The sequence below is a fragment of the Coregonus lavaretus genome (genome assembly GCF_964263955.1).
Source record: "Coregonus lavaretus genome assembly, chromosome: 33".
Lineage (NCBI taxonomy): Eukaryota > Metazoa > Chordata > Actinopteri > Salmoniformes > Salmonidae > Coregonus > Coregonus lavaretus.
The window spans coordinates 31,164,403-31,308,581 of record NC_140020.1 but is presented as its reverse complement, the minus strand read 5'-3'; the positions used below and the strand labels follow the sequence as shown (position 1 = coordinate 31,308,581).

General features: G+C 43.3%; 3 protein-coding genes across 3 annotated transcripts; 2 read left to right on the top strand and 1 right to left on the bottom strand.

The window, feature by feature from the left end:
- Positions 1-44,702: 44,702 nt before the first annotated feature.
- On the top strand, positions 44,703-46,814 carry LOC311108069 (uncharacterized protein; the record flags this gene model as incomplete). The annotated part of the gene is made up of 6 exons (XM_084150715.1): positions 44,703-44,774; positions 45,130-45,553; positions 45,635-45,717; positions 45,874-45,962; positions 46,339-46,510; positions 46,656-46,814. 6 exons carry the CDS (start codon positions 44,703-44,705, stop codon positions 46,812-46,814), a joined length of 999 nt encoding a protein of 332 aa, XP_084006841.1.
- A 12,715-nt stretch (positions 46,815-59,529) lies between these two features.
- LOC311108843 (uncharacterized protein) lies at positions 59,530-61,890 on the top strand (the record flags this gene model as incomplete). The annotated part of the gene is made up of 5 exons (XM_084151607.1): positions 59,530-59,613; positions 59,894-60,526; positions 60,652-60,740; positions 61,181-61,352; positions 61,732-61,890. The coding sequence occupies 5 exons, from the start codon at positions 59,530-59,532 to the stop codon at positions 61,888-61,890; spliced, it is 1,137 nt and encodes a 378-aa protein (XP_084007733.1).
- A 1,403-nt stretch (positions 61,891-63,293) lies between these two features.
- Positions 63,294-97,077, bottom strand: LOC311108068 (mitogen-activated protein kinase-binding protein 1-like; the record flags this gene model as incomplete). The annotated part of the gene is made up of 32 exons (XM_084150714.1): positions 63,294-63,551; positions 66,855-66,949; positions 67,370-67,455; positions 67,660-67,783; positions 67,974-68,624; positions 69,285-69,460; positions 69,627-69,773; positions 73,542-73,608; positions 73,725-73,931; positions 74,041-74,180; positions 74,437-74,600; positions 76,484-76,696; positions 78,953-78,990; positions 79,085-79,239; positions 80,128-80,166; positions 80,547-80,648; positions 80,721-80,784; positions 80,890-81,001; positions 81,548-81,745; positions 82,440-82,510; positions 82,699-82,916; positions 83,011-83,195; positions 83,424-83,552; positions 83,712-83,901; positions 84,145-84,305; positions 86,455-86,637; positions 86,853-86,990; positions 87,244-87,414; positions 88,403-88,460; positions 88,608-88,670; positions 90,250-90,341; positions 96,994-97,077. 32 exons carry the CDS (start codon positions 97,075-97,077, stop codon positions 63,294-63,296), a joined length of 4,779 nt encoding a protein of 1,592 aa, XP_084006840.1.
- Positions 97,078-144,179: the final 47,102 nt, after the last annotated feature.

The following is a 144,179-nucleotide window of genomic DNA, read 5'->3' as shown; positions in this document are numbered from 1 at the left end:
CACACACACACACACACACACACACACACACACACACACACACACACACACACACACACACACACACACACACACATGTTGTCCAATGACACAGTAGTACAATATGAGTCATTGCACAATAACCCACACCAGAGAGGATATATACAACTACAGTAGCCATACTTATAAAACATTTATCAGTCTCTCCCTCCCTCCATCTCTCCCTCTTCCATCTCCTCATCCCTCCCTAGTGGTGTTTATCCTCTCTCTGCCTCTCTTTCCACTTGACCAGGCTTCAGGCTTCAGCTCTAGTATATGTAGCTTTACATCTGCTGACCTATTTTCACTGAGTCTTCCCATCATGGCTCATAGGGGCTCGTAGTGGGTCATTGGTAAAGCACTAGTAACCCCAAAACCAGACTGATGGGATAAGAGTTCTTTCAAACATGCATCAGGAATATCATACAGAAATCTGAAACGACATAGAAAATAAATACCCATTGTTTTTTAAAACATCAATGTCTGATTTTCAATGGGTGATCAGTGGGTGTGTGGCAATGGGCTGATAGTGAGTGAGTTCATCCTGGATGTCCAGTAGAGAAGCTCTCATCAGCGGATCTGATCTGGCTGCAGAAAGACTCGTACAGACTCATACCGGTACACATGACTTCACCCACTGATGGCTGTGATAAGGAAGTGGAGCAGGATTAGGGGTGTGTGGGTGTGTGTGTGTGACCCCCAGACAGGCCACACAGTCTCACTTTGGACGAATTAGCAATGCCAGGCCTCTGCTCTCTCCTGCTTGCCCCCTCCCACTCTCTTTCTATATCCCTTCTTCTCTCCTCTCCTCCACATTATCCATCTCTCCTTCTTTCTGTTTCTTACCCAGTGCATCCTGCTATTTACACCATAATTTAATGACATACTGTAAAGCCTTCCCCATCTGCTTGGCTAGGTCGGCTGAAGAGACGCTCGTCAACTTGCATTCGCCTCACAGCGCTTGGCCTACATCGCTTACACGCATAAATACACACATATCTCATACACACATACACACACACATACACACACACATTGGAGACTGATGAGACAAGAGCATTAACACCCATAACAACCTTGCTTGGTTGTTAACCATAAGAGCCACTGTAATCATCACTCCTAGGAACCATTACCTATTTACAAAACAGACACACACACGTACACACACACGAACGCACAGATACACACACAAACACACAGACGCACACACACGCACACACACACGCACACACACACACACACGGTCGGTCCACTTATGTAGATGGCAAAATTACAAAGCAGTACGTGGTGACACATATATCAGCAAAGGAGAAATGAGGTGGCTCACAAGGATAACAGGAAGACAAAGGAATAGGCCTATCCACAGTGGAATCATTCATAACACACACACACAGACTGCCTTTTTCATAATGCACTGCAGACCTGGGTTCAAATACTATTTGAAATATTTTAATACTTTTAGTCTTTGCTTTAGTCTGCCTGAAGTGCCAGATGGGTGTTTATATATACAGTTTAAGTTGGAAGTTTACATACACCTTAGCTAAATACATTTAAACTCAGTTTTTCACAATTCCTGACATTTAATCCTAGTAACAATTCCCTGTCTTAGGTCAGTTAGGATCACCACTTTATTTAATGTGAAATGTCAGAATAATAGTAGAGAGAATTATTTATTTCAGCTTTTATTTCTTTAATCACATTCCCAGTGGGTCAGAAGTTTACATACACTCAATTAGTATTTGGTAGCATTGCCTTTAAATTGTTTAACTTGGGTCAAACGTTTCAGGTAGCCTTCCACAAGCTTCCCACAATAAGGGTGAATTTTGGCCCATTCCTCCTGACAGAGCTGGTGTAACTGAGTCAGGTTTGTAGGCCTCCTTGCTCGCACACGCTTTTTCAGTTCTGCCCACACATTTTCTATAGGATTGAGGTCAGGGCTTTGTGATGGCCACTCCAATACCTTGACTTTGTTGTCCTTAAGCCATTTTGCCACATCTTTGGAAGTATGCTTGGGGTCATTGTCCATTTGGAAGACCCATTTGCGACCAAGCTTTAACTTCCTGACTGATATCTTGAGATGTTGCTTCAATATATCCACATCATTTTCCTTCCTCATGATGCCATCTATTTTGTGAAGTGCACCAGTCCCTCCTGCAGCAAAGCACCCCCACAGCATGATGCTTCCACCGTCGTGCTTCACGGTTGGGATGGTGTTCTTCAGCTTGCAATCAACCCCCTTTTTCCTCCAAACATAATGATGGTCATTATGGCCAAACAGTTATATTTTTGTTTCATCAGAACAGAGGACATTTCTCCAAAAAGTACGATCTTTGTCCCCATGTGCAGTTGCAAACCGTAGACTGGCTTTTTTATGGCGGTTTTGGAGCAGTGGCTTCTTCCTTGCTGAGCGGCCTTTCAGGTTATGTCGATATAGGACTCGTTTTACTGTGGATATAGATACTTTTGTACCCGTTTCCTCCAGCATCTTCACAAGGTCCTTTGCTGTTGTTCTGGGATTGATTTGCACTTTTCGCAGTACGTTAATCTCTAGGAGACAGAACGCGTCTCCTTCCTGAGTGGTATGACAGCTGCGTGGTCCCATGGTGTTTATACTTGCGTACTATTGTTTGTACAACGTGGTACCTTCAGGCGTTTGGAAATTGCTCCCAAGGATGAACCAGACTTGTGGAGGTCTACCATTTTCTTTCTGAGGTGTTGGCTGATTTCTTTTGATTTTCCCATGATGTCAAGCAAAGAGGCACTGAGTTTGAAGGTAGGCCTTAAAATACATCCACAGGTACACCTCCAATTGACTCAAATGATGTAAATTAGCCTATCAGAAGCTTCTAAAGCCATGACATCATTTTCTGGAATTTTCCAAGCTGTTTAAAGGCACAGTCAACTTACTGTATGTAAACTTCTGACCCACTGGAATTGTGATACAGTGAATTATAAGTGAAATAATCTGTCTGTAATCAATTGTTGGAAAAATGTGTGTCATGCACAAAGTAGACTTGCCAAAACTATAGTTTGTTAACAAGAAATGTGCGCAGTGGTTGAAAAACGAGTTTTAATGACTCCAACCTAAGTGTATGTAAACTTCCGACTTCAACTGTATATATATTTATTATTATTATTATTATTATTATTACTACTACTATTTTTAAAAATCACCCCAATTTCAATCTTGTCTCATCGCTGCAACTCCCAAACGGGCTCAGGAGGCGAAGGTCGAGTCATGCGTCCTCTGAAACATGACCTGCCAAACCGCGCTTCTTAACACCCACTCGCTTAACCCGGAAGCCAGCGGCACCAATGTGTCGGAGGAAACACAGTTCAACTGACGACCGAGGTCAGCCTGCAGGCGCCCGGCCCGCCACAAGGAGTCGCTAGAGCACAATGAGTAAAGTAAAGCCCCCCCGGCCAAACCCTCCCCTAACCCGGACAACGCTGGGCCAATTGTGCGCCGCCCTATGGGATCGAACCCAGGTCTGTAGTGACCGCTGCGCCACTCAAGAGGCCAGATGTGTGGGTTTTACAGCTTTGTAATTGTTCTATTGGTTCCACTGCGCCAGGCAAGCTCAATCAAGCCCAGCTAAAGTATTTGAAATGATTTCAAAAAGTATTTGAACCCAGGTCATATATGCTTATGGGGTTTCATATAGGTTATTGGGGGATTGCAAACAGAAATGAAAGTGTTCCTCAGTATCAGAGTTATATTCTGGGTTCTCCATGGAAAGAGTTCTGACTGTTGGGAGGTCTGAGTGCAGACCGAATTCACTCTTCTTACCAGTCATGATTTTTGTTGACATGAATACACCACTGTGTTAGACTCATTTACAGGTACTAACGTTTGTAGAACAGTAGAGTTTTGGTAGACAACATTTCCTACCTCTCAATATTTTGGCCTCTACAATCGTAAAAATTACATCAGGCCTCTTGAGGAGGGTAGAACATGGGATACGCCAAGGAAGGCATATATTCAAACGTCCGAAATCGACGGCTGTTTCTAGTGACCAGGCTGAGAAAATAATGCACCAGAAATATGCTTCCTGATCTGGCAGGAAAAAGCATAAAGTGATTATGTATTTTGTTTCTTTAAACAATACAGCTTACTGTGTATAACAATCCCAAAAGATTATTGCCTTTATCAAAAGGATAGAAATGTTATGCCACATACCGTTTCTGTACATAAAAATCCACTATTTTGTTTTGCCATTTGCCATTGCTTTCACAACAAAGGAAGCATACACAATGCTCATCACATATTTTAGCATCCTCCTGTGTTCTATAGCACTGTAGGATGTTGCCTTTAATCCTACACACACACACAGAGAAGTGCGCTCACACTCATACATGTTAAATTAGCTTTAATTAGGACTGTGGAGCTGTATACTCCCAGCCCTGTGGATTCTGCTGCTGCATAACGCTGAGAGAGAGAGAGAGAGAGAGAGAGAGAGAGAGAGAGAGAGAGAGAGAGAGAGAGAGAGAGAGAGAGAGGCTACATCACTATCCCAGTGGTATACATACAGCAAGACAATCTATATGCAAAACATTTAGCGCAGCTAAGAGTTTATAGGCCAACTGAGAATCATAGGTGGTACAGTGATGTAGAGATGGAGCAACTTATAACTTTAGTTTATAAACACGTTATAGAGCACAATACATTATGGTGGGGAGAAGGTGAGGATTAGCATCTAGTAACAACTTCTCCCTATTCACAGTGGGCTAGAAGCCAGCATGTAATACCTGAAATAGTGACATCATCAACTAGGGACATTAGGTCTGAATTACAGCATCGATCTACAGTAACAAGGCAGATGACAGTGTACTCTGGTCTGGAGGTCTGGAGCAACAGGGAACCTGACATGATTTGTGGCGTGGCCGTCCCATCCCCATCCATCCCTTCCCACCAGACAGCCATGGCAATAAAAGCGCTGCATTTACAGCACTACTCTAATAACCAATTGCTTTGGCCTTTGGCAAATAGCTGCGAAGTAAATTCTAACACACTGCCCTGTGGCTGTGGGTTCATGCCTTGCTTTAGACATGCATCGGTAAGTCCAAGTCCTTTGAACAGCAGTCTCATTGTAAGCAAGAGTGGGATAAAGTAACACACACACACAAACACACACATGCGTGCGCACACACACACACACAAACACACACACTCTAAAGACTCACTCTAAAGACTCAGCTTCCCTCTTTTGTAGTAATTTCATGCAGTTTCATGCCTTTGCATCAAAGAGAGCACAGCTGTGTCATTGGATGAATGCTTTAATCTATTCAGTCAGCGCATCTGTACTCTCAGCCATACACCACGTCATTAGAGGCCTGCCAGTGTGTGTGTGTGTGTGTGTGTGTGTGTGTGTGCGTGTGCGTGTGTGCGTGTGCGTGCGTGCGTGCGTGCGTGCGTGCGTGTGTGTGTGTGTGTGTGTGTGTGTGCGTGCGTGCGTGCGTGCGTGTGTGTGTGTGTGTGTGTGTGTGTGTGTGTGTGTGTGTGTGTGTGTTTCTGAGCTGCTCAGAATAAACTGACTTCCTGGCAAGTATGCACAGTAGTGGTGCTTGTTTTGCAAAATGTTTTGCTTGTACATGCATCTCTAGAGAACCAGGGTGTGTATCTGTGTGTGTGTGGTAGACAAATAAATATGTTAACTACAGTACAGCTCCCTTCCCATGTGTCTTCAGTAGCTATTGACCCCATTTTAAATGTCCATCATTATCTCATTAACCCTCTCCTATCCTGTCCATCTAAAGAACCCCCTCCACACACACACACACACACACACACACACACACACACACACACACACACACACACACACACACATTCTAATACATCACATCACAGAAGGTCATCTATGGTTAGGAGGACAGACCACCCTACATTTAGACCAGCTAGAGCTCCATGTGAGGGATGCTGTAGCTGAAGGAGAGGCTGCAGCATCTTTCATACCCTCAGAGCACAGAGAGAGAGGGGAGAGGGAGAGGGAGAGCGAGCGATAGAGAGAGCGAGCACGGGAAGAGGAGAGACAAAAGGATAGAGGGCAGAGAGCGAGCAGAGAGAGGAGATAGAGGAAAGAGGAAAGAGAGAGCAGAGAGGACGGTGTTATAGAGGAGGAGTTCCTTGGTCTCAATAAAGTGTTATGAAAGACAGTGTCATTGGTATGCTAACAAATGCAAGTCATCCTACCTTCATGTCTTGAGTCCACTAACAATAGTAGTGACATACTTGAAGTGATAACATTCAGCTAACCTAATGCTATGATGACACAGCTAGCACTAAACACTGATGTCCCCAAAAATCACCAGTGACTAAACCTAAAATAGGACCCCATAAACCAGCGGTCTAAAAATCTTAGGATATACTGTATATCGGGAGACCCACAATAATAGTAGCCAATGTTCTGAGACCAGAGATACAGTGGGGAAAAAAAGTATTTAGTCAGCCACCAATTGTGCAAGTTCTCCCACTTAAAGATGAGAGAGGCCTGTAATTTTCATCATAGGTACACGTCAACTATGACAGACAATTTGAGGAAAAAAATTCCAGAAAATCACATTGTAGGATTTTTTATGAATTTATTTGGAAATTATGGTGGAAAATAAGTATTTGGTCACCTACAAACAAGCAAGATTTCTGGCTCTCACAGACCTGTAACTTCTTCTTTAAGAGGCTCCTCTGTCCTCCACTCGTTACCTGTATTAATGGCACCTGTTTGAACTTGTTATCAGTATAAAATACATCTATCCACAACCTCAAACAGTCACACTCCAAACTCCACTATGGCCAAGACCAAAGAGCTGTCAAAGGACACCAGAAACAAAATTGTAGACCTGCACCAGGCTGGGAAGACTGAATCTGCAATAGGTAAGCAGCTTGGTTTGAAGAAATCAACTGTGGGAGCAATTATTAGGAAATGGAAGACATACAAGACCACAGATAATCTCCCTCGATCTGGGGCTCCACGCAAGATCTCACCCTGTGGGGTCAAAATGATCACAAGAACGGTGAGCAAAAATCCCAGAACCACATGGGGGGACCTAGTGAATGACCTGCAGAGAGCTGGGACCAAAGTAACAAAGCCTACCATCAGTAACACACTACGCCGCAGGGACTCAAATCCTGCAGTGCAAGACGTGTCCCCCTGCTTAAGCCAGTACGTGTCCAGGCCCGTCTGAAGTTTGCTAGTGTGCATTTGGATGATCCAGAAGAGGATTGGGAGATTGTCATATGGTCAGATGAAACCAAAATAGAACTTTTTGGTAAAAACACAACTCGTCATGTTTGGAGGACAAAGAATGCTGAGTTGCATCCAAAGAACACCATACCTACTGTGAAGCATGGGGGTGGAAACATCATTGAAGATGAAACGTGGCTGGGTCTTTCAGCATGACAATGATCCCAAACACACCGCCCGGGCAACGAAGGAGTGGCTTCGTAAGAAGCATTTCAAGGTCCTGGAGTGGCCTGGCCAGTCTCCAGATCTCAACCCCATAGAAAATCTTTGGAGGGAGTTGAAAGTCCGTGTTGCCCAGCAACAGCCCCAAAACATCACTGCTCTAGAGGAGATCTGCATGGAGGAATGGGCCAAAATACCAGCAACAGTGTGTGAAAACTTATTTTCCACCATAATTTGCAAATAAATTCATTAAAAATCCTACAATGTGATTTTCTGGATTTTTCTTTCTCATTTTGTCTGTCATAGTTGACGTGTACCTATGATGAAAATTACAGGCCTCTCTCATCTTTTTAAGTGGGAGAACTTGCACAATTGGTGGCTGACTAAATACTTTTTTCCCCCACTGTACCAGATAGAGAGTCCCAACCTTTCTCATAACAAGGAGATCCCAACACCAGACACCAAACCTAGAACCAAGAGATCCCAACACCAGCCAATTACATTCAAAAATCTGCCAAACAACCAATAGGCTTCCATGAAGGAAAACCAATGAATTAGTCATTCTGACACGGCGGCCAGGGCCATAAAGGTTACCATTTAGACGAGTTGCAGCCTCCTCCATGCTGTGTTGAACCTCATGTGAAGTTTCCATTCTCCTTCCTGGCTAAATGTATTTGTCAGGTCCCTCTCAAATGCCAGCTGAACAAGCTGGGCTTTTTGTTGATGTAACATGCTGCGTCTGTGTTCACTGAATACGTTCTTCAGAGCGGAGAAGGTATTTTCGCTCATTGCTGTAGATGTCCCAAATGTTAATCCAAATCCATGTTTCAGTGCCAACAGCATAGTCGGCATTGCTGACAAAGGCCCACCGTATCTTTGAAGACCACTGAGTGGATTCCATTTGTTGTTGCTGGCTGTAGTTGCGATTTCATTTAGCAAGACTCAATAAACTCTGCTTCCACTGGTTCAGTTTTGGTTCGATCCAACAGGTCGTCAGGTGCTAGTTACTGGGGTAACGAAGGTGCAGGTGCTTGTTGTGATATTACCCTTGTGCTGTTGGTGCTTCTCGATGTTGTTGATCAGCAGGCAGTGTGGGGGATGGGCGGGTATAACATTTGGAGGTCGGGTCAACAGGCTTTTCGGTGAGCTCGGCATCGCACACGACATGGTGGTCCTCAGTTTTTTTGCTCTTGGCAGTGCCCAGCCATTTTCGGATATCCATGCTAATTAGCCAGCTATAATTATTCAGCTCGCCGCTACCAAAACGTTATGAAGCTAGTAGCTACTAGCTAGCTTATAATTAGCTGTAGCTGTCTGGAAAAGTGAATTACTTTTTCCCTCTGTGAGAGAAAAAACTGTCAATTTGACCCTGCCCTGGGTGGGATCTAATGAGCTTTTCTAACCAAGGTAACGAAGGCGGTACCTTATGACATTGTATGGCTAGGTGCCCAATCAGAATGCATATTTTGATTTTAACTATTAAATATTACATTATTACATCCCCTCCTCAGATCATGAGCACATAGCCTCTGTTCCGGTCTGCGCTACTGGAAGGCCCGACAACGATACATTGACAAACGATACATTGACCGGGCATTGTAATTCATATACCATTTATTATGTGGAAACAAAGCTGGGGGGGGGGGGGGGGGGGGGGGGGGGGGCACAAATTCTATCTGGGGGGTCCATGCCTGGATTTGCCACCCCATAGAGCCGGCTCTGGATCCCAACACCAGTCAACAACAGATCCAAACCTAGAACCAAGAGATCCCAACACCAGCTAACACCAGACCTCATACCTAGAACCAATAGATCCCAACACCAGCCAACACCAGACCTCATACCTAGAACCAATAGATCCCAACACCAGCTAACACCAGACCTCATACCTAGAACCAATAGATCCCAACACCAGCCAACACCAGACCTCATACCTAGAACCAATAGATCCCAACACCAGCTAACACCAGACCTCATACCTAGAACCAAGAGATTCCAACACCAGCCAACACCAGACCTCATACCTAGAACCAATAGATCCCAACACCAGCTAACACCAGACCTCATACCTAGAACCAATAGATCCCAACACCAGCCAACACCAGACCTCATACCTAGAACCAATAGATCCCAACACCAGCTAACACCAGACCTCATACCTAGAACCAATAGATCCCAACACCAGCCAACACCAGACCTCATACCTAGAACCAATAGATCCCAACACCAGCCAACACCAGACCTCAAACCTAGAACCAAGACATCAGCCAACAACAGGACTGGACTAAGCCTATACTCTGAATCCATTAGCAACGGTCATCAAAACTGTTAAAAGGTTTTTAAAACAATTCTATATAATAAATGCAACAGTTGGTTAATGGATGAAGATACTCCAAGCTTTTTGATTTTTTTACAATCCATCAGATATTGACTGAATTATAGCACATAAAACATTTTACTGGCATGGACAACTAATGAATGGAGTTCAGGGATTTTGGTGGGAATTCAAGTATTCAATTTATTAGAATGCTCTCATTCATTTTCTAATGGTATCAGGTATTTTTTTTAAATATATTTTGTGTTAAAATAAAGAAAATTATATGTGCCTCATTTGTTGGGTGTATTTGCAAATATGAAAACATTAACATAAAGGGGTGGAACAGGGCTGCAACCACCAAAAAACGTGCTCTGTCTAGGCCTTACTGCACTCACCTGTGCAGTCTAGACTGCCTCATTGTTGTCACGTTCTGTTGCATAATTCAACAAGCGTGTCAATAGCAGGATACCCTCGGATTAAAAACACACTTGGCTCTAGATTATATATATCTATACATACTCTAGATTATTTGCGAGATCAGACATAATACCACTATAATCCGAGTGTTCATTTTCAGAAGTTGCTTTCATTTCAGCTAATCTAATTTGTAAACATTTCAACTGTATTAAATTATTACTTTTGTCAATTCAACAAATAAAATGAACACCCATCAAAATAAAGTTATCTTTCTTTTTTTTCTTGTGATGTCAGTGTCGAGATGATGCGTTAAATCCCAGACAAAGCTTCAGCGTTCTTATAGACACAACAGAAAGACAATGTATTCCTGTCAAACACACCCCAGCCATTACATTTAAGTCATTTAGCAGACGCTCTTATCCAGAGTGACTTACAGTTAGTGAATACATATTTATTTATTTTTTATACTGGCCCCCCGTGGGAATCGAACCCACAACCCTGGCGTTGCAAACGCCATGCTCTATCAACTGAGCTACATCCCTGCCGGCCATTCCCTCCCCTACCCTGGACGACTTGTGCGCCGCCCATGAGTCTCCCGGTCGCGGCCGGCTGCGACAGAGCCTGGATTTGAACCAGGATCTCTAGTGGCACAGTTAGCACTGCGATGCAGTGTCTTAGACCACTGCGCCACTCAGGAGACAATTACTGGGGTATGTTTGACAGGTCATTACAAACATTTCCGGAAAAAACGTAAGGCACAAGCAAGAGTATGAAATTGTTGCAGGAGTCAAATGAAAGCAATCAACTCAGCAAGATTTAAGTGACAAGTGGATTTTGAATCCTTCAAACACAGGAAATAGATGGCTGAATAAGACAGATCCTCAGGTGGGCGGGGCATGCGAGTTGCTTAATCCACAGCAAAGTCTCCTCAAGGTTGACGTGGGAAGGATCTCTAGGATTGTCATGCTATATCCTGATGTCAGGGTCTGTCTGCTAAAGCCTCTCTAATCTCTGTGTATTGTTCTTTGTTAACAATCTTTCTTTATAATCGCACGTCAGCTGACATTTGAACAACATCCCTATTTTGCTGGTGATTGCATAATGATTAAAGAATAGAATACTATCAATTCTATTCAGACTCGGAATGAAGACCCTGTTGAAAATAACATATAACATGTTAATTATAGCATGCATAAATCAATGCATGTATCATTGTATACCTAACTGCATCAAACCAGAAAGCCATCCATTCCATTCAGTATAATTAGCTTAGCATACTGAAGGTTATCTGTCTTGTGTCATGCTGACCAGATTGATTTTTACTAATTAATGTCTCATATATAATTGGAATTCTAGGCTCTTGCATATGTCGGACGACACGTAGCCAACTAGCCTGTAATTTTGAGATGGTTCCAATGTTTGGGATGCTGACATGTAGCCTATAGTTATGAGATGCTGCCAATGTTTGGGATGCTATTTTGAAAAAAATGTGTTGCTTTTCATGAAGCCTAGTGTTTCTGTAACATTAGCACCAACCAGATGTTTCCTAAGAGGATGAGTGCAGTGTGACAGGGGCTGTGGGGTTGTCAGTGGGGTCAGGGTAAGGGATATGGTTGGCTTTAAATACTACTGTCACAGCCTGGGTCATATAATTTCAATGAGTCACTTTAAATCTTCAAGATCGCAGCACATCTTTGTTTTTATTTTGTTGTAAACGCTCATGGAGTTCAGTTTGTATTGTACAGTGGGGAAAAATAGTATTTAGTCAGCCACCAATTGTGCAAGTTCTCCCACTTAAAAAGATGAGAGAGGCCTGTAATTTTCATCATAGGTACACGTCAACTATGACAGACAAAATGAGAAAAAAAATCCAGAAAATCACATTGTAGGATTTTTTATGAATTTATTTGCAAATTATGGTGGAAAATAAGTATTTGGTCAATAACAAAAGTTTCTCAATACTTTGTTATATACCCTTTGTTGGCAATGACACAGGTCAAACGTTTTCTGTAAGTCTTCACAAGGTTTTCACACACTGTTGCTGGTATTTTGGCCCATTCCTCCATGCAGATCTCCTCTAGAGCAGTGATGTTTTGGGGCTGTCGCTGGGCAACACAGACTTTCAACTCCCTCCAAAGATTTTCTATGGGGTTGAGATCTGGAGACTGGCTAGGCCACTCCAGGACCTTGAAATGCTTCTTACGAAGCCACTCCTTCGTTGCCCGGGCGGAGTGTTTGGGATCATTGTCATGCTGAAAGACCCAGCCACGTTTCATCTTCAATGCCCTTGCTGATGGAAGGAGGTTTTCACTCAAAATCTCACGATACATGGCCCCATTCATTCTTTCCTTTACACGGATCAGTCGTCCTGGTCCCTTTGCAGAAAAACAGCCCCAAAGCATGATGTTTCCACCCCCATGCTTCACAGTAGGTATGGTGTTCTTTGGATGCAACTCAGCATTCTTTGTCCTTGTCGTCTATCGTGTCAGAAGTGGGATGCTGGTGGTTATTGCTGTCAAACAAAGAGTCCGCTTAGACTGCACTTTGATCAGAAGTTTTATTCATATCACAAGATGTCAGCATAAGTTTACAGACCCGCAGTGTCTGGAGAAACAGTGTCCCAAACTAATCTGTCTGTTTCTAACACCCCGTGCCTCCAGCATATACTTATAAACAATGTAAAAATATGGGTTGCTCCCTCTGCTGTCCAATCACCTGTCTCCCCTGGGGCGTCACCCTACAACTGGCTACTTTTGAACTAACATAAACAACATTCCATTTCTTCATGAAAAACCATTAACAAAGACATAATCCTAATACACTACATCCTCCAAACACGACGAGTTGAGTTTTTACCAAAAAGTTCTATTTTGGTTTCATCTGACCATATTACATTCTCCCAATCCTCTTCTGGATCATCCAAATGCACACTAGCAAACTTCAGATGGGCCTGGACACGTACTGGCTTAAGCAGGGGGACACGTCTGGCACTGCAGGATTTGAGTTCCTGTCGGCGTAGTGTGTTACTGATGGTAGGCTTTGTTACTTTGGTCCCAGCTCTCTGCAGGTCATTCACTAGGTCCCCCCGTGTGGTTCTGGGATTTTTGCTCACCGTTCTTGTGATCATTTTGACCCCACGGGGTGAGATCTTGCGTGGAGCCCCAGATCGAGGGAGATTATCAGTGGTCTTGTATGTCTTCCATTTCCTAATAATTGCTCCCACAGTTGATTTCTTCAAACCAAGCTGCTTACCTATTGCAGATTCAGTCTTCCCAGCCTGGTGCAGGTCTACAATTTTGTTTCTGGTGTCCTTTGACAGCTCTTTGGTCTTGGCCATAGTGGAGTTTGGAGTGTGACTGTTTGAGGTTGTGGACAGGTGTCTTTTATACTGATAACAAGTTAAAACAGGTGTCATTAATACAGGTAACGAGTGGAGGACAGAGGAGCCTCTTAAAGAAGAAGTTACAGGTCTGTGAGAGCCAGAAATCTTGCTTGTTTGTAGGTGACCAAATACTTATTTTCCACCATAATTTGCAAATAAATTAATAAAAAATCCTACAATGTGATTTTCTGGATTTTTTTCCCTCAATTTGTCTGTCATAGTTGACGTGTACCTATGATGAAAATTACAGGCCTCTCTCATCTTTTTAAGTGGGAGAACTTGCACAATTGGTGGCTGACTAAAAATGTTTTTCCCCACTGTATGTATGTAATAAAACTTGAACTGAAATTGTTCTGATGTTACAGGGAATATTATATCATTTATATATCATATAAATGATATAATATATATATATATATATATATATATATATATATATATATATATATATATATATATATATATATCATATATCACCTGTTTGTCTTTAGAAACTACTCTGCTATGCTCAGACAGGATACATGGTTTAAAACAGATAGGCCTAGACAAGCAACAGACTGCAAAACGGTATTGTGCATCGCAACAGCCTGCATTTGCTACGCATGACCTTGTTGCATCTTGTAAAACATTATCTGGACTTCTATTCCGTAAGTTGGGCCTACAACACAGTGCATCTCAAACAACGACATCGCACTGTATTAAACTAGGCGAGATGATAATTCACTCAGTGTTAATGTATTCATTAAAAATCAATGGAGAGAGAGAGAGAGAGAGAGAGAGAGAGAGAGAGAGAGAGAGAGAGAGAGAGAGAGAGAGAGAGAGAGACAGAGAGAGAGAGAGAGAGAGAGAGAGAGAGAGAGAGAGAGAGAGAGAGAGAGAGAGAGATGGGTGGGTAAAGAGAGATAGAGGGGGAGAAAGAATGAGAGAGAATAAGAGAGATGTGTTCTGTGGCAAAGCAATATCTCCATCATGGAATGCTAAATATTACTGCTATTCATCCAGGATGGTGTTTTGCGGCAGCAGTTATAGCTTGTTAAGAAGTCTATGGTACCATCTGCTTGCCTGAGGTATATTAGGTATGAAGAGGAAAGGTAGAGAAGTCTCCCAGAGGTGAACAATAGAGACCTCTAATTACGCTGTAGGAATGCACAGGCATGTCATACAATAGCCTTGTGCAGACCTCCTGGCATTTAGATGTGTATGAGGCTCGGCGTATGATCCTTTATGATCCTATTCTAATGCTACGTGAGGAGTACGCTTAAAGTTCATTTAAAGAACAGACTTAAATGGGAAATATGTATAATAAGGCCTTCATGACCAGAGTGCAGTCAAGATGTGTCTTGACTCTATTGTACGCTTGTGCAGGGCCGGTTTCAGGCATAAGCAACACAATCGGTCGCTTAGGGCACCCGGCCACTAGGGGGCCCCCGACCAAAATAATATATATATAATTATAATAATAATATAATATGCCATTTAGCAGACGCTTTTATCCAAAGCGACTTACAGTCATATATACACTGAGAATAAAAAACATTAAGAACACCTGCCCTTTCCATAACATAGATTGACCAGGTGAATCCAGGTGAAAGCAATGATCCCTTATTGATGTCACTTGTTAAATCCACTTCAATCAGTGTAGATGAAGGGGAGGAGACAGGTTAAAGAAGGATTTTTTATCCTTGAGACAATTGACATACATTGTGTATGTGTGCCATTCAAAGGGTGAATGGGCAAGACAAAACATTTAAGTGCCTTTGAACCCAGTGTATATATACCTTTTTTGTTAACACCTTACTTGACACCCAGCATCATAACATGTTATGACATGGTCATAACCATGTCATAATATGTCATAACAGCTGGCATAAATTGTCATAACCTGTCATAATATGGTCATAACACTGTCATGACCCATATATTTACACCTGTATATTGAGTAATTTCTTTATCAAAACCCACATTTATTCAAATGTTTTTTTTCCCTGCCAAGAAGTTTATTTTCGTTTGAAAGTTTGTTTCTTAAGTCCTTTGTTGTTGTTGTTGTAATGAATTCTGTTCACAGTCATGTTTTTTTTCATCATATTTTAAATAACTAGCAGAACATACACTTTATGACACTGTCATGAAGCATTATGACCATCCTTTGTCACTTTACTTGGACTAAGACAATGCACTTTATGACACTGTCAAGAAGCATTATGACCCTCCTGTGTCACTTTACTTGGACTAAGAAAATACACTTTATGACACTGTCAAGAAGCATTATGACCCTCCTGTGTCACTTTACTTTGACTAAGAAAATACACTTTATGACACTGTCAAGAAGCCCTTATGTCAGTCATCAGTCACAAAGAGGGTGTCTTGTCCTGCTCCTGAAATCTGCTCCTGCATTCATCCCAGTCATCAGCAACAGAGCATTGGGGTAGGTGCATGTCTGACATCAATTTGTGTGCAATTACAATGATAATTGAATATGGTAAATTTCAGAAAATGTTATATAACATAAACATACTGTTGACAAGTAGGCTATGGTGTAATGGAATGTTTTGCCTTGTGTGGTAGGTTTTGTGGGTTTTGACACTCTTACATAGGTGTCATAACCAGCCATAAAATAATGCAATATATGTCACAACAGGTCTAAATATACAGTGGGGAGAACAAGTATTTGATACACTGCCAATTTTGCAGGTTTTACTACTTACAAAGCATGTAGAGGTCTGTAATTTTTATCATAGGTACCCTTCAACCGTGAGAGACAGAATCTAAAACAAAAATCCAGAAAATCACATTGTATGATTTTTAAGTAATTAATTTGCATTTTATTGCATGACATAAGTATTTGATACATCAGAAAAGCAGAACTTAATATTTGGTACAGAAACCTTTGTTTGCAATTACAGAGATCATATGTTTCCTGTAGGTCTTGACCAGGTTTGCACACACTGCAGCAGGGATTTTGGCCCACTCCTCCATATAGACCTTCTCCAGATCCTTCAGGTTTCGGGGCTGTCGATGGGCAATACGGACTTTCAGCTCCCTCCAAAGATTTTCTATTGGGTTCAGGTCTGGAGACTGGCTAGGCCACTCCAGGACCTTGAGATGCTTCTTACGGAGCCACTCCTTAGTTGCCCTGGCTGTGTGTTTCGGGTCGTTGTCATGCTGGAAGACCCAGCCACGACACATCTTCAATGTTCTTACTGAGGGAAGGAGGTTGTTGGCCAAGATCTCGCGATACATGGCCCCATCCATCCTCCCCTCAATACGGTGCAGTCGTCCTGTCCCCTTTGCAGAAAAGCATCCCCAAAGAATGATGATTCCACCTCCATGCTTCACGGTTGGGATGGTGTTCTTGGGGTTGTCCTCATCCTTCTTCTTCCTCCAAACACGGCAAGTGGAGTTTAGACCAAAAAGCTATATTCTTGTCTCATCAGACCACATGACCTTCTCCCATTCCTCCTCTGGATCATCCAGATGGTCATTGGCAAACTTCAGACGGGCCTGGACATGTGCTGGCTTGAGCAGGGGGACCTTGCCTGCGCTGCAGGATTTTAATCCATGACAGCATAGTGTTTTACTAATGGTTTTCTTTGAGACTGTGGTCCCAGCTCTCTTCAGGTCATTGACCAGGTCCTGCCGTGTAGTTCTGGGCTGATCCCTCACCTTCCTCATGATCATTGATTCCCCATGAGGTGAGATCTTGCATGGAGCCCCAGACCGAGGGTGATTGACCGTCATCTTGAACTTCTTCCATTTTCTAATAATTGCACCAACAGTTGATTTATTCAAACCAAGCTGCTTACCTATTGCAGATTCAGTCTTCCCAGCCTGGTGCAGGTCTACAATTTTATCCCTGATGTCCTTACACAGCTCTCTGGTCTTGGCCATTGTGGAGAGGTTGGAGTTTGTTTGATTGAGTGTGTGGACAGGTGTCTTTTATACAGGTAACGAGTTCAAACAGGTGCAGTTAATACAGGTAATGAGTGGTAATCAGTCGGGTTCTCAACTTACTATTGAGAATAGTAGAATACACCGTGTGCAATTTCGAAATTTGGTTGTGCATCAGCAGTTATTTTCTTCTTATGTCAGTCACTCAATTAGCCATGTCAGCTAACTATTTTTACATGACATAAGTCATTACAAAATGTGTAGAATTGCAGGATATTAGCTTTAAAACTGATTTTTGCATGATTTAAAAGGCAAAACGTATCCTAGATCAGCACTCTTACTCGTACGCTTTGTGAATACTGGCCTGGATCTTTTAAATCCCTGAATGGCTTTCCCAGCAGGTGTTCTTACTGTAGATGGCAAAAATAGGTGTTCTGATTGATGAAATCACAAGGCAGCGGTCAGTTTAGTGCTTCACTGGACTTCCTATGTAACTACTATGGAGTACTGCAGAGGCGAGACACAACATCCAGACCAATTGTCTTTTTAAACCTGCCCATTCTAAACAGCTATCACTTTAATAGCGATTACACTGGAATTACGCTCAATTATGCTGGAATTAACCAGTGCCCCTGCACATTGACTCTGTAACGGTACCCCCTGTATATAGCCTCGCTATTGTTATTTTACTGCTGCTCTTTAATTATTTGTTACTTTTATTTCTTGTTGGTTAAGGGCTTGTAAGTAAGCATTTCACTGTAAGGTCTACACCTGTTGTATTCGGCGCATGTGACAAATAACGTTTGATTTGATTTGATTTGACACTTACTCACTCGCACGTCATCAGACGGTTTAGTGATTGAGTAAGGTTGAGTAAGGCCTACCCTACACACACACACAAACACATGCACACGCAAACACACTGTCTCTCTTTCTCTACCGCACATGCACACGCACACACACACACACACACACATACATACATACACACACACACACACACTCTCTGAAACAGTAATTCCCTAGGACAGGCAGTGAGTTGCAGAGCAGTAATGCCAGTTCAGGGCAGCAGCAGAATAGCCTGAGGGCATCCCTTGGAATTCAGGGTCCAATAGCCCTCTCATCACTGCCCTCTGATGCTAAGCCCCCAACACCCAGCCCACTGGCAGATACACACACACACACACACACACACACACACAAACACACACACACTTGCTCTTTCTCTCTACAGCTTTTATCTTGCACTCAAACACATAAACACACACACTTCCTCTCATCAGTGCACTCTGATCTCAATGCAACCCCCCGACTTAGCCATTGGAGCTACAGAGAGAATAGTCTTCTCTGTCACACATACAGTAGTGTTGAATCAAAGTCGAAGTTGTCTGTCTGCACAGATATAGGATCAGTTTACCCTCCCCCAATTATAATCTTACCCGTAGGGTGGAGGGGGAATGCAAATTTGACCGTAAATGAATGTCTAGAGGGAGGGAATAACTAGGTTATTGTGGAGTGGAGCTCTCCTCCGGCTGGCTGGCTGGGTAGAGGGACAGACATGATCCAACCCCACGTGACATTTGCATTGCTACAGCCCCCCGAGTCATGCAGAACACACACACACACACACAGAGTCATGCCACACACCCACACCAACACCCACACACCGAGTCATGACACACACACAAATACCGAGTCATGACACGCACACACACACCACACACACACACACACACACAGTGGGTCATGCTGAAAAAACACAAGCACAGTGAAACACAGATATGCAAATCTGTGACCTATGAAGACGTGTCTGTCACACTCACTCTGTCCTCTCTCCTCTCCAGACAGGCCTCTCTGCTCATCTTCTCATCCTGTCATCCCCCTCTCTCTCCCTCTCCTCTCCTCCTCCTCTCCTCTCCTCTATCTGGGTCTAGTTCATCTACATGCTCCTCCAATCTTTCCCTCCATCATCAGAATCGATCTCTGTAAGTCTCCCAGACACACTGGGTTCAAACTTCCAGTCTTACAGAGGCGTACACATACACACACACACACACACACACACACACACATCTAACCATTCAAAAAAGATTCCAACGATTACTACATATGAAACAACACTGTTATCTCCCCTCCTACTGTATCAACAGTGATAGAGATGTTAAAGACATACAAAGTCAGTGTGAAAGATGTGACTAGATAAGTGGCCTCTCACAATGTGAAGCCCATGAATATATCAGCGACACATCCTTAAGGCATGCACACACCATGATAGCCTAGTATAGCCACAGGCCAAATATAGCAATTCATGTGTCATGCATTCCTTACCAATGTCATTCATTCTCCAAGCCCCTATACCAATACTACAAGACACACATAAACAGGTCTATATTAGAGGCCCATGTCTACTCTGTTCTAGCATTAGAGTCTAATATTAGTGGAATTAATGTTCTGATAACTTCAAAGGTTATTATTAGGGCTACTGCATGCGGAGCACCCTCTAGCTTTGATGATTATGCAAAGCTGTTGTGCTCGCTGCTGAATACATTAGCGACCGGATAACCAGCGACTGTGTGTGCGCGTGTGTGTATTATATTACACTACAGGACCAAAAGTATGTGGACACCTGCTTATCGAACATCTCATTCCAAAATCATGGGCATTAATATGGAGTTGGTCCCCCCTTTGCTGCTATAACAGCCATCCACTCTTCTGGGAAGGCCTTCCACTAGATGTTGGAACATTGCTGCGGGGACTTGCTTCCATTCAGCCACAAGAGCATTAGTGAGGTTGGGCACTGATGTTGAGCGATTAGGCCTGGCTCGCAGTCGGCGTTCCAATTCATCCTAAAGGTGTTCGATGGGGTTGAGGTCAGGCCTCTGTGCAGGCCAGTCAAGTTCTTCCACACCGATCTCGACAAACAATTTCTGTATGGACCTCGCTTTGTGCACGGGGGCATTGTCATGCTGAACCAGGAAAGGGCCTTCACCAAACTGTTGCCACAAAGTCGGAACCATAGAATCATCTAGAACATCATTGTATACTGTAGCGTTAAGATTTCCCTTCACTGGAACTAAGGGGCCTAGCCCGAACCATGAAAAACAGCGCCAGACCATTATTCCTCCTCCACCAAACTTTACAGTTGGCACTACGCATTGGGGCAGGTAGCATTCTCCTGGTATTCGCCAAACCCAGATTCGTCCATCAGACTGCCAGAGGGTGAAGTGTGATTCATCACTCCAGAGAACGCGTTTCCACTGCTCCAGAGTCCAAAGATACTCCAGCCGACGCTTGGCATTGTGCATGGTGATCTTAGGCTTGTGTGCGGCTGCTCAGCCATGGAAACCCATTTCATGAAACTCCCAACTGACAGTTATTGTGCTGACATTGCTTCCAGAGGCAGTTTGGAACTCGGTAGTGAGTGTTGCAACCAAAGAAGGACCATTTGTACACGCTACGCGCTTCAGCGGTTCTGTTCTGTGAGCTTGTGTAGCCTACCACTTCGCGGCTGAGCCGTTGTTGCTCCTAGACGTTTCCACTTCACAATAACAGCACTTACTGTTGACCGGGACACCTCTAGCAGGGCAGAAATTTGACGAACTGACTTGTTGGAAACGTGGCATCCTATGACGGTGCCACGTTGAAAGTCACTGAGTTCTTCAGTAAGGCAATTCTATTTTTATTTTTATTTATTTTTTTACCCCCTTTTTTCTGCCCAAATTCGATCTTGTCTCATCGCTGCAACTCCCCAACGGGCTCAGGAGAGGCGAAGGTTGAGTCATGCGTCCTCCGAAACATGACCCGCCAAACCGGGCTTCTTAACACCCGCCCGCTTAACCCGGAAGCCAGCTGCACCAATGTGTCGGAGGAAACACTGTTCAACTGATGACCGAAGTCAGCCTTCAGGTGCCCGGCCATCCACAAGGAGTCGCTAGAACGCGATGAGCCAAGTAAGGAGGCCAAACCCTCCCCTAACCCGGATGACGCTGGGCCAACTGTGCACCGCCCTATGGGACTCCCGGTCACGGCCGGTTGTGACACAGCCTGGGATCGAACCCAGGTCTGTAGTGACGCCTCAAGCACTGCGATGCAGTGCCTTAGACCGCTGCACGCCTCTGGAGGCCCCCAGTAAGGCCATTCTACTGCCAATGTTTGTCTATGGAGATTGCATGGCTGTGTGCTCCGGTTTACACACCTGTCAGCAATGGGTGTGGCAGAAATAGCCGAATCCACTAATTTGAAGGGTTGTTAACATACTTTTGTATAGTGTATTACCACGAGGCGCAAGCAGCCTAGCCTGGGGCCTCTACCCCAGTTGCCATAGGGATCCTTGTCTGAGTGTTGGGGGCAGTCGGACAGGGACAGGGATGGGGACAGAGAAAGAGAATGGTGCCACTGTGGTAGTAGTGTTATTGAATCAATGCCTTCTCCTGAAGATGAGGCACATGACATCAGTTTAAAACAGTCACAACAAAATAGCTGCAGGAACTCATAAATATCCTCACACTAAAACTGGAGAGGTAAAATATATAAAAAGGACTATTACAATGTAATTACATTATCATTATTACTATTATTATTATTATTATTTAGGCCTACCTGTCATTGATTTGCAACATTATTATGTGCCGATGACACTCGAGGAATAGGCTACATTCTGTTCCTATGTAAATTAGCCTTCTATCCTTTATAGCAGGATTAGGCTAAGAGCTAGACCCCAGCAGCATACCACTTTTAATTTCCCTCTACACACCTTCTAATCCTGGAGACACATTGAACTCACCATCTGTTCAACCAAACCGCCTACTGTAGCCTACTGTACTAGCCTACTGAACTCTCATCTCATCTCCAACACCACAATCATCATACAGCCTACACGGCCCGTCTGGTGAAATAACATCCTTATTGCCACCAAGGATAATGTCAAACACTGTTTAAGAATATGACCCCCTGACAACAAACAAACATCCGTGTTCTTAAAACTCCATTGATTGAATGGTTCACCATATATGCAGCCACTGACCATCGTCTATTTAGGCTACAAAATGCAGACAGCATTTCGCGGTGAGGTGCGCACCCCGTTTCAACACCAAGGACAGCGGTCGTCGAACGTACCCAACCCTACAGCCTGTAGCCATGATAACATATGCTCGCTCCCAACGACAGATGTAGGCTATTCCCTACTGTCTTGTAGAGAAGAACAAATGGCTATCAGTGCCCGTGGTGTATAACTGTAGAACTATAAGCCTAGGTTACTAAATGGGAGGGACGGAGCTAACCCTTATTTCGCTATTAAGGAGAGCAGTTTTCTGCATACCATATTTCACAAAATCGCACATCGCAGAGCGTTTATCGAATACTAGAACTGCACCTACCTGCTGTCTTGAGGTTGACCCGCTCACATGTCCCGCCGCTGTATTTGATCTAGTTATTATGATTGTTATGGTGGGTACCGTTATGTGGCTGTCAGCGCCATGTTAATGTCTCTCTGTGGTGCTACTGAGCTGCGCGGTACAGTACTGTATGGAGCAACCGCTGTGTGCAGGCTTACATCCGGGGTGTTGTGGAGAAGAGAGGAGTGGGTTTGGAGCGATCGTCAGAAATTAGAGCACCTGTATTTCTATAGTGGCGCGCGGTTGAACGTTGGAAGAGGATTCGGCCGCGAAATATTAGGAGGGTAGTACAAATTAGATTTAAAAGAAAGAATGTAGCCTAGGCTATTATTTCGTTTTCCGTGTAACAGTAAGATGTGGTCGCAATATAGTCAATGCAACGCCCTCCTTTAGATTTGAGATGATTGAATGACGGTGAAGGGCTGTAGGTGAAACGTGCAGCAACAGCGACACAGATTATTATGGGCCTATAGGCTAATGAAGCCGACGTTTTTTTATGTTTATGTATTGAGAGCTATAATCGGTAACATGATTATGCAACGTTGCAGCTGTTCATGGTATTCACATGCCATTCCAAAACACTTCTAGGACAAATAGGCTAAAATGGGAATAAGCGACAGCCAGTGGGAGGGATAATCAAAATGTGCAACATCACGGGAAATAAAATTGACAAAAATGGGAAAAACTCGAAAATTCTCCATCAATGACGTATATGGGTTTGAGTGTGAACCAGTGACGACACTAATGGTGTTTGGCGTTGATGTGGCGCGGCTGGCAACGTGTACGCTCGCGAATCACTGGGTCAACGCAAGCGTCCAACAGTTTATGGGGTTGGCTTTATATCGAGTTGTTGTAATTCTGAGAATGACCACAAAACAATGCATCACATTGATCTGATATAACCCTTGCATAACAGGACTGGATGAAATAATGCTTATGATAAGATAGTATGATGATAGGGACTTTGAAGATCGTCATCAGTGGTCACATTATATAATTTGTTTATAACTCAACTTGTTCTCATAATATCAGTGAGGTGGATGGATTTTAGGACTTCAGTCTATCTATGAATCAATTTTAGCCAGTTGTCTGTCATTGGAGGTCAGATTGAGTGATTGATTATTAGTCCAGATAGGCACTTCTTAACTGGATTGATAATTGGGATATTCATTATATATATTGATCATATTCTAACTGTGGGAAGCTGAACCAGACCTCCAACATTCTCTCTGCTACTGTAAAGTGTGACATCCCTGCTAGTTGACAGTGTCAGGCCACCCATTGATCTCAGCCTGTGTTGGCATGCAGTTAGGGGCTGTCCCAGTGTCTGAGGGGACAAGTGTAGGCCTCCCACTTTGGCAGCACCTCAGGCCTTTGACTGGGGGGAAGTGTGTGTGAATGCATGTGTGCGTATGTGTGAGACAGCATCATCCTCCCATTTCCCTCCCTTTTCTACTCTCCCTCCTTTCACTCTTCTCCTCTCCTCCCCTTCCCTCCTCTGCCTCCCCTCCTCCGCCTCTCCCCAGCTCTCTCTCAGGGAATGTGAGCCCCTGTCAGTGTACAGTGTCCACCCCTCCACCCCTCCACCAGTTCATCCTTCCAGTCTCTAGCTCAGGCCTATTTCAGGCAGTGACTAGCACCTTATTATGGCTCTTCAGCATCACCCTCAAATGGCTGTAGAGGGAACCATTTCTATTGGCTGGGAGAGGAGAAGGAATCCCCACAACAGAGGACATGGCAAGTAAAACAGTGCTAGTAAAATAAACTCAAACACACTGGCAGGGGCGGACTGGGACCAGAAATCGTCTCTGGCATTTCTGACAAACCGGACCATTTTTTCCTTGAGGCCACCACACTGGCCCATTTTTTCCCCTCAAGGTCCCCTTTATTCGCCAGATAATTATAATTTTGCGCAAAAAAACTAGTTAAACAGGCCCACAAGACTGAAAATGGACCAGACCAGACCAGTCCGCCCATGCACACTGGCATAGGCCCATAGCATACAATATAGACTGACCAGTGTGCTGGAGTTTCTTTTTCTAATATTGAGGGGTTGTCCCACCATGCACCTGGGACTTCATATGGTGTGTGAACTGCAAAGAACCCTCTTTTCAATCTAATAAAGTAATGCCAAGATCTAAGCCTATCAATAACTTCTACCAGGAATCACTTAGGCCTACATCACATGACTGGAGGTTGTTGACGTTCAGGTTGAACACTTATAAGAATGCACAGATGACTGACTATATCAACTGTGCCAGATTGTGATTGCAACATGCATGAGGCCATTATGCTCTCTCCACATATATACTGTATCTCTGGAAGGACAATACAGGTTCTTTCAACAATAGAAGTTAGTTTCAAAGTCATCCTTTCATTCAAAGGGACATATGTAAATAAATAGGCTTAAGAGAGAAAGAACAGCACATTTCAATGGTAGCTAATACAGCATGATATAGGTCAATATGTTGTTTTTGAGTATTGATTTTGCTCTGTGCATGGTTTCTTGTATTTTATTTATCTGTCAGCTTTGTTTTGAATAAACCACTTGTTTCAAAAGGGTCTTAAAATCCCCAGGTCACTGTGCCTGGCTTGCTTCCTGTCCCTATGGCAACAGCAGACAGTCCTTCTATCCCCTCTCCCTCCAAGTTAAACCATCTCTCTCTGGGAGAGCTATGGGCAGAAGCTGCCTGGGTTGTAGGCACAGATCTAGGATCAGTTTACCCACTCCTAATCCTAACCCTAATCATTAGGAGTACAAATGCAAAACTGACCCACATTCATGGCAGCAACAGTATATGCAGCTACAATTTGAATGATTGATTGACTGATTGATTTAGATTTTCAGATTAGCTTTCACTGCAATGATTTTCTTTCACCAATCCAGTCATGTCTGACAAGGGTCCAGGGATTACTTCTAGGAAGGATGAAGGGAGGATGAAATTTAGGAGGGCGTATGCAGTTTAAGAGTATTGGAACAAGGCCCAGGGCTTATCAGGGCATAATGCCACCGCACCCGCATTGGAGTTGACACACACAATACACACACACCAGGGACGGCTTGTTCAATAGGGCGATATGGGCGACGCACTGCCAAACGGGAAAAGGAAGGGATTTTTTTTCTAATCAATTATAAAAAATAAAAATAAAAAAAAAGTATAATTTTTTTTAAATAAATTTATAAAAAATTATATCACGGCAACAGCAGTTATCAGTGTTCACGTCTGATCTGCCAGCCACTAAATGTCAAATCAGGCTAAAGTCGTGCTTCAAATGGCCCCGCCCGTTTTTTGGGCGATTTCAGTCAGGTTGAAAATCGCCCAGAAGTCTCTCATAGCCTGTCATGTAAAATCTATTTTTTTCACATTTCAAAGCTTTCAATACATTCTCTATGGGTGTCTGTGTGCATGCACTTACGCGCTTTCGTCATACGTGACGTAACGTTGAACGTAACTAAGACAATGGCGGCTATCAGCGTCTATGTTGCGACCTGCAGTGTGGCGTTATTTTATGTTTTTAATTTGTAGACTTAGTTTACAAACATTCTGCAAACATTCTGCTTTGGACTGATCTTCGGTTTTGGACTGATCTTGTTGATCGTGTACATACCCGCTACGAACGGACTAAATAATGAAAACGCTGCAGGCAGCTGTAATCCCAATACAGCTGGGAGACTTGACTGGATGACAGAGTCCCGGACAGAGAGGTGGAGCCGGTCACCTTCACCCTGGTCAGAGCGGACCGCGATCCTGGTAAGAGAGCGACTCTGTACCCCGACATTGAACTGCTTTCTGTGTCATTGAACCTTACTATTGTTGATAAAACAAGTTTACTGGAGAACGGAGAAAAAGTAGAGACTTTTGGACAAGGTGGATAATTGTATAATATAAGGCAGTTTATTCAGAGGTAAAGATATCTGCAATCGCGTTCACGGACCCGTTCGTCAAACTCTTAGGGAGCTATAAATCAAGCCCCATTACTTACCATATCAGATAAGAGAAATTGCTGCAGCTACATATATTTTACATCCTGGCCCTACATAGTTCACTATTTGCATCACTTACCAAAATATTACATGTGGTCATATATGCTTGGAAAGTGGAGATGCCATAGAACGTCAAAAAAGTAAACATTGCTGGAGACACATTGCCGTTTTGGAGAAGACATCGCGTTTGCTAGCGAAGAGATTTGTTGTGGCAAATGAACTTGGGCTGGGAATTGCCAGGAACCTCACGATAAGATATATGCATCAGCATTGCGAGTCTCATGATTCTATACGTATTGCGATTCGATACTGTGATTTTATTGCGCACCATATGTCTGTTGCAGAGGGATCAGAAAGCCATGAGAACGAGTTTTGATCAGTCATGGAAATAAAAGTGCTGAAAACAAATTGGCTCCCAATGTGAAAAGATTGAGAACAAGCTATGAAGGAACAATAATGGTGTTTTGGTGCAGGTACAGCCAACTAGCGCTAAAATATTGCGATATTGTCAATACAGTATATCGTAAAGTATCACTATGTAACTCGATTTCTTTCACCCCAATCCCTCAAATTAACGGTAAATAACTGAATTGTTTGCCCCACATTTAGCTAAGATGATTAGCTAGCCAGCTAAAATGTTTTATTTAGTTAGCAGTCGCATCTACAATAGTTTACTGTCAATAACATGTCTCCAAAAATGACGTGGTGTCTCCAATTGTGTTGACATTTTACAATTGCAATGCGCATCCATGAGTATCCACTTTCTGTAGCTCAGCTGGTAGAGCATGGTGCTTGTAACGCCAAGGTAGTGGGTTCGATCCCCGGGACCACCCATACACAAAAATGTATGCACGCATGACTGTAAGTCGCTTTGGATAAAAGCGTCTGCTAAATGGCATATTATTATTATTATTATTATTATTATTATCTGAAGAGAGCCCCGAAACATTGTGTGCAGACATTTTATGCAATAAATGAAGTAGGTTCAATCTAGTAGTTCTGATCTTCTGATTGGTCCTGATGAGTTGGGCGAGGTCCCCTCCAGGCTACTGTCACTGTTGCATTGGCTCTGAGTCGGGTTCTCTGTCTTCAAATGTTCAGCCTAAGAGAGGGGATTTTTGTGTGTGTGTGTGTGTTTAACAGTGATGATGTGTGTGTGTGTGTGTTTGTGTGTGTGTGTGTCCTCAGAGCAAGAACTCGTGAGTTGGAAGAACTGAGAGGCCTATGGCGTGGGTGTTGTCCTTGGCCACCTGCTGACAAGGCTGACAAGATAGGACCCTTTTGTCCATTGTTATTGGATAGGAACAGAACTTATAACCAGCTCCTGACCTAAATAGATCTTAGCACAACATTTTACTCAACATATCATATTCCATATTCACTATAACAAATATATTTACTACGACATTAGCAAGAACCGCCACATCCTCAGCCGGCTAATCCAGTGTGTGAAGTTTTGCGGAGTGTTTGAGTTAGCTTTGCGAGGCAAAGATGAAACTGAGGGCTCCACCAACCCTGGTAAGCCAACACTTTTGAGATCAGTCAATAAATGCTTCTGGTATTGACTTATATGCTGCCCCTGTCTTCATGTTGTTGCTGGACATATCTTTTTTTAAATGTGTGTAGGTCACCTAAATCATCAGAAAAATTGCCCCTCCTGAGAATTTTTTCAGGAGCCGCCACTGACACACACGCACGCACACACACACACACACACACAACCCTTTGGAGCTGCTCCTACCCTGATGCTCTCTTCTGCCTCATGCTGCCTTTTTTTAAAACCCTGCCATTGGGAACAGTGAACAGAGATTTTGCACAAGTGACATCACAGGTCATAGGATCCCTCTTTAATGGCTATTTAGGTACACTAAATACTTGCATGCACACACACACACACATGCCTACCGATCTCTACTGCTTGTTTTCAAACGAGATCACTCCAGATAGACTTCAGTATTCAAGATTTAGACATCGGGTGATACCTTCGATACCGTCCACTAGGGGCAACGTGAGCACATATTACTGTCTAGTAGGCTCATGGCTTGCTAGGACAATGTGGATGGGGATAGAGGAAGTGCTTAAACCATGTGCTTCAGTTCTGAGGATTGCAGGTTCAAACCCAGTGCTAGGCACTTGTTTAACTTTTCACCTTAACCCTTACCTTAACCAGTTGTAATTAATGCCTAAACTTAACTGTCAAGTTTTTTCTGTTTTACCAATCTTAACCCTTGCCTACACTGTCAAGGAGTTTCTGTGAATTTGACATTAGCTTACAGGCAGCTCGTGGCAAGTCAATTTCTCTATTTCATATTGTAGTACAAATACTGTAATATAAATACGGTATCAAAGCAAGTCCTGTGTAATGAAGCACAGTACAATACCGTAAAATTGATTGTATTATACTGTAAAAAGTTAACTCTACCGTAATCGTGATGACTGAATGAATGGATGGATTATTTTACTGTAATTACAAGGGATTGGTGTAAGCAGGTTGGCTGCTAGGTAATGTGTTTACACATTACAGCATATCAATTAATATTTGGTGTTTTAAATCACTTGCACTTCTAGAGGCCTTACAAAGGCTTCCAAACTGGCAGCGACTACTGGGCAAAACAGCAAATACTCAACCATTTAAGGTTCAAGACTTGCCACCACTCAAATCTGTCCCCTATACATTTTAAATTGATGGTGCACTATAACCACACAGGAGTTAAATTGGTGCGGCATTCTCACTCACGGGTGCAACAAATATAGCCTCTTACAAGGCATGCCTCAGAATATGTTAATGAGCCTGTACCAAAAATACCATCCACCCATTATCCACCTGTTATTGAAAATAAACATTTTTACTAAAAGTATTATTATATTATTGATCGATTGACTATGACTTTTCATATCACCCAGTAATGCTATCTGCAAGGTTAGCTCCAGGTAAATATTGCAATCCTTTAGCCATTCCTGGACCTGTGTCCAAAAACAAGCTACAAATGGACAGTACCAAAACAAATGATCTAATGATTCTGTCTCTTCGCAGCAAAATCTGCAGAGCATTGAAGATTGTATCCCCCATATAAATAACATTATATTGGTAGCAAGAATTTTATATAATAATTTAAATTGAAAGATTCTATGTTTTGAATCCGGTGTCGTTTTGCGTATCAGTTCATAAACACTAAGCCATGGGATCGGTACGTCAAAAATCTCTTCCCAACTATTTTGCAATCTATATGGGACGGCTGTTAATCCTTTGGTCCTTAAATTAAACTGATATACTTTTTTATTTATCACAGTTTTCCTTAACCAATTATGTTCTTTAATGCAAGGCAGACAGACAAGTTCCTTACTTTCTCCCCCTTTTACTTTCCTCTTCCATTTTTGCGGTAAGGCTGCAATTATTTGGTTGTAATTTTGGGTAGAGCAGACATTTCCATATATATTTTTGTTAGCTGCATGTGCGACAAAACTCCACCAGTCCTACCGATGATATCATTTACGAAGATTATACCTTTTTTAAACATTTTGTCAAAAAAAAGTTTTTTTGTCAATTAGTATATTTGAGTTTAACCACAATATTTGTTGCATTATTTGTTCTGTAGTTTCTGGAGGATTAAATTGAAATTGCAACCAACTTTCTATGGCTTGTTTTAGAAATAGTGATATTTGGGAGATTATTTCCTTTTCAAATAACTGAAAGTTAGTGGTTGTAATCTGAATAAAGGGAAAAAGGCCATTCTTGAACATTGGGTGAGATAATCTTACTAATTTGCTAGAGAACCAGTTTGGATTTAAGTATAACTTTTGTATGACTGAAGGTTTTAGTGATAGGTCTAATGCTTTAATATTTAATCATTTCTGTCCTCCGAATTCATATTAATTATATAAATAGGCCCGTTTAATTTTGTCCGGCTTGCCGTTCAAAATAAAATGGAATATTTATTTCTCATATAATTTAAAAAACTGTTCACTAGGCATAGGCAAGACCATAAGCAAATAGGTAAACTGGGATAATACTAAATAGTTAATCAGGGTGATTTTTCCACAAATTGACAGGTATTTACCTTTCCATGGTAGCAAGATCTTATATATTTTTGCTAACTTTCTATTAAAATGTATTGAAGTGAGATCATTTATTTCCTTTGGGATATGTATTCCGAGTATATCCACATCACGATCAGACCATTTTATTGGTAAACTACATGGTAATGTAAATTTTTTATTTTTTAGTGATCCAATACGTAATATAGTACATTTGTCATAATTTGGTTGTAATCCAGAGGGGTTAGAAAATGTATCTAGATCCTCTATGAGGCTGTGGAGGGATTCTAGTTGTGGATTTAAATGAAAACATAAATCATAAGCGTATAATGACACCTTTGTTTTTAAGCCCTGGATTTCTAATCCCCGGATATTATTGTTGGATCTGATTTGAATAGCTAACATCTCGATGGCCACAATAAATAGATATGCAGATAGTGGACAACCTTGTTTCACTCCTCTTCACAGTTTAAAACTTTCTGAGAAATAGCCATTATTTACTATTTTACACCTAGGGTTACTATACATGATTTTGACCCATTTTATAAGAGATTCTCCAAAATTGAAATGCTCCAGGCATTTATATATAAACCCCAGTCGTACTTTATCAAATGCCTTTTCGAAGTCTGCTATGAATAGCAGGCCTGGTTTCCCAGATTTTCCATAGTGTTCTATTATTTCCAATACTTGCCTTCTATTATCTCCAATGTATCTTCCATGTAAAAAACCTGTCTGATTAGAATGAATAATATCCGACAATACCTTTTTAATTCTATGCACTATACATTTTGCTAGAATTTTTGCATCACAACACTGAAGTGTAAGGGGCCTCCAATTTTTTTAATGGACTGGATCTTTATATTTTCCACTTGTATCCTGTTTTAGTAATAATGAGATCAGACCTTCTTCTTGAGTGTCAGATAATCTACCATTTACATAGGAGTGGTTAAAACATGCTAATAACGGTCCTCTTAGTATATCAAAAAAGGTTTGGTATACCTTGACTGGTATGCCATCCAACCCTGGAGTTTTCCTGGACTTAAAGTCTTTAATTGCATCCAGAAGTTCCTCCTCTGTAATTTCACCTTCACATGAGTCTTTCTATATGGCTGTTAATTTTACATTATCAATAGAAAAAACATCTCTACAGTTAGCTTCAGTTAGAGGAGATGGAGGCGACTGAAACGAAAACATATGCTTAAAGTATTTTGTTTCCTCCTTCAAAATATAATTTAGTGAATCATGGGTGACTCCGTCAATTGTAACCAGTTTCATAAAATTATTTTTGGGAGCATTCCTATGTTGAAGATTAAAAAAGAATTTGGTGCATTTTTCCCCATATTCCATCCAGTTTGCTTTATTTTTTATAATATATTACACTTGATCTATCTTGAATAAGTTTCTCCATTTCTTTTTGTTTTTCCTCTAATTTATTCTGAGCCTCTATGTTACAGTTTTTATTGCCATCTATCTGTTCTGTTAGACTTTCTATTTCCTTTGTTAGTATAAACTCTTTTGACCTAAATTGCTTTTGTTTTCGAGATGAGTATGAATTGCATGGCCTCTAAAGGCACATTTAAAGGTGTCCCATACAATATGGGGATTTGCTGTACCTATGTTATGTCGGAAAAAATCCGTTATAAATTCCTTTGTCCTAGTTAAAAAGAAATGATCATCCAATAGGCTTTGATTAAATTTCCAATATCCTCGCCTACGTGGAAGTTCAGTAAGAGTAATGTATATGCCAATTATATGATGGTCCGACCGCATTCTATCTTTGTTATTTCTCTTTGTCATTGTTTAAGTAAACCTTGACTTTGTTAATTCCTGCATCTGCGTCCTGCCTCTTCGTATACTCAGTACTCGTCACAGTATTTTACTGTTGATAATACCCAAAATGACCATATAAATGAGTTTTTCGTTACAGTGTACTTTCACTTCACCCATAGATGTTTATCCTACCCTGGACAAACGTTCAATACTGAAGTGAGATCTTGTTGTGTCTTCTCACCTCCAGGTACCCCCAGCAGGGTGGCCGGGGGCTTGAGGAGGGTGAGAAGGATAGAGAGCTGGGGGGAAATAGGGGGTTAGCTAGGGAGTGATGGTGGCTTGAGGCTTTGAGGGGTTGGGGCTGATGAGGTTGGTGATGTGTGCTGAGGCAGAAAAGGACAGGAATAGAGCCTCTCCTCTCTCAGCTGCCTGAGCTCAATATCACTCAGTCACAGCCTACGACCATCTATGGGCCATCATGCCTGGCTTTGTTTCATCATTCTCATTGTGACATCAGAACTGTTCTGATAATGATACTATTCTCATTAACATGAGATCCCTTCTCATTATGACATGAGAACCCTTCTCATTATGACATCAGAAACCTTATCATTATGACATTAGAAACCTTATCATTGTGACATCAGAAACGTTTTCATTTTGTTATCAGAACAACCCATAGAAATAGAATCCATACTCCATATTGACGTCATAAGAAAGAATTCCCTTCGACCACGCCCACAAATTGGGGATAGCAAACATTCTTTCCCATTGACCCCCAAAGAGCCAACCGTCGTTGATTTTAAGTTATACAGAAATAACTAAATATGCTGAAAAGCTGCTTTGTTGTTCAATCAATGTATATGTAACCAGGTCAAACATCCCAACCTACAGTTCGCAATACTCCCATGTAGGGTAATAGAGCCTGCCAGAAGAGCCCTGTGGCTTCAGGCTATTCAGAGTGGGAAATGTGGGGACCCGATGTCCAAATAATTCAGGAAAGTCGTATTTCTGGTTTAAATGCTGGTGAGTTACCGCCACTCTAATATCCAAAGGTGATTTCCGGCTGTATGTAATAATGCCAAAGATGTTCTGGGCTAATAATTTCAGAAATATCACACAAAAAAAACTAAAATACTGCAAAGTTGTGTCATGACTTGCCCTCATTGGCTGAGGATCAAATATTCCTGCTAGGCAAAGGTTTGAACACCCCCTTTCCTGGGGGCCAGTTTAATGGCCGGTCGTAAATTCCTTGCAGAGACTTTCTCTTCCTTGCCATGAAGTATGGGGAGAAAGGACCCCTTTGTTAACAAAGGAAGTCTTCCCGCCAAAATTCCAAAACCAAAAGTGGATAATGAAACAACATTCCTACTTAAAAGTATGTGGGAAATGGTTGGTGGGGACTTAAAGAACAATCATGACAAATTCGTTACTATGTTGTGATATCATCAAAGACGGTGGAACAACATAACTGTATCTCTGGGGGGGTACACTTCCCAGTTATGAGGGTTGCATCTATTTGTTGTATAAAACAAATGATTAGGTATAATAATACTTTTGTGAAGATAACAATGTGATTTTAGCATTCTAGATGAGATGATTGTTTTCCATATTGATTTGTTCTCGGTCAGTGGCCACACCCAGATGAGTACAAACATGATGGAACGCATCTTTTACCCCAAGTGCATAAAAAGCCTTGAAAAACAAATAAACCTTTAGACCAGCAGACGTGGAGCGTGAGCTAAACGTTGCAAATGGTTGAATTTCTACCAGACCAGCAAGCCCCACGGCTTAAAATGGTTGACACTCTACAAGACCAAGAAGCATGAAGCTGAAGCTACACGTTACAAAATGGTTAGACTAGAAAGACCAGAAAACATGAGACGTTAGTCCACACGTTTGAAATTGAGAAACTCTGAAACTCTCAACCTCTACACGAGCTGAAGAAGACCACCTCTACTATCCATTCTAACCACCACTACGACCAGACACTCTACCAAGGACATTGAGATCTTTGGAGGGCAAACCAGAGTCCTACATCATCAACTCAACTATCGAGGACAGCAACACGTAAATACATGTTGCATTTCTAATCCGAATTAGCGTTATTAGGGTGCATAAGTATTATGATTACTGTGAGCATAGTCTCCAAAGTAACCACGATAGTTTGAATCTCTCTCTCTCCCTTCCATTCTGACCCAAGCAGTCATGCGAATGTTGGTCCAGTCCACTAGGGACCTGTTTTCATTGTATTACGTTTGTAATCAATAACCTGTGTGTTGTATTGTGTTATTATTTAGTTAGTTTGTAAATAAATAATTAAGCCAATTTGTGTATTGCTGATTCATCAATAAGGTTAGGGTTCTTGCAGGTTCAAGGATTATGCGACGTTTAGAATGAGACTGATAAGAGGTAATTATTTAATAAGTGACTGTTATCGATTTATAACATATATATCTTCTAAGAGTTTAATTCGGGAAATGGTAACTCGTTAAACAACTTCTTCCGTGGTGCCCCAAATTCCTAAAGAGTTAATTGTTACATGATTAATTTAATCGAGTGACAATTAAACATAGTTAGGTAATTCGATAAATAACAGTCATACATTAAAGTAAGTCAAGTCACGACAGTTGCTTAGGAGCCATGAACACGTTGACCATGTCTATCGGGGTTGTCTTGCTACACGTAGCTATGTGTGTGGAAAACATTTCATCACAGGCAAGACATTTAACTTGTTTAGTATAGTCTGTTAGTAACTACTTGTAGCTGTATTGTCCGTTTGTTTGTTTTTGGTCTTGGCTAGCTTAATGTTCTGGTTGGTAGCTAGCTAGCGCTCACTCACGTGGTTGCTAGCACCGTCATGAAAAGGTTGCGTGAGGGAGGCCCTACAATATTACATTGTTCTAAGTAGTGAGAATGCTAGGGAGCAGGCAATGTTGAAAAGTAATCTTTAGACATGTTGTACTTTTATTATATGTAGTTTTGTTAATAATTAAAACAAGCATACAAGAAGAACATTTTGTTCGAAAAATATTACGTTTTTGCTGTGAGCCAATGGGATAACCTAGGTAACCACAGGTTGTTTTACACACCGGTGGGCGGGGCTGCGACGTTCTATCTAATACCCACTGGGACTATAGAAAGGGCCTCCCCATTTAGGTCAATGATGGCATAATGGATGGACTGCTGGCAGTCATTTTGAGTGTACCCTATAGGAAGTAAAAGCAGGAAGTAAAATCAGGAAGTGTACCCTTCAATCTGTGCTGTGATTTGTTTAGTCAACTCAACTGACATTACTAAAAATACATTCCATTGCATGAGTCACATCAGTTAGCATCATTTGAATGGACATTATACAGTACCATGGAAATGATTGCATCACAATACCAGGTCAGCCATTGCGAGTGTACCCATGAGTTTACCAGTCAAATTGCCAGGGTTAGCAGTTTCAAGCCCATTGTATGGATTCTATGTTTATGATATACAGTGCATTCGGAAAGTATTCAGACCCCTTGACTTTTTCCACATTTTGTTATGTTACAGCCTTATTCTAAAATTGAATGAAGTGTATTTTTTCCTCATCAATCTACAAACAATACCCCATAATGACAAAGAAAAAACAGGTTGCAAAAATAAATAAAAATAAAAACTGAAATATCACTTTACATAAGTATTCAGACCCTTTACTCAGTACTTTGTTGAAGCACCTTTGGCAGCGATTACAGCCTAGAGTCTTCTTGGGTATTGTCACGTCTACTCCTGCTCCTCCCCTCCGGCGTGCGACGTCGCCAGAATACTAACCACCGGTCCTGGGATTCATCATTACACACACATGGCAACCATCATTATGCACACCTGGCAACCATCATTATGCACACCTGGCAACCATCATTATGCGCACCTGCAGATCATTATGATTCACACCTGGACTCCATTACCTTCCTCATTACCTCCCCTTTATATGTCCCTCCCTTACGTTTAGTCCTCAGTCGGTATTGTTCCTGTGCTTATGCTATATCGCCACTGTTACGCTGTCTCGTTTCATGTTTGTTGTTTTATTAAACGTTTCACAGGAACGTGCTTCTCGACTCACAGCGTCATTGTTACAGAATACCGACTCAAACCATGGAAGCAGCAGGAAATTCGAATATCTCTCAGACGGTCGATGAACAGGGTTATCTTCTATGTCAACACCATGACCAGCTAGTACAACTGGGATCGGTTATGGAGGAGGTTCTTCGTAGTGTGCAACGTCTCGAACACACCCAGGAGGCGTTGTCTTCATCCAGCGGAGGATACTCTACAACCAGTCGACCCAATGAGCCAGCACATCAGCCCATTCAGCAACCCGCTCAGGTCAGCGATGCCCATTTATCCCTCCCAAATAAACATGACGGTACACCATCAAAATGCCGTGGCTTCCTACTTCAGTGCTCTCTCTATTTTTCGCACCCACCACCGAGAGGTTCAAGGTTGCCATGGTGATTTCTCTGCTGACTGGGCGGGCGTTGGAGTGGGCTACGGCCATCTGGGAGAGAGGAGAGGAGGAGCTTGATTCTTATGAGGGGTTCATGGCTCTGTTTAAATGTATTTTTGATCATTCCCCGGAGGGCAGAGAGGGAGGTGAGCGGCTACTGCAATTACGGCAGGGTAACCAGATGGCTGCTGAGTACGTGCTCACCTTTCGGACAGTAGCAGCATCCAGTGGATGGAATGAGCCGGCACTTCGTACGCTATTTAGAAGAGGTTTGTGTAAAGAGGTCCAGACGGAACTGGCCTGTCGAGACGACAACCTCTCCTTGTACGCACTCATTGCGATGGCCATCCGTCTGGATAACCTACTTCGGGAGCGCCACTACTCTCATCGCTTCTCTCCCTCCCTCAGTGAACACTCGGGATCAGAGTCTGAACCCATGGAGGTAGGGGTCACTCATCTCCCCGCGGCAGAGCGCCGCAGACGGATACAGCTGAGGCTCTGTCTATAGTGTGGAGAGGGAGAGCACAAGCTCCAGAGGTGTCCGGTATGTCCGAATACGGGATCCACAAGAGCAGAGGGACGGTCACGTGATCTTCCACCCCCTAGGGTAGGAGCGAGTATTCCATCTTCATCACTGTCTACTAGGCTCTTTTTGGTGTCCATTCCACTATCTGACTGTCCCTCATGTACTGTGTCTACAGCGTTAGTGGATTCCTGTGCCGCGGGGAACTTTATTGACCAGACCCTTGCCTTCTCTCTTAACATCAACTCATACCTGCTCTCCTCTCCTTTTCCGGTTCAAGCCCTGGATAGTCGGCCTTTAGCATCCGGAACCGTCACACACATCACTCAACCACTCACCCTCACCGAGTCCATTCATCAGGAGAACATTCCCTTCTTCATTACCAGTGCACCAGTCCACAAGATCATCCTCAGTCTCCCTTGGCTTCAACGCCACAACCCTACCATCTCATGGTCGAGAATGAGAATTACAGACTGGTCACTCGAATGCCGGAAGACCTGCTTCCCTGTCCCCTGTGGTTCCACGTTGGTTGAGAGTCCTGTGGTTGTCCTTCACTACCCAATCCATCGCTGGGAAATACTGGTGGCCCAACTTAGCGCAGAACGTCACTCGCTATGTCAACTCCTGTTCCGTATGTGCTCAAACCAAGTCCCCCCAGAATGCTCAAGCAGGGAAGCTCCTGCCACTTCCCGTGCCTCAGCAACCCTGGTCACATCTATCCATTGACTTTGTAACCGATCTCCCCTCCTCTGGTGGTTTTACCCCCATTTTGGTGGTAGTGGATATATTTTCTAAGTCCTGTCGTTTAAACCCTCTTCCTGGTCTCCCCACTGCTTTCCAGGTCGCTGAGGCACTCTTCCAGCAGGTCTTCCGGCATTATGGCCTTCCAGAGGACATCGTCTCTGACCGTGGGCCCCAATTCACATCACGAGTATGGAGGGCCTTCATGGAGAAGCTCGGGGTCACGGTCAGCCTCACTTCTGGATACCAGCCTCAGTCCAACAGGCAGGTGGAGAGGATGAACCAGGAGCTGGGGAGGTTCCTGAGGAGTCACTCTCAGGACCGGCAGGGTGAGTGGGTACAATTCCTTCCGTGAGCAGAGTATGCCCAGAACTTGTTACGTCACTCCTCCACTGGGTTGACCCCGTTCCAGACCGAAGCTCCTGCGTTTGATGAGTGGATCCAGCGTGCAGAAGAGGTGTGGAGCAACACTCACGTGAGACTCCAGTGCGCCATCCATCATCAAAAGGAACAGGCAGACCGCCACCGCAGTGAGACCCCTGTGTCCCACCCTGGGGATCGCATCTGGCTTTCTACCAGGAACCTCCCACTCCACCTGCCCTGTAAGAAACTGAGCCCCTGCTTTGTGGGGTCGTTTAAGGTTCTCCGGAGGGTCAACAAGGTGATGTATAGGTTACAGCTGCCCAGTTACTATCGTATCTCACCCTCTTTTCATGTCTCCCTTCTTAGGCCGGTGGTTCCTGGTCCCCTAGCTGAAGTTGTCCCACACGACACACCCCACACCCCCTGGACATCGAGGGGAGTCCGGCGTATCTGTCAAAAATCCCAAAGATCCCATACTGGACTTCTGGCATCGTGGGGGTCGGCTCCAGTACCTGGTGGACTGGGAGGGGTATGGCCCAGAGGAGCGGTGTTGGGTTCCTGTGGAGGACATTCTGGATCCCAACATCATTCGTGATTTCCACCTTCGCCGTCCGGACCGACCCACTCCTCGTCCTCGGGGTTGTCCCTCTGGTCGGTGTTGTCCTGCAGCGGGAAGCTTGGCACACCTGTATTTGGGGAATATCTCCCATTCTTCTCTGCAGATCCTCTCAAGCTCTGTCAGGTTGGATGGGGAGCGTCGCTGCACAGCTGTTTTCAGGTCTCTCCAGAGATGTTCGATCGGGTTCAAGTCCGGGCTCTGTCTAGGCCACTCAAGGACATTCAGAGACTTGTCCCAAAGCCACTCATGCGTTGTCTTGGCTGTGTGCTTAGGGTCATTGTCCTGTTGGAAGTTGAACCTTTTCCCCAGTCTGAGGTCCTGAGCACTCTGGAGCAGGTTTTCATCAAGGATCTCTCTGTACTTTGTTCCATTCATCTTTCCCTCAATCCTGACAAGTCTCCCAGTCCATGCCGCTGAAAAACATCCCAACAGCATGATGCTGCGACCACCATGCTTCACAGTAGGGATGGTTCCAGGTTTCCTCCAGACGTGACGCTTGGCATTCAGGCCAAAGACTTCAATATTGGTTTCATCAGACAAGAGAATCTTGTTTCTCTTGGTCTGAGAGTCCTTTAGGTGCCTTTTACTGAGGAGTGGATTCCGTCTGGCCACTCTACCATAAAGGCCCGATTGGTGGAGTGCTGCAGAGATGGTTGTCCTTCTGGAAGGTTATCCCATCTCCACAGAGGAACTTTGGAGCTCTGTCAGAGTGACCATCGGATTCTTGGTCACCTCCCTGACCAAGGCCTTTCTCCCCCGATTGCTCAGTTTGGCAGGGCGGCCAGCTCTAGGGAGAGTTGATGGTTCCAAACTTCTTCCATTTAAGAATGATGGAGGCCACTGTGTTCTTGGGGACCTTCAATGCTGCAGAATGTTTTTCAGTTTTTTGGTTTGAATAAGTTAGCAAAAATGATTAAATACCTGTTTTCGCTATGTCATTATGTGGTATTTTGTGTAGATTGATGAGGAAATTATTTGAATTAATACATTTCAGAATAAGGCTGTAACGTAACAAAATGTTGAAAAAGGGATGGGGTCTGAATACTTTCCGAATGCACTGTAACCCTTCACATCATGACATCATAACTCTTCTCGTTATGACATCACAACCCTTCTCATCATGACATCACAACCCTTCTCATCATAATATCACAACCCTTCTCATTATGACATCACAACCCTTCTGTTTATGGCATCAGAAGCTTTCTCTGACTCCAAAATGTAACTGTGATGAACCAGATGGTTCTCTAAAGTTTTAATTCAAGTTTCACTGCTCACAGTTTGAGTCCCAATCCAGGGGCTCATGGGAAAGTGAGTCTTCATGGCATCATCAGATGCTCATCAGATGCTCCACTTAACACACACACACACACACACACACACACCCACACACACAGACACACACATACACATACACACAACGCCTGTGGCCCTCATGTGATCTGCAACCCTCAGCCACCCAATACACGGCATTGTGGGTCACAGCTGGCGAACTGAGGTCCTCCTGCGGGGTGTTCTCATGCGTTCACGCAGCCATGCTGGATGTGTGTGTGTCGTGTGTGTGTCTATATGTTATCATGCACTCGTTGAGCCTTGACGGCCGATGATTACACTTGAGAGGATGGAACATAGCCTGCCAGGACTTTGTTCTTCTGCATTATCCAATCATTGAAAGGCAAGCTGTGTAATGGTTGTCCATGCGTTCCAATGATATCCTGACTGACTTGTGAGTCATATCACTCCAATATACATGGTAATGGACAGTGATGTGGGCAATGTAACACCAAGGAGTGAGCTAGGTAAGCTGATCCTAGATCTGTGCCTAAGGGCAACTTAAACCCAGAACGCTACTACAGTATATGCTGTAAATGTGCCAGTGCCATCTAGTGGTTTGGTGGATATACTACAAGCTCCTTTCCATGCAGCAAAGCTGCTATTGCTTCATTCATGACGATCGCCAAAGAGGATGTGAGTTATCCATTCCATGCTTGAATGTATTGACCCAGTTTGTCATAGGGTCACTGTGCAGTCAGTCAGGATTCCAGGGGCTAGCAGAGCAGTGTCAATAGAGTGACTATAACAGAATGACCAAAGCACAGGTAAAACAGTGTACATAGGAGTTGAGGTATCCATAGAAATAAAAACAATACAGCGAGATAGACCATTTCCATGGCTTTTCCAATTCCCAGCTTGTCTATTCATACCCCATAAAAAGGTCCTACATTTCTCAACTCAAACTACAGCTAATCTAATCAAAGAGAACTAACACAGTGAGTTTGTCATGTTGGAAATGTTTGTTTGTTGTGGTGTTGTTACCGTGGACATCATTGATCTGTTTATCAGAGAGTTAGTTTGACCATGACTCTCCACTTCAGCACCATACTATCTATAGGAATTAGGAATTTAATTAGAGAAACACATCTTAGTCGCCAGAGGTTAGGTGCAGGGGATTTTTAATAGCCTGATACCAGATCTGTTTGTGATGTATTGGCAACGCCTATGGTCATTGTTTGGTGTGACTACATACAAGTGGCAAGACAGCGCGACCAGTTCTGGTACAAGGCTAAATGTTTCCATACCTACAGACCGTTAACAGTTACAACTAGGAATCAGAGATCATAGGTGCAGGGGGTTTCCATACATTCAGATAGAGATTACAGGAATCATAATCTGATCATGGATGGAGAGAGGGATTAGGGTTGATAACAGGGACGAATATCAAATCCTTTGACATTGTTTATGCTTCAGTTATCAATTTCCTTCAGCTTTACTGTTCTCTGGGAAGGTTAGGCTACACTTTACTCTAACGATATGTCATAACGGCTTCGTAGCACTATCATAACACTGTCATAACGATGACATACCTTTTACTTTGAGAGCTAGATCAACAGAGTTGATTATGTTCATCACCATTACCAGCTGTTAGACTGGCCCCTCTTCTGTTGAGATACAGGGTACGTCCCAAATGGCACCCTATTCCCTATGGGTCCTGGTCAAAAGTAGTGCACTATAAAGGGAATTTGGATGCAGCCACAGACTCAATGCAGTGAGACATACTTTTCACCAGCACAGGGAACCAACCAGCGGCCTGACTCCACTCTAAAGCTCCTCTCAGGTTTCCAACACAGTGGAGGTATCTGTCTGTTGTAATGCCATTACTGTCCCTGGCACAGAGACCATGTCAGGGCATGTCAGGGAGTTAGTGTCTGTGAGACATAGTCTCATGACTGGCTGCTGAGCAATGAAGTCAACCATGTTAACCACAGCAGACTCAGAGCCCATCAGTGTGTGTTTGTGAGGTTAGGATTAGAGTTGGGTAGGAGACACCTTGGACTTGTCTTGGAAATGAGAGTTAGGTTCCCCCGATTACCACTTCTCACTTCTAACACCCACACACTCAGGCATGCACTTGCCAGCACACACTGACACACACACACACACACATACATACATACATACATACATACATACATACATACATACGTATGTACACATGACAGAACGATACATGGGCAAAATGTATTGGTTTCTAAGGCAACATTTAAACCTTGTGTGGTGTTGTTTGCACTCTCCCTGTCTAAATGTGTTCTGGTGTCTCTGTTGATTGTTTCATTCCAGCCACCCCATAATTCGTTCAATTATGTCAATTTCCATTTCAATTTATTCATCAACCAACAGTTCAACAAAAGTACATCAGTCCGCTGCACTACAACATTATTTAGCAAAAGCACATTTCCAAAACGTAGTCACCGGTCTTGCCTTATATCCTACATTGATGGATTTTCATGAGACCCAAGCATTTTTGCTAATCTGTTTTTGCAGCACTTAGAAAAGTACCTCTAGCTCTGGCTCAGAATGTTTGTTTCTCAATAAATAAATAAATGGACATAATTATAACATCTTAGAAAAGACAGGACACACAACAACTGCCACGAAGAGATACGTCTGGGTCTATGGAAATTAACTATGTAGTGTTTGACATGAGTTTAGGACCTGTTGCATTTTTACAACCGGGGGTCTCACGGGGTTATGACAGCCTACTTGACAATAAAGAAATGTATCGATATACTCTTGATATTGAGTACCATAGTTTGATAAGGGGAATGTTGTCACAGGGAATATTTTCCCCTGGGCGTGGTTCTCCCAGAAGAGTTGGGAATGAAGGAGTGGCCAAATGAAAAAGGGAAGGTATAAAGGAGTTTCTAAATGTGTGTGTAGATTCCTGCTATAGCTGTCTAGCTGTCACCTCAACAACACAGCAACAACTTGGTTCTACAGTGTTACACCTGAGAAGCGCAGCGAATAACAGGTAACATAAGATTTGACTAATTTATGTATTTAAAAAAAAATCCAGGTTAGTCCCTTTGAGATTGAGATCCAGAAAATCTGTATTGCCCCATTGGTGAGTTAGACATCTGACCAGGGAGCTCTTACCTTATTTTATTGATTTAGTATTAAGTGTGATGCAATTTTAAATAACGTTTATTTGATTTGATTTACTTATTCAAACTCAAGCTGTGTGAAATCCTATTTGATGAGACATAGAATATTCAAATGAAGTGATGGCTGACATCTGTGAAGGGCTTGTCCCCCCCAAAAGTTGGTGATAACGTTTATATTTCATTTGACAAAGAAATCTACAGAGCCAAAGACTTAGCTACTGAGAAAAGGTAATCAACTTATTTGGGCATGACTGCAATTATGGTTTGGAGGCCTATTATAGAATGGTAGCCTATCTTATACTATGCATCCATATCATAATTGCAGTCATGTTATAGTCTATAAGACAAAGACAATGCACAGCAAATACAAGACTAGTCCGAGGGCAGGTAATCAGGTAATGATGTAACTGGTGAGTAGCTATCTGTGGAATCTGCTGTGCTAAGAGGGTAGGACAACACCAGGCTTGTGTGACTGTTGCAGAATGATTACAGACAACATTTCCACTGTTTCATACACATTCCTTACTGAGGACTTTTATGGTGCATCATGTGCCAAATGATGATTTGCTCCAAGTGTTACAAAGTACTTCATACTCAGTGTATGAGTAGTGTGGGACTTGGTGTTCAATATACCAGAGACATTGAGTTTATGAGAGTATCTGAATTTACTCAGGAATGTTTCCAAAACTCCTGCACATTTTTGCTGTCAGTTGGTACTTTAGAGACTGGTGACTGGGGCCATCTAGTGGTCATATATAGAATAGCTGTCCCTCTATCTAATGTCAATTATTGATCAGGTTTGAAACTGTGGGAAATGTGTAAGATCTCAGGTGTGAGTTTTGTCATGTCAATACCTTATTGGAACTTAATGACTGGTGATCCGACAGTGGTGAGTTCCTAATGATTATGTTCAATTATAGCCTTGACTGATGCTTCCATTACTGATGAAGATGAAAAATGGTAGTGATGTTGTTCTCTCTGTACTTACAGATACTATGGAAGTAAGTACCTCACCTCCTCCAACCTCTACACTGACAACTAACGACTGAGAACACAGCTCTCACTGTCTCAGTATTCTTGAAGTATTTAACCGTTATTATTCAAGTATTCTGGAATATTTCTTGAATTCTTGAATGTCATGTCTAAATAGGCCTCTATGTGTGCGCACTATATGTGTGCATGAGTGTGTGTGTGTGCCTGTGTGTGTGCATGCATGAGGATTTCAGCGTGCATGTGTGCATGTCTGCATGTCTGCATGTGTGTGTGTCTCTGACTGTGTATGTGTGTGTACCCTTCTTGTCCCCACAGCTCTCTGATGCTCTGTGTGGTTGTCCGTCCTCTGGTTCTACCCCCCAGGGAAGCAACAGCATCGGGCCCAGTCAGAACCAACCAGGGGGTCCTGCCTGGCCGACACAGCCCGGCCAACAGCCCACCCATCCCCCATCCTGCTGGCCAGGGCAACCCAACACCCCCTGCTGGCCTGGGCCACAACCATCCCAACCAGACCCAGCCTCAGCCCAAAACTGGCCTGGTCCCCAACCACAACCACCCCAACCAGCCCCATCCCATCCCTGCCAGTCATGCTGGCCTGGACCTCCCCAATTCCAGCCCCAGCCTTCCCAACCCCAGCCCCAGCCTCAACCTGCACTCCAGCCTTCTCAACCTCCAGCCCCAGCCCCTGCCCCCCAAGTCCCCAGCCAGCCTAGTGCCCCAAGGTGGCCGGTTACCCAAGGCCTTAACCCAGGCATTAACCCAGGGTCTGGATGGCCTTTCAGCCCTGGTAAGTCTGGTTGGCCTGGTCAGAACCCAGGCCTTAACCCAGGCGGATCTGGATGGCCATTCAGCCCTGGTCAGGATCCAGGTAGCCAGTCTGGTTGGCCTGGTCAGAACCCAGGTGGCTTCACACCTGCTCCACAGTGGACTCCAACACCAGCTGGACATCTGGTGAGAGACAAGGAGTAGGGTCTAGAGAAGCTGTAGTGTAGCTTTAGCGAAGGGACGGAGAGAGAGAGGGAGGGAGGGAGGGAATTGGCAAAAACATTGTGTTGGTGTGAAAACAGAGCCATATCCTAAATGTCAGTGTGTTGTGTTGGTGTATAGAATGTGCCCCACAACCTGAACCTACAAAGAGGCATCTACGACAAGATGATGATGACCATCATGGGCCAGGTCAAACCAAATGCTAAGCAGTGAGTTCACACTTTACAATCATCTATAATGGTTCCTGTTGTTTACTGTGATTGTTAATAAGATCCCTGACTTACCCCTTAGAGGTACACATTACCAGTATGTTATTTGAACACGACTGATGGAATAAGTCAATCTGTAAAGTTGACGGTTCTGAACATGTCAGCTGCCTTCAGTACATCACAGTCCTGGAAGAGTGGGCCTATCCACCTGATGACTGTGGCTTGCTCCTGTAAGTCGCTCTGGTTAAGAGCGTCTGCTAAATGACTAAAATGTAAAATGTAAATGTAAATGCTTGTTATCACTATCTAATGTCTTGGCTTGTGCTTTTATCAATCTGATCAATAAAACTGTTTTAATTTATCGTATCCCCTCCAGGTTCACTGTCAACTTCCTGCGAGGTAATGACATCGCCTTCCACCTCAACCCTCGATTCAGCGACGGGGGCAAGCAGGCAGTGGTGAGGAACACCAAGGTGGGAGAGTGCTGGGGCAAGGAGGAGAGGCACACACGAGGAAGCTTCCCCTTCATGGCAGGACAGTCCTTCGAGGTCAGTGGGAACTTCCATTGAGGCAGTGCTACTGTAGCCTGTACTGTACTGACTAACAAATCAACTGAGTTCCCCTTTCGATAATGTTTGCGGCTAAATTATACTTGATTTAATTCCTCTCTCCCTTTCTCCACCTGTGTTTCAGATGAAGATTCTGATTACGTTTGAGGAGTTTAAGGTGGCTGTAAACGGAGCTCAGCTGTTTGAGTTTAAACACCGCGTCAGAGAACTCAACCAGATCGATCGCGTCAACATCCTCCATGATGTCATCCTCACCTACGTCAACGTAGACACGATACCATAGCACCCACACCCATGACATCACTATTCATTATACAACACCCAGCTAATGCTAAATACATACAATGAATTATTTGCACCTGTTTCATGAAGATGATAAGGATGATGATGATGATGATGAAGATGATGAGGATGAGGATGAGGATGAGGATGATGATGATGATGATGATGATGATGATGAGCTGTACTCATTCTGTGGTGAACAAACAGTACTACGTTAATGCCCACTTACTCAGTCCATGTGCAAATATATTACTGCACAAAATTGTAAATGGCTCTATCAGTGCCAAATCATGCATAATATAAGGAAAGAGCTAAGCAATGGGGACTGTCTATTTTTAAATGTTTTTTTTAAAAACTCATCATCTCCAATATTGTGAGCATCTATTAGAGAGCTTTGCTTTGGTGTAGGTTGAGGCCTGTCCATTCATATCGGTTGTGTTCTTCCACTGAATTCCCCTTTCCTGATTTCTATTGGGGATTCTTTCTCTGCTTGCCAATGCAAAGTCTACAAACCTACAGTGTAACATCAGACCGACCTACGTATTGAACAGGCCTACATGGAATTGGATTGTGATGAACAATATTTGATTTGATGTGTATGAAAATGATTGGAGAAATATGCATAAAAGGTGAGTAATTGCCCATAATTTGTCACCTTTTGATAGTTGCTTTTCCAATTTTGATAGTTTAGTGACAGCAAAGACATTAATCGATTGATTAAATATGATTTTTTTCAAGACAGACAAACTTTCTGTTTGTCAGCATGACTCAAGAGGAATGTATGTATGGTGGTGTTCATCTTTATGCAGCCAGTTATGTTCTTTTGATTTATTTGATGTTTTGAGAAGGCAACTACATTTTGAAAATGCATTACTGTTTTGAAAAAGGTCTTGTGTACACTGAATATTTTACCTATTAAATACAGCTGGCAATATATCGTTTTTCTCAATTTTCAAAACAATATAATGTAGATGAAAATATGTGGCCATACATAAAAATGACATTTAATTGATAAGCAATTTCAGTCACTTATTTTGTACACATTTTGTACTTCAGTGACTTTTTCACTTTGAACGTCTCTTCTCTGTGTCATATTTGGAATTATTTTCAATATTACTGGATGTTGCTTTTGCAGAGAGGCCCAATCATACTTTAGGAGGGCTTTGACAGCCAAGTCTAGTATTGCAGACAGTATACAATAGGCCTTACAATCTATACTTGGTTTGTAATATCACAACTACCTGCTTGGTTCTGTGTACTTTTGATTGACTTGATTTGATTTAATTGATGCTGAATTATAAACATTTAAAAACAACATTACAATATACAGCATGGAGCATGTTAGCAATTCCAAACCGTATCAAATTTAGTTTTTTACACCTCCCTGCTTTAGCATTTGATCCTAATTACGAGAAAAAGAATAGCTCACTTCTATAAAATGTATGATTACCATCTCATACCATTTACTATTTTTCATAGAAAAGGATGGTCTATTTAAGCAATAAGGCCTGAGGTGGTGTGGTATATGGCCAATATACCACGGCTAATGGCTGTTCTTAGCACAATGTAATGCGGAGTGCCTGGACACAGCCCTTAGCCGTAGTATATTGGCCATATACCACAAACCCCCGAGGTGTTTTACTGCTATTATAAACTGGTTACCAAAGTAATTAGAGCAGTAAAAGCTGAGATTTGGAATTGTTTTAAGATGATCATACTATGGATTATGTAGCTACAGTGGGGGGAAAAAGTATTTAGTCAGCCACCAATTGTGCAAGTTCTCCCACTTAAAAAGATGAGAGAGGCCTGTAATTTTCATCATAGGTACACGTCAACTATGACAGACAAATTGAGGAAAAAAAACGCAAGATCTCACCCCGTGGGGTCAAAATGATCACAAGAACGGTGAGCAAAAATCGCAGAACCACACGGGGGGACCTAGTGAATAACCTGCAGAGAGCTGGGACCAAAGTAACAAAGCCTACCATCAGTAACACACTACGCCGCCAGGGACTCAAATCCTGCAGTGCCAGACGTGTCCCCCTGCTTAAGCCAGTACATGTCCAGGCCCGTCTGAAGTTTGCTAGAGTGCATTTGGATGATCCAGAAAAGGATTGGGAGAATGTCATATGGTCAGATGAAACCAAAATATAACTTTTTGGTAAAAACTCAACTCGTCGTGTTTGGAGGACAAAGAATGCTGAGTTGCATCCAAAGAACACCATACCTACTGTGAAGCATGGGGGTGGAAACATCATGCTTTGGGGCTGTTTTTCTGCAAAGGGACCAGGACGACTGATCCTTGTAAAGGAAATAATTAATGGGGCCATGTATCGTGAGATTTTGAGTGAAAACCTCCTTCCATCAGCAAGGGCATTGAAGATGAAACATGGCTGGGTCTTTCAGCATGACAATGATCCCAAACACACCGCCCGGGCAACGAAGGAGTGGCTTCGTAGAAGCATTTCAAGGTCCTGGAGTGGCCTAGCCATTCTCCAGATCTCAACCCCATAGAAAATCTTTGGAGGGAGTTGAAAGTCTGTGTTGCCCAGCGACAGCCCCAAAACATCACTGCTCTAGAGGAGATCTGCATGGAGGAATGGGCCAAAATACCAGCAACAGTGTGTGAAAACCTTGTGAAGACTTACAGAAAACGTTTGACCTGTGTCATTGCCAACAAAGAGTATATAACAAAGTATTGAGAAACTTTTGTTATTGACCAAATACTTATTTTCCACCATAATTTGCAAATAAATTCATAACAAAATCCTACAATGTGATTTTCTGGATTTTTTTCTTCTCATTTTGTCTGTCATAGTTGATGTGTACCTATGATGAAAATGACAGGCCTCTCTCATCTTTTTAAGTGGGAGAACTTGCACAATTGGTGGCTGACTAAATACTTTTTTTCCCCACTGTATTTGATTTGGAATTTTAGGACCCTTTTAGGTGTCAAATATTTGTATTTATTTTATATTTATTTAAAATGATTTGATAAAATATTGACTTTGGCCTTTACTACTAAAGCCCATAGAAACACTTTGAATAACACATTCATAAATGACAAAAGAGACAGTCAAATTAATCATAAGAAACAAGGTTTTGAAATGTCTGTCCTAAATGTAGGAGATCTTTTTTTTTAACTCAGGAAATATTTTGTTTGTTTTTTTACACACATTTAACTCATTTTTTTGGGTAGGCACAAAACTACCTACATACTTCCATTAGTTTTTAAAAACCAGTACAGGTTACCTTCAGATGAGTCCTGTGAAACTTGTGGGGGATGTAGAGCAAAATGGCGAACACCATCTGTTAGTGAGAATCTCCCCTTTCCACAGGGGGTCCCATTAGTTTGCAGCACAAATTATTCGGACGCTATCAAACAGAAGTTGGTACATCAACGGTACTGACTTCAGACAAGTCTCTTGACACTTATGGGGGTCATAGAGCAAAATGTAGAACACCATCGTGTTCGTGAGTGTCTCCCCTTTCCATAGAGTGGTCATAATAATTCGGATTCTACAGACGTTTTCATTTGAATACCTATTTTCGGGATGTCTCATGGTCTGACAAATACCGCTCTAGTTCTACTACCTTTCACCGCAGATGTGGAAGTGCGACACTGGCGGATGCGATGGATTGAGATGCATCCAATGCAAAAAAAACGGATATCTCTAGCTTAAACTGATGGATTTTCACAGGGAATTTTTTGTTATGTAACTTAGATTGACGCACCGGTGCGTCAATCGACTCTAGGGCCCAATCCCAAATCGACCCCTAGATCATATGCCCTATGTACTTGTGGAGGTCTGAGAGGATTTGACTGGTTTTACCATATTGGTAATACCAATCAAATAGTCACAGATGTCCCCAAGCGCATAGGGCATAGGGTCTAGTGGTAGGTTCGGGTTTGTGCCGTCATTGTATTTTACTGAAGGTCTCCTTATGAGGGGATTCAGCGCCCTCCAAGGGTAGTCTTAAGAATATAACCAGGTTGGTTAACTTTCAACACTGTAAATAAGTATAACGTGTGCATGTAGGGATTTTTTGTTTTGTTGTTGTTACCGCGGACACCGTTAATTTAGCTGAGAGCTAGTTTGACCATGACTCTCCACCTCACCAGCACCATATGATCTACAGGAATTAGGGATAAAATTGGATTAGAGAAACAAATATTAGCATTACAGAGTAGGGCTGTGGCGGTCACAAAATGTTGTCAGCCCGTGATTGTCAAGCAAATAACTGTCTGTCTCACTGTAATTTACCATTGATTAACATAAACACATTTAGCATCTCCTGGCTTCCACACATAGCCTACAAGCCACTGATGCAGACCTTTGGAAAATCTACATTTAAAAAAGTCTAATAAATCCATGTAATATAGCCTACACCTTCACAACAAATCCATTATTTATTTTAAACAGGTCTAAAGAAGTATGGTATGAAGAAAATGTAGTCTATTTCAGAAGAACAGAATAGCATACTCTGAGTTGTCCTTATGTTAGGTCCTGATCTGGCTATGCCAAATGGCTGTGGGCTACACTAGTTCATTTGGCAGACAAGATTTGCTTATAATTCCGTGGCATTATTTTATATTATTTTATAGTATGAAGAATACAATTGAACAAAGCTGAATAAAATATAAATATTTTCTCCAAACAATTTGAGGGAGTGCGCACATTAAGCTATTCTGTGTTGAGCAGTTAACAAAGAAATAGGTACTCCTATATGCTTAATTTAGAGTTATTAATGTAACTTTAGTTGTTCTACAAACATTGGGCTATATGTTTTGATTTTTAATACATTTTAAGGCTGCATGATGGGACTCTTATAATGATTTTAAAAAAGTCGCTTGAAAGGCATGACCTGCTTAGTTTTTTTGCCTAGGCTGTACACACTTAATTAGCCTTTCATTCACAATTTGACAAGCACTTGATAATGCCTCAAATTTCACGGCAGCATCCCCTTTGAGGCCGTAATGCACCCTAAATAATCCATGGCTTTAGCGGCCAGTGGCCGTTGTGCCCTTGGCCCGGAGTGATGTGCGCTCCTAAGCACCTCTCACTCACATGGCTCTCCATCACGTGATCGGGTCTTTCTCACAGGCTACAAGTGAAGAAAGACACATCGGGGACGCAATTGCGCGCGTCCTTATCCAATTCCGAGGTGCATATTGAAGATATTGGAAGAACTGTCCACATGCATTTTTTGTCAGCCAACAAGATGAGTAGGCCTAAGGAACAACAAAAGCACTAGCCTATGTCAATCTACTATCCCGCAGAGTACAAAAGTCAACCATACTCACACATACACATTCTGTGCAAGAAATAAATATTCCAAACTATCGTTTTGGCAAGTCGGTTAGGACATCTAACTTTGTGCATGACACAAGTAATTTTTCCAACAATTGTTTACAGACAGATCATTTCACTTATATGTCACTGTATCACAATTCCAGTGGGTCAGAAGTTTACATACACTAAGTTGACTGTGCCTTTAAACAGATTGGAAAATTCCAGAAAATGATGTTATGGCTTTAGAAGCTTCTGATAGGCTAACTGACATAATTTGAGTCAATTGGAGGTGTACCTGTGGATGTATTACAAGGCCTGCCTTCAAAATCAGTACCTCTTTGCTTGACATCATGGGAAAATCAAAAGAAATCAACCAACACCTCAGAAAACAATTGTAGACCTCCACAAGTCTAGTTCATCCTTGGGAGCAATTTCCAAACGCCTGAAGGTACCACGTTCATCTGTACAAACAATAGTACGCAAGTATAAACACCATGGGACCACGCAGCCGTCATACCGCTCAGGAAGGAGACGCGTTCTTTCTCATAGAGATGCTGGAGGAAACAGGTACAAAAGTATCTATATCCACAGTAAAACGAGTCCTATATCGACATAACCTGAAAGGCCGCTCAGCAAGGAAGAAGCCACTGCTCCAAAACCGCCATAAAAAAGCCAGACTAAGGTTTGCAACTGCACATGGGGACAAATATCGTACTTTTTGGAGAAATGTGCTCTGGTCTGATGAAACAAAAATAGAACTGTTTGACCATAATGACCATCGTTATGTTTAGAGGAAAAAGGGGGTCGCTTGCAAGCCGAAGAACACCATCCCAACCGTGAAGCACGGGGGTGGCAGCATCATGCTGTGGGGATGCTTTGCTGCAGGAGGGACTGGTGCACTTCACAAAATAGATGGCATCATGAGGAAGGAAATTATGTGGATATATTGAAGCAACATTTCAAGACATCAGTGAGGAAGTTAAAGCTTGGTCGCAAATGGGTCTTCCAAATGGACAATGACCCCAAGCATACTTCCAAAGTTGTGGCAAAATGGCTTAAGGACAACAAAGTCAAGGTATTGGAGTGGCCATCACAAAGCCCTGACCTCAATCCTATAGAACATTTGTGGGCAGAACTGAAAAAGCGTGTGCGAGCAAGGAGGCCTACAAACCTGACTCAGTTACACCAGCTCTGTCAGGAGGAATGGGCCAAAATTCACCCAACTTATTGTGGGATGGTTACCCGAAACGTTTGACCCAAGTTAAACAATTTAAAGGCAATGCTACCAAATACTAATTGAGTGTATGTAAACTTCTGACCCACTGGGAATGTGATGAAAGAAATAAAAACTGAAATAAATCATTCTCGCTACTATTATTCTGACATTTCACATTCTTAAAATAAAGTGGTGATCCTAACTGACCAAAGACAGGGAATTTTTACTAGGATTAAATGTCAGGAATTGTGAAAAACTGAGTTTAAATGTATTTGGCTAAGGTGTACGTAAACTTCCGACTTCAACTGTAATTCACAAGAGATGGGCTAATATTGTCACCCATCAGACTATTCTTGATTTAATCTTGTCTTCACATATACTAAATAATATATGTGTGAAATTTGTTTTGATTTAGAATGGACCATTATCATGCACCTGTCTCGAAACAGGGGCAGCGGGAATAAATACATGTCATCTATGCACTTAAATTGCGAATGGACAACACTTTTCCTGTGGTTCATTTTCATGCCAGCCAGGTAGGCTATACTCCTGTTGTAAAGATAAACAATGTGCTTAATATTAGGAAAGTTGAGAAATAAATATAGTAGACCTAGCCTATAGAAAGCTGATGGGATCCTCCTCTTTTTAGTAGAGGCCATCACTCTGTTTTCTCGCGCAATTACATAGCCTATAGAAATGTTGCGCAATATGAGCACATGGGCTCTCATGAAGTGTTTGATTAGATTTTCGAATACATTTGCATTGATGTCAGAGTGATTAGAGGGACAATAGAGTGCTGAGTACCAGGCAGTTAGCAAGTTTGGTAGGCTACTAATGACCATCAGCAGCATCAGAGTTGGGAAAAGCCTAATTACCAGTGACTAAATTGACTGCCTTCATGACTCGTGACTGCCGGTGTGGCGGTAATACGGTCACCACAACAGCCCTACTACAGATTCTGCGATAGAAATGTAAAGGTAATTTCTGATTGAGCCGACATGTGCAGCGTTTAAAGTGAATGCAGTCTCGCTAAAGCGGAAACATTGCCTTTAAATTTCAATCACGCTGTAAAGCTGAACTTCCGTGATGTGGATTGAATAGATGCTTAGTCGGCAGAAGTTAGGTGCAGGGGATTCCCATTAGCCTGATCCCAGATCTGTTTGCAATGTCTTGCCAACACTTATGGTCATTGTTTGGCATGACAACATATAAGTGGCAAGACAGCACAAAAAGCTCTGTTACCAGGCTAGATTTCCATACCTACAGATAGAGGTTACAGCTAGGGGTCAGAGGTTATAGGTGCAAGGGGTTTCAATATCTACAGATAATCTGATCATGGATGGAGAGAAGGATTAGGATTGACAACTGGGACCAAACTCAATCTGAGAGATTATAAAAATCATTCAACATTGTTTATATTTTTTTGCTATCGATTTCATTCAGGTATTAAAATAAACATCTCCAGCTTTATTGTGGGAGGGTTAACCCTGTCATAACACTGTCATAACAATGACATAACGATAAGATAACTTTTACTTTGAGAGACGGATCTACAGAGTTGATTATGTTCATCACCGTTACCAGGAGATCTGTTAGACTGGCCCCTCTTATGGTGTGTTACAGACTCAATGTAATGATACAGACTTTTCACCCTAACTGCATAGGGAACCAACCCCAGCTCTGACACAGTGGAGGTATCTGTCTGTTGTAATGACATTACTGTCCCTGGCACAGTGACCATGTCAGGGCATGTCAGGGAGTTAGTTAGTGTATGTGAGACACAGTCTCATGACTGGCTGCTGAGCAATGAAGTCAACCATGTTAACCACAGCAGACTCAGAGCCCATCCCTGTGTTCGTTGCGTTTGGAAACGGGGGTATGCACTAAAACGGGCGCTGTCGTACTAATTAAATGAAAACCAGTGTCTTGAGAGACACTTTGGACTTGACAGTTAGGTTACCCCTGGTTACCACTTCTCACTGCTAACACCAACACACGCACGCGTGCGCACACATACACACACACACACACACACACACATACACACACACACACACATACTCACACACACGTAGACGCACGCACGCACGTACGCACGCACACAAGCACACACATACACACACACACAACACATACAACAGAACCATACACAGACAAAATTCCCTGGTTTCTATGGCAACATTTAAATATTGTGTCAGTGTTGCACTCAGTCTCTCTCTCTCTCTCTCGAAAAAGGGTCGTTGCATTCCAGCTACACCCATGACAATTTGAGAGCATCAACACCAGGGAAGTGAAGTGCTTTTTGATATTATAGGGATATTTTTATATAACCTATTTTGTTGATGTAGTGGGGACAGTAACATTAGAACTTTCAAAAAAGTATACTTTAAGGAAATCGTTTTTACATATTATATATTTTTTCATTTGCATGTTTAGCTCACTTAATATAATTTAAAAGTATGCATTAGGTGTCTGTAATAGTGTAAACATGGCAAAAACAAAGGTAGACATTAATAAATGCATTTCTATAGCTTCCCAAATATTTTTTTCATTGGTGGGGGACTGCCAAGATTGAGGCACGGTGGCTTCGATTTGTTGTGTTACAAAGTGGTATGAATAAAATAGATTTCATTGCCATTTTTTGTCAACGATCTACACAAAATACTCTGTCATGTCAAAGTGGAAGAAAAATTCGAACATTTGTAAAAGAGTTATGAAAAATAAAACACTAATATATCCTGATTAGATAAGTATTAAACCCCCTGAGTCAACACATGTTAGAATCATCTCTGGCAGCGATTACAGCTGTGAGTCTTTCTAGGTAAGTCTGTATGAGGGTTGCACACCTGGATTATCCAATATTTGCACATTCTTCTTTAAAAATTCTTCAAGCTCTGTCAAGTTGGTTGTTGATCATTGCTAGAAAGCCATTTTCAAGTCTTGCCAAAGATTTTCAAGCCGATTTAAGTCAAAACTGTAACTAGGCCACTCAGGAACATTCAATGTCGTCTTGGTAAGCAACTCCAGTGTATATTTGGCCTTGTGTTTTAGATTACTGTCCTGCTGAAAGGTGAATTTGTCACCCAGTGTCTGTTGGAAAGCAGAACCGGGTTTTCCTTTAGGATTTTGCCTGTGCTTAGCTCTATTCCATTTATTTTTATAGTAAAAAACGTTAAAGTCCTTGCTGAAGACAAGTGTAGACATAACATGATGCAGCCACCACCATGCTTGAAAATATGAATAGTGATACTCAGTGATGTGTCGTGATGGATTTGCCCCAAACGCTTTGTATTCAGGACATAAAGTTAATTTAATTGCCAATTTTTTGAGCAGTTTTACTTTAGTGCCTTATTGCAAACAGGATGCATGTTTTGGAATATTTTTATTCTGTACAGGCTTCCTTCTTTTCACTCTGTCAATTAGGTTAGTATTGTGGAGTAACTACAATGTTGTTGATCCAGCTTCAGTTTTCTCCTATCACAACCATTAGACTCTCTAACTGTTTTAAAGTCACCATTGGCCTCATGGTGAAATCACTGAATGGTTTCCTTCCTCTCCGGCAACTGAGTTAAGAAGGACGCCTGTATTTTTTGTAGTGACTGGGTGTATTGATACACCATCCAAAGTGTAATTAATAACTTCACCATGCTCAAAGGGATATTCAATGTCTGCTTTTTTTTTTTTTTTTACCCATCTACCAAAAGGTGCCCTTCTTTGCAAGGCATTGGAAAACCTCCTTGGTCTTTGTGGTTGAATCTGTGTTTGAAATTCCCTGCTCGACTGAGGGATCTTACAGATAATTGTATGTGTAGGGTAAAGAGATGAGGTAGTTACACAAAAATCATGTTAAACACTATTATTGCACACAGAGTGAGTCCATACAACTTATTATGTGACTTATTAAGCACATTTTTACTACTGAAGCTATTTAGGCTTGCCATAACACACGGGTTGAATACTTATTGACTCAAGACATTTCAGATTTTCATTTTTAATTGATTTGTACAAAATGTGGGATATTGTGTGTAGGTCAGTGACAAAACATCTCAGTTTAATCCATTTTAAATGCAGGCTTTAACACAACAAAATGTGGGAAAAGTCAAGGGGTGTGAATGCTTTCTGAAGGCACTAAATTATTAATTATATCCTACATCCAATTGATAGATTTTCATTTAAGACAGCCTACGTGATATTAAAGAAATATATTGGCCCACTGTTTTTTTTATAATGAACATTTTTATATAGGTAAGATTGAAGATCATAGTTTGATAAGGGAAATGTTATGACAGGGAATCTTTCCCCCGGGGCGTGGTTCTCCCAGAAGAGTTGGGAATAAAGGACTGGCCAAATGAAAAAGGGAAGGAAGGTATAAAGGAGTTTATAAATGTGTGTGTAGATTCCTGCTATAGCTGTCTAGCTGTCACCTCAACAACACAGCAACAACTTGGTTCTACAGTGTTACACCTGAGAAGCGCAGCGAATAACAGGTAACATAAGATACATTTATGTATTGAGACTGAGTTTGAGATTGTTTTGTCCCATTGGTGAGATAGACATTTTTTTGACATGGGAGCTCTTATCGTATTTTATTGTACAGTGTGTTGCAATTTAAAAAAAAGTTTTGCTCCAGCTGTGTAGAATCATATTTCATGATAGATTGTAGGGGAAACTTGGTCAGTTGCACAACTGAACGCATTAATCTATAATGTGTTTTCCACATTTATCACAACCCCTCTGAATCAGAGAAGCGCGGGGGAGCTGCCTTAATCGACATGCATGTCATCGTCGCCCAGGGAGCAGTTGATGTTGGGGGTTAACTACCTTACTCAAGGGTAGAAGGGCAGATTTTTCCAGTATGCCGGCTCGGGGATCCGACCCAGCGACCTTTGAGTTACTGGCCCAATGCGCTTAACCGCTAGGCTAGTGAGAGAATATTCCAAATAAATATTGGCTGATCTCTGACATAGGTTTCCCCCCCCCAAAAAAAAAAAAAGTTGGTGCATGCTCTGCTCTGCAGCCGTGCCAATTTAGTCCTGGACTAAGGTTGGTGTTATCCGACTTTAGCGTGTGCAAGTGTGAAATGGCGCTCAGCCCTATGCTGCAGTCCAAAAGTTATCCTTTGGTAAACCAACTTTTCGCAGTATGAAAAGACCTTGCTGAATAGAAAAATGAATTGTACAATGATGCACAGACATTTTCTACGAGACAGATTAGACTTGTTCAGCATACTGTTTGAAAACATTTAAAAATGATTGTAAAGAAACATTTGTGCTGATCTATGGAATGTTCAAAAGTAGCTACTGAGCGAAATAAGACTAAGAACTCTAGGACATTATGGCTTGAATGTCCCATTCTGAATGACAAAGAAATATACAAACCAAATATGTTAGACTGAATTGTTGCTTCTTATAGTAGCTACTGAGAAAAGGTAATCAACTTATTTGGGCATGACTGCAGTAATGGTTTGGAGGCCTATTATAGAATGGTAGCCTATCTTATACTATGCATCCATATCATAATTGCAGTCATGTTATAGTCTATAAGACAAAGACAATGCACAGCAAATACAAGACTAGTCCGAGGGCAGGTAATCAGGTAATGATGTAATTGGTGAGTAGATATCTGTGGAATCTGATGTGCCTGGAGGAGAGGACAGTCACTTGTGTGACTGTGGCATAATGATTACAGACAACAGATTCACAGTTCCATACACATTCCTTACTAAGGGCTTGATTATGCATTAGGTGCCATATTATGTCAATTTCCTCCAAGTGTTACAATGGTCTTTACTGAAGAGTTTAATGGTCTTTAATTAAGTGTTACAATGGTCTTTACTGAAGTGTTACAATGGTCTTTACTGAAGTGTTACAATGGTCTTTACTCAGGTGTTACAATGGTCTTTAGGGGAGCCTTCTACCGTCATACCCTATCTATGAGTAGTGTGGGACTTGGTCTACAATAATACAGGGATGTTGTGAGCCGATTTTAATTCACTGAGGAATGTTTCCAAACTATTGCTTATTTTTGCTGAGCTGTCAGTTGGTACTTTAGAGCTTGGGGACTGGGACTGTCCCGCTCTAATGTCCCTTAGTATAAGCTGGTATAATCAGGGAAGAAACTGTGGAAAACAATTAACTTGAACTGAATGCCCGATGATCTGACAGTGGTGAGTTGCTAGAGTGATTCTTTTTTGATGTTAGGGGAACATGGCTGCAACACTGCTTCCGTTTCTGATGAAGATAAAAAATCGTAGTGATGCTGTTCTCTCTTTACTTACAGATACAATGGAAGTAAGTACCTCACCTCCTCCAACCTCTACACTGACAACTAACAACTGAGAACTATCCCTGAAAGGAACTGTCTCAGTATTCTTGAAGTATTGTGTGGAAGTAGTCTTTCTGTGTTTGTGTCTGTGTGTCTGTGTCTGTATGTATGGGAGTGTGTGCATGAGTGTCGGTGCCAGTGTGCATGTGTGTATCTTTGACTGTGTGTGTGTGTGTATTCATCTTGACCCCACCCCAGCTCTCTGACGCTCTGTGTGGCTGTCCATCCTCTGGTTCTACCCCCCAGGGAAGCAATGGTATCTGGCCCAGTCAGAAGCAACCAGGGGGTCCTGTCTGGCCGACACAGCCCGGCCAACAGCCCACCCAACCCCAGGCCATGCCCTGCTTTCCTGGGCAGCCCAGCACCCCCTGCTGGCCTGGTCCACAACCATCCCAACCAGCCCCAGCTCCGGCTCAACCTCAGCCAATGCCTTGTTTTCCTGGGCAGCCCAACACCCCCTGCTGGCCTGGGCAACAGCCATCCCAACCAGCCCCAGCTCAAAACTGGCCTGGGCCACAGCCATCACAACCAGTCCCAGCTCCAACCCAAAACTGGAACTGGCCTGGTCCGCAACCATCCCAACCAGCCCCAGCTCCATCCCAAAACTGGCCTGGTCCCCAACCACAACCACCCCAACCAGCCCATCCCTGCCAGCCATGCTGGCCTGGACCCCACCCCCAGCCTCAGACTGCACCCCAGCATTTTCAACCTCAAGGCCCAGCTCTGATTCAAGCCCAGGCCCAGGGCCCCAGCCAGCCTAGTGTCCCAGGGTGGCCAGTCCCAGGCCTTGACCCAGGGTCTGGATGGCCATTAGGCCCTGGTCAGGACCCAAGTGGCTTCACACCTGCTCCACAGTGGAATCCGACACCAGCTGTACTGGTGAGAGACAAGGAGGGAGGGAAGGATGTTTCTTCAGTGGATGGAAGGAGGAAATTTGCAATAAATTGTGTTGGTGTGAAGATAGTGCCATATCCTAAATGTCTGTGTGTTGTGTTGGTGTATAGAATGTGCCCTACAACCTGAACCTGCAAAGAGGCATCTACGACAAGATGATGATCACCATCATGGGCCAGGTCAAACCAAATGCTAAGCAGTGAGTTCATCAATTACCATAGTCTACTACGGCCTTTGTTGTTTACTGGGATTAATAAGATCCCTGAGAGACCCAGTGGAAGCATTGGACGCTCTACACATCACCAGTATGTTACATGAACAACTGTTAACATACGTGTCATTTTGTAAAGGTGATTGTTCTGAACATGTCAGCTGCCTTCATCTGATGACAGTGGCTTGTTTTCACTATAATAATAATAATATGCCATTTAGCAGACGTTTTATCCAAAGCGACTTACAGTCATGCATGCATACATTTTTGTGTATGGGTGGTCCCGTGGGCTCGAACCCACTACCTTGGCGTTTCAAGCGCCGTGCTCTACCAGTTGAGCTACAGAGGACCACACTATCTAATGTCTTGACCAATCTGATCAATTAAACATCCCTTTTGATTAGTTTTTTTGGTCGTATCCCCTCCAGGTTCACAGTCAACTTTCTACGAGGTAACGACATCGCCTTCCACCTCAACTCTCGGTTCAATGAGGGGGGCAAGCAGGCAGTGGTGAGGAACACCAAGGTGGGAGAGCACTGGGGGAAGGAGGAGAGGCACACACAAGGAAGCTTCCCCTTCATGGCAGGACAGTCCTTCGAGGTCAGTGGGAATATTCATTACAGCAGTGCAACTGTAGCCCATACTGTACTGCCTATTAAATTAGATGCACTGGTGGTCAGTGGCACCTTAATTGGGGAGAACGGCTCATAGTAATGAATGGAACAGAGTAAATGGAACACATCAAACACTTGGTTTTCATGTGTTTGACGCCATTCCATTAGCTCCATTCCAGCCATTATAATGAGCCGTCCTCCCCTCAGCAGCCTCCTGTGTTAAGATGGTACAATGAGTCTCTACACTATACTTGCTTGTTTTGTCACATAAACTGAAATGAGAACTATTAGAAATTTAGCAACCAGGAAATGGCGGAGTGATTTCTGCATAGTGCATCTTTAAGAGTGTTTGTCTTTCCTTTCAGATGAAGATTCTGGTTACGTCTGGGGAGTTTAAGGTGGCTGTGAACGGAGCTCAGCTGTTTGAGTTTAAACACCGCGTCAAAGAACTCAACCAGATCGATCGCATCAACATCCTCTATGATGTCATCCTCACCTCCATCAACGTAGACACAATACCATGACATCACTATACAGTATATAACACCCATCATAGGCTACATGCATAACATGGCATCAATCTGCATTTGCACCTGTTTTATGATGATGATGATGAGCTGTACACTTAATACCACATTAATTGCCACTAACTCTACAAACAACCACTCCATGTGCGAATGTGTGTAATGTTATGAAGGCCTAAGAATTCAACAATGCCATTTAATTGTAATTCTTATATTTGATATAACAATTTTCTGTTGAATGTCTATGTAAGTAAACATACTTTATGCCTATGAACTGACTAAAGATATCAGTAGTTACAGTGCATTACACTAATTCAATGAACGTCTCTATATGAGAGGATTCAGCATCCTCCAGGGGTAGTTTTTAGAATCTAACCAGCTGGGTTAACTTTTGCCACTGTAAATAAGAAAATAAGTTGGTAGAGCATGGCGCTTGCAACGCCAGGGTTGTGGGTTCAATTCCCACTGGGGAACAGTATGGTAAGAAAGTATGAAAATGTATTCACTCACTACTGTAAGTTGCTCTGGATAAGAACGCCTGCTAAATGACTAAAATGTAAATGTAAAATTGTATGAAATAAAACCATTAAATTTAATGAAGTTCTGTTTTATATACTTTATTGAATCCGACCTCTCACACAACTGCAATATCAAGACAGGCTTGACAGTCAACTCAATGCACACAAACAAATCACATTCACACATAACACACACAGTAAAATCAGGGGAAATAGAGACATTAAGCATAGATTCCAAAACATGCAGAGTAAGACAAACAGTATGATCATTGAGAAAAGTCACAGTACCATCGCACAATTACAGTGAATGTAAACATGTCTACCCTTGCTGTGCAAGCTAAAAAACATTTGGAGAATTCACAGTTAAAAGGATAAAACAGGCATAAAGGATTTATTGTCACTCCATTTTCTTCAACAGTGGATAGTACATCACATTTGCCCACAGTGCAGTCCCAGCATTCATTCATTTTTCCTACCTTCAGTACTCCCTCCATCCATTCAAAATCAAATCAAAATCAAATCAGAGTTTATTTGTCAAGTGCACAGGATAAAGCAGGTGTAAAAAGTTCAGTGAAACGATTGCTTACAAGCTCTTCCTCAACATTGCAGTAATACTGAGTCATATAAAGGAAATACACAGGAGAAATTTAAAAAAGCACACGAGAATCTTAAATGTCATTCATTCTTAACTAATTTGTCCGTCTTCACTCTATTTATTCATTTTTTGCAATTGTATTAACTTTTCTATGAGGAAGTGTCTGGTTCTCATAGTTACGATTTGTTCATTATTGTGCGCTTCCTGTCTGTGTGTATTTTCATATGTGTAATATGCATTTCATTCATATGCATGTCTGGTTGTATGCGTCTTCTGTGTATGTATCCTTTTTAGATCTTGTTGTCCAGTCTCTTCTCCACTGACTTTAATATGAGCTCAGAATACTGCCGCAGGAGAGCCAATGTCCTGTCCCCCTCACCTTTGACCCCTACCTCCCCCCTCACTGCTACCTCCCTCCTGAGCCCTTCGCTTCTATGTACAGGGTGAGGTAGGGAGTCTAGTTCAGTCTTCAGTGTTCCCAGAGCATCAGCCAGAACCGTCTCCATCTCCTGCTGCTCTGCATTGAGCTCTGACCCACAGCTCAGCACCTGGAGAGAAACATGACATACTTTATCGTAAATACACAAGGTATAACACACACACACACACACACACACACACACACACACACACACACACACACACACACACACACACACACACACACACACACACACACACGCAGTAGCAGCAGTGTAAAAAGATGGGGTGGGGGTGCAAATAGTCTGGGTAGCCATGATTAGCTGTTCAGGAGTCTTATGGCTTGGGGGTAGAAGCTGTTAAAAAGCCTTTTGGACCTAGACTTGGCACTCCGGTATCGCTTGCCGTGCGGTAGCAGAGAGAACAGCCTATGACTAGGGTGGCTGGAGTCTTTGGCAATTTTTAGGGCCTAACTCTGACACCGCCTGGTATAGAGGTCCTGGATGGCAGGAAGCTTGGCACCAGTGATGTACTGAGCCGTACGCATTACCCTCTGTAGCGCCTTGCGGTCGGATGCCGAGCAGTTGCCATACCAGGCGGTGATACAACCAGTAAGGATGCTCTCAATGGTGCAGCTGTATAACTTTTTGAGGATCTGAGGACACATGCCAAATCATTTCAGTCTCCTGTGGGGGAATCGGCATTGTCGTGCCCTCTTCACGACTGTCTTGGTGTGTTTGGACCATGATAGCTTGTTGGTGATGTGGACACCAAGGAACTTGAAACTCTCAACTTGCTCCACTACAGCCCTGTCGATGAGAATGGGGGCGTGCTCGGCCCTCCTTTTCCTGTAATCCACGATCATCTCCTTTGTCTTGATCACGTTGAGGAAGAGGTTGTTGTCCTGGCACCACACCTCCAGGTCTCTGACCTCCTCCCTTTAGGCTGTCTCATCATTGTCGGTGATCAGGCCTACCACCGTTGTGTCGTCGGAAAACTTAATGATGGTGTTGGGAGTCATGCTTGGCCACGCAGTCATGGGTGAACAGGGAGTACAGGAGTGGACTAAGCACGCACCCCCATGAGGGGTCCCCGTGTTGAGGATCAACGTGGCGGATGTGTTGTTGCCTACCTTTACCACCTGGGAACGGCCCATCAGGAAGGCCAGGATCCAGTTGCAGAGGGAGGCGTTTAGTCCCAGGGTCCTTAGCTTAGTATTGAGATTCGATGGCACTATGGTGTTGAACACTGAGCCGTAGTCAATGAACAACATTCTCACGTAGGTGTTCCTTTTGTCCAGGTGGGAAAGGGCAGTGTTGAGTGCAATAGAGATTGCGTCATCTGTGGATCTGTTGGAGCGGTATGCAATGTTGATGTGAGCCATGACCAGCCTTTCAAAGCACTTCATGGCTACAGACGTGAGTGCTACGGGTCGGTAGTCATTTAGGCAGGTTACCTTGGTGTTCTTGGGCACAGGGACTATGGTGGTCTGCTTGAAACATGTTGGTATTACAGACTCGGCCAGGGACAGGTTGGAAATGTCAGTGAAGACACTTGCCAGTTGGTCAGAGAATGCTCGGAGTACACGTCCTGGTAATCCGTCTGGCCCTGCGGCCTTGTGAATGTTGACCTATTTAAAGGTCTTACTCACATCAGCTATGACGAGCGTGATCACACAGTCGTCCGGAACAGCTGGTGCTCTCATGCATAATTCACTGTTGCTTGCCTCGAAGCGCGCATAGAAGTCATTTAGCTCGTCTGGTAGGCTTGTGTCACAGGGCAGCTCGCAGCTGGGCTTCCCTTTGTAGTCAGTAATAGTTTGCAAGCCCTGCCACAACTGACGAGCTTCATAGCCGGTGTAGTAGGGTTCAATCTTAGTCCTGTATTGACTCTTTGCCTGTTTGATGGTTCGTCTGAGGGCATAGCGGGATTTCTGATAAGTGTCCAGGTTAGAGTCCCGCTCCTTGAAAGCGGCAGCTCTACCCTTTAGATCAGTGCGGATGTTGCCTGTAATCCATGGCTTCTGGTAGGTGTATGTACATAAGGTCACTGTGGGGACAACGTCATCGATGCACTTATTGATGAAGCCGGTGACTGATGTGTTATAGTCCTCAATTCCATCGGATGAGTCCCGGAACATATTCCAGTCTGTGCTAGCAAAACAGTCCTGTAACTTAGCATCTGCGTCATCTGACCACTTCCGTATTGAGCGAGTCACTGGTACTTCCTGCTTTAATTTTTACTTGTAAGCAGGAATCAGGAGGATAGAATTATGGTCAGATATGCCAAATGGAGGGTGAGCTTTGTACGCGTCTCTGTGTGTGGAGTAAATGTGGTCTAGAGTTTTTTTTCCCTCTTATTGCACATGTAACATGCTGGTTTCCCTACATTAACGTCCCCGGCCACTTGGAGTGCTGCCTCTGGATGAGCATTTTCTTGTTTGCTTATGGCTTTATACAGCTCATTGAGTGCGGTCTTAGCGCCAGCATCGGTTTGTGGTGGTAAATAGACAACTATGAAAAATATAAATAAAAACGCTCTTGGTAAATAGTGTGGTCTACAGGTTCTCATGAGATACCTCAGGCGAGCAAAACCTAGAGACTTCCTTAATATTTGATTTCACGCTGTTATTGACAAATAGACACAGACCGCCAACCCTTGTCTTACCGGAGGCAGCTGTTCCGTCTTGCCGATGCACGGGAAAACCAGCCAACTGTATATTATCCATGTCGTCGTTCAGCCACGACTCGGTGAAACATAAGATATTACAGTTTTTAAATGTCCCGTTGGTAGGATAGTCTTGAACGGAGCTCATCCAGTTCATTCTACAATGATTGCACGTTGGCCAATAGGACGGATGGTAGAGTCGGGTTACCCACTCGCCGACGAATTCTCACAAGGCACCCGGACCTACGTCTCCTGTATCGGTGTCTTCTCTTCATGTGAATGACAGGGATTTAGGCCTGGGCCTGGTCGGGTATCTGGAGTAAATCCTTCGCGTCCGACTCGTTAAAGAAAAAATCTTTGTCCAGTTTGAGGTGAGTAATCCCTGTTCTGATATCCAGAAGCTCTTTTCGGTCATAACAGGCGGTGGCAGAAACATTATGTACAAAATAAGTTACAAACAATGCGAAAAACCCCACAAAATAGCACAATTGGTTAGAAACCCGCAAAATGGCAGCCATCTCCTCCGGCGCCATATACTGTCCTTGTGCGGACCACACAATTGATTCCTATTCAAAATCCCATTTTCCCTAACCCCTAACCTAACCCTAAACTTAACCCTAACTGTAACCCCAAACCCTAACACTAAATCTAACTCTTCCTCCTAATTGTAACCCTAACCCTAAAATAGCATTTATCCTTGTGGGGACCGGTTAAATGTCCCCACTTGTCAGAATTTTGGTCCCCACAAACACACACACACACACCAGACTGACCGTAGTATAGAGCTGGGTGGCTCTCCTCACACTGTTGTGCAGCTCTGTTATAGCCTGTCTACAGGTTTCCACAGTGACAGGGGGCTCTGTGGGAGAAAACACACATTCTAGTGTCTCATAATCATTCAGGAGCTGAGAGTAGTAAACAAACAAAAACCTGCTACAGTACAACACACACATAATGGATCGATACAGAGCTAATACAACACACACGTTATGGATGCATTGGCATACGCTTTAAGCAGGCGAACAATGCGAGTTAGTAAATAAGAGAAAAGCACATTCAAATAGGCAAAGGGAAGGTTTGAAAGCAGAAAGGAATGAAGCTGACTCACCTTTCAGGCAGCAGTGGTGACAGTAGGGAGGGACAGAGACAGATGGACAGACCTGCCAGAAAGCACACGGACACTTATGATGAAGAGAAGGATGAAGCGGTAGAGAGATGGCGTGATGGAGAGGAAGAGTGGCGGTGAGGATGATAGAGGAGCGTCTGCGTTGATTCAGACCTGGCTGGGGGTCGGAGGTCAAGGTGTTGGCCTGGACAGACACTAGAAGGGGCTCTCTACACACCGCCTCCTCCAAATCTGGAGCACTGAGAACGGAAAGGAAAGGAAAGGTTTCATGGGGAAACTTTGAGTGTTTGGAATGTATTGTTGTATTAGGGGGCTCTGTCTCAAACGACACCATAGTCACCAAATATTTTACTACTTTGTTTTCTAGCCAAACATACTGCACTATGGAGAATTTATAAGGGTACCATTTGAGATGTATCCTAAGTAAACAGACTACAGTTTACCTCTCTGAGTTCACGGTTCCTTCCTGCTTTACAGGAAGTGAGGTAGGTGAGACGGACAGCAGCTGGACGTTACCCAGAAGCCCTTGCATCTGGGCCGTAGTCAGGGAGAGGCGTTTACTGAAGGCTGCAGAGACAGACAGCCCCAGGTTGATTATTATCAATGCCTTTACATTAAGTTTACTAAACATTCCTTTAATCAACACTTTTCTGTATCTATAACATCCACAACACGTAAAAAACATCACATTTCATACTTGCTTTGCGATGATGTCCTCTAATAAACTTTAAACTTTACAAAAACAATTCTGGCTTACTTTGGTGTTGTTTCCTGAGGGCAAGGTCTCCTGTAGAGGAAACAGACCAATCAGGTTGAGGTTTGGTCTCCGGGCAGAGGCTGCACCGAGGGCTGAGTGGCTGTTTGATGGGCAGGGGAATGCGGGAGGGCTGGACGCTCAGGGGCAACGCCAAGCTGGGATTGGGCGAGACTGTCGCACGTGGTGGAAAAGGGGAGGGACCAGGGAGAGGACAGGGAGGAGAAGGGGGAGAGAGAGAAGAGGAGCGGGAACAGAGAGAGGAGGAAGTGAGGAGGGGTGGTTCAGCCTCCAGTAGCCCCCCAAAAGGCTTCCTGCTCTTGGGGCTGTTAGGTGTGTTTCCACTCCCTCCACTACCATCCTCCAGGCCTTGTGGTGTTACGGAATCATGGCAGGACAGTAAGCCCAGATGGAAGCCCTCTGCCAGGGATGCAGAGCGGCTGGTCTTGGCCACGGAGCTGGTGGTGGGACTCATGTAGGTGCGGGGGGATCTGAGCTTGGGGCTTTCCGAGGGCACAGGGGAGACAAGGGAGGAGAGAGGGGAGGTAGAAGGGAGGCAGGAGTTGGCTTTGGAAGGGTGTATATCGAAGGGGAGGTGCTGGGGGCGAGGACACATCTCTCCTCTACCACTGGAGGGGTTGGGGGAGCGGGGAACTATGGGGTGGGGGGGGGAGCAGGAGGAGAGTCATGGGAAGGGTCATGAGACAGTAGAGAGACAGTGACTGGATATACTTTATTTTTTTATGCTGCTTACTGTCAAATTAGACAACCAATGTAATGTAAACTACACTGCTCAAAAAAACAAAGGGAACACCTCATCAGGAGCATGCCCAGGCGTTGTAGGGAGGTCATACAGGCACGTGGAGGCCACACACACTACTGAGCCTCATTTTGACTTGTTTTAAGGACATTACATCAAAGTTGGATCAGCCTGTAGTGTGGTTTTCCACTTTAATTTTGAGGGTGACTCCAAATCCAGACCTCCATGGGTTGATAAATTTGATTTCCATTGATCATTTTTGTGTGATTTTGTTGTCAGCACATTCAACTATGTAAAGAAAAAAGTATTTAATAAGATTATTTCATTCATTCAGATCTAGGATGTGTTGTTTAAGTGTTCCCTTTATTTTTTTGATCAGTGTATTTTTAAATGTCACATGTATATATTTAGACAGTTGTTTACTGATAAACCCTCAATCTTGTTTTGAGATCATGTGGCTTGTGCTGTACTCCCCCTCTGAGGTTAGGTTATTAATATGTACAGTGTTATAATGTATGTGCTGTACTGAACATCAGTGGTCCTGCGCAGCTCACCCTCTGTCGCCAGGTTCTGTACAGACTGGGACTTCTGTAGTCCAGCTGCTCTGTCCAGCAGGGCTGGAGCTCTGGCCAGGGGGCTTGACATCCTCCACAGATGAGCCCCAAGAGGCCTCTTCTTCTGGGGGTGGGAACGCAGCACGGTGCCCCTCTCTGGAGTACACACCTCCAGCCTGACACAAGGAGGGAAGCTTCATCAATCAATCAATCAACCAATCAATCGAATTTCATTTGTATCATTATTTTTACAAATATCTGATACCATTTTTACTTACAAATAATTATCACAAAAAAAACGACCTGTTTAAAGAGTCTTACATCCTCTCTAAAGCTACTCACTTTGTCCCCTCCTGCCCTCTCCCAGGGGTCATGGGCCTCTCCCTGTCTTCGTGGCCCTTTACCTGGCTCTCCTCCATCAGGGGCCTCACCTTGGACACCAACGGCCCCTGCTCCCTCTCATGAGCTTTGGAAAACAGAGGGATTCTCCTGTAGAGAGGACATCACCTGGTTACAGTGAAGTTTTGAGAATGACACAAGTATTGGTCTTCACAAAGTTTGCTGCTTCAGTGTTCTTAGATATTTTTTTCAGATGTTACTATGGTATACTGAAGTATAATTACAAGCATTCCATAAGTGTCAAAGGCTTTTATTGACAATTACATTTAGTTTATGCAAAGAGTCGATATTTGCAGTGTTGACCCTTCTTTTTCAAGACCTCTGCAATCCACCCTGGCATGCTGTCAATTAACTTCTGGGCCACATCCTGACTGATGGCAGCCCATTCTTGCATAATCAATGCTTGGAGTTTGTCAGAATTTGTAGGGTTTTGTTTGTCCACCCGCCTCTTGAGGATTGACCACAAGTTCTCAATGGGATTAAGGTCTGGGGAGTTTCCTGGCCATGGACCCAGAATTTCGATGTTTTGTTCTCCGAGCCACTTAGTTATCACTTTTGCCTTATGGCAAGGTGCTCCATCATGCTGGAAAAGGCATTGTTCGTCACCAAACTGTTCTTGGATGGTTGGGAGAAGTTGCTCTCGGAGGATGTGTTGGTACCATTCTTTATTCATGGCTGTGTTCTTAGGCAAAATTGTGAGTGAGCTCACTCCCTTGGCTGAGAAGCAACCCCACACATGAATGGTCTCAGGATACTTTAATGTTGGCACAGGACTGATGGCAGCGCTCACTTTGTCTTCTCCGGACAAGCTTTTTTCCGGATGCCCCAAACAATCGGAAAGGGGATTCATCAGAGAAAATGACTTTACCCCAGTCCTCAGCAGTCCAATCCCTGTACCTTTTGCAGAATATCAGTCTGTCCCTGATGTTTTTCCTGGAGAGAATAGGCTTCCTCGCTGCCCTTCTTGACACCAGGCCATCCTCCAATAGTCTTCGCCTCACTGTGCGTGCAGATGCACTCACACCTGCCTGCTGCCATTCCTGAGCAAGCTCTGCACTGGTGGTGCCCCGATCCCGCAGCTTAATCAACTTTAGGAGACGGTCCTGGCGCTTGCTGGACTTTCTTGGGCGCCCTGAAGCCTTCTTCACAACAATTGAACCTCTCTCCTTGAAGTTCTTGATGATCCAATAAATGGTTGATTTATGTGCAATCTTACTAGCAGCAATATCCTTGCCTGTGAAGCCCTTTTTGTGCAAAGCAATGATGACGGCATGTGTTTCCTTGCAGGTAACCATGGTTGACAGAGGAAGAACAATGAGGAAGAGACTTTGAACAGAGGAAGAACCACCCTCCTTTTAAAGCTTCCAGTCTGTTATTCTAACTCAATCAGCATGACAGAGTCATCTCCAGCCTTGTCCTCGTCAACACTCTCACCTGTGTTAACGAGAGAATCACTGACATGATGTCAGCTGGTCCTTTTGTGGCAGGGCTGAAATTCAGTGGAAATGTTTTTTTTTGGATTAAGTTCATTTTCATGGCAAAGAGGGACTTTGCAATTAATTGCAATTCATCTGATCACTCTTCATAACGTTCTGGAGTATATGCAAATTGCCATCATAAAAACTGAGGCAGCAGACTTTGTGAAAATTAATATTTGTGTCATTCTCAAAACTTTTGACCACGACTGTCCTGTACTAGGCAGGGTGAAAGCAAATGTAGACAATGAAAAAAAGCTTTGTTGGTGTTGCGTACATGTGAAAGTATAAATGGGCTTCCGTATGTACAGTGGGGGAAAAAAGTATTTAGTCAGCCACCAATTGTGCAAGTTCTCCCACTTAAAAAGATGAGAGAGGCCTGTAATTTTCATCATAGGTACACGTCAACTATGACAGACAAAATGAGAAGAAAAAAATCCAGAAAATCACATTGTAGGATTTTTAATGAATTTATTTGCAAATGATGGTGGAAAATAAGTATTTAATCAATAACAAAAGTTTCTCAATACTTTGTTATATACCCTTTGTTGGCAATGACACAGGTCAAACGTTTTCTGTAAGTCTTCACAAGGTTTTCACACACTGTTGCTGGTATTTTGGCCCATTCCTCCATGCAGATCTCCTCTAGAGCAGTGATGTTTTGGGGCTGTCGCTAGGGAAACACGGACTTTCAACTCCCTCCAAAGATTTTCTATGGGGTTGAGATCTGGAGACTGGCTAGGCCACTCCAGGACCTTGAAATGCTTCTTACGAAGCCACTCCTTCGTTGCCCGGGCGGTGTGTTTGGGATCATTGTCATGCTGAAAGACCCAGCCACGTTTCATCTTCAATGCCCTTGCTGATGGAAGGAGGTTTTCACTCAAAATCTCACGATACATGGCCCCATTCATTCTTTCCTTTACACGGATCAGTCGTCCTGGTCCCTTTGCAGAAAAACAGCCCCAAAGCATGATGTTTCCACCCCCATGCTTCACAGTAGGTATGGTGTTCTTTGGATGCAACTCAGCATTCTTTGTCCTCCAAACATGACGAGTTGAGTTTTTACCAAAAAGTTATATTTTGGTTTCATCTGACCATATGACATTCTCCCAATCCTCTTCTGGATCATCCAAATGCACTCTAGCAAACTTCAGACGGGCCTGGACATGTACTGGCTTAAGCAGGGGGACACGTCTGGCACTGCAGGATTTGAGTCCCTGGCGGCGTAGTGTGTTACTGATGGTAGGCTTTGTTACTTTGGTCCCAGCTCTCTGCAGGTCATTCACTAGGTTCCCCGTGTGGTTCTGGGATTTTTGCTCACCGTTCTTGTGATCATTTTGACCCCACGGGGTGAGATCTTGCGTGGAGCCCCAGATCGAGGGAGATTATCAGTGGTCTTGTATGTCTTCCATTTCCTAATAATTGCTCCCACAGTTGATTTGTTCAAACCAAGCTGCTTACCTATTGCAGATTCAGTCTTCCCAGCCTGGTGCAGGTCTACAATTTTGTTTCTGGTGTCCTTTGACAGCTCTTTGGTCTTGGCCATAGTGGAGTTTGGAGTGTGACTGTTTGAGGTTGCGGACAGGTGTCTTTTATACTGATAACAAGTTCAAACAGGTGCCATTAATACAGGTGACGAGTGGAGGACAGAGGAGCCTCTTACAGAAGAAGTTACAGGTCTGTGAGAGCCAGAAATCTTGCTTGTTTGTAGGTGACCAAATACTTATTTTCCACCATAATTTGCAAATAAATTCATAAAAAATCCTACAATGTGATTTTCTGGAGAAAAAAATGCTCAATTTGTCTGTCAATTACAGGCCTCATCTTTTTAAGTGGGAGAACTTGCACAATTGGTGGCTGACTAAATACTTTTTTCCCCCACTGTATGTGTGTTAAAGTCTTTAGGATCCCTTGGTTATCCCATAGAGAGCAATAGTGATGGCGTCTTTTTGTAGACACTAACAGAGGCTAACCCCACCATGGCTTGTTGGCCAAAGCCTCTGAATGTTTTTGTTTTTGTTTTTTGGGATAAATGCTGTGGTAAACACAGGCTTAGGAGATCTTATACGTTTTGTTCTATGTGATAATCTAAATCAGCTAATATCCCGTTTTGCGCATTTTGAAGCATTTCTGTAATCAAAACAAGCACATAAAGGTTTCATAATTCATAAAGGTCATGTTGACTGACTGATATTATCTCATAGAGAAAAAAAGTCTAAAATCTCCTAAGCCTGTGTTAACCTCAGACCTTATTTTCAGCATTTATCCCAAAACCCCATTCTTTCCCTATTAATTTACCCCATAGGAATGGCCAACGAACCAGAGGTAGAAAATGCTAACTCATTTCCGTTTTTTACGACTACAAGCTGGTGAGCTCTATTACCTGTTGTTGGAGCCTCTGGCCAGGAATCGTGCTGACATACTGATGCTGGGAGCTCTACTGCGCTCTTCTGGGGAGGAGGGTAATTACAGTCAAATAATTGTAATATGTACCTGTACAACAGTTTATGGGTAGAATGTCACCTCCATGTGCAAAGTTGGAGTGTGTGCATGTGTCCTCTCTTACCCATATTGCTGGGCTCAGCCAGTGTTTCAAAGTGCTGTCTGAGGAAGGCCTCATGGTGACTGTCCTCTAGTGGGTCAGAGACCTTCCTCATCGCCTCATCCATACTAGAACTTTCCATCTTCCTCTCCTCCTCCTCCTCATCCTCTTCGTCCTCCAGGTCAGAACTGTCCTCGTCTGAGCTTAGAGGCTCTGCTGTGCCCTCAGAGTCTGGGAGGAGAGGTCAAAGTTCAAAGGTGAAAGGAGTGTGTATGTATGTGTATGTGTATGTGTATGTGTATGTGTATGTGTATGTGTGTGTGTGTGTGTATGTTCTTACCTCCATGATCCGGGTCAGGAGTAAGCTCTCTACTCCCGTAGCCCACAGAACAGGCACTGTCTGGGCTCTGGCTGTCCTGGCTCTCCGGCTCACGGTTCCTCCTACCCAGGCCGCGGGGCGACTCCTTTATCAGGTAATCACTGAGTGAGAGAGAGTGAGAGAGAGAGCGAGAGGGGGGATAGGGGAGAGAGAGAAAGACAGAGGGGGGAAGATAGGGGAGAAAGAAGGAATGAACAGTGAGAAGACAAAAAGAAGAGATAGTCAAAAGATAAGAGAGAGACACAGAGACAGCAAGTTGATAGATAAAGAGGAACATGAAAGGAGAAATTGAAAGTTGAAGTGGTGTGTGCATCTATGCATAGTATGTGTCCTTATGTGTGTGTGTGTGAGGTATACCTGCCACGTCTGCTGGCAGCGTAATCGCTCCCCTCGGGGTACAGCACACGTCCATCAGACCCCTGGGAGCCCAGGTCAGAGTCAGGGTTAGGGTTGGCGTTAGGGGTCAGCCAGGCAGCATAGTGGGGTTGAGGTTGACGTCTCTTAACCCGCTCCTCCAAGTCCAGCTTATACCACAGAACAGAGGAGCATTAGGGTTAGAGAGAACCAAATTCAAGTCCATCTACCTGTCTATAATATTTTACTAATCTATTAGCTATCGATCAGGGATGGGCAACATTGATGCCTGCCTACCCACGTCCATACCCCCCCACCCCCCCGAAAACAACTTTCTCATTATTTCTCTTAGAATGATCTTCTTGACCCTAACCAGTCAGGCTTCAAGATGGGTCACTCAACCGAGACTGCTCTTCTCTGTGTCACGGAGGATCTCTGCACTGCCAAAGCTGACTTTCCTCTGTTCTCATCCTCCTAGATCTATCCACTGCCTTCGACACCATGAACCATCAGATCCTCCTCTCCACCCTCTCAGGGCTAGGCGTCTCAGGCTACGCACACACTTTTACTGCATCCTACCTGGCAGGCCGTTCCTACCAGGTGACGTGGAGAGGATCTGTGTCTGCATCATGTACTCTCACTACTGGTGTCCCCCAGGGCTCGGTTCTAGGCCCTCTCCCCTTCTCTCTATACACCAAGTCACTCGGCTCTGTCATATCCTCACATGGTCTCTCCTATCATTGCTATGCGGATGACACTCAACTACTTTTCTCCTTCCCCCCTTCTGACACCCAGGTGGCGACACGCATCTCTGCGTACCTGGCAGATATCTCAACTTGGATGTCGGCCCACCACCTCAAGCTCAACCTCGACCTTGGCGTGACCCTGGACAACACCCTGTTGTTCTCTGCAAACATCAAAGCAGTGACCCGCTCCTGCAGGTTCATGCTCTACAACATCCCTAGAGTACGACCCTACCTCACACAGGAAGCAGCACAGGTCCTAATCCAGGCACTCGTCCTCTCCAGTCTGGACTACTGCAACTCGCTGTTGGCTGGGCTCCCTGCTTGTGCCATCAAACCCCTGCAACTTATCCAGAACGCTGCAGCCCGCCTGGTTTTCGACCTTCCCATGTTCTCTCATGTCACCCCGCTCCTCCACACACTCCACTGGCTTCCAGTCGAAACTCGCATCCACTACAAGACCATGGTGCTTACTTACGGAACAGCAAGAGGAACTGCCCCTCCCTACCTTCAGGCTATGCTCAAACCCTACACCCCAACCCGAGCACTCCGTTCTGGCACCTCGGGTCTCTTGGCCCTCCCACCCCTACGGGAGGGCAGCTCCCGCTCAGCTCAGTCCAAGCTCTCCTATATCCTGGCTCCCCAATGGTGGATCCAGCTTCCCCCTGAAGCTAGGACAGCAGAGTACCTGCCCATCTTCCGAAAACATCTGAAACCCTACCTCTTCAAACACTATCTTAAAATAATCATCCTCCTCACCTCGACCACCTGTGATATGTGGTTGTCCCACCTAGCTATCTTAAGATGAATGCACTAACTGTAAGTCGCTAAATTACTAAAATGTAAATGTAAATCTGAGTGACACTGCCTAACAAAATCAGACCATGATAAAAATAGCTAGCCGCGAAACTAACTTAGCAAACAAAAATACATTTGCAGACATGGGCTAATTGACTGACTATCAGTGACTAACATAACAACAGAAAAACTGCTGATGCACAACCAAATTTCAAAATCGCACCTTGTGTATTCTACATTTACATTTGACATTTTAGTCATTTAGCAGACGCTCTTATCCAGAGCGACTTACAGTTAGTGAGTGCATACATTTTCATACTGGCCCCCCGTGGGAAACGAACCCACAACCCTGCCATTCTAACTCGCAACAGTAAGTTCAGACCCCGACTGAGTCCATCAGAGGGCCTTCAAAAGGGGGGAATGCGGCCCCCTCTCTCTCTTTCTCCCCCCCCCCCCTGCTCTCTCTCTCCCTCTTCCCTCTCTCCCAGTCTCTCTGCCTCTCTACTTACCGAGGTCCCCTGCAGGCTGGAGGTGCTCCCTGCGTCTCTCGCTTTGAGCCGGGAGGCAGGGCCTTTCTTGTGAGAGGAGCCGGTGATGGAGAAGGCCTCTAGCTGTCTCAGGTCCAGCATAGACTTGACCATGAGTTCCAGAGAGCCCATACGACAGGACCAGCGACGCCGGGGCCGACTGGAGGGCTCAGGGGCCAGAGGGCTGTCTAGGGCCTGGAGCGGAGAGTGGAGTGGAGGGAGGTGGAAGACACACACACACACACAGGGACAGAGACAGAGACAGAGACAGAGAAGGAAAGAAAGAAAGTACACTTCCCCTAAGTATTTATTTGGACAGTGAAGCTAAAATGTTGAATTTGGCTCTGTACCCCAGCATTTTGGATTCGAGATCACATTTATTTGAGGGTATTTTTATACATATCTGTTTTACCGTTTAGAAATGAATGCACTTTATGTATCTAGTCCCATTTGCAGTTTGTTTTGGTTGTGTTTCGATTATATTGTGCCCAACAGAAATGAATGGTAAATAATGTATTGTCATTTTGAAATTAATTGTTTTGTAAATAACAATAGAATGTTTCTACATTCATGTGGATGCTACCATGATTACGGATAATCATGAATGAATCGTGAATAATGATGAGTGAGAAAGTTACAGATGCACAAAGATAATGCCCCCAAAAACATGCTAACCTCTCACCATTACCAATAATAGAGGAGGTCATCATTCTTTGGGGGGGGGGGGGGGGGTATGATATTTATGCCTCAGTAACTTTCTCACTCATCATTATTCACGATTCATTAATGATTATCCGTAATCATGGTAGCATCCACATGAATGTAGAAGTGTTCAGAAACATATTATATTCTTATTTACAATGTAAGTAACTCCAAAATGACACAATACATTATTTACCATTCATTTCTATTGGGCACAACATAATCCAACAAATGCATCCAACAAGTTTGTAGAGTCACAAGCTTGATGTAGTCATTGCGTGCTAGGCATATGGGACCAAATACTCAATTTGGACTAAATGTAATACACTATAAGTGAATTTTTCCAAATACTTATGACACCTTCAAATGGGGGGACTACCCAGCTAGCACATTTGGTTCCTTGGAATTTGTGGGCATTAATGTATGTTTTTGGTTTCCCATTGTTTCTGGGAATGAAGTTTCCTGATCAGTGAAACTGAACATTTCTTTTTTAAATTCTGAGAACGGAAGTGAAAATTTCACCTGTTCTGGGAAGATACATTTTTAGGTTGCAGGAAGGTTGTGAGAACATTTTACTATGGTTCCTTATAAGTTTTCCTGGGAGGTTTTATTAACGCTCTGAGAACTAAAATTATAGGTTATTTGGAGGTTTATGAATAACTTCCTTAAGCTTTCACTGAATGTTTCAATAAGACTTTTAATAACAATGCTAGCTTATTTTGGGTTAACTTTTTTGAACTCCAAACACATGGAAATTATATTCCTTAGGCATTAATCATGCAAACACATGTATTTTTTATTGTGAAACAGCATCAGTCAGATTCAAACCTATAATCTTCTGTTCTCTATCCATGGAATTAGTCCACTGCACCACCAAGATGGAGCTAGCATGCCATGTTTTTTTAACTCATACAAAGCTGTTCATCTATTCAAGCAGACCCCTATTCAAAGGAAACAAGCACTCATTAAGATCAGGAGTGGCCAATTAGTGGGCACGGCCAACACACCTGCACACACATAACAAGATAGAGGAGAGTTTTGTTGATGCTGAGAACGGAATGTATATGTTTTCAAATAACATTCTTAGAACGTTCTCTGTACGTTGGAACAATTTGAGAACATGACTAAATAGAACCATGAGGAAACCTGTAGGAAACATTATGCTGAAGTACTGAAATTCCCACAGAAGAAAGTTGTTTCTTAACATTCTCTGAACTATTTGAGAACATACCCAATGTCAAACCAGTTGGAGAATGTTCCTAGAACATTATCAAATTTGAAATTAAATCTAACTATGTTTGAACGTTTAGGAAACGTTCTGTTAAAGTAATGATATACCAAAAAAAAAAGTTCCTTAAATGTGCTTAGAATGTGCCAAAGCCAAGGACCTATCCTGCACCATTCCCAGAAAGTTGTGGGAAGGTTTTATGCAAAATAACCATAGGACAACCACGCATTCAACAAGCTCTAAGAAACATATGGTTCTCAGAACATTATGTGCTAGCTGGGTAGGTACATGAAGCGCTTTCATTTCTAAACTATAAAACACATATGTATGAAAGTACCCTCTAATAAAAGATGACATTCTGTACTGCCACTTCATATAAAACATTTGATCTCAAATACTGGAGTATAGAGCCAAATTAAGGAAATTAGTGTCACTGTCCAAATAAATATGTAGGGGATTGTAAGAAAGAGAGTAGCATGAATGGAGCAACCGCTGTGTGTGTGTGTGTGTGTCCAACAAACCTTCTTAGATTCCCAGTCCTGTCCTTCATCTGAGGCACCTATAATAGACAAGAATGCAGTATTTAAGGTAGAGACACTAGAGGTAGAAGTTGCCCAAATGTTACATCCAGATATGATGACTCTGTTCTGTACCTGCGTCATCGTCATGGCTACTCCCTGAGGAGGTGTTACTGTTTCCTGTGATCTGTTCCAGGTCACAGGGATCGTCCCTCTCCTCTGGCTCCTCCACCTCACGGTCACTCTCTGATGACATCAGACCAAGATCCGGTGCACTGTACACCTCACGCCTACATCACACACAACAACAAGGAGACAGTAGGACTGGGCAATATGGCCAAAATATCATATCATGATATTTTTATATTTTTGGATGGTATGACGGTATTTGATGTTTTTGAATAATAAAAGTACAACATTTGCTTTATGAGTAGTGCATGACCCTAGGGTGGCAACACATACATTCTAAGAGATTTCAAGAAATGTTAATGGGGCATTCTCCATTCTGATTGTTTTATACTGTTCAGTCAAACTTCAACCCAAAAAAAATTTCAGCATTTTCATCAATTTCTGCATTTCCTGCACTCATTTGAGATCATTTCCACACTGCCACGTAGATATGGACAAAAAATCTAGGCCTTATTTTTAGGCCAAATATTGCTATTGCGATTTGACTTGCGATATAGATCAAAACACTTGGGGGAACTGTTGGAATCATAGAAATAGAATGACTATTCTAATTCTATAGATAGAATATCATAGTGGGCACTTTGAATACAGTGTTGTTTGACATGACAACGAATGAGAAAGCCAGGGCGGAGTTATTGTGACAGGGTCGGAACCAAAGTGTTGGTCAGTGTTTCCTAGGGGAACCTATAATCTTTGGCTACATTAAACGTTTTCTCTTAGCGGTTTCATGTAGCTAACATATTCATGTGGAGGTGACATGGCGGCAAATTCAAGATACAAGAACCATTTGAACAGTTTGCTACTACACCGGATGAAGAAGCGGAAAGAGCGTGGAGATGTAGAAATGGACAGCGAGGAACAAGGAAAGGAGCTGAGTGTAGAGGGAAACGGTGTGGTGAGGAAGAGTGGCATCAAGTACAAAAATGTAAAAAACGTACTCCAGTAGCTCAGAAATGTAACCTGACGAGAGGAGAGTGAGGATGAATTACGTGCGGTGGCTCTTTGAGTGACAGGGGGCGGGGCTTAGTCTGTGAGGAAAGCGGAATGGAGAGAGAGACGACTCAAGTAGCGGAGTAAACTATAAAAACCGACGCCGCACACGGCGGAGTAGAATATCACATTTAACAAACCAAACATTGAAATACATTTACATTAAAAAATAGTTATTTAGCAGACGCTCTTATCCAGAGCGACTTACAGTTAGGGAGTGCATCAATTTTTTCATACTGGCCCCCCGTGGAAATCAAACCCACAACCCTGGCGTTGCAAGCGCCATGCTCTACCAACTGAGTTACATGGGTAAAATGTGGTATACCGCCCAGCCCTAGGAGACTGTGAAATGTCTGTTCAGTCCTTGGTTACCTGTGGAAACTGTTACCCTACTGCTTATACCCATCCAATCCTTTACCTGAGTGTGGAGGTGTTGCAAGGTGGTGTTAGGGGGGTTCGTCTGAGACGTTCTCTCATACTCATGGTCAGCTCTGGAGCCAGACGCCATACAAAGATACAGCTGGAATAGACAACAGGCCATCAGACAGACACAAACAGACAGACTCACACACACACCAGGGCGGGGTCCTACCTGTCCCCAGACACAGAGATGAGATGTTTACAGTCGTTGGTGAACTTCATCCCAGTCACTATCTCTGAGAACAGGAAAAGAAAGAATCAGCTGGCTTGTAGGTTGTTTTGAGTGAGTGAGCGAGCGAGCGAGCATGTGTGTGTGTGTACAGTATGTCATGGTCTGTTACCAGAGTGTCCGAACATGGTGGCCACACACACTCCAGAGCGGAAGTCAAATATGCTGATGTTCTTATCAGAGCAGCTGGTGGCAACGTACTGACCAGACGGATCAGTCTGCACCTGCATGGGGAAAAACAGAACATAAAGGTTGAAACTAGAGGTGGGCACCAATATCGACAATTCAAATGATATTGTTTCATATCAATATGAGCCAGGCATATCGTGATATCGGTTTATCCTTGCTGTAAACCTACACTATTATGTAAAAGTCATACGTGACTGTTCCTGCAGGCACAGAATCATCTCACCGGCTCTCAATTTAGCATATTTAACTGCCTGCTGATGGGCCATCAACAGGCTTCACATTGTACTCAAACTGGATGGTTAGGTTAAGCCCCCAGAACATTCACACCTGTGACCTGCCCAATGGGCATGCAATTGTCTGAACGTCACAAATCCGTGGACGTGAAGTCCACACAGTTGCAATGTTATTTAGTCAAACCAAAATGATATCGATATAGATATGATACCATATCAGTGCCCATCACTAGTTGAAACGTCGTAACTATCACAAGCTTCATAAATAACTTATTTGGGGAGCAGCCACAGTGAGCTGACATTTTCTATCTTTCTTTGACAGAGTTGTCGAGTAGAATGATCCTAAACCTTAAGCAGGCTGCCATCCTCAGTCTGTGAACCCTTGTAGAGTTTCTTCTGTTTCCCACTGCTGATGTTGAAGATCCTGATGCATCGGTCCTGGCAGCCCACAGCAGCATACTTACAGCTGGGCTCTACATCCATGTCATACAGAGTGGTCTTCCTCACCACATGGTGAGAACGCCTGAACTCTGTACCTCCGTCTGTCTGAGGGGGGAGAGAACAAAACCTTGGTTGATTTATCTAGCTTACTCTTGAAAAATAATGTTAACATCATCTTAAGGTATTCTATACTCTACGCTCAGTGTCTGCAGTTCATATACAAGCAGAGCTACATTACCTTATAGACGGTAACAGATGTTTTTAAAACTCAGAAAATCAAGACAGTGGCCGTGTGCAATTTCTCTAAGATAAATACTGACATGCAGCCACTTGGTAAAAACAAAGAGCATGTTAATAGATGGAACAGAGAGCACTGCCAGAGAAGAGCAGATTGAGAGAGAGAGAGAGAAGAGAGATGTCAGTGTTTGTTTCCTAAACTGCCACTCAAATAATGTATATTTACACTGGGAAAGCAGTGCTAGCAGGAAGCTAAAAAGACATTTTTGGGTCTGGAAGTGGAACTCTGTCCCTGCGATGGACTCATGTTCCACAACTTAACAGTAGTCCCATTCCTCTATCCATTATCCTAATAGAGACATTTAAAAAGGGAAGGAGGAACGTATGAAGAGTGGATGATGATGACTGTTGTCTCTTTTGCAAATGTTGAGATACTGAGATCCCAGTTAGTTACATAACGTTGCATTTAGAACAACTCAAGTTTTGGACTTCTGTAATTGCAACGTGACACACTAACGTGTTCCTTACCCTGTGTACCCTGACTGAATGTTGAGTGTCTTACCCTGTGAGCCGTACGGAAGTAGATGCTCTTGTCTGCTCCACAGCTGATCATCCTCACCGTGTTGTCATTGGCTGAGGGAGGCGAGGCAAAGTAACCATAGCCATGAAAACAATCACAGAGCTTTGAAATTACCAAGATCTTACATACAGTACCTATCTCCTACTGTCCAACCTTACTACATAGACTGTATCTGTTCTAAAGATGTTTACGTTATGATGACGCCTTTCTCTCTGATGTCGGGAAGTTACAGGTCACTCACCAGCGAATCGGACGGCGGTGATGGATGAAGAGTGTTCGTCCAGGGTCTGGACAAGGCCGTAGTCTTTCTCAGCATCCAGGACGTGGATCAGACGGTCGCGGCTAGCGGTGGCTAACAGCTTCAGACCTGTCTCTGGTTTAGAGTATTCCAGACACAGGATCTCTGAGTCATGGGCTTCCACCTTCTGAATCTCTGCCATACTGCTGAGGTCATGAACCCTGCAGAACACACACACACATCAAAAACACACACTCTGCACAGACATAACCAGACTCCATTCCTATCCCATCCCATTCTCATCCCGTTCCGTACCTCAGCATCCCGTTGCGGTCTCCAGACGCCAGGTGTTTCCCATCGGGGCTGACACAGATGGTCCTAATGCCTGTCCTGGTCTCTGCTGTCTGTCCGTCTGTCTTCTCTGTGCTAACTGACACACTTCCCTCTGTTTCCACCAGGGTGGCGGTGTTTCCATCCATATAGATCACCTTCAACAGGTCCTGAGGGGTAGAAAGGTGGATGAACGAAGGAAGGATGGAAGAAGGAAGAATGGCCGGAGATAGTGGATGAAAGAAGGATGGCTGGAGTGCAGCGGGGGTGAGGGAGAAAGATGACTCCCAGGAGCCACAGCAAGAGGTTTAACAGTTTCTCTCAACAGAATACAGCTTTTCACATGCAGAGGTGGGTCGGTATCTACCAGAGTACACTGTTAGATATTGGACACATACCTTACTAAGAACATTCTGTGTATGAGTGTGTCCCTGCCTCTCTGTAGTCCACAGTCTGACAGTGTTGTCTGCTGAACAGCTGAGGAACTCTCCAGAAGACAGACCAGACTCTGGGGCCTCTGGGACCATCTTGAGAACAGAGAGAGGAGGAAGAACACATGGAGTAATGGTATAGTAAAGGAACATTCTCTGTATCATACTGAATTACTTCCATAAAGCCTCAACTACAGAGTCACTTAATCATCTCTACAGCCCTCAAATATTACTCTTGATATCTTGACATTTTACCTGTAGGTCCCAGACACAGGCGGCGTGGTAGAGGGCAGAGTGCACCTTGCCTACCCTGTGGAGGTCCCTGACGTCCCACACATACAGGCTGTGGTCGTTATACACACAGCTCAACCAATGACTGACCGGGTCATAGGTCACCGCCACAGAGTCAGGGTAGTGGGCGGCCATCTTGTTTGTGAACAGGTGGCTGATGGGAGAAAGGAAGTAATGTGTGACTTATGTTAATGCATGGTGTACCAGGAGTAACCTGCTTCAGCTCAGAATGTAGTTGTAAAACAGGGTTGCAAAGATGTCCCTAGAAACTGATCTAAGGTTAGTTTCGTATTCCCCAGCCTAATAGTTAAGGTTAGCATTGGGAAGGGTAAACTGATCCTAGCTCTGTACCTAAGGGTAACTTCTACCCAGAGGTTTGTGTGTGTATGTGTCACACCTGGCCTGTGTGAAGCTGGACACGTCAGTGCCAAGGTGGTGTGGTCTTGGCAGGGTACAGATGAACCCCAGGTCAGCAGGGCTGAAGGCTCGCACCATCCCATTAGCACAGCCACAGAAGATCAGCTCCTCTGATACACACAGAGACCTGGCCACACTGGTCTACGGGGACAGGAGGAGATCAATCAACCAATCAGTCTACCAATGATTCAATCGATATTATTAAAGAGTAACTTGAAGGTCCTTCTCAGACACAGAGATTGACATTGCTACGCATGGTCTACAGAGGACAGGAAATGATGCAACAGAGAAAATCTAGTCTCAAGGACCCAAGGATCCAGTCAGTAATGATCTAGGTTACATACAGTGGGGAGAACAAGTATTTGATACACTGCCAATTTTGCAGGTTTTCCTACTTACAAAGCATGTAGAGGTCTGTAATTTTTATCATAGGTACACTTCAACTGTGAGAGACGGAATCTAAAACAAAAATCCAGAAAATCACATTGTATGATTTTTAAGTAATTAATTTGCATTTTATTGCATGACATAAGTATTTGATCACCTACCAACCAGTAAGAATTCCGGCTCTCACAGACGTGTTAGTTTTTCTTTAAGAAGCCCTCCTGTTCTCCACTCATTACCTGTATTAACTGCACCTGTTTGAACTCGTTACCTGTATAAAAGACACCTGTCCACACACTCAATCAAACAGACTCCAACCTCTCCACAATGGCCAAGACCAGTGAGCTGTGTAAGGACATCAGGGATAAAATTGTAGACCTGCACAAGGCTGGGATGGGCTACAGGACAATAGGCAAGCAGCTTGGTGAGTTGGCAACAACTGTTGGCGCAATTATTAGAAAATGGAAGAAGTTCAAGATGACTGTCAATCACCCTCGGTCTGGGGCTCCATGCAAGATCTCACCTTGTGGGGCATCAATGATCATGACGAAGGTGAGGGATCAGCCCATAACTACACGGCAGGACCTGGTCAATGACCTGAAGAGAGCTGGGACCACATTCTCAAAGAAAACCATTAGTAACACACTACGCCTTCATGGATTAAAATCCTGCAGCGCACGCAAGGTCCCCCTGCTCAAGCCAGCGCATGTCCAGGCCCGTCTGAAGTTTGCCAATGACCATCTGGATGATCCAGAGGAGGAATGGGAGAAAGTCATGTGGTCTGATGAGACAAAAATAGAGCTTTTTGGTCTAAACTCCACTCGCCGTGTTTGGAGGAAGAAGAAGGATGAGTACAACCCCAAGAACACCATCCCAACCGTGAAGCATGGAGGTGGAAACATCATTCTTTGGGGATGCTTTTCTGCAAAGGGGAAAGGACGACTGCACCGTATTGAGGGGAGAATGGATGGGGTCATGTATCGCGAGATCTTGGCCAACAACCTCCTTCCCTCAGTAAGAGCATTGAAGATGGGTCGTGGCTGGGTCTTCCAGCATGACAACTACCCGAAACACACAGCCAGGGCAACTAAGGAGTGGCTCCGTAAGAAGCATCTCAAGGTCCTGGAGTGGCCTAGCCAGTCTCCAGACCTGAACCCAATAGAACATCTTTGGAGGGAGCTGAAAGTCCGTATTGCCCAGCGACAGCCATGAAACCTGAAGGATCTGGAGAAGGTCTGTATGGAGGAGTGGGCCAAAATCCCTGCTGCAGTGTGTGCAAACATGGTCAAGACCTACAGGAAACGTATGATCTCTGTAATTGCAAACAAAGGTTTCTGTACCAAATATTAAGTTCTGCTTTTCTGATGTATCAAATACTTATGTCATACAATAAAATGCAAATTAATTACTTTAAAATCATACAATGTGATTTTCTGGATTTTTGTTTTAGATTCCGTCTCTCACAGTTGAAGTGTACCTATGATAAAAATTACAGACCCCTACATGCTTTGTAAGTAGGAAAACTTGCAAAATCGGCAGTGTATCAAATACTTGTTCTCCCCACTGTATCTAAGATCAGTGTCCTGGCCTCACTCCTGGATGGACTTGGATGGACAAAGGTGTTCCCATTGGAAGTGTCTCAAACACATCCTGTCCTCGTCCCTGTCCCTAACCCTAATCTATCTGTGATCGCCTTACTGCTGGCAGGACACAAGGGACACACAGACCTCTATAGAGCCTACAGTTGGACAGAGTCCATACCAAAGACAGACATGAACTCCTTTCACACCACAGACACATGCCAGCCATTTCCTTGCATTAGGCCATCTGTTAACAGTCCAAAGGCACCTTCACACTCCTATGTCAGTGACTCACCTATAGGCTCTCCCATCTGTCAGTGACTCACCCGTAGGTCCACCCACTTGTCCAGCATCCTCTTGGTGTTGAATTCACAGAGCAGGCCGGAGGAGGTGATACAGAAGGTGCTTTCGGCCTTAGAGCCACGCCCACAAGCCACGTCACAAAATAAGTTGTTCCTCAGCTCCCCCAAGAGCCCAGAGCGCCCCAGCAGAGGGACAGGAGTACTGGCCTGCACAGACACAACAGAAACACTAGTGTTATTAGTATTAGACTTAGTATCAGGAGCCGGGACTGGGACTGGAGCACTGGCCTGTAGAGAGAAATGCAGTTAGTTAGTTGGTTATGTAAAATGCAATGAGTAACAAGAGTTAGCCGTTCTGTTAGTCTGCTCACAATCAGTAGCATTAGCCTGCACAGAAACCCAAGAAACAGAGATGAAAGTACCTTGATAGATTTGGAGTGGTCCAGGTACCAGAACTTGACGTGTCTGTTCCCTGCTGTCACAAAGTAGGAGCTGTCCTCAGAGAAGGACACTGCTGTCACCTTACTGGACACCTTGTTAGCAGCAATTACTGTGTTCTTCTGCAACCACAACAAAAATACAAAATGTATGAGGTCAGTAACTATAGAAGTATTGCCCCTGTGGCAGTTACACAAGCAGAAGGGCAGATTCTATTGATGTTGCGGTCTCTGGGGCAGTGGCTATTGCAGAAGGGCTGATAATATTGGCTCATAGAAAGGTCACTCAGGGCAGATGAGAATTTCCTTGGTTGACAGAAAGGTGACATTGGACAACTTAAGTAAGATGCCTATTGGCCAGAGGCTTCTGGCATACCTTCCATGCCCAGACGTGGACCATCATGTCGTGCTGGTAGCCCACGCTGACGATATATTTACTGTTGGGAGAGAAGGCCACACAGGACACGCCATACTTATGTTCCTGCAGCTCTGCCAGCTGCCGACGCTCACAGACCTCCCAAACACGCACCGCCGGCAGGTGACCCGACTGGGAGGGGGAGGGAGAGCGAGACCGAGAGAAGGGGAGATAGATGGAGAGAAGGGGAGAGAGAGATAAAGTCACAGTGCGAATACACATGCTGTGTCAGCCACAATCCACTCAGTCTGAACCATTTCACACACTATCAGAGGTCAAAAAGTTGTTACTTTAATCTGACTGTGCCCAGGTCCACTAAGGATACTGGGACACTGTGTGTGGATCAGCTCCTATGTGTGTGTGTGTGTTTGTGTGTGCATGTGTTATCAGATCGTCCTCTCAGAGATACAGGGATATCCACATGTTTACCTCTAGTTTTTAGCCTACTGATTGTTCTGCTTCTGTAACAGATTCATCATTGCTTCCATAGTAAGGGACTCAAATCAATAAAATGACAGAGTCTATCAGTGATATTCTAGTCTTTAACAATGACCCAAAAGAAAAGGAAATGTAGGAAGCATTCAATTGAGATACACTCCTCATAATAACGTATTCCCTCACCCTAATGGTTAAGGTTAGAATTGGGAAGGGTAAACTGATCCTAGTACCTAAGGGTAACTTCTACCCAGAGGGTTGTTTGTGTGTGTGTGTGTAACCAACAGCAGTCCTATGAGCATGGTACTTGGTACTTTGACCCCTGCTGCTATGGCAACTCTGAAGTGCTCACCCACTTACAGCGAGAGGGATTTATTTAGGCTCTGATTGGCTAGCTGGGATTAGGCTAAGGCGCCACATCAACACAGCAGCGTCGAGCCACATGAGCTAATCTGGAGCTAAAACATTACCACACCTACGGTACGACACAGGGAGATATTCAATCAAACCCACTAACCAGATTTTGAGGATTAAAATCGAAAGAAAGAAAGAAAGAAAGAGAGAGAAAGAGCGAGAGAAGAGAGAGAGAGAGAGAGAGAGAGAGAGAGAGAGAGAGAGAGAGAGAGAGAGAGAGAGAGAGAGAGAGAGAGAGAGAGAGAGAGAGAGAGAGAGAGAGAGAACTCACCTCTCCTGTGACCAAGCATTTGCCATCTGGAGAGAAGGACAGAGCTGTGATAGTTTTCCTGTTAAAAGAGAGAAGAGTATTCTGTGGTTACAGTCATACATGTATCCGTGGATGTTTAGGGTCTGGGTAGAGGATGATTAGGGTATGATTAGGGAATGAGTAGGGGGTGATTACGGGATGGTAGTGCGAGTGAGTAATGTCTCACCTGGATGTATTGAGGATGTGGTGCTGTCTGTTCTTCTTGGGGTTCAGCAGAACCACCACACAGCTACAGAGCAGGAGAAACACACACCAGGGTTACACAGCAGGAATTACTACTGTAACTACAGTGTAATTACACTGTATCCTTTCATTGCAATTCGACCACCATCTTATGCACTTGATCTGCAGCTGAGTAATATGAGGCTGCAGAATAATAGTTACATGACATAAGGGCAATTTGCATTTCCAAAAAGGCAGTGAGGAATATGGTATTGACTGTGAATACTTATGTAAATGAGATATTTCTGTATTTAATTTTCAATACATTTGCAACCATTTCTAAAAACATGTTTTCACTTTGTCATTATGGGGTATTGTGTGTAGATAGATGTGGAAAAATATATATTTCATACATTTTTTATTCAGACTGTAACACAACAAAATGTGGAATAAGTTAAGGGGTATGAATACTTTCTGAAGGCCCTGTATGTAACAGTAGCAACCCAACAGGGGTGTTAGTTACCTAACATACTTCTGAAGGGCTGTTTGTTCTGTGTTCTGCAACAACGCTTCTCTTAATTCTGAATATATAATATGTAAAGCAGTGTTAATATTGTAAAGCTTCCACTGATCCTAAACAGAATCTCTAAGCCTGCCGGATAATCGTGTGAACCTCTGAGCTTCTACCTGCCTGCCATTCAAATCGGATACCTGAGTCCCCGTCATAATGGTCCCCGTCATAATGCGTGCCTATCACTTCCTGCTATCATCACTTCCTGTTCACAGAGAGTGTGGGGGTGTAAGTTAAACAGGACAGTACACCCTGGCAGCTATGTGACACAGCTCTGTGTGAACCACGTCTCTGGCCTATTAAGTGTGCCAGGAGTTTAAAATAGAGGAGCTGAGGAGGATTGGCAAAGGTATGAACAATGGCAAACACACACACGCATACGTGCACATTCACAGTCCTTGGCGCAGAGCTAGTCCAAGGACCTAATTCTCTTGTTGTTCCAGACATTGGCCTGATTAATTAGGTTATGACAGAGGCTTTTAGGAAGCATGGCCTACTTACTGCATTTCTGCATGCCAATTGCACACTCCCTCAAAATTTGAGACATCTGTGGCATTGTGTTGTGTGACAAAACTGCACATTTTAGAGTGGCCTTTTATTGTCCCCAGCACAAGGTGCACCTGTGAAATGATCATGCTGTTTAATCAGCTTCTTGATATGCCACACCTGTCAGATGGATGGATTATCTTGGCAAAGGAGAAATGCTCACTAACAGGGATGTAAACAAATGTGTGCACAACATTTGAGAGAAATATGCTTTTTGTGAGTATGGAACATTTCTGGGATATTTTATTTCAGCTCATGAAACATGGGACCAAAACTTTACATGTTGCGTTTATATTTGTGTACAGTAAAATACCTGGGTTAAATGAATGGGAGTGTATTTGAGTATTTTCAAACACTTTCCAAGTGTATTTCCAAATACATTACTACTTGTCTTTTCAAATAAAATATATCTGAATACTTAATTCGAATGCATGTGAAATTAATTGAGACATTTGAAATAGTATTTGAACCCAGGTCTGGCATGCACGCACTCACACCTCTCTCTCTCTTCCTCTCCGCCTAGACTCACCCAGCAGGATAGGCCACAAGACCAGAGTGGGGGTCACAGGCCAGACCACTGTTGCTAGAGGCTTTGATTCCCAGGACCCTCTCCAAAGTCACCTACAGAGGGAGACAGAGAATTCTAGAGTTTTAACAAGGCAATCCCAAATCCACCCCTAGCCCCTGTCCCTAGCCCACAATCCCTATACACTAGTGGAGATCTGAGAGGATTTTATAAAAGGGATAATCAACTCGGGGCTCTATGTGTTCTCTGGAAAATAATGCAACATTGTTCATTATGTTCCATAGAACGCATAGCCCCTTGTTGATTATCCAATGTATTGCATGTCTGTTTATGCCCCGTGGGAGATTAGCCCTGATGGACTACCCAGCAAGCAAATAAAGTTCTGAGAACCATATGTTTCTTAGAGCTTGGTGAGAGCGTGGTTGTCCTATGGTTATTTTGCATACAACCTTCCCACAACTTTCTGGGGATGGTGCAGTATAGTTGCTTGGTTTTGGAACATTCTCAGCACATTTAAGGATCTTGACAAAGAAAACGTTATTTCCTTGGTATTTCATTACTTTAACAGAACATTTCCTAAAAGTTCATGTTTACATTTAATTTAAATTTTGGTAATGTTCTAGAAATGTTCTCCAACTGGGTTTGACATTGGGGATGTTCTGAAATAGTTTAGAGAACATTAAGAAACAATGTCCTTCTGTGGGAATTTCAGTACTTCAGCATAACGTTTCCTACAGGTTTCCTCATTGTTCTATTTAAAGTCATGTTCTCAAATTGTTCCATGACCATTAAGAAAACTTTTCATAAAAACCACAAGAAAACATGAATGTTCAGAGAACGTTCTAAGATAAAGCAATTGTACACAAGAGGGCGTGCTAAACAACATTTTTAGCACGATCTACGGTACTCGGAGGACCGCAGCACAGCCGTGCTAAAAAAAGTTTTGCACAACCTAGCGTGTACAATTGCTTTTCAACAACGTGTTAATAATTAAATAAAAAACATTATTTTGATAAATGCATCCATAGGCTACTATTTCATCCCTCAACGAAAATACATGCCTAGTCCCGACACATTTATGGTTGCTAGCCAAGCCGGCTGGCCGTTCATTCTATCGGTAAGTTTGCCAGTCGTTAAGTCATTTTGTTCTGTATCTATAGACGACCCAGTCGTTTGTTCTAAATGTTCCATTGCCATGCTGGCTGGCAATGCTCTTATTTCTTGCTTGCTAGCTAGCCAACTACGGTAACAAAGTCAGGTCAAACAGCACAGCTAGAATAACAGCAAAGTAGCTGCATTTGCGCTTGTTTAAGATCTTTTGGATACATCCATAACAATGACCTAATGAAGCGCGATTTCGCCTAGCATAGAAAATGTGCTCTCTCGTCAGGACCCTGTTCAGAGGAGCTAACACAATCACTTCAAAATGAAGCTGGTAAGGTAGCAAACTAGCTGCATTTTATGTCGTTTGACCTGTTTTTCTATTGACATTTCTTTGTACTGCATATATCCATAAAAATTATGCTGATTCATGATTTCGACTGGCTGAGAAAAGATGTCCGTTCATTCTATCGGTTAGGTTGCCAGAGACGCGACCCAGTAGTGAAGTCTTTTTGTTCTATATCTATGGACGCGACCCACTCGTTCGTTGTAAATGTTCTGTTGCCATGCTGGCTGGCAACGCTCTTATCCCTTGCTTGCTAGCTAACCAACTACTGCTAACACAGTCACGTCAAACCGTGCAGCTAGAATAACAGCAAAAGTAGCTGCATTTCATTTTGTTTGACCTGTTTCCCTATTGACATTTCTTTATATCCATAAAAATGATGCTGATACATGATTTTGACTGGCTGAGAAAAGATGCCCGTCTCGTCCTGACATGTTAATTATCAATAGGACAGTGGAGATCGAATTTTAATATTGAAACAATGTTGCAAATGTCAAGAGATGTACAAACTCCCGTTGTTGCAAATCAAATGTTCGACTAGAAGCAAGGGGAAACAATGTCTAGATGCTTTTTACAGCGGAGATCAAGTTAATCAATTGGCTGGCTGAGCTGATGGGACAGGATGCGCAGGGATTTCTCAGATGGAACAAAAAACAAGATGTAAATTTTTGCATCTTAGGCTTAACCGTGCTAAACAGGTTTTTTAGTATGACTTAGAACGCGTATCAACCAATAAGAAATGCTTGTTTTGACCAACCCGTTGTAGAATAAAAAAATAAAAAAACATACATTCAGTTCTTTGATTGTTAAGAAAACTTTCCATAAAAACCACAAGAAAACTGTAGTAATGTTCAGAGAACGTTCTAAGAATGTTATTGAAAAACATACATTCCGCTCTCAGCATCAACACAACTCGCATACACATATTTAGCAGATGATATTGCGGGTGTCGCGAAATGCTTGTGTTCCTAGCTCCAACAGAGCAGTAATACACAACAATACATACCAATCTAAAAAGTAAAGGACGAGCAATGTAGCAATGTTGGAGTCCGGAGTGTGTATGTGTGTGTGTATACACAGTGCATTCGGAAAGTATTCAGACCCCTTCACTTTTTCCACACACAATTCCCCATAATGACAAAGCGAAAACAGGTTTTTACATTTTTTTGCTAATTTATTATTAAATACAGTGTGTACCTTTACATAAGTATTCAGACCCTTTGCTATTAGACTCGAAATTAAGCTCAGGTGAATCCTGTTTCCATTTATCATCCTTGAGATGTTTCTGTAACTTGATTGGAGTCCACCTGTGGTAAATTCAATTGATTGGAAATGATTTGGAAAGGAACACACCTGTCTATATAAGGTCCCACAGCTGACAGTGCATATCAGAGCAAAAACAGGATTGTGTCGAGGCACAGATCTGGGGAAGGGTACCAAAACATTTATGGAGCATTGAAGGTCCCCAAAAACACAGTGGCCTCCATCATTCCTAAACAGAAGAAGTTTGGAACCACCAAGACTCTTCCTAGAGCTGGCCGCCCAGCCAAACTGAGCAATCGGGGTAGAAGGGCCTTGGTCAGGGCCTGACAGAGTGATCCTTGATGAAAACCTGCTCCAGAGTGCCCAGGACCACAGACTGGGGCGAAGGTTCACCTTCCAACAGGACAACAACCCTAAGCACACAGCCAAGACAACGCAGGAGTGGCTTCGGGACAAGTCTCTGAATGTCCTTGAGTGGCCCAGCTAGAGGCCGGACTTGAACCCGATCGAACATTTCTGGAGAGACCGGAAAATAGCTGTGCAGCGATGCTCCCCATCCAACCTGACAGACCTTGAGAGGATCTGCAGAGAAGAATGGGAGAAACTCCCCAAATACAGGTGTGCCAAGCTTGTAGCGTCATACCCAAGAAGACTCGAGGCTGTAATCGCTGCCAAAGGTGCTTCAACAAAGTACTGAGTAAAGGGTCTGAATACTTATGTAAATGTGATATTTCCGTTTTAAATTTTTAATACATTTGCAAAAATTTCTAAAAACCTGTTTTTGCTTTGTCATTATGGGGTATTGTGTGTAGATTTATGAGGGGGGGAAAATATTTAATGTAACGTAACAAAATGTGGAAAAAGTGAAGAGGTCTAAATACTTTACGAATGCACTTTGTGTGTGTGTGTGTGTGTGTGTGTGTGTGTATATACACAGCTGTGAAAAAAATTAAGAGACCACTGCTAACTTTTCTTAAATCAGCATCTCTACATGTATGACGGCCATTCCATTCCAGTGTCTGTTGAATTCCAACACAGGCACACCTCATTCTACTGAATTCGGTACTGATTAGGTGATCACCTGAACCAAATCTTATTTAATGAGGAAAAGTATAAAAACCACTGCTGTGGTCATCACTATCCTCTTGCAATAGGACCAGCTGGATGCCAAAAACAGAGCTAATAGCACCTCAAAAGTAATATTAATCAAAATATAACTATTGACCATGCCAAAAGAGTTGAAAAGGAAAGTTTTGAGTGAGGAAAAGAAGGGTTCAATTCTGGCTTTACTGGCAGAGGGATACAGTGAGCGTCAGGTTGCTTCCATCCTTAAAATTTCAAAGACGGCGGTTCATAAGAACAAGGTCAAGCAGCAGACATTGGGGACAACAAAGCTACAGACCGGCAGAGGGCGAAAACGACTCTCTACTGACCGGGATGACCACCAACTAATTCGAATGTCACTCAACAACCGTAGGATGACATCAAGTGACCTACAAAAAGAATGGCAAACGGCAGCTGGGGTGAAGTGCACGGCGAGGACGGCTCCTAGGGGCAGGGCTGAAGTCGTGCAAAGCTAGAAAAAAGCCCTTCATCAATGAGAAGCAAAGAAGAGCCAGGCTGAGGTTTGCAAAAGACCATAAGGATTGGACCGTAGAGGACTGGAGTAAGGTCATCTTCTCTGATGAGTCCAATTTTCAGCTTTGCCCAACACCTGGTCGTCTAATGGTTAGATGGAGACCTGGAGAGGCCTACAAGCCACAGTGTCTCGCACCCACTGTGAAATTCGGTGATGAGGATCGGTGATGATGTGGGGGTGCTTCAGCAACGCTGGAAGCGGGCAGATTTGTCTTTGTGAAGGACGCATGAATCAAGCCATGTACAAGGTTGTCCTGGAAGAAAACCTGCTTCCTTTTGCTCTGACATTGTTCCCCAACTCTGAGGATTGGTTTTTCCAGCAGGACAATGCGCCATGCCACACAGCCAGGTCAATCAAGGTGTGGATGGAGGACCACCAGATCAAGACATCCCAATCTCCAGACCTGAACCCCACTGAAAACTTCTGGAATGTGATCAAGAGGAAGATGGATGGTCACAAGCCATCAAACAATGCCAAGCTGCTTGAATCTTTGCGCCAGGAGTGACATAAAGTCACCCAACATCAATGTGAAAGACAGGTGGAGAGCATGCCAAGACGCATGAAAGCTGTGATTGAAAATCAGGGTTATTCCACCAAATATTGATTTCTGAACTCTTCCTAAGTTAAAACATTAGTATTGTGTTGTTTAAAAATGAACATGAACTTATTTTCTTTGCATTATTCGAGGTCTGACAACACTGCATCTTTTTTGTTATTTTGACCAATTGTCATTTTCTGCAAATAAATGCTCTAAATGGCAATATTTTTATTTGGAATTTGGGAGAAATGTTGTCAGTAGTTTATAGAATAAAACAAAAATGTTATTTTTACCCAAACACATACCTATAAATAGTAAAACCAGAGAAACTGATAATTTAACAGTCGTCTCTAAAAAAATTCCACAGCTGTATATATACATATACACACTTCCGTTCAAAAGTTTGGGGTCACTTAGAAATGTCCTTGTTTTCGAAAGAAAAGCAATTTTTTTGTCCATTAAAACAACATCAAATTGATCAGAAATACAGTGTAGACATTGTTAATGTTGTAAATGGCTATTGTAGCTGGAAACAGCTGATTTTTTATGGAATATCTACATCGGCGTACAAAGGCCCATTATCAGCAGCCATCAGTCCTGTGTTCCAATGGCACGCTGTTTGCTAATCCAAGTTTATCATTTTAAAAGGCTAATTGATTATTACAAAACCCTTTTGCAATTATATTAGCACAGCTGAAAAATGTTGTGCTGATTAAAGAGGTAATAAAACTGGCCTTCTTGAGACTAGTTGAGTATCTGGAGCATCAGCAATTGTGGGTTCGATTACAGGCTCAAAATGGCCAGAAACAAATAACTTTCTTCTGAAACTCTTCAGTCTATTCTTGTTCTGAGAAATGAAGGCTATTCCATGCGAGAAATTGCCAAGAAACTGAAGATCTCGTACAACGCTGTGTACTACTCCCTTCACAGAACAGCGCAAACTGGCTCTAACAAGAATAGAAAGAGGAGTGGGAGGCACCGGTGCACAACTGAGCAAGAGGACAAATACATTAGAGTGTCTAGTTTGAGAAACAGACGCCTCACAGGTCCTCAACTGGTAGCGTCATTAAATAGTACCTGCAAAACACCAGTCTCAACGTCAACAGTGAAGAGGCAACTAAGGGATGCTGACCTTCTAGGCAGAGTTGCAAAGAAAACGCAATATCTCAGACTGGCCAATAAAAAGAAAAGATTAAGATGGGGTTGTGGGTTCGTTTCCCACGGGGGGCCAGTATGAAAAATGTATGCACTCACTAACTGTAAGTCGCTCTGGATAAGAGCATCTGCTAAATGACTGTAAACTGAAAGAAGCTGAACTATCGGTCTGGACAGAGAGCTAAACAAACACCTCCCTGTCATTTTCTGACACTGAAATGCGTCTATTATCAATACAACGTGAGAGAAGGCTGATTGATTAGTTAGCACGCTGTTAGTGTGCTGTTTTGTTCTTGAATTTCTCAACAATAGCTCACATGATTAGATGGATCCACTGACTCAACCTCATGCATTGGAAAAGTGTCAAAATAGGCTATCATATAATAATAATATAATATGCCATTTAGCAGACGCTTTTATCCATAGCGATTTACAGTCATAATCATCTTTTTTTCTTTTGGTTCTCAGGTGTTTAGAGACATATTACTATTTTATTGGGAATATGAAGTCTCACATTTGAACATTTTAATCTAAGGCATTTCTTGAGAGAGTGATATACCCACAATAAAGCAAAATGTTGTTTCGTTATGTTCCCTAAATGACAGCAATAGAAATATAATGTGCATGCAATGACACTAGAATTTACTCTAGTTAACCTATCATTCGGGCATAAATCTATTGAAAAGCAAACCGGCAGTCACTCACCTTGTCCGCAAGGTTTTCTTTCCGATTCTTCCGCAGCATGTTCTTTATCCGACTTTTTATTGTTGACCCGTGCCCGTCTGTCATCTTGATATCCCGATAAATGTCTTACGTTAAAAGTTGTTTGAACCGTGAAATCCTTCTTTAGGATACATACGCGCTTGCATCACCAAGTAATATTTTTTGCAGCTGAGTAAACTTTAGTGCCATAGGCTTGTGTACAACTTTAATCTCTTGAGTAGGTTAGAGAAGTGTTAAACTACCGTGACGGGTGTACTGTAGTCGGTTTAGCTAATGTTTGGCGACTAAACTAGTTATATCTATTCTAGTGCAGTGGCTCCCAAACTGTGGGACACGCCCCATTGGGCGCGAGGGGTCGGCGAAAAAACTTTTTTTTTTTTTTTTGAAGGAACAGTCTGGCTTTAAACTTACTCTTGAAAGTTGTAATAATAGAATGCCCAAGGTGCAATTTCGCTCATTATCAGTTCCTCTTGTCATGTTATTCATTGCATACCTTAGAGAGCTATTTATAACATGTCAGAAATGTCCAGATCAACTCCATGTCAGCTAAAGTTTCTTTATTTAGGTTTTTTAGCCCATATAGTAATTTTTTTGTCACTCAAACATCACATGAATACACATTAGAAAATATGCTTTAAAACTGCAAAATGTTCTTTGCACCCCATGACAAAATGTGTAGAATTAGGAAATAAGCTTTAAACCTGCAAAATTATCTCCACAAGAGGGGTGTGAACAGTGCTTGTGCCCATAGAAATAGATGTGGCCTGTGCATGTTCCCCAATGCTGGAAGGGGGGCCCCCAGAGGGAAAACGTTTGGGAACCCTACTCTAGTGCAGTAGGAGTTCAATATGATTGAATTCAGTAGCTCAGATAAAGTTAGCCTACATCTGCACTCTACTAGGCTTATAATGCAATCATTACCCTGTATCCGCCAGTGTAATAGAGACGTGTGTAAAACCCAGATAAAATATAAATTTAAGCTTTCTGTCATAAATAGACCTAAGAACCATTAGAGCACTGCAATAATTAATGTATATAATTACTAGTCAAATTTTGATTATTCTATATTTATGAATTGTTTCATTATTGTGTTCTATTTTATTATTCCACATGCTATACTATTCTACCACCTCGTGGCGTTTCATGCAGGTTACAACAACTGCCACACCAAATAAATGTATACAGTTTAATCCATTTAAGGCCACAGTATCTTGCCAGCACATCTCAGTGACTGACATAGCAGCCATTTCTTTACAAAAAAATGCATTGAGGAGCATTATTCAACACTCAAGTCAGACATGAACATTTACAAACATTATTATTTGTAAATATATACACACACACCACAGTAGGCTTAGATAATGATTGTTTGTGACACACAAGATTGAAACAAATGTATTTTGACTACAAATAAAATAAATGTTTACATGTTATGCATAAGTTCCTCAAAAATTAGACATAAGAATCATTGAACAAGGAGTACCATTGGAAAACAGACGGGGAAGCAAATCATAAGGCAAATGAAAATATTCAACATTGTTGTAACTGTGTAGAAATAGTAGAAAGAATTGTATGAATTGAATTTGCCAAAGACTTAAAGATTTTTTTTTCCAAAAGCCTGGTAATGAAATGAAGAGTATTTAAAAAGGACTGGACGCACCAATCGCATATAGTCTTTACAGTGGCATAGAAATAACATTGACAGTGTTTTTGACATGAACAAACACATGAATGTTATCTGAAATCAATGATTTTCAGCTGCAAAGATTAGGGCCTATTGGTAACTTCAAAATGGACCAGAAAGTAATTGATCTGTTTTGTGGTCATGCGTGTCCATTATTTTTGTAGATTTAATCGAAGACAACACACACCCATACATTAACAAAACATGGGGAGTGAAGTCATGAACCCATCATGTTACTTAAGAGAAAAAAATACAGACCTTCCCTTTATCTTCAAAAATCACAGGGGTTTGATTATTAAATAACATAAGTAAATCAACTTTTTAGAACATAATAACAATATTGACTTCATCCAAAAAGTATGACATGCCACATTCACCCCAATATGGGGCTAACGTCCTATGTACAACTACTCAAAACAGCAGCTAAACCTTCAGTACATTCATACAGTTAATTCATTTAATGTTTCGCTCAATGACTACAGATGTTCTGAAAACTGACTGTCCTGTAGGTGTAAATTATTGTCTGCTTTGTGTGTTCACGAGTACGCAGGCAGGCAGGCAGGCAGGCGAGTACTAAAGCTGAGAGAGGGTTACCTCACACAGACATAACTGTCCAGGGTCCTTTGGATTTGTGAACAGGCACATGTGGCAGGCTCAATGGGATTTCTGGACCTCTAACAACTAAGGAAGAGTGCAGCCTTTAATGACATCTGTTGACGTGAGGAGTATGACTCTCTTGTTCCTCTGGTTGGAGCTAGGCTGAAATGCATCATTGGAGTGAAGGGAGAGGAAACGAGGTAGACAACTACTGTACATTTGTACATTTACATTTGAGTCATTTAGCAGACGCTCTTATCCAGAGCGACTTACAGTAGTGAATGCATACATTTTCATACTGGTCCCTACCAACTGAGCTACACTGTATCGAGATGCACCAATGGAGACTTTGTGGAAATGCAGCCTTAGTCTCAGCTCCACTAGGCCTTGTCAGACCTCATTGTCCTCTTCCCACTGACAGAGCCCTTCACTGCTACAGCGCGGGTCACAGGCCGTGTTCCAATCCGACCCACAGCCTGTGGTGTTTTACCCGGGCTTCCTTTAGTCGTTGCAACAGAGCTATTAACCCCAGCTCGGGTTGCCCTGGCCGGGCGATCTCCTCGTGGTGATTTAGCTGCGCTGCCCTCAGTCTTCACCACAGGGCTTAACCCAGCCCGAGTTACAGGGGCCGGGCTAGGGCCATCTCCAGCTTTCCGTACTTTAGGAGGCCTACCCCGAGTTGCAGGGCTACTGGCAGCTCTCTTCACAGGGCTACCCCCAGCTGGAGTCACTTCAGCCGAGCTACCTCCAGGCCCAGTCGTCACCACAGGGCTAGTATTATCCCCAACCCGTCGTACTTTAGCAGTCCTACCCCGCCTCGTAGGGCTAAGTACCCTTGGGGTCAGTTGATTTTCACCATCCCTAGTGTTAGTCACAAGAATACCCCCAGGTGGAGACACTGGGGTAAGGGTACTACCCGTGGCTTGTGTAACGTTGGCCGAGCTCCCCCCAGGCGTTGCCACAGGGGTAGTAGTGATATGTTCAGTTGGTGGTGATTTAATGTCCAAGCGCGGCCGTCCTCGTTTTCTCTTCACAGGTGGAGCCTCCAAGCCGTCTGCCGAGCCTCCCTCTCCCTTCTGTGTCACCCAGCAATCATTTTCCTTTGATGTCACCAAGCCGTCCTCTGCTTTCTTAGTGATCGAGCTATAATTTTCCTTTGGTGGGACCAAGCTATTAGTTTCTTTCTGAGACACTGTGCTATCCTGTTCTTTTTGTAGTTCTGAGCTATCCTTTCTTTTCTGTGTGACTGAGCTACTCTTGCCCTTCGGTGTCACAGAGTTCTTCTTTCCATTGTGTTGGACCATGTTATCCTTGTGCTTCGGTGTGACCACACTATCCTTTCCCTTCCGCCCCGATACTATGCCCTCGTGTTCAGAGAGAGCCGTCACCAGTACGGCTGCCTCTCCCTTGGTCAGAGACAGGCCCCAGCCTCCTGGATCACTCTCTCCCACCACCTGCGGTTTCTCCAACGGCCCCCAGATGGCACTGTTTAGGGGAGCGCTCTCCACAAGGGGACACTTCATAACAGAAAGCCTATTGATCAAGTTTTTATTGATTAGGGACTTCTTCTCTTTAGGAGTTGATATGTTGTCCTTCTCTGTGGAAGGTTCTTCTTCCATGGATCCATTACAGACAGGGGCCTGTGGTTCCTCCTTACCTACCTCTGGCCTCTCCTCTGCTGGGCTGTCTGAGGGCTGGTCAGCCTCCCCAGATAATCTACCCTGGTCCTTCTTCTCAGGGTCAGTGGCAGACACAGAGCACTGTGGGCTAGGGGTCTGCGAGAGGGGCTGAGAGGGGTGGATAGTCTGGGGTGTAGACTCCTTTTCCACAGCTCTCTCCTTCTCCACAACCTCCTTGGCTGCTGAGCAGGTGGTGGTGGTGGGGGTGGAGAGGGAGGTGACTGTTGATGGTCTCTTCATAACCGTCACTGTGTAGAGCGCTCCTCCTGCTGTGGATAAAGGAAATACATGACAGTTAGAATGACAGACTTACAACAACATATTCTATAATAATAATAATAATATGCCATTTAGCAGACGCTTTTATCCAAAGCGACTTACAGTCATGTGTGCATACATTTTTACGTATGGGTGGTCCCGGGGATTGAACCCACTATCCTGGCATTACAAGCGCCATGCTCTACCAGCTGAGCTACAGAGGACCACATTCTAGTCAGAATGGCAGTCTGACAATCATAACCCTTGCCACATTTTACCCATATAGTGTGCCAATGGACTTTAAAACCCAGTTATCACGCTCTTCCAATTCAGCATTGTTTATATTTCATTTCTAGATATAGAACATACATAACCTTCTAGCCAAGAGTGAGAGACCAAATGTGGGTGTCCTGTTCCTGTATGAGCTCACCTGGTTTGGAAGCAGGAAGTATGATCTTGCCACTTTTGGTGCGTAGAACAGCAGCCACTGGTTTCACAGAGCCCCTAGCTGCCCTTGCCTGACCCAGAGAGCTAGCCCGAGACAACTGGGACACTGGGATACACACAGAGAGAAATACATTAATAAATAAGAGCTATATCTAAATGGTTTATCAAAGTTATCTGGCTAACTAGTTGATCCTGCTTAGTGCCCATTCTCTCTTGGGACATTGGGAGAGGGAAAGAGAGAAACAGGTGATTAGCGACCCTTTGACTTGGCTGCGCGAGTTAAATGTTTCATTGGTCGTATTAGTGCGAGCAGCACATTCTACATGGTTACCTCACTCAAAACGTCCTATTTTTTAGGAGGCTAAACCATGATTTGGTCAAACAGTAAAGTACATTATAACCTCATGATTCCTGTAATGAAAGTGTCTGCCCACCCCTGTACCTGTTTCACTGGGGCCTTCTGCGGTGTTGAGCGAGCCACTCGCTCTCTCCTTTCCCCGGGAAAATAATGCTCCAGGAGAAAGAAAGTGTTCTGAATGTATAACATTTTTACATTATATTGTGGGTAAAACACAACTTTCCTGTTATCACAGTCGAAGAAAGGAGGTTATCAGCTTTCTGTAGGTATAATTTGTATTTCTCAGCTCTCAATTTTGAGCTCTATAGCAACTCTTTTACAACCAAGATATCTGATATGGCTTTGAGATACGACGGAGCACGCGAAATGTGCATTGGCCATTGCGATTGCATAGACCTCATGGAAACTGTAAACACTCACTACTGTAAGTCACTCTGGATAAGAGCGTCTGCTAAATGACTAAAATGTCAATGTAAAATTGGGCGGTAGGCTAGAACTGTAACTTTTTTTGGACCTAAACAATTTACTGTTAGATTAATAAATGGCTACTAACAGTGGGTATTATATTTAGAGATGGCGATCTAGCTATTGTGTTTTGAGATTTCCACTTACTCAGGTGGTGAATTAGCATAAAATAAATTAGCCTATGATATTAGTGCACATTATAATGCAGGCAAATCTCTATTAAACAAACAACAAAAAAACATTCTGGAGCCATATTTTTACAGTAAAATATAACAATAGCTTAATTGTCAAACCAAAATGCAAGACAATCACTGGATTAGGTTGCACAAAAATATTTTGAATCACAACATGAAAAGATGACGAAACAAGATATTTCTTCAATACAATCTCAGTAGTCCATTACACTTTTTAATAAAGCACTGTGAATGACTATAACATACCTTTTTTTTCTATTGCGTGACTGCACATATTTTTTTGGGTGCGACCAAATCATGGGCTGGTGCCACCATGGGAAAATGTTAGTCTGGAGCCCTGGTCCTACTACAGTGGTGTGTATTCATGGATGCCAAAGGATACCATGCTTCCCCAAAAATTTCAACAAAAAGTAACTTTCATGAAAACAAGATGTTTTAGGCTTAGTTAAAGTGAAACACGTCAATTCTGGTCTTCATTTTGACAGTTGCAAAAGTGATATATTTTGGTCTTTTAGTAGTAAATGTAGCAATTTTTGCCCCTAACTGTTCAACTCTACCATTTAAATTGTGATGTAGAGGCACCTTGAGAAGGTGCCTCTACGTCATGTCAAGGGAGGGTTTCGGTTTGAAATACATTCCTTTCTAGATGTGCTGGGTGGTACCACCTCAAGGCATACTATAAAAGCAGGTGACAGCGCGCCCTATTTGGCAATGGTCTTGGTAAGTGGAGTGTGCCAATGTATTTTGCATGATGCTTCCTTGACTAGACTACAGACGTTACACAAAATTCTAAACGGCAGTATGGCACATTTCCGCTCAACGTTTTTACTTACCGTTTCATACACATCTGTGCTTTTAAGACAAAATAAACAAGTAGGCTATGAGGATTATACATTTATATTCGTAGCTACATCCATCGTAACAAGAAATAGATGACAATGGTGGTCGTGTCAACATGTCATCTTTTTCCCTAACTGTTATGACTGATTAGTGGTGCAGTCTGCTAAAACAGTTAGCTCATAGTTCAATAGCAGTGAGTTGTAATCCACATGGGGCAGACGTTTTTTTATATTCAATATTCATCCCATGCCCACACACTTCTAATTCTGAAAAGTGAAAGAATACCATGAGAGGGGTCGCCCTGGTAGTAGTTGTAGATTTTTATACAGTACCCAAGACCAATCTGTGAGTTAATTTGACCATTGGAAAAAACTGAGCCCCTAATCTTCATTTTCAAGGTGATGATTGCACTTTCCTTCCTAACACAATACCGATATAAAATGTCAGTCCACATTAAAAAAAATAATAATTGCGCCCCATGGGGGATTCAAACTTACACCGCAAGTGGCAATAGATGTCAGGAACTCGGCGCCTTACCACTGAGCTAACTTTCCAGAGCCGTATTTGCTCGCGATGCACATCATTTTATTATCAGAGCGAGCCAGTGGACTTCTGGTAAGTATGTGTTAGTGAGAAAGTGTTGGGATCAGGTACAACTACGTTTACCCACCCCCAAAATGAATATTTATGAGCAATTTCCCCCACCCACAACTTTTTTTTTACATTTCAAGAGGTTGGGCAAAGGCTAAAATTGGGGTTGAGAGTTACCCTTTAATCATTTTCCTTCAATTGACTGTCTGGTCAATAAGAGTGTGACATGTCATAATCTTCTTGGCCAGACAGCATCAGATGCATGGGCTACACATACTGAGACAGAGGGGCGCTGTTTCCCTCGCTCAGATGCTTTCTCCGGTGAGACTGATGTGTCTTGCTGTCGGAGCGTCTCGGTCAAATTATCAATATTTAGAGACCCCCCCCCCCCCCCAAAGTTGAACTTTTGTTGCCTTTAGAGGAGCTCATGTCTCATTAAGGGGAGTTGAGCTCCCCCTGGCTCCCCTGTAATTCGCAATCTGGGCACACCTGTTAAAATATGTAAAAAATAAATAGCTTTATCTGAATGTTTATTTAAGTTAGTTGGCTAATTCATTGATCCAACTTAGTGCCATACCTCCTGTTGTCAGACATATAGGAAACAGGTTATTATTACCTGTCAGGGTGTTGGGACTAGGAGTGGAGGTGGTGGAGGAGAGCTGGGAGGTAGAGGAGGAGGAGAGCACATCTGCTCTTCTCTGGGCAGCCAGAGCTCTCTTCTTCTCCCAGATCTCCTTCAGCTTGGCCTTGATCAGCTCCTCTGGCTTCCCTACAATGGAAGGAGATATGGGTTTATAACAACATGTCTTAGTTCTTAGGACGGGGTTAGGACGGGATGCCGCTAGTATCTTAGTTTTGTTCTGTTTTCGGGCTTTCTTAAGTTCACACACACCACTGTATTTGCCTTCAAAACCACCTTTGAAAATAAGTAGTCTGAAACAACATAATACTCAAGTAGCTCATGTAAGTGAGTGAGTGGGTAGTTTCAGTCAGACGTACCAGACATGTATGCAATCTCATTGACATAGACAGACTGGATCTCAGTCAGCATCCTCTTCTTCTCCTCCAGAGACTTAGAGTCCACTGACAGGGTATGAATCTCCTTCAGAGCCTGATGGAAGAAAGAGTTTAAATCTCTTTTGTATTCGATAATCATCAATCTATAGCCAAGCTGCAAACCAATGGGAAGCTCAGAGGTCACAATGCGAAAAAGTTTTTGAGGTTAGTTTTTTCAATAAAAGGATATGTGTACAGTACATGTGTCTACCACAGTACAGAACAGGATAAAATGAACCAAAACAAATTGCCAGTTACACAGCCACATAACAGACTGTCCCTTACTTGTGAAAGGAGGTCAAGGTTCGAGACCTTGGGGTCCAGTTTTTCCATGAACAGCACCTGTTTGAGTCTGGTGAAGAGTTTCTGGTGCTCGCCGCGACGCAACCTCTCCGTCAGGTTACGGTTCTTACGACCCCCTCCCTCGCCAGACCCAGACCCCTCCTCCTCTCTCTTTTCCCTCTGATGCTGCATGGCACAGGGGGTCAAAGGTTAAGGGTCATGGAGCATTCTATTGGGTATTCAGAGACCTCTAAAGCAATTTTTTTTGCCATACATGACAGCTATGAATGAGTAGACAAGACATCTCCGAAAAAGAGGACCTAAGAATACTACAAAACAAGATGGCTCTGCAGTTACAATGGACAGATGGGAGATGTCTTACCTTTCCCTTTGGCGCCGTTTCACCATCCTGACTGTTTTGTCTGTGAGGGGAAAAAATATTTATTTTATACAAACATGTAAAAACCTTAACTTGAAACCCAGCTTCCTTGAGACAGTCTCACGCAAATCATACTGCTAAATGTAAATAGCCAAACACACACGCACCCATGCACGCACACAAACACACACACACACTCCAGTCTTACTGTGTGTGTTTGACAGCGGCCCTCATCTGAGTGATGGTGATTCCCTGTCTCCTCTCCTCCACCGTCTCGATGTCAACAGCTTCCTCCTCGTCTTCCTGGGGTGAGAGACAACACAACACACTCTGGCTTTACAAAACACTACACCAGAAGTCATTCAAGTGCAACTGCAGCAAATAAACTTTCAAAATAAACATATAATAAAAAAAATACTTAAATCAAACCATACCTCGGCATATTCATCACTGTCGGAATCCGAGTTATCCGACGAGTCGTCCGATTCACAGTCCTCGACATTCAAATCAGGATGCCCGTTCTCATGCATTCTCAGAGTCGTAAACTTACTGAACTTTGAGTCTTTCTGACATGATTCTGGGCTCCACAGTCGCGAGCCCTCCCCCACCTCCCCCCTCTCACAGGTCAGCTCATTGGGCTCCGTGGGACTAGAGTAGTTGACTTTGGCTGATCTAAGGTCAGATTTTAGAGTCAGACTCTGTTTCTTCTGGGCTAGAGATAATCTGGAGTCAGGTGTATTGGTATTTAACTCTGGGGTGTAGGAGTGCTTTTCAGATTGCACAGTCTCTGTTTTAACTGGTATCAAGGTTAGAGGTGAGGGAGAAGAAGAAGAGGTTCCGTTCTGGTTCTTCTGGGCCTTTCCCCTTGCAGGTCCAGAGGAAGATTTGGTCTCCAGATGAGGCCCTCCTTGCTGTGAAGTTCTGGCTGCTACCGCTTCACCAACGGCTGTGGTTCTGATTAGTTTGGGTAGCCGGGGAGCACCACCAGTACCTCCAGGTTTAGGGAGCTGGATGAGGGTGAAGCCCCCAGGCAGGGCCACTCCGGCTGGGCCTTCCATGGTGCCCTGGCCTGGGCCCCTTGAGCCCTGGTCCCCTGCAGGAGGTGGACAGATACTGAAGGAGTAGGTCTCAATCTGGCCCAGGAAGCTGGGGGTCTTCAGGGAGGAGGAGATGGTGAGTGAGACGGGGGAAGAAGAAGATGAGGTCTGGGATGGGGTGATGGCACATGACTGGCCTGTGATGAATTTGATGAGGGGGGCGTGGGGAGGGGGGCTGCGAGGGGGGTGGATGGAGGTGAGAGGAGGGGGAGGAGGTGGGAGTGTTTTGGGGGTAGACAGCTTGATAGCAGAATCTGTGGGGACAACACAAGATAGAGACCGTTGAGGCTGTGTGTATGTGTATATATGTGTGTGTGTGTGTGTGTGTGTGTGTATACACATGCATCAGTACATGAACTCACCAGGAGTCTTTTCTTGATTCTTGGCCTTTATGTGACGCATCTGATTCAGAGGTACCGGTTTGATCAGCTGTCCGTTGGTCTGATGATACGTTTTACAGCCCTGGGAGGAAGCGACTGTCTGTTGTAGCATCTTCCTCCCTGCAGGGGGCACCACACCAGGATGAGAGCCAGGGGAGGTGCCTGGGGCAGGAAGAGGTGCCATGGGGATCAGAAGCAGGTGAGCGACGGCTGGGTCTTTAGGGTCTGTGGTGGTGGTGGTTTGACTAGTGGAGGTGACACCTAGGGACCATGGTGGTCTGTAGGGAGGAAGCTTGTTCTTCCCTGGAAAAGGACAACAGTGACAGTGTGAGAAAGATACCTTTTATGAGAAAACTATAGCCATCCTTGATCAGGCTTCGGTTACTCAACTGTCTAATTACATCATATTTAACACAATAAAACATTTACAAGTGTTGAAGGTTAAGGTTAAAATGTCTACCTCAAGCCTCTATTCCCTCTTACCTGCTGGTGTCTGGAATACTTTCTGGGCCATAGCCATAGATTTAACACTACTACTGCCTAAAGGAGTAACAGCAGTGCCTGCTGTCTTTAAGCACCCAGCACCCACAGGTGTTTTCTTCAACCTGGGTAAGCAGGAGAGGGGCTTTTGAGGGGCCTTCGCTACAGAGCGCAACCTGCCGGTGACGAACGCAGCCAGTCGATTGGTCGGGTGCAGAGCTCCCATCTGCCCCAGCAGCAGCCGGGCCTGGGAGTAGGGTTTACCGTTCACCTGGGGAGGAAGAAAGAAAGATCAACATTAAGAACAGGTTCTCTGCAAATGTGGAGGATTGAGCTTTTCACAAAACGTAGCCAAAATGTTTATATTACAACTTGGAGGTCCTCAATGACAATAAAACCACTGCAAACTTTATGCTAGGTCATTATTTGTATTTGTTTTATGTCTAGCTACAAGACTAAAATCAATGTCAAGTGAACATAATAAGCCCACCTGGATGAGTCCTACAGCAGGGCAGGCTGGTTGTTTCTTCCTGGCTCTCAGTCTGCCTGCTGGCACCACTCCAGTCAGGAAAGGTGTCACGCCGACTTGCATCTCCGGCTCCTCAGGCTCTGGCTTAGGGATGCCCCCTTCCTCCTCCTCATCCCTGTCATCTGTGACTTCACTATCGGATTCGTCAATATCATCGGTATAGTCGTCTTCAGCCTTACTGATGCACACCTTGAAGTAAGGAAGTGCATGATGATAAATCAAATACTCATGAGCATTGATTCGTCACTGATTGAGAGTCTATGCAGTGATGGAGTTATGCATTTTTTTATCTGAAACATGGAGGAATTCTGAACATTATCTGTATGGCAGCATGAGTTGGTCCAAGTAACTGCATCTTTAAGACAGAAAAGGAAATTACATGTTTATAAAAAACGTTATTCTAATGGATATTATCCCCCTACCTTGAATATGATGATGGTGCCCTCGGCCTTGCATGTGTGTGTGTTGGAGAGGAGGCGGACGTGGTAGCGGCCAATGTTGAAGGGTTCGGACAGACTGTTCTGGGTCATGCGTTGACACAGAACCCCCAGGACCCGTTTTCGATGCTGGTCCCAGTTACACTCTGACTGGATCTCCAGCTGCCTGGTGGGCTCAGGACCTTTAGGCTTCTTGGCCTGGGTGGGAGGACTCTTTCCTGGTACAACTACAGGGGAAAGGTCAGAGGTCACAGGTTAAGGGTTAGGATTCAACCAGAATGTAACATTGTATGCTGGCACGCCTGGCAGAAAGGGTTTCGGGCAGAGTGTGAATTATATTGTGCCTTTCGGGGAGCCTTTATTGGGTGCACGTGTTCAAAAACTAGGCTACCTGCGGCTGCACACGTTCGTCCAATCAAAAATAATTCCAGCATCCAAACAGTGCACTGTGCATGCGCCATTTGATGAATGTAAAGATCTCAAGTGTAATGATAGTCGCCGATTGTCATTAGGCCCAGGGCTCCAGACTGCAACCATTCACATTTTGCGACCCTTTGACTTGGCTGCGCAAGTTAAATGTTTAATTTGTCGCATCAGTGAAAGCAGCACATTCGACATGGTCACCTCACTCAAAACATCCTATTTTTTAAGGAGACTAAAACCATGATTTGGTCAAACAGTAAAGTACATTATCCTCATGTACCTGTTTCACTGGGGCCTTCTGCTTTCTCAGCTCTCAATTTTGAGCTCAATAGCAACTATTTTACAACCAAGATATTTGATATGGCTTTGAGATACGGAGCATGTGAAATGTGCATTGGCCATTGCGATTGCATAGACCTCAGTGGCGAACCTATAGGCCTTCAGTGTGTGACAGGTTCATGATTCTGAAAGGACAGCTACCGTAATACCAGCGCACTCATGTAGGAGAGTGCACTTTCTGTAAAACAAAGGGCCAGTGGTGTAGTGGAGGCTATATGCAGCTATAAACCGTACACCCACTTTCTTTTCAGTGGGCATTGCGTATACTCACTTCTTAATCCCTACTGATAAGTATCAAAATAGTGTAGTGGAGGCATACGACTTATCAATTATGTAGTACAATTGAGAAATCATGCACAAAGTAGCCTACACAATCACAAAGCACGTGAAATATATTCACACAGCCTAGTTTCAGCGGAATATCATCTGCAGGCAGCAAGTGTGCAGCTCTCAACTGGTTTTGGCATGGAGCAGCTCACAGAAGAATGACATCGGTAGGAAAGACGTTTCAACTTATGATATCTACTAGTAAATGCTAACTAAGGCAACAAAGGGTATGCAAACCTGGTATTGAAAAAGTGAAGTCCGAAGTGTTGGTTAGTAGGCTATTTGTGATGCGCAATTGTCATCATGCGCTGTTTGCATCAGGGGCGTAGACATGGATGGGCCTGGGTGGACAGAGGCCCACCCACTGGGGAGCCAGGCCCTGACAGGCCCACCCAATCAGATTGATGTGGTTTAAGCATTGTTGTGGACTTAGACCATCACATTTTAAAAATGTTTTCTATATAAATCAAGAAGCGATTTTTTTTCCCTTTGCTGGGCTGGCCGTTTGGGAACTTTTTGGCAAAATGTTGGTATACCCACTTCTCCAGGCACCACTAAACCACTGCATAGGGCTGACAGCAGTCACACACAGCATGATGTTGAAGGATAAGCAGTCCATAAACAATCATAAGAATACAAAAACACAACAATTAAGCATTTCCCAATCTAAATGTACAACTATTACTTCCCATTGCAAAAAACATTTCACGTTTAGCACACAAAGTAACCAGTGACCTAAAGTTTAAAGTGGATCTGACAGCGTTTTAACTACTTTGCAGATATGAAACAAACAGACAATCATAATATCAGTCAAAAATAGGTTATATTTGACTCAACGTTCGATGAAGTACACTAAGGCATTGTTGTGGGGGGGAAAAGTATTTAGTCAGCCACCAATTGTGCAAGTTCTCCCACTTAAAAAGATGAGAGAGGCCTGTAATTTTCATCATAGGTACACGTCAACTATGACAGACAAATTGAGAAGAAAAAAAATCCAGAAAATCACATTGTAGGATTTTTTATGAATTTATTTGCAAATTATGGTGGAAAATAAGTATTTGGTCACCTACAAACAAGCAAGATTTCTGGCTCTCACAGACCTGTAACTTCTTCTTTAAGAGGCTCCTCTGTCCTCCACTCGTTACCTGTATTAATGGCACCTGTTTGAACTTGTTATCAGTATAAAAAGACACCTGTCCACAACCTCATACAGTCACACTCCAAACTCCACTATGGCCAAGACCAAAGAGCTGTCAAAGGACACCAGAAACAAAATTGTAGACCTGCACCAGGCTGGGAAGACTGAATCTGCAATAGGTAAGCAGCTTGGTTTGAAGAAATCAACTGTGGGAGCAATTATTAGGAAATGGAAGACATACAAGACCACTGATAATCTCCCTCGATCTGGGGCTCCACGCAAGATCTCACCCCGTGGGGTCAAAATGATCACAAGAACGGTGAGCAAAAATCCCAGAACCACATGGGGGGACCTAGTGAATGACCTGCAGAGAGCTGGGACCAAAGTAACAAAGCCTACCATCAGTAACACACTACGCCGCCAGGGACTCAAATCCTGCAGTGCCAGACGTGTCCCCCTGCTTAAGCCAGTACATGTCCAGGCCCGTCTGAAGTTTGCTAGAGTGCATTTGGATGATCCAGACAAGGATTGTGAGAATGTCATATGGTCAGATGAAACCAAAATATAACTTTTTGGTAAAAACTCAACTCGTCGTGTTTGGAGGACAAAGAATGCTGAGTTGCATCCAAAGAACACCATACCTACTGTGAAGCATGGGGGTGGAAACATCATGCTTTGGGGCTGTTTTTCTGCAAAGGGACCAGGACGACTGATCCGTGTAAAGGAAAGAATGAATGGGGCCATGTATCGTGAGATTTTGAGTGAAAACCTCCTTCCATCAGCAAGGGCATTGAAGATGAAACGTGGCTGGGTCTTTCAGCATGACAATGATCCCAAACACACCGCCCGGGCAACGAAGGAGTGGCTTTGTAAGAAGCATTTCAAGGTCCTGGAGTGGCCTAGCCAGTCTCCAGATCTCAACCCCATAGAAAATCTTTGGAGGGAGTTGAAAGTCCGTGTTGCCCAGCGACAGCCCCAAAACATCACTGCTCTAGAGGAGATCTGCATGGAGGAATGGGACAAAATACCAGCAACAGTGTGTGAAATCCTTGTGAAGACTTACAGAAAACGTTTGACCTGTGTCATTGCCAACAAAGGGTATATAACAAAGTATTGAGAAACTTTTGTTATTGACCAAATACCTATTTTCCACCATAATTTGCAAATAAATTCATTAAAAATCCTACAATGTGATTTTCTAGATTTTCTGTCATAGTTGACGTGTACCTATGATGAAAATTACAGGCCTCTCTCATCTTTTTAAGTGGGAGAACTTGCACAATTGGTGGCTGACTAAATACTTTTTTTCCCTACTGTAGATGGTAATGCACGATTAATATCATTCACCAATATATTTCTTGGTAGTCCAAAAAATATTGTTATCAGGTTGCAAATCACAGCTGGCAAGGTACATTGTTTGCTGCCTCCGCTCGGGACGCACTGTTTCAGTTTCAATGACTCAATATTCTGGACAAATACGGATGAATGTAACTAAGGCTGGTAATGTCAATACAATCAAACTAGCATGGGCAATGATCACAAGTTAGTGATAACGTGGCTGTTAGGCATGCGTATCTATTTATGTAGCAAGCTAAAAACACGGAGCCAAACATCAGCTAGCTAGCTAGCTGGTAGAAGGACGTCATGCCATGCCATTGGAGTGGGTGAGTGACTGACTTTTTCCCCTCATATCGTTTTTCGGTGGCTATACACAGCTCGAGATGCTGGTGTCATTTGGTTAGCTAGCAAGAACTTGAACACCTATTATCTAGTTAGCATATCTCTTGCGTTCGCAAATTCCCTCTGGCTATCTACTTCGATTTCAGAGCACTCTCACCTGAGTGTGCCAGAGCGCAGAACAACTGGTTAAAATTAAGAATGCTCAACAACCGCTGAATATGAAAGGTGTCAGTAAACGTAGACCAAAATAGTAATAGTTAGTCAAGAACGCTCTAGATAACATAAAAACAGCCTAACCAGCTCTGCTACGGCGAGGATAAAAAAATTGTCAGTGAGGTGTTTTCTAATTTGTGTCTGGAAGTAGCTAGCAAGCTAGCCAACATTAGCCAGTTAGCTTGGGTGCTTGGTTGAGACAAGCATGCATTGGCAGGCAAGCTGCAGAAGGACGAGGAGGCTACAATTCCCCATTATTTATCAGTGCGATTTTGACGGCCAACTAGCTGAAGTAGTTAGAGGGTTTATCTAATGTTCATTCGTTACATTTTAGCTTATCTTGCTCTGGCTAGCATTAGTTGTCGATCTTGTTGTCGTTTATGTGCATAACTGAGGGAGAGAGAGCCTACCTTTTCATGGTTCTTTGATCAATATGACTATAAAGTTCCCAAATGTAAGAGGACTCCCGTGGTGTTTACATATTTGCAGAAATCCATTCTGGTGTATTTTGTGGCTTTTGGCGAATGCGTTCTAATGATCTAAAGTCGCGCTGTTGCAACTTCCTGTAAACACACAGTCCAGTTCAAATTGAATGATGGCAGGCCCGTGTGGCAAATGGCTGGTTTGTATAAAGGCCTACTGTAGCTCTGATTGGCTATAGCGCACCGGTCTGCGTAGGCTCCGGTCCTGGACAAGATCGATTTTTATTCGATTTTATTTGCTGCAGTGTCTATTAATTGTCCAAACGTACAGCCACTTTCCCACTCAATATTGCTATATAATTTTCACAAATGCTTTAGTATAAATAATTCCCAAACATTCTAAGAATTTATGAACACGTGAAAATGACCGTATCTAAGCGGTCGCTTCAGATTTTTTAAAAGTGTCATTCTTCTTGGGGGTGTATATGAACATTTTTTAATAAGTTTGTTGCTAAAATGCTGTCAGTTCCACTTTCAATGCAACAATGTTTCACAATCATAAGTTATTTTCAAAGAGATGGCTAACAACAGCAAGCGCACTGCAATAAAAAAAACAGTTCCTCTCACCAGATGATGATCATTTGAAACTTAACTTCTTGTTGAAAGTTATTCTTAAAAATGGAGAAGTTATCAAAGAGGATGTTGTTGCTAATTTGTTAACACTTGCTGCAGCCGCTGCAAACTACCCAACAACAAAAGCCAGCTAGCTAGACCGTGGGAAAACTACTGCTCGCTATTGCGCAGTGACCTGTTGGCCTTCAAGAAGGCAGACGTTTCCATACGTTTTTGTAAAAACGGTCCCACCCATTAAGTCAAAATGTGATTGGTTGATTCCACTGTCACTCCAAAATTGTGCCCTAATACAGTTGAATGGCAGATGCCTTTATCTAGCTTCTGATGGCCTAGCCAATGGCTGACATAGCTAGCTAGATTTATTTCCCCAGAGACCAGCAAAGAAAAATCATGATTGGATCAGTGTTAACCCTTTCCTTTCCAACAAAAACATAACATGTTGAAAATAATGATATAAACATTATTTTATAAATCCTTAGCCCTTCTTTGAAGGCGTAGAAGGCCCATTGTTTCCCACTTTGTTTGGGTTAGTAATAATTTGTAGAGTGGCTCCATTTTCTCTCAGCATGCATCTTTTCACTATTTTGAATGTCTAAAGAATCCATATGTTGTTCTGAAATATGAACACAGAAATGCTGGATATTTTGAACTCTTATTATGGTGGTGATTTGAAAAAATTGCAATCATGGTCTTGAATTGGACTTGCATTTTTCTGGTCTCGGTCTTGACTCTGTATCGGACCCCTTGTCTCCCTCCCGGTCTCGGTCTTGACTCGGACTCGATTTGCTCCAGTCTTGGTCTTGAATCGGTCTCGCTTTAGGTGGTCTAACAAAACACTGATACTTCCCCAAAAATGTGAACAATAAAAAAAGAAATAAAAAAATGTATGAAATAATGTTTAAAGAGTAACTTTAATGGAAAAACTTTTTTTTCATCGAAAACAATATGTTTTATGCTTAGTTATAGTGAAGCACATCAATTCTGGTCTTACTTTTGACGGTTCGTTGCAAAAGTGATATATTTTGGTCTTTTAGTAGCAAATCTAGCTCTTTTTGCCCCTAGCCGTTCAACTCTACCATTGAAATCATGATGTAGAGGCACCTTGAGAAGGTGCCTCTACATCATCTCAGGGTGGGTTTCGGTATGAAATACACTCCCTTCTAGATGTGCTGGGTGCTAACACCTCAAAGCTTACTATAAAAGCAAGTAACAGCGGGCCTTATTTGGCAATGGTCTTGGTAAGTGGAGTGTGCCAATATATTTTGCATGACGCTTCCTTGACTAGACTACTGACTAGACGTTACACAAAATTCAAAAGGCATTGAGGCACATATCCACATGACCAAATTCAACGTTTTTATTGGTTATTTCATACCCATCTGTGCTTTTACGAAGACAAAAAAACATGTAGGCTATGAGGATTATAGTTTATATTCATAGCTACATCCATCACAACAAGAAATTGATGATTATGGTAGTCATGTCAACATCTTGTATTTTTTCCCAACCGCTAAAACAGTTGGCTCATAGTTCAATTGGTGCCAGTTCTAATCCCACATGGGGCAGATATCTTTCTTTATAATATTCATCCCATGCCCACACACTTCTTATTCTGAAAAGTGAAAGCATACATGTGAGAGGGGTCATCCTGGTAGTAGTTGACGGTTTTTATACAGTACCCAAGACCAATCTGTGAGTTAATTTGACCATTGGAAAAAAAGCTACTGAGTAAATACTGCAATGTGGGTTGGATTTAATTAAGCTCCTAATCTTCAGTTTCAAGGTGATGATTGCACTTTCCTTCCCAACACAATACCGATATAAAATGTCAGTCCACATTTTAAATATTGTTTTTGCGCCCCATGGGGGATTCAAACTTACACCGCAAGTGGCAATAGATGTCAGGAACTCGCCGCCTTACCATTGAGCTAACTGTCCAGAGACAGTATTCGTTCGCGATGCACATCATTTTATTATCAGAGCGAGCCAGTGGACTTCTGGTAAGTATGTGTTAGTGAGAAAGTGTTGGGATCAGGTACAACTACGTTTACCCACCCCCAAAATGAATATTTATGAGCAATTCCCCCCACCCACAACCTTTCACCTGAATGTTTTTTTATTTGAAGGGGTTGGGCAAAGGCTGAAATTGGGGTTGAGAGTTCACCTTTAACCATTTTCCTTCAATTCGCTGTCTGGCCGAAAAGAGTATGACATGTCATATTATTTTTGGCCAGACAGCATCAGATCCATGGGCTACACATACTGAAGGGCTCGGTTTTGCTCGCTCGGATGCTTTCTCCGGTGAGATTGATGTGTCTTGCTGTCGGTGTGCGTCTCGGTCAAATTATTGATATTTAGAGACCCCCCCAGAGTTTTACTTTTGTTGCCTTTAGAGGAGCTCATGTCTTATTCAGGGGAGCTGTTTCCCCCGTAATTCGCACTCTGGTTTCGGGTACCCACTTACCTGGTTTAGTTGGAGGTGAGAGGATGGCAGTGATCTTTTTCTGCAAAGACAAGAAAATCAATAAATTATACTCTTAAATGACCAGAATAGTTATCTTCCAAATACTTGTTTCGATATCTCATGGTGGGATTCGCTCTGAATCACTAAGTCTCGGAATAACCAATGACACACGTCTGTTGGAGACAAACGGGTTGAGTGGTGAATGAGGTGAGCCCCTCACCTCTGGTCATTCTTGTCTCTCTTCCTTGCAAAGAGAACTACTCTCTGGAAGCTCTCCTCAGGACGACTTGATCCCGTCTTCCTGCTTAAGTGTTCTCAGGTGTGCCGTGAGGTTACACCACCGAACGCAGGATTTTCAGCTCGTCCTTTGTATTGACCAACTGACCAAAATGAAAGTTTCAGCTTCGAGTAGAATACATTTCTACTCGTGGTAGCTAGCGTCACGGCTAGATATCGCGACTGGGTTAGCCCACGCCGCAAGGCATAAGTTATTGTAGTGTATTAAGATTATGATTTGGTGAATGTATTCTAGGGGAACCTGAGGGGATGTTTATTTTAGTTCAAAAAGAGCCGTTTTTAGGGTGACGCCCCAGGGGAGACAGGTGATTGGACAGCAGAGGGAGCAACCCATATTTTTGCATACCTTATAAGTATAGGCTAGACAAAGGAGAGGTTAGAACAGGCATATTATCTTTGGAAACTGTTCTCCAGCCCGGCAGGGTCTGTAAACTTATGCTGACATCTTGTGATATAAATATTATTATTATATTATTATTATTATTATAAATAAAACGTATAATCAAAGTACAGCCTAAGCGGACTCTTTGTTTGACAGCAATAATTACTAGCATTGACGCGATACTACAAATGGGGGCTCGTCCGGGATTGGTCTGCATCTTCCTTTTGTTCCATTCGTGAGCCGCGAGGTGACTCCCGCTCAGGCCGGCTATAAGGTGAGATTCCTCACAAATTTTGGGCGCTAGTTGGTTCGCTGGCTTATGGATGTGCATTGGAAAGGTGTAAATTACTTGTGTGTGTGCTGATGTGGTCTTGTTGCTGTCGACTAAGGGTCTGTCATAATTATTCTAAATTTTGTTTGCATTAGTAAACGGCGCAAATAGGGGGAAGTGTCTATAAAATAGGCTTGAATAGGAATTTTAGAGCAATCGATGGTAGTGAATAAGGCAGATATACAAGGCAGATATACAAGGCAGATATACGTATACAAGTTAGGGCATTGCAATCTTGTAAAGACCCCAGGGGGGCGATCCAGGATGGGCCGAAAATCCTTTTGCGCGTTAGATGTGTATTAGGTGAGTTCGGGGAACTCGAGGCGGTGGAATATATTTGATTGTGGTTACTGCTCATCTTCTATCCGACGGGGTATCTGTTTGGGGGAACCTCTCAGTAGATATCCATTGAACTCACGGCATCATAAAAGGTAGAGAATAAGACAAAGAAAAAGGGCAATGCAGGTTACATTGTTACATTGTTACATGCCACATGGTACATACATGCTAAGGCTAAGTGCTAAGGCTAAATGCTAATTGTGTTACATGCTGCATGCTAACATGTGACCTTAGAGGGCCATTGCGATGGAATAAAGCCTCTTAAATTATGTTTGTGTGTGTAGAATTTAGGTTCTATGCTTTGTGAGCTCTGTTAAATGTTGTTTGACTATGAGGAGAAAACTGAGTTACAGCAGGACTGTTAACTGTCTGTTTGGGTTGGGGAGAGAGCTGAGAATCTCCCTTCCACTGTGAAATCGTATTGTTAAATGTATTGCGCATGCGTTTGATTTTACTACACTAGATTACAACACGTGTGATTTTACAGCACTAGATTATGACACGTTTGATTTTACGGCACTACACTACAACACGTGGGATTTTACTACACTACGACACGTGGAATTTTACTACACTAGAGTGACGTAGGGATAATAGGTTCTCTGCTAAACGGTGCAAGGGGGGGAGACAGAGACACAGACGAAGGAACAAAGAGAAGAGATTTGAACACGAATGGAATGTTCTGGTTGTTACATCGGCTGTTGTTTGAAGATGAAACTGGTTTCTTGACACATATTGAATTGATGATGAGAGAGAGATGTTGACGGATTAAAAATAAAAATAATTAAGTAAATAAATAAAATAAAAATGTTATTGAGCTATTTATTCCTGAGTTAATTCTTAGAGCGAATGTGAGTGGAGGAATATTGAATGCTGGAAATAACTCAGTGAGTGTATAAACTTTAAATGCTTGTCTGTCCTTTTTGTTCCCTTGTCATATGAGAGGCGATAGGACGAGAGGAGAGAGAGAGAGAAAGAGAGGAGGTGCTGACGTGTACATCACGTGACAAGGTGTGACGCGACAGAGGATCGAGTCAGATATCAGGCTAGTGCTGTTCTGTTTACAAAATCTTCCCCTACAGGATATTTCATGTTATGACAATTTCGCAGAGACTTGGCAACAGACTGATCAATTGATTTAATTGCATATGGGAGTTTTTGTGCATCAGTTGGGTTGATTAGAGTTCTGTTGGGAATCGGGTACTGACATTATTCTGTTGAATTAAGATAATTGGGTGCTTATTAAACAATGGAATTTATGAGTATTGTAGTGTTGTAGGATTGGAAGTCTTTGTTTTTTGGGATTGCTGTGAAGTTGACTACTTGCATTTACTTTCCTGATGGGATGTGGTAAGATAGACACTAATTGATAAATTGGTAAAATAGGATATAGAAAGAAATAATTGTTTTTGATTATTCATAATTATTTAATGGATTTTTTAATGGATTTTTTATTTTAATAAAAAATATTTTTTTGAAGAAATTTTTTTAATTGGATTTTTTGAATATTCATATTTTTGTTGATTGATAAAAAAATAAAAAATAAAAATGTTTGTTGTTTAGTTTATATTAATAATTAAAGGGGGGAAGCCATAGGCTATATAGTCTAAAATAAAATAATTCACAATAAAGGAATATAAAAGAGTTGTTACAATGGGGAGAAAGGACAGCAAGGCTATGAAAGTCATTACACCGGTTGATATAGTTGAAAATAGTAATCCTTTAGTTAAGGGTATTGCGAGGTTATCCGGCAAATGGAACAAACGTTGGCCTGACATTGAACAACCATGGCCAGTGGAAGGGACTCTTAACCCTGACGTCATCAACATCATGAAAGTGCTTCTGTCAATTTACAAGGCAGATCAAAAGAAGGGGAAAAAAAGGGAACAATGTAAAGAAGAGACAAAGAGAGCTGGGTGTTCTTAAGCTGTTTGAAGATGAAGGACAAAAACTGATGAAAGATACCAACGATAAGAGAAACAAAGGTATAGAGAAAATGCTAAAGGAAGAGAAGGCGACAGAAAAACTAAGGGCAGAAGTCAGTATACCTTTCTCACACACGGATTCAGCAAAAAGACCCCCACCTTATGAGAAGGAAGTAGAGCTTAGGGATGTTTATCCTCAGCTTCCAGTGATCATCCAGGAGGGTGATTATTGCATCAGAGATGAAGATGAACGAATAATAGAGAGGACAAGCAGAAACGACCATAAAAATGATTCCAAACTCCAAAAGTAAAAAGAAAACGAGATGTCTGGAAACTAAGGGTGGAATGAGGTTAAGTAGGATGGAACTGGATGAGGACGATGATGATGATCAGAGTGATGCAGAGGGGATCATGGGTGGATATGATCCTGTGATCAAACGGAGGTTGGCCAGAACGGAAAGAAGGGGTGAGGAAGGTTTGAAGAAGAAGGATACAAGATACTCTAGTTCTGATGAAAGCAAAGATGAAGACAGCGATAAAGATTTGGAGACTAAAGGTGCTGTGTATTCAAGAGGAGTTTATACTACAAGGACTGGCACAGAAGAAATAGAAAGAGATATAGACCGATGCGTATCATGCCTGGATAAAGCGAGGAGTTTCGAAGAAGTAAGAGAACTAGAGGAACAACTCAAGACGCTGAAGATACAGAGGGAGAAACTGCGGAGAAAAGAATCCAAAGAAGTTGAGGGAAAGTATACATTGAGGCCAAGGAAAAAGGCCACGAGTAAAATGATGCCAGTTATCATTCGAGGTCAAAACTTAGAATATAAGCCTTTGCAAAATACCGATATGTCAAATATACTTGAGAAGCTGCCTACTCTTCAAGATGGGGCCTATCCTTGGATTTCGAAATTGGAAGAAATTACGGTGGGAACACAGTCAGCCATAGGAGACGTTAAGAGACTTTTGGCTAATCTCCTTGGGATTCCAGATATGGAAGAAGTCTTTCAGAGAGCTGGACTTAATAGATATGTAGGGACTGCAGTGAACAATCCTGAATTGTTGGCTGCAAGTAGGAATCGTCTGTGGAGAGCATTGAAAGATACATTTCCAACAAATGTGCATCCTGATAATATTCTGATTGACCCACTAGGACAACAAGAAAATCCGAGAGCCTATGTGTCAAGAGTTCATCAAGTGTGGAGAAATATTACTGGAAATGATCCAGATGTGAGTCAAATTGAGCAGTCAATTTTGAGAGCTAAACTGCAAATGGGACTGCCTTCACCAGTAAGGAGCAAACTGGCAGAAGTGGTTGGACTTGGAAGCATGACAAAAGGTGTCTATACCGATCATATAGCCCATCAAGTGGATCTGTACAGGAAAAAGGAACACAACCAGAAAGAACAGGACGAAGAAACTCTCAGAAAACTCAATCAAATATAACTGGTGGAGAATAAGAAGTAGAAGAAACAAGCTTGGGTTATGCAGAATCAGTGTGCACCAAATCAACAATCACTGCCACAGCTTCAACCAGACCAGTTCCAACCGCAATTGTACCAGCCACCAATGGCGGTACCAGTTGTTTCATATCCACAGCCAGTTTCTGGACAGACACAGAATTGGAGAGGAAGAGGACGAGAGGACTTAGAAAGAGGAAGATTTAAGTCATCCTTCCAGCAACTTTCAGAAGCATGTTATAATTGTGGACAGGTTGGTCACTTTGCCCGTGAGTGCAATGGGCCAGGAGGAAACAACAGAGGGAATTTCTGAGGAAGATAAAGGAGCTAGTGAAGATCACCTGTCCTCCAGGTGAACCCCTAAAGATGTCTGGAAAGTCATTACACTGGTTGATATAAAAAATAAAAAATAAATACAAAATTAAAGGAGCAAGGATTCTAGGGGTGCATAGAAGATCCGAAAGGGGGGTGTCAGCTGATAGCACCGATTAGGGAGAAGAAGAAAAATATCTAACAATTGAAGTGAAAACAAAGGACTATGAGAAGTGATGGTGAATAGAGGAAAAGCTTTTATCTGTGTTGAGCCTAAAGAGGTTAAACATCTCACTATGTAAAATTAACTAATTAGGATAGGATTTGAGGGAGTAAAAACAGCTGATTACTCTTAAGGAACCAATTGAGCTCTGCTATAAAAAATCAAAGAGAAATTAAAATACACATACTGGTATCAGAACATATACCTATTGCATTGTTGGGAAGAGATGCATTGTGTAAATTGAACTGTACAATAAGATGTACACTAGACGGCTGTCTGGTAGAAGATTTTAAAAAAGTAGGGTTTTTGGGAATCATATTTGCTTGAAAAGATAATATCATAGGAAGGATGATAATCTATTAGACTGCATATTAGACAATCTGTCTGAAAAATAAAGTTAAAAGAGGTGACTGTTATTCTTGGTTACATTCCTACACCAAGAGGGGAAAGAGATTTCAAAACTAGGCTAAAAGATGTTTGATCGTTTGCCAAGTCTGTGTGTAAAGAAGTCAGAAGCAGGTGGGGACTTCCCAATCACATATTCTAAAAATTTGGTGGTAAAGGATTTTGTGAATAAATCAGTGGAATAAGTTTTTTTAAAGGTTAGGAGAAAAGATTAGATTAAAAAGTTAAGAAAACTAAGATTGAAGGAACTCTAGGGCAGTAAGCTAAGTTTCAATGTTAGTAGTAAGAGAGAGAGAACAGTGGTGAAGGACAATTTAGAGTTTAGTGGGAAGATAGATATGGTAGGAGTTTAGATCTGTTAGGAGCAGATGCATTGAGAAAGTATGCGTTGCTGAATGATAAGAGAAGATTGAGGGTGATTGAGTATCTATATTTACAATTCCCAGCAGGAAGATCAAGGTAATTGTAAGTGTATTTTTTATAATCAAAAGTTTGAAAGTGAGGGTTTAGAGTAGGAAGAGAGAGTGAATGTAGTGACACTAGTGGTGATAGATGGAAATACAAGTAAGGAGTTCAAAGTCTTAGGGAAAATGGATGAAGTAACAACAAGGACATTAACACTTCAGTCTATTATAACAACAGTGAGAAGCAATTTTTTAACTCTTTCAACATTGATAGTTATTAAAGCCATAAATATATCGCATTTGATTACAAGGGAACCAATAGCTCCAGCACCAATTTTAGAAGAAAAGACTGTTATTAGGGTTAGGATGGGTGATACAGCTCATCTTCCTTGTAGCTGTGAGAGATGAGTGGGGGAGGGGACGTTCCTCCCACATGGAGAGATAATTATGGAGAAGAAGTATTGTTATCAGGACCAGATGTAGAAGCTGTGCCCCCTAGTCAAAGGAAGTATATTTTGTACAACAATATGAAGGGGAAGAGGATTATGAGTGATTGTTCACTTATTTTGCGTAATGTTACAGAGAAAGATCAGGGAGAATATATGTGTACTTATCTAGTGCAAGCATTAAAATTTGTTCCGGTTAAGAATTATTGGTTAAAAGGCTATGTAATTCGTAAAGTGACGCTTATAATGGAAGAGTTGAAGTCTGTTGAAGCTTCTACAGTCACCAAAGGAGTTCAGGAGAAGTATATTACAGTAGCCACTCCAACAGTAAATAATACACAGAGGATATCGGTAGCTTTCCCACTAGAAGTAGTTAAGGGTGTTAATACATCAACTAAATCAACTACTTTAATGGTAACTTTGGAAGGGATTAATGGTACGACGGCAATAACAAATGTAGGAAGTATGACACCGACACCAACAACAACTTTTCTGAAATTAAAGGATGTAGCAAGAGTGACTCAGGAGTTTATGGTACGGATGGAGAGTGCTGTCAATGGTAGTAAGGATAGGGTTGAAATAGGAGAGCAGATGGTGGTAAAGAAGAATATAGACTCATCTGAAATAGTGCAAGATACTATCATGGAGGTACAGGATGAGTTCTTTGATTTCAACATAACATCAGAAGATACATCTGATCAATACCGCTCGTTAGGGAAAAGATAAACTAAATGGAAGGCATATGGATTTGATTCTTCTGTTTTTAAGATTAAAGATGAATGGGCAGGTAGAAATCTTTGGTTCCAACAGTTAACTCATTCTGTAAGATCAGTGAGGAATCTTGAGGGTCCATGTCTGTTGAAAATTCCAGCACCAGGCACGTGGGGTTCCATTTTAGAAACGGTCGCTCAACCGCTATCGAGTACGTGTCAATCTTATGCTTTGTCATGGCTGTTGTATCAGCAACAATCATTAACAGATAAAATAATGTCATTGTCAAAACATTTGTTTAAGCCTAGGTTTAGGTGTTCTTGGTTAAATGAATTACCCTATGTGAATTTGTTAGATGGGAAGGAAAATCAGGTAACAGCGAACCCTGAAGCATTGGAGGTGAAAGCAGTGAGGGCTAAAAGTTATTTTTGTTCTAATAAAACATATGATGGGAAGGGTATGTTCATGGGAATATCAGATTGTGATGATTATATGATGACTTTGGGTAAGCATGAACATAAGGTTAGAGATTAGAAATATAATGTTACTTTTTATGTTCCCGGTAGTAAGAACAGCAAGACTTTGATGGTGGAAGATCAGATTTTGCCTGGCAATGTGACTATTGGGAATTTTAGAGATATTTGGTGGGTTTGTGGTGATAAAGTATATATATTCTTACCCTATGGATGGACAGGATGTTGTTACATGTCAACGTTGAAGCTTCCATATGAGGCTTTTACCATTAAAAGAGGGGTAGCACCGGACACAGATAAATCTGAAGCTAGGGTTGGAAATAGGGTGAAAAGAGACATGGCGACATTTCATAGTCTTGAAGCCTACCATTGGAGGATAAGTCTAGGAGAGAAGTGGGGACTGGGACTTTTTCCATGGTATGGTGTAACATTTTTGGCAGATCATATTGATAATATTACCTATACTTTGCAGGGGTTTGCGAATGAAACAATAAGAGGGTTTAACCTTCTGTCAAATACTCAAAGAAGTCACAGACTGACGCTGTTGAAACATGACATGGCTCTTGACTATATTTTAGCAAAACAAGGTGGCTTATGTTTGGCTATGAATCTGACGGGGGATGATTGTTATACTTTGATCCCAGATAGTTCCGATAATATCACGAGTGTTATAGATGCGTTGAAGAATATAAGGGATGAGTTTGGTAGATCTGAAGGAGCTGGATGGTCAGCGAAGACTTGGTTGCAAGATCAGTTAGGCCCAGTAGGAGCAGTGATGGTTCAGATTTTAGTTGCAGCTCTGATAGCGCTTTGTGTGATGTTTTGCTTTTGTACTTTGTTACTGACCTTTGCGAAAGCTATGATATTAAGATGGGTTGGAGTTGTGATGCCTGGAGACAACACTCAGATGCCGTTCTTGACTGTTCCTGATCTGGATGAAGATGGACAAGTGGGACTGGATGGAGTATTGATGGATAAATATCCTTTTTGATTATTTGATCTTTTTCAATATTAGTGTGATTTTAGTATGATGTTATGAATCAAAGGGGGGAAATAGGATAATGTGATTCATACATCATTTATATATAATTTTTTATATTCTTAGTTGATATTGATGTTTTAATTTGAAAGTGTTGTTTTGCAAAAGATACTGTTTGGTCTTTTCTTTTCTTCCAGAAGCATATGGGGGAATATGTAGAGATTGAAATACGCAAACAAGGACAATATGAAAGGACAATGACTGGAGGAGATGGAACAAGGAAGGTGTGGAAAGGTTCCGATTCCATCATCAACGATGCATTGGATCGACACTGCTGAGGAGATGAAGTGTAGTGGACTACATTCCAGTGTCTGCAATGAAATATAGACATATTTGCATGTGTAATACAGAATGTGTGTCATATTCTTAGGTATTAATTTTTGTAGAATGATATTTGATGTTATTGGATACATGTGGGGATCTTAGATGTTTTTGTTTATTTCGGGAATGCTTAGGGACATGGAGTTTAGGCAGGGATAGAGATCCACTGTAGGGTCCGATGGGTCGACCAGCCTGAGAGTGGACATTTTGGATAGTATTTTGTTTGCTGGGGCTTTCATGTGTATTTAATTGCATCATAGTTTCAAATGCATTGATAAAGATTTATGAATGGATCTGGAGTACCTAGGTGGTTGCCTGGGGCAGAGGGACCGTGAGAGAATTGTACTGTCTTGATTGATGGATGGATATTTGGAACGAAGGCTGCCAGACAGTTTTTCGCTCTCACACTCCATAAAGATTTGTTCATATTTCATAATAATGTATTCACACTCCATAAAGATTTGTTCATATTTCATAGTAATGTATTCACACTCCATAAACATTTGTTCATATTTCATAGAAAGGTATTTACACTCTAGAGAAAAATGTTTTTGCTTTAATGTTAAAGATACTCAATAAGATAAATTGTTACTTGTCATAATCCTGTTCTTTTGTTTTCGAGACTTTTAGTTCGTCTCGAAGGGGGGAATATGTAGTGTATTAAGATTATGATTTGGTGAATGTATTCTAGGGGAACCTGAGGGGATGTTTATTTTAGTTCAAAAAGAGCCGTTTTTAGGGTGACGCCCCAGGGGAGACAGGTGATTGGACAGCAAAGGGAGCAACCCATATTTTTGCATACCTTATAAGTATAGGCTAGACAAAGGAGAGGTTAGAACAGGCATATTATCTTTGGACACTGTTCTCCAGCCCGGCAGGGTCTGTAAACTTATGCTGACATCTTGTGATATAAATAAAACGTATAATCAAAGTACAGCCTAAGCGGACTCTTTGTTTGACAGCAATAATTACCAGCATTGACGCGATACTACATTATCTTGGCTAGCTCGCTGAAAAGCAAGCTAACCACACTAGCATTTCTACCTGCACATACGGTAGCATAAGGATTGCTAGCTAACTCGGAACGAGTTCCCTACCTGCCCAGACGGTAGCATAAGCAGTCTCACCTTAGAGCTTTTGGCTTTCTGCCCGGCGCCTTCACTTCTACGGAGGAAGAGCGTCTCCACCGTATATCCAGTAACTACTTAGATAGAGCTTTAGGCAAGAGCGACCAGCTCTCCCACCTGCAAGGTTAGGCCCCTCTCTCGTCAACGGCTATCTTGTTAGTAGAGGCTATTCTATTGATTTACACTGAGTGTACAAAACATTAAGGACACCTGCTCTTTCCATGACATAAACTAACCAGGTAAATCCACTTAAATCAGTGTAGATGAAGGGGAGGAGACAGGTTAAAGAAGGATGTTTAAGCCTTGAGACAATTGAGACACGGATTGTACGTGTGCCATTCAGAGGGTGAATGGACTAGACAAAAGATTTAAGTGCCTTTGAACGGGGTATGGTAGTAGGTGCCAGGCGCACCAGTTTGTGTCAAGAACGGCAGCGCTCCTGGGTTTTTCACTCTCAACAGTTTCCTGTGTGTATCAAGAATGGTCCACCACCCAAAGGACATCCAGCCAATTTAACACAACTTTGGGAAGCATTGGAGTCATCATGGGCCAGCATCCCTGTGGAACGCTTTCGACACCTTGTAGAGTCCATGCCCAGACAAATAGAGGCTATTCTGAGGGCAAAAGTGTGTGTGTGTGGGGGGGTGGGTGCAACTCAATATTAGGAAGGTGTCCTTAAATGTTTTGTACACTCAGTGTATAATAGAACAGCGAAGGTGGCAGCCTTCGGAGGGGCCTGAGGTCCCACTCCACCAGAGGAATCGCTACCTTTTGGGCACTGTTTTAGAGATTTGAGACACCATGTATTGGGCCTCCCCTCACTCTTTTGAGGTTATTCCCAAATTATTATTATAATTTTTTTTTTTTTTTTGTCATTTAGCAGACGCTCTTATCCAGAGCAATTAGGGTTAAGTGCCTTGCTCAAGGGCACATCGACAGATTTTTCACCTAGTCGGCTCGGGGATTAGAACCAGCGACCTTTCGGTTACTGGCACTATGCTCTTAACCACTAAGCTACCTGCCGCCCTGCCGCCCTGGTTGTCTCTGCACCTTCATTGACACATATTTCCTCAGTGTCGGAGCCTTTGAGGGTTGCTTATGTTGGGACTTCCCTGGCTTCAGAGAGCATGTCTACGATATGGGAGTTGGCCATATCCCACTGTTAGATATTGGAAATGGGTATTCGAAAAAGAGAACTCAAGGTTACTTTCGAAACCCTGGTTCTCTGATAATATGAGTGAGAGATCGCACCGCATTTCCCTGCTCGCAAGAGCGCAAGGAAGAGGCAAGCTCGAAAATGACCATAGGGCGGGCAAGTGGCTCCTTATATGGAGATGAGGGGCTCACCTCATTCACCACTTGACCTGTGTCTCCAACAGACGCTTGTCATTGGTTCTTACGAGATTTGGATTTGATTTATTATGATCCCCATTAGCTGACACTAATGGTGACAGCTAGTATTATTGGGGTCTGACACATAAAGGAAAATTCATTACAGACAAAAGACCTTACAATTTACATTCATTTAAAACCATTAACATTTAGTGTGTGTGTGTGTGTGTTTGTGTGTGCGCATCTATCAGTTACACATACATGTCAGTACTTACACACAACAAGTAGGTCAAATGGGGGAGAGGCGTTGTGCCATGAGGTGTTGCTTTATTTGGTTTTTGAAACCAGGTTTGCTGTTCACTTGCGCTATATAAGATGGAAGGGAGTTCCATGCACTCATGGCTCTGTATAATACTGTACGTTTCCTTGAATTTGTTCTGGACCTGTGGACTGTGAAAATACCCCTGGTGGCATGTTATGGTGGGGCAAGTGTGTGTGTCAGTGCTGTGTGTAAGTTGACTATGCAAACAATTTGGAATTTCCAACACAATGTTTCTTATAAAAACAAGAAATGACGCAGTCAGTCTTTCCTCAACTCTTAGCCAAGGGAGACAGGATAGTATTAATATTAGCCCTCTGATTACAATAAAGAGCAAGACGTGCCGCTCTGTTCTGGGCCAGCTGCAGTTTAACTAGGTCGTTCTTTGCAGCACTTGACCATATGACTGGACAATAATCCAAATAAGATAAAACTAGAGCCTGCAGGGCTTGCTTTGTGGAGTGTGGTATCAAAAAAGCAGAGCATCTCTTTATTACGGACAGACCTTTCCCCATCTTTACAACCATTGAATCTATATGTTTTGACCATGACGGTTTAAAATCTAAGGTAACACCAAGTAATTTAGTCTCCTCAACTTGTTCAACAGTCACACCATTCATTATCAGATGAACTTAGGGAATGATTTGTACCAAATACAATGCTCTTAGTTTTAGAGATGTTCAGGACCAGTTTATTACTGCCCCCATTCCAAAATAGACTGCAACTCTTTATTAAGGGTTTCAGTGACCATTAGCTGTGGTTGCTGATGCGTATATGGTTGAATCATGAGCATACATGGACACACATGATTTGTTTAATGCCAGTGGCAGGTCATTGGTAAAAATAGAAAAGAGTAGAGGGCCTAGAGAGCTCCCCTGGGGTACACCACACTTTACATGTTTGACATTTGAGAAGCTTCCACTAAAGAAAACCCTCTTGAGTTCTATTAGATAGATGGCTCTGAATCCCCGATATGGCAGAGGTTGAAAAGCCATAACACATACAGTGGGGAGAACAAATATTTGATACACCGACAATTTTGCAGGTTTTCCTACTTACAAAGCATGTAGAGGTCTGTAATTTTTATCATAGGTACACTTCAACTGTGAGAGACAGAATCTAAAACAGAAATCCAGAAAATCACATTGTATGATTTTTAAGTAATTAATTTGCATTTTATTGCATGACATAAGTATTTGATCACCTACCAACCAGTAAGAATTCCGGCTCTCACAGACCTGTTAGTTTTTCTTTAAGAAGCCCTCCTGTTCTCCACTCATTACCTGTATTAACTGCACCTGTTTGAACTTGTTACCTGTATAAAAGACACCTGTCCACACACTCAAACAGACTCCAACCTCTCCACAATGGCCAAGACCAGAGAGCTGTGTAAGGACATCAGGGATAAAATTGTAGACCTGCACAAGGCTGGGATGGGCTACAGGACAATAGGCAAGCAGCTTGGTGAGAAGGCAACAACTGTTGGCGCAATTATTAGAAAATGGAAGACGGTCAAGATGACGGTCAATCACCCTCGGTCTGGGGCTCCATGCAAGATTACATTTACGTCATTTAGCAGACGCTCTTATCCAGAGCGACTTACAATTTTTTTTTTGGGGGGGGGGGGGGGGGGGGGGGGTGGGGTGGGGTAAGAAGGATTACTTTATCCTATCCCAGGTGTTCCTTAAAGAGGTGGGGTTTCAAATGTCTCCGGAAGGTGGTGAGTGACTCCGCTGTCCTGGCGTCGTGAGGGAGCTTGTTCCACCATTGGGGTGCCAGAGCAGCGAACAGTTTTGACTGGGCTGAGCGGGAACTGTGCTTCAGCAGAGGTAGGGGAGGCAGCAGGCCAGAGGTGGATGAACGCAATGCCCTCGTTTGGGTGTAGGGACTGATCAGAGCCTGAAGGTACGGAGGTGCCGTTCCCCTCACAGCTCCGTAGGCAAGCACCATGGTCTTGTAGCAGATGCGAGCTTCAACAGGAAGCCAGTGGAGTGTGCGGAGGAGCGGGGTGACGTGAGAGAACTTGGGAAGGTTGAACACCAGACGGGCTGCGGCATTCTGGATGAGTTGTAGGGGTTTAATAGCACAGGCAGGGAGCCCAGCCAACAGCGAGTTGCAGTAATCCAGACGGGAGATGACAAGTGCCTGGATTAGGACCTGTGCCGCTTCCTGTGTAAGGCAGGGTCGTACTCTCCGAATGTTGTAGAGCATGAACCTACAGGATCGGGTCACCGCCTTGATGTTGGCGGAGAACGACAGGGTGTTGTCCAGGGTCACGCCAAGGCTCTTCGCACTCTGGGAGGATCACACAACGAGGTGGTGATCCGTCATCCATACTGATATGTCTGCCAGACATGCAGAGATGCGATTCGCCACCTGGTTATCAGAAGGGGGAAAGGAGAAGATTAGTTGTGTGTTGTCTGCGTAGCAATGATAGGAGAGGCCATGTGAGGATATGACAGAGCCAAGTGACTTGGTGTATAGCGAGAATAGGAGAGGGCCTAGAACTGAGCCCTGGGCGACACCAGTGGTGAGAGCACGTGGTGCGGAGACAGCTTCTCGCCACGCCACTTGGTAGGAGCGACCGGTCAGGTAGGACGCAATCCAAGAGTGAGCCGCGCCGGAGATGCCCAGCTCGGAGAGGGTGGAGAGGAGGATCTGATGGTTCACAGTATTAAAGGCAGCAGACAGGTCTAGAAGGACAAGAGCAGAGGAGAGAGAGTTAGCTTTAGCAGTGCGGAGAGCCTCGTGACACAGAGAAGAGCAGTCTCAGTTGAATGACCAGTCTTGAAACCTGACTGGTTTGGATCAAGAAGGTCATTCTGAGAGAGATAGCAAGAGAGTTGGCTAAAGACGGCATGCTCAATAGTTTTGGAGAAAAAAGAAAGAAGGGATACTGGTCTGTAGTTGTTGACATCAGAGGGATCGAGTGTTGGTTTTTTGAGAAGGGGTGCAACTCTCGCTCTCTTGAAGACGGAAGGGACATAGCCAGCGGTCAAGGATGAGTTGATCAGCGAGGTGAGGTAAGGGAGAAGGTCACCGGAGATGGTCTGGAGAAGAGAGGCGGGGATAGGGTCAAGCGGACAGGTTGTTGGGCGGCCGGCTGTCACAAGTCGCAAGATTTTATCTGGAGAGAGAGGGGAGAAAGAAGTCAAAGCATATGGTAGGGCAGTGTGAGCAGGACCAGCAGTGTCATTTGACTTAACAAACGAGGATCGGATGTCGTCAACCTTCTTTTCAAAATGGTTGACGAAGTCATCCACAGAGAGGGAGGAGGGGGGGGGGGGGGGTGGGGAGGAGGATTCAGCAGGGAGGAGAAGGTGGCAAAGAGCTTCCTAGGGTTAGAGGCAGATGCTTGGAATTTAGAGTGGTAGAAGGTGGCCTTAGCAGCAGAAACAGATGAAGAAAATGTATAGAGGAGGGAGTGAAAAGATGCCAGGTCCGCAGGGAGTCTAGTTTTCCTCCATTTCCGCTCGGCTGCCCGGAGCCCTGTTCTGTGAGCTCGCAATGAGTCATCAAGCCACGGAGCTGGAGGGGAGGACCGAGCCGGCCGGGAGGATAGGGGACATAGAGTCAAAGGATGCAGAAAGGGAGGAGAGGAGGGTTGAGGAGGCAGAATCAGGAGATTGGAGGGAGAAGGATTGAGCAGAGGGAAGAGATGATAGGATGGAAGAGGAGAGAGTAGCGGGAGAGAAGAGAGAGCGAAGGTTGCGACGGCGCATTACCATCTGAGTAGGGGCAGAGTGAGTAGTGTTGGAGGAGAGCGAGAGAGAAAAGGATACAAAGTAGTGGTCGGAGACATGGAGGGGAGTTGCAGTGAGATTAGTAGAAGAACAGCATCTAGTAAAGATGAGGTCAAGCGTATTGCCTGCCTTGTGAGTAGGGGGGGATGGTGAGAGGGTGAGGTCAAAAGAGGAGAGAAGTGGAAAGAAGGAGGCAGAGAGAAATGAGTCAAAGGTAGACGTAGGGAGGTTGAAGTCCCCCAGAACAGTGAGGGGTGAGCCATCCTCAGGAAAGGAACTTATCAAGGCGTCAAGCTCATTGATGAACTCTCCAAGGGAACCTGGAGGGCGATAGATGACAAGGATATTAAGCTTAAATGGGCTAGTGACTGTGACAGCATGGAATTCAAATGAGGAGATAGACAGATGGGTCAGGGGAAAAATAGAGAATGTCCATTTGGGAGAGATGAGGATTCCTGTGCCACCACCCCGCTGACCAGATGCTCTCGGGGTATGCGAGAACACATGGTCAGACGAGGAGAGAGCAGTAGGAGTAGCAGTGTTTTCAGTGGTAATCCATGTTTCCGTCAGCGCCAAGAAGTCGAGGGACTGGAGGGTAGCATAGGCTGAGATGAACTCTGCCTTGTTGGCAGCAGAACGGCAGTTCCAGAGGCTCCACGTGGGTGGTGCGTGCAGGGACCACCAGGTTAGAGAGGCAGCAGTCACGCGGTGTGAGGCGTTTGTATAGCCTGTGCGGAGAGGAGAGAACAGGGATAGACAGAGGCATAGTTGACAGGCTGCAGAAAATGGCTACAATAATGCAAAGGAGATCGGAATGAAATGAACTAAACATCTGGGAAAGGAGAGAGCGGGGCCTCCCTCACCACAACACCCAAATATAACTCTCCCAACTTACACCTCAGAAACTATAATTGTTGTAAACTACAGCGGTTCAATGTTTTCTAGGAATAGACTAACTTAGTTTATTCAGCTAGCTAACTAGGTACAGTATTCTTCCGTAAAAATCGTCCAGGGCACCTAGTCATAAGACGCCACAGCCAGCTAGCATGCCGGACTCCAACAACACGGTTTAGCACCAATACTCGGCCACAACAAACCACCAGTGTGTCAACATGCCAAGCAGATCGTTCGTGTCCGTGTCTAACGTTGTGGGTTAGTCCCGACAGCTTGAGCGAGTCCGTCGTCACCTCGTGGGGCATCAATGATCATGAGGAAGGTGAGTGATCAGCCCAGAACTACACGGCAGGACCTGGTCAATGACCTGAAGAGAGCTGGGACCACAGTCTCAAAGAAAACCATTAGTAACACACTACGCCGTCATGGATAGAAATCTTGCAGCGCACGCAAGGTCCCCCTGCTCAAGCCAGCGCATGTCCAGGCCCGTCTGAAGTTTGCCAATGACCATCTGGATGATCCAGAGGAGGAATGGGAGAAGGTCATGTGGTCTGATGAGACAAAAATAGAGCTTTTTGGTATAAACTCCACTCGCCGTGTTTGGAGGAAGAAGAAGGATGAGTACAACCCCAAGAACACCATCCCAACCGTGAAGCATGGAGGTGGAAACATCATTCTTTGGGGATGCTTTTCTGCAAAGGGGACAGGACGACTGCACCGTATTGAGGGGAGGATGGATGGGGCCATGTATTGCGAGATCTTGGCCAACAACCTCCTTCCCTCAGTAGGAGGATTGAAGCTGGGTCTTCCAGCATGACAACGACCCGAAACACACAGCCAGGGCAACTAAGGAGTGGCTCCGTAAGAAGCATCTCAAGGTCCTGGAGTGGCCTAGCCAGTCTCCAGACCTGAACCCAATAGAAAATCTTTGGAGGGAGCTGAAAGTCCGTATTGCCCAGCGACGGCCCCGAAACCTGAAGGTCTGTATGGAGGAGTGGGCCAAAATCCCTGCTGCAGTGTGTGCAAACCTGGTCAAGACCTACAGGAAACGTATGATCTCTGTAATTGCAAACAAAGGTTTCTGTACCAAATATTAAGTTCTGCTTTTCTGATGTATCAAATACTTATGTCATGCAATAAAATGCAAATTAATTACTTAAAAATCATACAATGTGATTTTCTGGATTTTTGTTTTAGATTCCGTCTCACAGTTGAAGTGTACCTATGATAAAAATTACAGACCTCTACATGCTTTGTAAGTAGGAAAACCTGCAAAATCGGCAGTGTATCAAATACTTGTTCTCCCCACTGTAAGTTCTCAACAACAGGTTATGGTCAATAATATCAAAGGCTGCACTGAAATCTAACAGTACAGCTCCCACAATCTTCTTATTATCAATTTATTTCAACCAGTCAGTCATTTGTGTCAGTGCAGAACATGTTGAGTGCCCTTCTCTATAAGCATGCTGAAAGTCTGTTATTAATTTGTTTACAGAGAAATAGCATTGTATTTCGTCAAACACCATTTTTCCGAACAGTTTGCTAAGAGCTGGCAGCAAGCTGATAGGTCTGCTGTTAGAACCAGTAAAGGCTGCTTTACCACTCTTGGGTAGTGGAATGACTTTGGCTTCCCTCCAGGCCTGAGGACAAAGACCTTCCTCTAGGCTCAGATTAAAGATATGACAGATAGGAGTGGCTATAGAGTCAGCTACCATCCTCAGTCGCTTTCCATCTAAGATGTCAATGCCAGGAAGTTTGTCATTATTGATCGATAACAATAATTCTTCCACCTCTCCCACTCTAACTTTACCAAAATTCTAACTTGTAATGCTTTTCTTTCATTATTTGTTTTTTTATGCATGAGTACGATGGCTCACTGTTCGTTGTTGGCATTTCCTGCTGAAGTTTGCCCACTTTGCAAATGAAGTTATCATTAAAATAATTGGCAACATCAAATGGTTTTGTGATAAATAAGCCATCTGATTCGATGAAAGATGGAGTTGAATTTGTCTTTCTGCCCACAATTTCATTTAAATTACTCCAAAGTTTTTTTTTTTTTTCCTTCATTCTTTATATTGTTGATCTTGGCTTCATAATAGAGTTTCTTATTTTTGTTGAGTTGAATCACATAATTTCTCAATTTGCAGTAAATCAGCCAGTCAGATGTGCAGCCAGATTTAATAGCCACTCCTTTTACCCCATCTCTTTCAACCATTTTTCAATTCCTCATCAATCCATGGAGCCTTAACATTTCTAACAGTTAGTTTCTTAACAGGTGCATGTTCATCAATAATTGGAAGAAGCAATTTCATAAATTCATGAAGTGCAGCGTCTGGATGCTGTTAATCACATCAGACCAACAAATATTTTTAACATCATCCACATAAGAATCACAGCAAAATCTTACACTATTTTAGGCCCAGCTTTTAGAACTTTGGCTTTCCTGGATATAGCCACTATATTGTGATCACTGCATCCAATGGGTACAGATACAGCTTTAGGACAAAGTTCTACAGTATTAGTAAAAATGTGATCAATACATGTGGATGATCTTGTTTCTGTAGTGTTTGCAAACACCCTGATAGGTTGATTAGTAACCTGAACCAAATTACAGGCACTGGTTACAGTGAGAAGCTTCCTCTCGAGTGGACAGCTTGATGAAACTAGTCAATATTCAGGTCCCCATCATACACCATCAAGCATTTCACACATATTATTTAGATACTGACTGTTAGCACTTGGTGGCCTACAGCAACACCCCAAAATAAAAACTTTAGATGTGCCAGGTGAACCTGAAACCACTACACTTCAATAACACTTGACATAAGATCTTCTCTAAGTATTACAGGGATACGAGACTTAGTGATTCCGAGCGAATCCCACCATGAAATATCGCACTCATTATCAGAGAACCGTGGTTATGAAAGTAACCTTGAGATTTCCTCTTTAACCTCTTAAGGATCAGACCCTTCTTTTCAATTCCCGCCTAAAATGACATACCCAAATCTAACTGCCCCTCAGGACCTGAAGCAAGAATATGCATATTCTTGGTACTATTTGAAAGGAACCACTTTGAAGTTTGTGGAAATGTGAAATTAATGTAGGAGAACATAACACAATAGATCTGGTAAAAGATAAACAAAAAAACTAAGTTTCCTATTTTTTATTTTTGTTGCATCATCTTCAACATGAAAAAGAAAAGCCATACATTCAGATAGGAAGCTGGAGGTAATTTAGATGTCTACAAGAGGGCAACAGTGTATGTGCAAAGTTTCACACTGATCCCTTCAAGAATGAGGGAGCTACATAACATTTAGTATCAAGTCACCCAGGTGTCCCTCACGAGTTTGCCCAAATGTATCCAAGTGGCCTCTAAGTGGCAGAATTGGTAAATTTATATATTTAAGTACATAACTATAGATAACATACAGAAATGCTATGGTAATACAAAATACAAGTTTACACACACCCAGGAATGTCATACATGATGGATCATTAGCTTCCCTACATAAAAAGGTACTAACAGGAGACGTGACGAGAATACTGTTCCAATGCCTCCCAACACAGAAGTGAACTATTTAAGATAAGGGCCAAATTAGCAGGCCAACACTGATATAATGTCATAAGTGAACACAAAGTGAATATATAAACTCAGCAAAAACAGAAACATCCCTTTTTCAGCACCCTGTCTTTCAAAGATAATTCGTAAAAATCCAAATAACTTCACAGATCTTCATTGTAAAAGGGTTTAAACACTGTTTCCCATTCTTGTTTAATGAACCATAAACAATTAATGAACATGCACCAGTGGAACGGTCGTTAAGACACTAACAGCTTACAGACGGTAGGTAATTAAGGTTACAGTTATGAAAATGTAGGACACTAAAGAGGCCTTTCTACTGACTCTGAAAAACACCAAAAGAAAGATACCCAGGGTCCCTGCTCATCTGCGTTAACGTGCCTTAGGCACGCTGCAAGGAGGCATGAGGACTGCAGATGTGGCCAGGGCAATAAATTGCAATGTCCATACTGTGAGACGCCTAAGACAGCGCTACAGGGAGACAGGATGGACAGCTGATCGTCCTCGCAGTGGCAGACCACATGTAACAACACCTGCACAGGATCAGTACATCCGAACATCACACCTGCGGGACAGGTACAGGATGGCAACAACAACTGCCCGAGTTACACCAGGAACGCACAATCCCTCCATCAGTGCTCAAACTGTCCGCAATAGGCTGAAAGAGGCTGGACTGCGGGCTTGTAGGCCTGTTGTAAGGCAGGTCCTCACCAGACATCACAGGCAACAACGTTGCCTATGGGCACAAACCCACCGTCGCTGGACCAGACAGGACTTGCAAAAAGTGCTCTTCACTGACGAGTCGCGGTTTTGTCTCACTAGGGGTGATGGTCGGATTCGTGTTTATCGTCGAAGGAATGAGCGTTACACCGAGGCCTGTACTCTGGAGCTGGATCGATTTGGAGGTGGAGGGTCCGTCATGGTCTGGGGCGTTGTGTCACAGCATTATCGGACTGAGCTTGTTGTCATTGCAGGCAATCTCAATGCTGTGCGTTACAGGGAAGACATCCTCTTCCCTCATGTGGTACCCTTCCTGCAGGCTCATCCTGACATGACCCTCCAGCATGACAATGCCACTAGCCATACTGCTTGTTCTGTTCGTGATTTCCTGCAAGACAGGAATGTCAGTGTTCTGCCATGGCCAGCGAAGAGCCCGGATCTCAATCCCATTGAGCACGTCTGGGACCTGTTGGATCGGAGGGTGAGGGCTAGGGCCATTCCCCCCAGAAATGTCGGGGAACTTGCAGGTGCCTTGGTGGAAGAGTGGGGTAACATCTCACAGCAAGAACTGGCAAATCTGGTGCAGTCCATGAGGAGGAGATGCACTGAAGTACTTAATGCAGCTGTTACTTTTGATTTTGACCCCCCCCCCCCCCCCCCCCCTTTGTTCAGGGACACATTATTCAATTTCTGTTAGTCACATGTCTGTGGAACTTGTTCAGTTTATGTCTCAGTTGTTGAATCCTGTTATGTTCATAGACATATTTACACATGTTAAGTTTGCTGAAAATAAACGCAGTTGACAGTGAGAGGATGTTTCTTTTCATGCAGAGTTTATATATAGATGGCCGGGCGGGGGTAGGTGTGGATCCAGCAGCAGAGGTCGGACTGAATACATTTAAAAAATCAGTCAGAATACTTTTACGGATGAGCCCTGCATCAATACATCAAATAAACAACACATATCTATAAACAGATATATTATATGCATTTCAATTAACAGGTGTGCCTTCTTAAAAGTTAATTTGTGGAATTTCTTTCCTTCTTAATGCGTTTCAGCCAATCATATTATGGCAAGAACAGCTCAAATAAGCAAATAGAAACGACAGTCCGTCATTACTTTAAGACATGAAGGTCAGTCAATACGGAACATTTCAAGAACTTTGACGTTTCTTCAAGTGCAGTCACAAAAACCATCAAGTGCTATGATGAAACTGGCTCTCATGAGGACCGCCACAGGAATGGAAGACCCAGAGATACCTCTGCTTTATATATATAGCAATCAAAGAAAAAACATCAAAAATATCTCAAATTAATAATATGCAACCGTTCAAACAACTGCATTAGCATGAGTAGAAAAAACGTATTTCACTTACCAGTCTAAAGTGGCGTCCTCTCCTTCCAAAAACATATAATCTTCAGCTGTTGAGTCTAAACTATATTCACTAAGTCCTCATCTACTGGTTCTGTGACACTTTCGCGGTCGATTTCTGCTATAATCTCGTCCAAATCTGTAAACCTGGACTTTGATTTAGCTTTTCCAGTATTAGTAGCCATATTGTACTTTCAAAATTTGCAGAACATTTTTGTTTATTCAATCGAGATGTGCGTAACGCGATGCGCCACATCCTTGTTTAGATTTCCAATAGACACTAAACCACATTGCGCGTGTGCTGAATACACAGGCTTTTCCTCAGACAAAGGACCATCTCATACTCCTGTAAAGCCCAGCTCATTGGCTATCTAGCTAGATATGTTTCAAAACGATAGGTGGTCATTGGACCAAGATACAGTCAATCAAGTGAACAATGCCCACCTCATTGGTGCGTAATCATGTCAGTTCTTGGTGGGCTCAAATAGCTTTTGTGTAGCCTATACATCATGCAGAATGACGGAAAAAGAGGTTGCCTTCTTGAGTATCGCAGAAAAAACGAACTTGGCTGGGTGAAACAAGGTGTAGCGTTTATATTGTCTAAATGTTTTGTTGCAAGTTGAACGAGTCTGAATTCAGGCTAAACGCTGTATACAACATAGCCCATAATAGCCCATACAAACGCATTAAATAACAGATTCACTACATAGAACAGAGTCACAAAACAAATCAAAAGGAAGTTTGTTCTGAAGTGTCTGTCCTATATCTGAGAGATACTGTATAGGAAGATCAGGAAACATTTATTTAACCCCTTATTTCTGGCACTAAACAGTCTCCATATATACTTCCATTCATTTTTTAAACTGGTACCGTGAGACCTCCAGATGAGTTGTGAGGCCTGTGTGCAAAACAACCTACATGTACATGTTCGTGAGAGTCGCACCTTTCCACAGAGCGGTCATATTAGAATGTCGGCCAAACTGTTTGGACGGTACAGACAGAAGTTGGCAGATCGGCTGTACCGACTTCAGACGAGTCCCAAGGCGCTTGTGGAGCAAAACGGAAAACACCATAGTGTTCGTGGGAGTCTCATCTTTCCATAGAGGGGTCATAATAGTTTGTAGGCCAAACCGTTCGGACGCTACAGACGATTTTGTGAGAAGACCGATTTCCCGGATATCTCACGGTCTGATAAACACCACTCTAGCTCTGTCACCTTTCACTGCAGATGTGGAAGTGTGACATAGGCGGATGTGGTAGATTAAGATGCATCCAATGCAAAAAAAACATATCTTTAGTTTAAACTGATCGCTTTTTATGGGGATTGTTTTATTATGATAATCAGATTTCCGTGGGGCCGAAGACAATCGACCGTAGGGGGTTAAACTGTCTATACAAAGTCCTTGACGCATCTACTCCGACAATAACTATTTAGTGTGTGTATGCGTGTTCCGCCTTACCTTTCCGCTGCTGGGGATGATGAAACTGTTACTGTCGTTGAATAGGTGCACCTGTGGTGGCAGCACCTGGGGACAGGGTTTGCTGTTGAACTCTCTGATGCCGGCGCACGTCATCATACTCTCATAGTACTTGTATACTGGGTCCTTGTCCTCCTCTCGTAGCTGCAGACACACACACACATAATCCATCATATCTTTTTTATATACAGCTTTTCTGAAATCAACGTTTTCACCATTTGCTCCAGTCCTGTAACTTACCCAATTCAGGGTGGTAGTTTGACACTATGGGCTGTGTCCCAAATGGTACCATGTTCCCTATATAGTGCACTACTTTTGTTCAGGACCCATATGGCTTTGGTCAAAAGTAGTGCACTATAAAGGGAAAAGGGTGCCATTTGTGACGCATACTATGACTGTGTAATTTACCTCAGGGGTGAGATGAGGGATGTAACGCTTGGGAACAAGGTGGTAGATCCTGGTTAGAAGCTTGATGGGTATGTTGGGGGCAGTTATGGGGATGAAGAGGGGTTCGGGGTCCACCCCCGAGGTGAGGTCCCACAGGGTAGAGATGCGGATGCCTCGATTGGGCTGGATCTCATGGTCCACGTTAGACATAGCTGGACAGGGAGAGGAGGAGACACTTTCATTTGCTTGTTTAAGTTGATGTGCAATGTTTCATTCATTTGGTCAATAGAGAATAGAATGCAACTTTGTTGTACATTCTGAGACAAATGTGCCTTTGGCGCCCACTCACAAGTCCCCAAATACAGTCACCCTGGATAGGAACTTACTGTAAACGGGAAGCATCTGGTTCTGGTCATTCTCTGCTGCTGTGGTCTGTTTGGTGATCTTGCGTTTGAAGCAGGAGCAGCCCAACATACAGTCTGGCCTGTAGCAGTGGAGTGGACCCCTGGACACCCGGGCCAGGCTGGAACACACACACCCCAGCCTGCAGAACTCAGAACCACACTCTGGACCGTCCACTTGGCTGGACTTGGGGGCACTGCTCTTAGGAAGACCCTGTAGGGTACAGACAGAGAGACCATCAGACAGTGTGTGTGTGTGTGTGTGTGTATATGTGTGTGTGTGTGTGTGTCAGACCTACCTGTGCAGTGAGCAGGGCCCTCAGGGCCGTCTCCACCCTCTCAGTAGTGATGTGTGTTCTGTCGTGTCCCTGGTAGAAGGTGGCATCCTCCATCTCCATCATTTTCAGCTGGATCTTAGAGAGGCCAACCAGTCTGAGCTGGTTCTTAGAGAGGCCACTCAACCCGCTGGAGAGGCTTCCTCCTGGGCTGGTGTCCCTCCTCACTGCCCCCTTACCTGGAGGAGACCTATAGGTACGAGGATAATGTTTATTCAAAAGCTTTATTGTCCATTGTAGGGTAAAAAACTGAGACTTGCTCAATCTTAAACAAACATATCTACAGAACATCACAACTATGAAAAATGTCAGACTCATTTCATATTGCTTTGGGTCAACATCAGATATAGAGAGATGTCTATACTTTATGACTTGGCATGGGTATTACGTGTCTTTAATTGCATGCCCTTACCTTTGTGCAGTAGGGCTGGTGACTTTAACCTCAGCTATAGCTTTAGCAGCAGTAGTTTTGTTACTGTTGGAGACCTGAATGGGCCGTAGTAGAGAGGCAGATCTGCCTTTGCCCTGTGCTGGTGTTATATGGTGCTGTTTGCCTTGTGCTGGTGTTATATGGTGCTGTTTGCCTTGTGCTGGTGTTATATGGTGCTGTTTGCCTTGTGCTGGTGTTATATGGTGCTGTTTGTCTTGTGGTGGTGTTATATGGTGCTGTTTGCCTTGTGGTGGGGCATGTTTTGGTTTGGGCTTGGCTGCTTTAGGAGGGGTCATGTGGTCGTTGATAGGTGGAGGGGGCTCCTTTAGAGCAGCGTACAGGAGAGGTTTCCGGGAGAGGGGGCAGGGTCTACAGAAGGCCGGTGGCTGAGGCGGAAGGGCCCGCGTCTTCAGAACGCTGCCGAGGGTCCGCACGTAGCTGGTGCTGGTCACAGGTAGCTGATAAGCCACGGAGCCCAGGGGGTTGTGGGAGAAAGCGGCGGCGTAGGCCCTGATTCGCTGGGCCTGGCTCTCCAGGTATTGGTTGAGCATGTCGCTGCAGAAGGCAGAGCGGTTGGGGTTGTGGTTCTGAGAGGACTCTCTGGTCCTTATGAACTTTTCCCTCCAGCCCTTGATTTTGGTCAGGTCACTGGTCTTCCCCGTCCTGGAGACAAAGGACCTGCTTCCATCTGCACAGAGAGGCAACAAGGTCATTAGAGAGAGACACAGGCCCAATTTCAAATCAACCACTAGACCCTTAACCTAGCCTCTACCCCCTTAGTGTTTGGAGTATACAAGGTAATTAGAGAGAGACAAAAGGCTCAATTCCAAATCAACCTCTAGTCTAGACCCTTCACCTAGCCACTAACTCTTCGGGGTATGGAGACTAAGTATATTGCACCTATCCAGTCCCTTCAGATCTGCAAACACTGACGAGGATGGGGCTTGGGGGTTATTATCGGACCAAACAATAACCTCAACCATTAACACTCTCCCATTCTACCACAGTATAGCTGTGGAGGGAGTCACATCACTAGGGCTAATTCTGAGTGTTTAGGTTGGTGTAAATCCCGTAATTGCCTTGCCTTATTATCTGTGGATGAAGACAGTAAACTGCTTATTAAGGACTCAGTGACTCTAATGCATTAAACTAGCTGAGCCATGTAATTGAAAAACCGCTATCATCTTTCAAGTGTAATTCATTTACTACTAGGCTAGGCATTAACATTTCTCAATTAGGGAATAATAATAATAATAATAAGTCAATTAATACGTTCCCTTGTTTGCAACTATGACAAAATCCCCGGGCCTGCTACTAATGGCTTTACTCAAATTAGAATAATAACCCAGTGAAAGCAAGTAAGTCTTGTGTTGACATCCCAGATCATGATCGCTGGAGATTTTGGAGAGTGCACGTGAAAGTCAAAACAACCACCAATCTCACTGGTGTGTTTTGTGGCTATTATTGCTACCGTAGCCTACATTGCTAGTAAATTAACCATTGTTTTCATATCATTACCATCACTCAGTGTGACTCACCAGTGGAGGTAGCGTTGCCCAGCCCTGTGAACACAGGCGGGCAACCCACCCCCAGATACTGTAGATCAATGGCCAGGCCTGAGTCCAGGGAGCTCAACTTCAGATCAACTATAGGGGGAATAACACACAAGAGGTTGTTATGGTTATGAATGGTGGACATGAGCAGAGAAAGGTATAAGCCTAGGTGTGTGTGGTGAGACATGGAAAGAGAGCTAGAGGGGCGAGAGGAAAAGAGAAAGCTTGAGAGTGCATGCACGAGTGTGTGGTGTCCACTCAGCCTCCTGTAGGACAGGATGGATGACTTGTCTGTGTTTAGGTGTGTTCAGGTCCTGTAGTAGGATAGTCTGCAGACAAGCTTTCTCCTCCTCATCACTCTCCACTACTGCTCACACACAGTTAGGTTAGAATAGAATAGAGTGTCATCAGTACTGGAGACACTTTCAGAGACGCATACTGTATTGTGACTGCCAATCAGTGAAAACAACAGTTGGTGTTGATGTTCTATTTTGTGTGTCTCCAGCCGTCTTGTTGCAAAGTACGCCGCTAGAGAATGACAAGCCCCTTTCAGAGTATATACAGTAGAATAGAACTTCTTTGCAGCCTTACCAGTTTTCTCTGGGTGTTCCTGCATGACTGGTGACGTGTTACTGGGTGGCATGTCCTCCACATGGACACCAAGAGCTTCCTGTGACACAGAGGAAGAGATTACTTTTTCAATACCGTCTGCACCGTCAGCAAATATACACAAAGTTCCCCACTTGTATTTCCGACTCAGAGTTCTAAATGAACAGTTCTGGATGTCTGAAACTCCTATTTCCCATAACTCTCAGAGCACGAGTGTCGTGTTTTACCTTGGAAGTAAAGGACACAAAAAGTAGACCCTCCACGTCGTCCAGTTGAGGCTGCATAGCGACAGTTACCGGGCTGCTTGTTGCTGCAACAGCCGCTATCGCCACCTTAGTCCCCTTAGTGACTTTTCCTACATTGCCCCAACGATTGCCCCCTGATTTCCGCCCCTTCTTCCATGGCTTTGGGACGGCAAAGGGTGAGGC